At 42.3% G+C, this 144,179-nt stretch overlaps 1 protein-coding gene across 3 annotated transcripts; it reads right to left on the reverse strand.

The window, feature by feature from the left end:
• Positions 1 to 31,908: 31,908 nt before the first annotated feature.
• Positions 31,909 to 119,340, reverse strand: slc6a9 (solute carrier family 6 member 9). Of its 3 annotated transcripts, XM_034104340.2 has the most exons (14): positions 119,224 to 119,340; positions 113,016 to 113,265; positions 50,873 to 51,029; positions 46,480 to 46,611; positions 42,527 to 42,797; positions 41,067 to 41,199; positions 40,530 to 40,664; positions 40,320 to 40,423; positions 35,911 to 36,148; positions 34,770 to 34,904; positions 34,588 to 34,687; positions 34,117 to 34,217; positions 32,911 to 33,081; positions 31,909 to 32,213 (listed from the first exon to the last, which is right to left on the reverse strand). In XM_034104340.2, exons 2-14 carry the CDS (start codon positions 113,043 to 113,045, stop codon positions 31,956 to 31,958), a joined length of 1,965 nt encoding a protein of 654 aa, XP_033960231.1. In that variant the 5' UTR covers positions 113,046 to 113,265; positions 119,224 to 119,340; the 3' UTR covers positions 31,909 to 31,955. The 3 variants fall into 3 exon arrangements, with proteins under 3 accessions (XP_033960231.1, XP_033960230.1, XP_033960232.1); XM_034104339.2 differs by lacking the exons at positions 113,016 to 113,265; positions 119,224 to 119,340 and adding an exon at positions 90,300 to 90,564; XM_034104341.2 differs by lacking the exons at positions 113,016 to 113,265; positions 119,224 to 119,340 and adding an exon at positions 70,885 to 70,989.
• Positions 119,341 to 144,179: the final 24,839 nt, after the last annotated feature.

Genomic DNA, 144,179 nt, shown 5'->3' on the forward strand with positions numbered 1-144,179 from the left:
AAAAAAAATATTTTTTTATTTCTATTCTTTGAAAATAATACAGCTTCCGGCTTTCCGGGACACGAAGAGGAGACACGAACAATTCTTCCACTTGAAATGCGTTTAAACTGTGTCAGAGAGATGTTTAATCGGTTCATTTCAATTGTTTAATAATTGGTGTTTAATACTGGCAACTTCTAATTGTTGGAAAAACGAAAACGTTCCCAATCGAGACGCCCCATAGATCATTTGGGGGGGGGGGGCGTTCGACGGATCGATCCAGCTTCGATTCCGTAACCTTGACGCACTGCCAATCCAACATCCAATCCCGATTTGAAGTTTAATCACGTGGACTGTAGTCCTAAACGATATCTGGGGATTATGGGTAGTGTAGTGTCTTCGGCCATCCTCACCTCGATGACAGCGCAAAGTCGATGATGCTCGAACTGTCCCTTATAGGCCTACGTCTGTTTCCGGTTATTTTTATTTTGAAATTCAGTCCCTGACGGACGCCAAAAAAGCCCGAGATTATTGAATTAAACCAATAAATAAAAGCAAGGACAATTGTGTGTTATTGGTGAGTAAATAACAGTGTGTTATTTTGAAAAGAATAACAAATTAGAAGGAAAAAAAGATTTAAAAAATACAGATTTCAGTATCCTGAGGCTCTGAGCCCCATTTCTTTTCATCACAGACGGCAACAAAAGTCCGAAATTATACGATTTAAAATAAAAGCAATAATTGTGGCTTGATATTGAGTAAGAACATGTTTTTATGAACCACACAAAAGACGTGCTGCAGGCAGTAGAAATACATTGCTTTTAAATTCGTTCTGTGCAACACGAAAAAAATCGTGCTGTGTAACACGAAAAAAAAAGGGGCAAATCGTGTTGGTGAACACGAATCAATAGATTAAAAAATCGTGTTGGTGAACACGAAATGCCGTGAGACTGGGTTGTGTAGGCAGGCATGACAGTCGACCCATGGGAGGTGGGTTTAGTTTCCTGCACGCCTCGACGTAAGAGAGACGTAAGCGACGCCACCTCTTAGCTCCGAAGCTCTTGCCTCTAGACCGACAATTTGTTGGAGCTGGAAGTGAACCCAATTCCGGAGCTAAGAGCCGGCGCCGCTGCGGTGTGAACAGGAAAAACCGGCGCTTTTCAGGCTCCAACTCCGAGCCGGAGCTGAAAAAGCGCTGGTGTGAAAGGGGCATTAAAGATCCTTTCAGATAACCTGTGTTACTTCGGGGTGGACAGATGGATTTCAGGTGGTTACTGTACATATGAAAGGAAGTTGCCACATTACATCAGAAAAGAAGAAGACGGCAGTATGGAGCATCAAAGGAAGGTTACAGGACGTCTATACGGTGACTGACAGGGGTAAACGTGCTACAACGGCCCAAAACACTTACATTAGAGTTAAGAGTTGGCCAACAATCACTGTCACTGGAAACTTCAAATGTTAGTTTTATTTGCTTACTTCAACAATGTGATCCGATTTCTGTAGCTAACCTAGTCATTTCAAATACTGACAAGACACTTACAATTATGAAACAGTGAGTGACAGTTGGTCAACTTTATAATTCCCCGAACGTCAACGAGCGCTGCGGTCCATGCTGTGTGCATCACTCATTCTTAGTTAGTCCCCGTTTCCGTTGTGTTATGAGCTTCTTTCAGCGTTTTTTTATGCAGCGCTTTTACTAAATGCTGCGCATGTTTTGTCATGTTAGTGAATGTTTTCTAAATGAAGATAGAAGATTAACCTTTATTTATCCCCCTAGGTGGAAATTCAGCTTTTCACTCTGGTTTTTTTATACATTTGTGAATACACACAGTTTTTACACACACAGTGCACATGCTTTACTACGGTGGCCCTGAAGTGCAAGTCAAAACAACATTTCACAAAACACTGCAGCATTTCAAAAATGATGGAAAGGGTATTCCTTTAGGGAGAACACTTCTTGTTTGTGATTGGACAGAGCCAGCCGGAGAAGCACTGCTGTGCTTTGCTCTACCAGTCTACGCTCCATATCTCTTGGTCCGATCGGTATGTGAACCGGCGACCCTTGGGTTCCAAGGCCAAGTCCCTGACTGAGCCGCTGCCGCCTTTGTACGCATTGTGTTGTCAAGTTGGTGAAGACGTTTCTTTGTTTGCATGTGTTTTGGCATATCTGTGTTTTTGTATTTGCAACGTTCCTCCTAATGTAAGTGTTTTTGGCCTTTGTAGAAGGTTTTCCCCTGTTGGCCACCGTAGCAGTGTGTACACAAAATTGGTCAAGTATTAATATAAAAACATATTACTCACCTTTAATTATCAAAATAACTAACACCTGCGTAGGTTAAAACTAGGGCTGTCAAACGATTACAATTTTTAATCAGATTAATCACAGCTTAAAATCAATTAATCATGATTAATCACCATTTGAACTATGTCCAAAATATGCCATTTCTTTATGTATATTGTTGTGGGAATGGAAAGATAAATGAAAGAAGGCGGATATATCCATTTAAAATACAGTATGTTTATTATAACTTTGTTCTGTGTGTCAAAATGAAAGACAGCCCACACACCTATCAATCATCAAACCGTGGGGTCTTAATTCATTACGTGATGATTTCTATTAACACGTAATGTTGTATCGATGTAGGCCTATATAGAGATGCACTACCGCAAAAGTATTCTCCGTCAGGACTTCCTGCAACAACACCACGCCGTTATCTTGATTCTGATTGGCCAGAAGACATGATCAAAGATGTTCTATTGAGAAGACGATCACTATGTGACAAAAGTTTTCAAAACCGTTTCTAGTCTTCGGTATTTCCAGACAAGTGGCTACTGAAATCAATCTGACTAACTGCTTTCTGTGCAATTTACTCGGTGCGAGTTGGCGGACTTTATTTTGCTTACTTTAACATCATTTTTCATGGTGGGGCTAAGCCATTTCTTGGTATGGTTGTAGCCTACCCCAGCGCTGCCACTGGTGGGATGTATGGGGCGGTCCATTCTGCACGCGTTAAATGCGTTAAATAGTTTGAACGCAGTTAATTCAAAAAATTAATCACCGCCGTTAACGCGATAATTTTGACAGCATTAGTTAAAACATAACAAAACATCATACATAACATCTGTCTCTGGCACACCTGTCTTCACTCGATAATCACACACACTAACACAGAGAGAGACTGGGGTTACCTACTGTAACCCAGCTTCTATGAGTAATGGCGCAGCCCTCTAAGGCAATCGCTATTGGGTTATCCCTCTGCGCCCCCGCGCAGCACTGAAACACTTGTAGTCCACGCCCACCCGCCAGGTGGGCCCCACCCTCGGGCCTCCTTCCGGTATAAATAGGAAGGTGGCCCGGCAATCTCCATACAATATAACTTTTCTTCAGCTATTCGTAGAGCCAGTGGGGCCCAGCGCTTAGAGGGCTGCGCCATTACTCATAGAAGCTGGGTTACAGTAGGTAACCCCAGGTCTATTTCGTATATGGCTTCGCCCTCTAACGGCCCCTACACACGGCGGCGTGCGTTGCCGCTTCAACGCTTCTGCCCATTCACTTTGAATGGGGTGACGTCACGATTCGCCAAACTGCATTGCGGGAGCAAAGCGTAGATTCTCTCGAGGTGCTCGCTGCAAAAGTAGAGCAATGTTCTACTTTTGCCGCCTCGACGGAGGCGTCAGCCAATCAAATCCCTCATATGTAAATCTGACAGTACAAGCAGTAGCCAATCAAACCGGGTGTATGTTGGGAGAGCCAGACCGCAGTTATTTCCCATATGTCAACAAAAGGAGGAGAAAATGATCGTGGCGGTAGGGAACATACAGGGATACAAACCGAAGGAGCCAGGCATGGGGGGAGGTGGCAAAGACAGTGGGGGAAACTGGTAGGTTTTCGCTTGTTTGGGGAGTTTATATCCAGTGTATTTCGTTTGAATGGACAGCTAGCAAGCATAGACAGTATATTTAGCCAGCATGGATGTAGCATGAATGCTTTGCTTTGTATGTCCGGGGCGGGACATTCATGTGGTTGGTTGTTGGTCGGGCTGCTCGCGTTGACTCCCCAAGCTCAAGACACGCCCACCGCCAAGCGGCAACGCACGCCGCCGTGTGTAGGGGCCGTAAGGCTATCGCTATTGGGTTAAGGGCGAAGCATGATGTAGTCTGCGCCCCACTGGGTACTGCCCGGCACTAGAAGCACAGACACACCTGCTCAATAACACCCCCTGCCTGTTGTGCCATGCGTAATGGCGCATCACCGTCCCTGGAACATAGAAAAACATGCGTATCTTCCCGACGGGGTGAAGGCTGGGAACAATACATACCGGCCGCTGTGAGAAAGTAGAGACGAAGGTCCCACCTTATCCTGCGATCATAGAGGGGGAACAGCTGCTCTCTGCGTGTCAGACAGGTAGGAGAGCGCTCAGCTGGATCCCTGACGTCACTCACTCTGATCAGGCACTCCGTACGAAGTCTGTCAGAGTAAAGGGAACATCCCTCTCATACGAGGGGAAAAAAGGGCCGCTCTCTGTGTGCCGAGAGGCAGGAGAGAGGCCCACCGCTGGATCCCTGACGTCACTCACTCCGACAGGACACCCAGTACAGGGTGCGTCAGTGAGGAAAGGGAGACATCCTTCAAATAACATTGAATAAATGAACAGGGGGAAGACCAAGATGCAGCCGTGCAAATATCTTCCACTGACATTCCTCCGTGCAACACCGTGGAGGCGGAAATTCCTCTGGTGGAGTGCGCTTTGATATTCTCCGGGGGATCCACCCCCGAGGAGACATATGCCTGCGCCACCGCCTCACACAGCCTCACACAGCCAGTGTGACAGCCGTTGTGCAGACAGAGGTTGCCCGATCGAGCGCTCTCTATAATGCTCAAACAGGCGCTGAGAACGGCGCCATGCCGCCGTGCGCGCCACATAGCAGGACAGCGCGCGCACCGGACAGAGGAGATGAGATGTGGCTTCTTCCTCCGATTTATGAGGAGGCGGAAAAAACCCGTCCAGGGTGATCACTCTTGACCTAAAAGAGCTTGTGATGACCTTTGGCATAAAGGCTGGGTTAGGGCATAACACAGCCGAACTGCCATCCCCTTGGATCCGGAGGCATGACCACAGAGAGAGCCGATAAATCACTCACCCTTTTCGCCGATGTTAGAGCCAAAAGCAGTACTACTTTGGCTGATAACATGTTGAGGGGAACCTGCTCTAAAGGTTCAAATGGGGCTTTGCTTAGTGCTCGTAACACCAAAGCCAAATCCCACTGAGGCGCCAGTGCGCGAGACACCAGTCTGAGTCTTCGTACACCTTGCAGAAACTGCTTCGTCAGTGGGTGACTGAACAACGTCCCTGCTCCGAAACCCACGTGACAAGCTGATATGGCAGCCGCATATACCTTGATTGTGCTGAACGCCAAATTCCTGTCCAACAACAGCTGGAGGAATGACAGCACGTGAGGCAGGGGGCACGTGATGGGGTCCAGGCTTCTTTCTACACACCAACGCTGGAACGCTGCCCACTTGGCTGTGTAGGACGCTCTGGTAGACGCGGCCCTGGCTCCCTGAATGGTGCGTACAACATCTTGAGAGAGACCCGACCTCTCTCAGTGTTCCCGCTCAGGGGCCATGCCCATAAGGGCTGGCCTATCACTGGGTGACTGTAGATCACTCCCTCCACCTGTGAGAGAGCGTCCCCCCGCCACGGGATCTCCCATGGCCTGCCTGACAGCGTACGCTTTAGGCATGGAAACCAGGAAGCTCCCGTGCGTTCCGGGGCAATTAGGATCACTGACAGCCGCTCCTCCTGTACTCGGTCCAGGAGCCGAGGAATCAGCGGGACTGGTGGGAAGGCGTACAGCCGTCCCCTGGGCCATGGTCGATGTGCGAATGCGTCCACCCCCAGAGGGGGGTGGTCCCGCGCTGACAGGGAGAACCAGAGCGCGCATTGCGCGTTCCCGCGTGCGGTGAATAGATCCACCTCCGCCCTCCCGAACCGGCTCCAAACCTGGGCGATCAGCTCGGGATGGAGGCTCCAGTCCCCCTGGCGAGGACCTCCTCGGGACATGAGGTCTGCCCCTTTGTTCAGCTCTCTGGGCACATACAGTGCTCTGATGGAGAGCATGTGTGCGCGCGCCCAGATCAACAGCCGCCTGGCTGTGTTCAGGAGCTGCGCTGAGCGTACACCTCCCTGGCGATTGATGTAGGCTGCTGCGGCTCTGTTGTCTGTGCGAATCAACACATGCTGATTCCGCAGCAACGGGGCAAAATGTTGAATTACTCTCCGTACGGAGATCAATTCCAGCACATTTATGTGGAAAGACATGTGAGCCGGCCACTGTCCTCCCACTGCCTGCGTCATAAATGATAAATGTAGATGGGTGACATCTACATTTCACGTTCCTCCCCACCCTGAGAGAGATGCGTCTGTGAACACCGAGGTGTGTGACGTAACTCTGCCCAGGGGAACCCCCTCTGACAGGACGTGGGGACTTTTCCAGTAGATTAAGTCTGAACCCACGGACAGAGGGATGACCACCATGCGCCTCTTCTGTCGTACGGGGTCGATGTGCAGGCTGATGAACCACCTCGGCAGTCTCCTCATGTGCAGGAGACCCAGGGGAACCACCCCGTGACCTGCTGCCATCATGCCGAGCAGCCGCATCACGGAGAGTGACGTCACCACGCTGCGGGGTGTGACACGTTGAAGGAGAGCTGTCAGCTTCTCCACTCTCTGCCGTGAGAGTCGTGCTCTCATGCGGGCTGAGTTCAATTCCACTCCCAGGTAAATAATACTCTGGGAGGGAAGAGGACAGCTCTTTTTCCAGTTCATTATGAAACCCAGCTTTGACAGATGTGATATGAGTTGTACCGTCTGTAAAGCCGCTTCCTCCCTGGAGCGAGCCAGCAGCAGCAGGTCGTCCAGGTAAAATAGTACTCTCATCCCTCCTCTGTGTAGCGGCCGTAGCGCCGTCTCTACACACTTTGAAAAAGTGCGAGGAGCCAGGGAATACCCGAACGGCAGACGGTTGTACTGGTACGATATTCCCTGGAATGAAAACCGCAGGAATTTCCTGTGTTGCGGGATGATGGGTACATGGAAGTATGCATCCTTTAGGTCTATAGAGGTGAACCAGTCTCCCTGGTGAACACACTCTAATACCTTTTTGACCGTCAGCATGTGAAAAGGCCTCTTCATTATTGCCTTGTTGAAAGCTGACAGGTCGAGGATGGGTCTCATTCCCCCCGTCTTTTTGGGGGGAATGAGACCGGGGTCCGAACAGCCCGTCCGAGCCATGTCATCCAGAGCCACCCTCTCCCGTCCTCGGGGAACGGGGAGGCCTCTGCATGCTGCTGCTTTGCCGATTATCTCCGGCAGCTCCAGCATAATGCCACCCAACGCCGGTAGCGCCGTGGACACGGAGAAGGGGACCACGTACTGGGCCGCCACCTCTGACTCTCGCTCTGACCCCGTCTCCCCGTCCTGGGAAGAGGGGGAAGGGGAGAGCCGCATGGCGAGCCATGGAGGGAGACGGGGTAGGAGTCGTCCGACTCCTGCCCCCCACTCGCCTCCAGAAACAGGTTGTTGTCCCTGTTCTGGATGGGCCAGTCGTCCTCCTCACCCGCAGCAGCTAGAGCGTCCGCCCTTTGCTTCCTGTCGGATGATGGGAGACGCACACAGTGAGAACATGCGATCTGCTGGCTGAGAGCCGCGTCCGCGTGCTCTGGCCCCAGGCAAGATGCGCATATCGGGTGCAAATCATAGCTCATGATATCTCCTGTATTGCACGAAGGACACATGCGATACGATCATTGCTGCTCATGATTCTTTCTCGTGCTTCAGTACTGCTGATTGCTGAAGAAAAGAGGGAGCAGATTGCCGGGCCACCTTCCTATTTATACCGGAAGGAGGCCCGAGGGTGGGGCCCACCTGGCGGGTGGGCGTGGACTACAAGTGTTTCAGTGCTGCGCGGGGGCGCAGAGGGATAACCCAATAGCGATAGTCCATGCATTTGTTACTTCTAGGCTGGATTATTGTACCTCTTTATTATCAGGGAGTACTAAGAAGTCAGTCAAGTCGCTTCAGCTGATTCAAAATGCTGCAGCTCGTGTACTAACCAGAGTTAGGAAAAGGGACCACATTACTCCTGTTCTGGCTGCCTTACACTGGCTCCCTATAGAACACAGGATAGAATTTAAAATTCTTCTTCTCGCCTACAAAGCCCTTAATGGGCAGGCGCCATCTTACCTTAAAGAACTCATTATACCCTACTGTCCTACTAGGGCATTGCGTTCCAAGAATGCAGGGTTGTTGGTTGTTCCTAGAATCTCTAAAAGTACAATGGGAACCAGAGCCTTTTCTTATCAAGCTCCACATTTGTGGAATCAGCTTCCAGTTTGTGATCGGGCGGCAGACACCCTATCCGTTTTTAAGAGTGCGCTTAAGACCTTCCTTTTTGATAAAGCTTATAGTTAGGGCTGATTAGATTCAGCCCCTAGTTTTGCTGATATAGGCTTAGTTTGTCGGGGGACATCTTACTTCTTCCTTCTCTCTGTCTATACCTGTGTACTCTCATGTTCCGATTAACCCAGCTTCCCCAAATGTCTTTCTTTTTGGTGTCTATATACGCTGGGATCCGGAGTCATGGATGATCCTGCGGTCCTGTTTCCTGGATCGCGAGCGCTGGATCTTGAGTCGTGGCTGTGGTCCTGGATCATCGGTCCTGGATGGATATCCTCGTGGATTCATCTTCCTATTATACACACATGCATTTCCAAACATTTGGACTACCTATGTTGCAAATGTATTATCTTTTCAATTTACACACGGCATCTATTGCACGTCTGTCCGTCCTGGGAGAGGGATCCCTCCTCTGTTGCTCTCCCTGAGGTTTCTCCCATTTTTCCCTTTAAACTGGGTTTTCTTCAGAAGTTTTTCCTTGTACGATGTGAGGGTCTAAGGACAGAGGGTGTCGTATTGTCATACTGATATTCTGTACAAACTGTGAAGACCACTGAGACAAATGTAACATTTGTGATATTGGGCTATATAAATAAACATTGATTGATTGATTGATTGATTGATTGATTGATTGATTGATTGATTGATTGATTGATTGATTGATTGATTGATTGATAGCCTTAGAGGGCGAAGCCATATACGAAATAGAACAGGAAGCAGAGGGCTTGACGGAGAGCTGTGTTCTATGGATTTATCCGCCAACACTATAGGGAGGGATGTTGTCTTCTTTAAAGCTGCATTAATCAACATAGCTCACAGAATCAGAATGGGGAAATAGTCAAAAGGGAAATATACTATTACATTCAAATTAGTCTCATTATTTGTTGACTATAAATATATTTGTTCAGGTATTTTATTGTTTTTTGGTTGATTATCCAGTTATTGTTTTTTACCTGGTAATTTATTATTTTGTTGTTGTTGTTCTTTCTCAAATTGTAGCTTACTAACACTTACGCTCAAGGGAGGTTTGTTGTATACCCTGAGTTCTTGTGTCACATTTCTTATTTCTTTATTATCTGGATTCAATGTGTACAAATAAAGAAAAAAAAAGAAAATGGACAACTTGACTATCTGTACTGTGAATGGGGTTGCTCTTAGCAACAAAACAGTTGCATGTGACCCGCCCACAGTTGCCTATAATATCCTGAATTGTATCTGTGTCAATATGATGAGGTGAGGTCAAATAACCTTTTTATTGCTTAAGAAGGTTTCTAACTAAGTGAAATGACCCTGGAGTCAGTTTTTCTCGATTGCTAACACACTAAAATTCTACATAAAGCACAATTATTTTTAACTGACACTCAAAGAGCAAAACATTGGCTCAAATCTCCAAAACTCTAAACACGTTTTCATCTTTTCACACAATTTGCAAATCAACATGGCACTTTGTGCAATCCACTGCACACGTTTCTCCACGTAAGACACAGGAATCTGACATAAAGTCACGTGTTAGCAGGTTTAAAACACTGATATTCAAAATGCCTCACACATGGACCAATGATCAAGAAACACGTTCCACCTGACCAAACACCTGATGGCATAATTGTTGGCTCATCAATCAGGATGTTAGCACTATAAAAAGACCACAGGTGAGTACTTTCTTACAGCAACAATGGAAGCCAACATGGAAGCAAGAGGAAGAGGAAGAGGAGAGGAGGAGGAAGAGTACTCTCTAATGAAATTAAATGTTATCAACCATGGTTTGACGATGAGAGGCTGGACAGAGGGTTCAGCCTAATCTAAGCCGATTTACTGTTGCCTCTGTAATCCGGACACTTAGACTTGAAAACAGGTTAGTTACCAGTTTTCAGCTCTGCATAATTCATGATATATCAGTGCTTATATCTGTTGTGTGAAACGTATTTACTTCATTACTGTAATTGAATTGTTGGCATGTTGCATACTATAACTGTACAAAATTCCTGCACAATGCACTGTGGTAAACTTACTTTTATGCAACACACACACTGACCGACCGCTATATCTTTGTTGTTTATCTGAAGGACTGAGAAACAAAGAGGTGGAAGGCTAAGGATTTTCAATGAGGCAGGAAGCAGCAGTTACAAACTGGGTTTTGGCAAACAATGCATCCCACTTAGAGAGATCCGAAGCATAGTAACTATGTGCTGAGATGCATGTTGCACAATGTTATCTTTGAATACAATGTGATTTTTTTCAACAACTCATTTGTATTTCTTCATTTACTGTATTTCTGTATACTCAAGCAATCTTGCTCTGCAGAAACCTCTCTGTACAGAGCATAGCCCATACAAGATGAAAGTGCTTTAGATTATGCTCAGCAGCGTGTAGTTGGGTGGTCAAACAATCTAGTATTATGAATGAAGTGTGTTATATTTGGTGCTAAAGTTTGCATTTGGTAAGTGTGTATGTAGTTTTCAGGGCAGTTCTTCATTTAGCTGGAGAAATGAGGTGTTTTGCACTTTGGGTGTGTGGTTTTGTAAATTGTGTTTAGTGTTCTGAGAAACTGAGCAATTTAAAAAAAATGTGTGTTAGCAATCGAGAAAAACTGTAAGCTGCTACAAGACTTTTCATGGTATAGTTAGGAATAGGCAACTAAAAGCCAGAGAGTATGGATTAAAACACACGTGTTCAGGGTATAGATCATGTTTACAGGCAATTGACAATTGGAGGTCTGTAATGGGACACAAACTCCAATTCTGTGAAATGAATGAAAGTTGCAGCTACATGATGCTACTAGCACATTCACATCATCTTTCTTTTTACAGGACACACTACTTTCATTTGATGTAAAAGTAGGCATTGGACACAAACCATGTTTAATATGGACATAAATCCAAGGACACCTGGCTAGTTTATTATCAGTGATGCTAAACAATTTCCAAATGTCATGGGGACTTGCATTTAAACAAGCCGTAACCCCTAACCCTAAGGTGGTGATGTTACTATGGCGTTGCTTATAAACACAGTTCCGATCATTTAAATTGTGTTGCAGAAAAAAATATTTGTTCGTGATTCTATGTGTGTGCTTTTATTTCTCCACCCGTACACATTGTGCAGTCCCAGGCACGTCCAAACAGAACATAAGGTGCCAAAACGCAGAGCAGAGGTGTCTTCCTCTTCCTGGATATCCCCAGTTGCCTTCTCTTCTGTGATTTCACAGGAACTCCATTACTATTGCAGACGGGTACCTTGCTTCGGAAACACAATCAATACTCTTCCATTAAGGTGATGAACGGTCCGTTTCCCCAACATTCTGCAGTCAAGACAAATTCTCAGGAACCACTGATCCAAATCAGTCAATGTGGCCAAGACAGCACTAAAGCCAGGCGATGTGAAGGGTAAAGAGAGTTTCTGAGTGAGGAAGTGCAGCCAACTCCTCCATCCCTACTGCGGCAGTCATCTCCTGTAAAGCATGCTATCATTCAGCAGTCAATCCATACATACATTTATTCCTCAAATGTAGAGCAAGGGATACATTTGTTATCCATCAGCTCTCTGAGGGTTGGATCTTGTCTAAGAGGTAATTTCAAACTACATTTAAATTGAGTCTGGCAGATCATCAACGTAATTTTAAGCTTCAGAAGATAAATGTAGATGTTGGTTATTTCCACCCTGTTCTGGCCTGTAATGGTAACTGACTTGGCACCTGTGGAAATGAAAAGCAAGTTCCAAGAGAACATATTTCCCCAGCATGCATATTATCAGTCAAAATTCCTATCATTGTTTAACAGCCAACAAAACAAACACACTGTGCTTTAATTTATAGAAGAAATGCAAATGTATCCTTCAAGAAACAGGAATTTGCTTAGAACAGGTAAATATGTTGGGAAAAGCTTGACAAAGGCTGTTCATTTAATAAGGTCAGTGTTGTTAGCTTGCTCGGAAAAAGAGTTTGCCTTTAATTTAACAGCTGACATATTCTACTTGGGTAAACTGAAGCGAAATGCAGAGTGGCAAAGCAATTACTGAGTGACTGACAGGCTTGCAGCTGAACAAGAAGCCAAACCGAGAGGACACATTCTGAATAATGTTCAAAGAAAGTCCTGTGAAATAAAGGGAATGGTGTAAGCGTAAATGCCAGTGCCTGCTAAAAATATCCAATTAGGATAATTGAATTATAAAAATTGATCTATTTTAACAATTACAAATACATATTCGTCTGCAACATTACAGTTTACCGCTCAAAAGCTTGAACACACATCATAATACCATAGAAGTGTCAAAGTTACAAAGATTTCACATGTAAAAGTCAATAGATACTCATTGTAAAGTTGAAAGAAAAATCTGCTGCACAAACCGCAGATGTTGATTTACAGACAAGCAGGGAGAATCTAATTTTAGACATTGTTGAGAATTAATATTTGAAAAGCTAAAAGGGCCTAAAGTATGGCTAACAATGATTGTTTATAAAAGATTAATCATTCAGCCTTTCATTTTCAAATGGTAAAGCCAGACTACGAGTTCCAGTCACGATAGCTGGATTTATGAGGATGTACTTGGTTTGAGCTACATGCTAACATCCTCATGCTATCAGGTGACAATAACAATGAAGTTTAGCAAGTAAGATAAGGACATTTTGGCTCCAGATGCATTTCTTTCTGACTCTTAGACCTTCTTCATGACCAACAAAGTCAAGACAGAAGTACTGCTCTGTTTTAAGCTGCAGCCACACGAGGACGATAACGGTCGTATCCGCTACAGTTTTCTATCAGATAGATGGTTCGGCCCCACGAGGCCGACAGGGAAACGCATATAACGATAACGGGTCCCAAGGTGGGTAGATCTGCGGACAAAACGCTGGGGGTCTATAGGCCAGACCACCGTCACACAGCTGATGGTGATTAGATAATCATGATCAACCATGGGGGTGAGGAGGATCAATCAAGAGGCCCTCAACCAATCAAAAGAGTCAGGAGCTAGAGCAAATGAAAATGACATCAAACAAAACAAGACCACTATAAACATATTGATGGAAAATAAGAGAAAAAGCTCTACATTTTGTAACTCTAAACCCTTCAGATAAACACTGACTAAAAGATTTGTGATGGATCATTTATTATGTTCCATGCCTCACTAATCAAAGACTTAAAACACTTAATTATTTTAAAACGTATACCATGTTTATCATCTGTGTTTAATGTGTTAGCATGCTAACATTAGCTAATTAGCTAAGCAAATTACATTTGAAGCTAATAAGAACCTGAGTTGTATATAGTGTCAACAGTTGTAGCTTCATTTGGATTCATTTTCCGGGCAACTTAAATGTGTGTACAACATTTCTGTTCAAAGAACAAATTGTAAGAAATGTTTCTGAGATATTTCAGAAGATGCTGCTCCATCAACAAACAGATGGTTGTCATTGTCATCCCTAAAGACATTTCACAAGCATGGCTCAAATCCCATTACAAGTACCTAGAGTCCAAGGTAACTATAAAGAACTTGTTTTGTCGAAAGATGAAATAATAAATATAAAATAAATGTGAAAGTCCTAACATTGCATAAGCTGGAACCAAGGAGTGTTTGCTTCTGTTTGATAAATGACTTAAAAGTGTTCCAATGAATTATCATCACAATTTTTCTTTGTATCTACGGTAATTGTGACTCTTGCTATTTCTAGACCTCTGTGGTACTTTCTCATAGTAACTCCACCTGACAAAACGTCCCTTAAACTCTGCTTTAAAACACTGTCAAAATCACTGCTGGTGCTATTTTGCATAACCGCATGGAACAAACTGAATGACATCAGGATGAAGGACTGTCCCGTTAATTCATTAATCTCCGGCTAGTGTCAGATGATCTGAATAACAATAACATCCACTCTCACTCTCTCCCCAACCTAATTAATGAAAGTGTAACGTTGTGGTGTCAGGCCGCAGATATGTCGTATATTAAAGCTGACAGAGCCACAGCCTTCTCGCTGTGACCCTGAGCGGTGGCTGCATTTCAGTTCTGGTAAAGAGAAATGTCGGGAACTGGAGTCACCTTTCAAACAAAATGCACCAATGGTCCCCCAAGCTGGGAAATTGCTTTCCGTCAGAAAAAAACACTCCAGTGGCGGAAATGTCCTTCAGCAAACCCTGATACACAAGCTGAACAACACTCCACTGCAGTGTTGTTCAGAGGGAAACAGGGACTGCATACAATGATTATAATCAACAGTTACAACCTCCACAACTGCCCCCTGTCTGCTACTGTTTGGATCATACGGGCTGATTCTCCTCTTGTTGTTTCCTATCTTCGTCCAACAGCACTGTTCCAGCTGATTGTGTAACTGAACAGACTTATGTAACTGGAAAAACAGCAAGCCAATAATGAGTATAAGAAATGTTGTGTTTGTTGTGCTGACACCTAACAAGCCATTGACATATAGCTGTGTTCAGTCAGTAGCGTAATCCTGTGACCTGGTTGCACCCATGATGGATGCTGTGGCCCTGTGATAAAATAGCTTGGCTGGAGTAGCGGTCTCTCCCTGTCATGCTGCCCTCTTCTGATACCAGGTGATAGTGCATGAGCCATCCTGTCAGTGTTGGCCATGGAATTAAGCATAAAGATGTGTCCGTAACAATCAACAATTATGTGCACCAAGGAAGTTATGTGTCTGTCTGCAGCGTTACAGAAAAAATGAATGCCCTGATGAAAAAGGCGAGTTACTTAGAACTTAACGTAAAACATCTTACTTAAAATGTATGTGATCTCCTGAACTCTCTTTTATCACCAATGTACAGTAAGTTTGACGCTCTGAGACCTTACACAAGGTATTTTAAAACTAACTCAAGCTAAATGTCTCCATGAACTCTGCTGTGGAAATTCCTGGTTCCTTGGAGACAAATGATAATGTTTTTCGTGACACCCCGGTCTTTCATTCAACAAAACATGGTCAATTTGCTGGTGTAATAGTCAACTGAGAAATAAAGGCACTGAATAATGCTTTCACTGTTGCAACACCCTTAGATTCTTATTTCCTTTATTATAAAAAAAATACTTGTAAAGGCCTTAACCAGGTCTTTAAACAACATTTCTGGTGTTTTCAAGTCTTATCCTAAAGAGTGTGATGCACTTTAATCCAGCTACTGGACATTTTGAAGAATTTGGTTGCTAAGCCATGTTTGAAGAAACACTCTCCTTAAAAGGATGTCCTGCTGCTGCCTGCATGTATACTAGTTTAATTTGATGCCATGCTGCCCTCTTCTGACTCCACGTGGTAAAGTGGTTTTCCATTGGTGCTTAATGATTTCATTCAGAAACCAGGACACCATTGTTATTTAGCTGACAACTTTATCCAAAGCAACTCTCATACATACACCTCAAAACAGAAAATGGGGAAATATTAGTTGAGTATCTTAAGCCCCAAATGTTGACTGCAGGGTCTGGGAATCAAACCACTGACCCTCTCATTAGTAAATCAGCAGATTATAACCCCTAAGCCACAACCATCATTTTCACATTCATAGTCATTTACCTATTGACGATTCAGTAATATTCACATTATAAAAACAACCAATTAAATACTTCTGTGGCATGAACACCAGGTTGCTTATAGCCACAAATGACAGATTGCCAGTGAAAACAGCTAATTGACGTTGACAGCCTATTGAAGTTTAACCCTAAAAACATTTTTTAATCAAGGTAATGAATTTTCCAACCTAATGTAGTTGGAACAAAGGACCTATGGGCTCGACTGTGTCACATTTTAACCCAATAATGTTGGGTCTTTTCACTACAGAAGATATAAGTTACCCCAGTGCAGGAGTTACTCTCTGCCTAAATGGTAGCGTTTCAATGGGTATTTATTTACTAGTTAAGATATTCAAGAACTGTTAAATTGTTGGCATGGAGATACCCCAATTTTCTCACTTCCCATTTCACAACGCCTACACTGCTCTGCTTGCTTTCAATAAATGGCTAAATTCTATTAAATCTTCTCTCAGTTCAGCCTTGCTTTCTTCTTGGCCTCCATTTACACACACCTGTAACTCATTTGTGTCTCTGCCACTTAATAGTCTGTATTTCACTCCAACACCCTGATGAAGGCTTTTATCTTTTATCTGAAGTGTGTGGCTGTCAGCCATGTAATAGGCTTTTTATTTTACACAGTCAAGACTTAAAGTGCCTGGGGTTATTTTATTCCTCAGTCACTGCTTCGCTTTAAAGCAAGACCATGCATACATCTGTTGCTGAGTTTTGTCTTAAGGGGAATCTTTGGCATTTATCAACCTAGAACCATTTCTCCCTGGATTTTATGTCATTTTGTGTCTGAGTAACTAATGTGGACAACAGTTTTTCGAACTGTTTGTTTAGTAACTTCAAGCTCCATCAATTAACATCGAATAAATTGCTTGTTTTTCACAGGAATTCTCCTTGAGAGGTACTTGATTAGACACAAAAACCTTTCATAATGTTTCCAGACAGTTGTTACAACAATCTGAGCCTGTCAGTGGAAAAACAAGTGGCACTTTACTACTGCCGTGGTGGAATTGCATGTGCTCAAAATGCAAGTCTGTGAACGTTGTTTGGGACAGATTTGATAAATGGGATGTCTGTGTGTTTAGGTCATTGGTGTTTTAAACGAACCTCTACTGAGTTACCATGTTATGGAGTTGTCGCTTTTAAAGAGTGAGGACTATAGATGTGTCATTTATTCAAACTGCTTACAAACATTATAGAACTATATCTGTTTTTTTGTATAGGTTTTATAGTAGGGAAAATGACTATACACGAAATATCTAATACAATGTTGGCACATTTGTAGTATAGAATATATTGTAAAAATGGCCCATAATTATCTAATGATTACAGACTATTTGGGATTGTGCAACTATAGACCTTTTTAAAAGAAGAATCAATGTTCTTCCCACACACTAAAAGTAGATTTAAGAAGGCATAAACATACTTTTGTTCAATTCCAAACGCTCAGGACTTTTAGTGATAGCCTAACTAGTTGCAATGGTGGCTAACGTTAGCTTAAGTTAACTAGTTTTACACAGATCTCACTTAGTCCTCCTATGGCTAAAACTGTACTTATAACTTATACTAACTTTACTATGTAAATTATCTGCTCATGTTAGCTACATTAAGTCTTACTATAACAGAGAAAGACAAAGCAGTTGGTCTTATTACATACATAAAACAACATTAAACAGCAAGTAAGCACATCGCATATCCCCTGGAGACGTATTTGTTGTTTCCTGCTTGTAGAAAGGTCATTCCCGGTAAGGTCATAGTGATGATATCCGCAGAGCAATTAACTGTATTTTTGACTAATTTTTCAAAGATTTTTGCTTCTAAGAAACAAATGGGGACATCCATTTCTGGAATTGGTCCATTATTGAGCAATAAACTGCAGCCACAAAACCAACACACTCTCACTCCATAATCGTCCAGGAGCGACGCTTGGTCAGGGTCCCGTGGCGTGCAATTGTGACGCTCCTAGGCTCCTTCAGCGTCATAAAGGGACGCAAATAGCTTTCAACTGATTGCAATGTATTCCCATCTGCGGCGGGATTTGACGCTCATGGAAGCACGGCATTCGTTTGTGTTGACTGCCCTTAAAGGCAATGTGAGCGTCCATTCCCATTGGATAACGGAGAATTGTACACCCGGAAGTAAGTATTCCCCTTACTCTCGATTGATTTTACAGTGATATCTGCACTACTCATCGACTAAAAAACACCAGATTATCCTTGTTAATTACACAACATTGATTGGTTTAAATTGTGTGCAATGCTTTTGTATTTTTCAAATACAAATATTTGTTCGGAGTAAAGGATGGCAGAAGACACTACACTACCCAGAATCCCCAGCTATCGTTTAGGACTACACCATGAGCTCTGTTTGACAAGCCCCGTGATTAGTTCTCAAGCTCTGTGATTGGTTGACTTCCAACTGCATTCCATTCATTCCAATGGCTGGCGTCTATGTCACGTGATCTTCAAATTTCTCCCTGCAGAAAAAAAAAACATGGCCGAACTTCGTTTTATTCTCGGTGGAAAATGCCTATTTTAAAGTTAGTTTGGCCATTAAAATGCGTTTTGATGTCATTTGATGCGAGAAATATGAGTTGTTATTTCAGATTATGTGTGCAGTGGATGTACATGATCTTTAGTTTGCTAGTTATTACGAAGATTACTTCAGGAAATTGTGTCCATACAACGTTTTCATTGTTACCAAGGTGGTTGCTAGGGACGCTGCTATCGATATTATTTCTGTTATGTTGTGTAACTGTTTAATGGTGTTATCTTTATTTCTACCCCTTCCCCGTCAACGTATAGTGTTGGTCCACAGCGCAAACGTATTAGTTTAACAACATCCACATCTAAAATTGTGGCATAGATACGTTATTTTCCCCTGTGCAATTCTCCATTTACTCAACAATAATAATTATCCTTGTTTATTTATTTGATTAATAAACACAAGTTGGAGTCCGTCAGGACCGAGGGTCAGAGCAGCTCATTTGTTTTAGAGAATATTACACCCGGAAGCTAACATTAGCAGATCATTTACATAGTAAAGTTAGTATAAGTTATAAGTACAGTTTTAGCCATAGGAGGACTAAGTGAGATCTGTGTAAAACTAGTTAACTTAAGCTAACGTTAGCCACCATTGCAACTAGTTAGGCTATCACTAAAAGTCCTGAGGGTTTGGAATTGAACAACAGTATGTTTATGCCTTCTTAAATCTACTTTTAGTGTGTGGGAAGAACATTGATTCTTCTTTTAGAAAGGTCTATAGTTGCACAATCCCAAATAGTCTGTAATCATTAGATAATTATGGGCCATTTTTACAATATATTCTATACTACAAATGTGCCAACATTGTATTAGATATTTGGTGTATAGTCATTTTCCCTACTATAAAACCTATACAAAAAAACAGATATAGTTCTATAATGTTTGTATGCAGTTTGAATAAATGACACATCTATAGTTCAAACCGGAGAGACGTGACGAATTACATATTTATTGTTTACACGTCATATGAATGAAATGATTGCCATGATAATACAACAGGAGAATGTAATGGTGTTTGGCGATTAGGCCCCGGTTTGCAGGATAATCATTCAGGAGGGAAAGCACCGCTCCGATGAAATCCCCGGGGTCTAGACACTGGTGGTGGTGCTGAGTAGGTGAGACCGGTCTGAGGAAGGAAGATTTAGCTTTGTCCTGGAGGAGAGAGGGGTGGAGGTGGGTTGCGGTCATCTGCAAATGACAACTGACAGGGAGGAAGAGCGGGCATTCAAGGAATTTAGCATGTGCAGCTATTGGCTGCTGAGGGGTGACGCCCTCATATTTAATGAGGGGGGAAGAGAGCCATTGAGTGACGTGTAAGTGACTCGTGTTATGTCTTCCTTATTGAACTTGCGCTAAGCTTAATTTCAAACCGGAGAGACGTGATATAAGAATTACATATTTATTGTTTACACGTCATATGAATGAAATGATTGCCATGATAATACAACAGGAGAATGTAATGGTGTTTGGCAATTAGGCCCCGGTTTGCAGGATAATCATTCAGGAGGGAAAGCACCGCTCCGATGAAATCCCCAAAACCAGTAAAGTATGAAATACTGAGATGAACTGAGTTGCTTACCTTGTGGGGTGACTGGTGATCTGGGAAGGAAAGATAATAGATTAACACACATATGAGCGACATAGTGCCGGAATCACTGCCGGAGCTTACGGGTCATGCTGAGACTCTGACTGCCGAAATCAGTGCCGGTCTTACCTGAAAACGACCTGCGGGTCGCATGCCTGGCCAGCAGGGCTTGACTACGCCGAGGAGCGAGCGGTTTCGTTTTGTAACGGTGGCCCAACGTCCACGACACCGAAGTGTACGGTAGCCCGAAGCTACGACACCGAAGTGTACGGTGGCCTTCCGCCACGCCTGCCTTCGCAGGCTATATATATATATATATATATATATATATATTAGGGGTGTAACGGTTCACAAACATTTCGGTTCGGTACGTACCTCGGTCTTTTGGTCACGGTTCGGTTCGGTACGTTTTCGGTACAGCAGAATTTTTTTTCATAAAACAAAACATATATATATTTTTATTATTATTAAACTGTGAATAATGTATTCACTCAAATAAATACAAAATATAATAAAACATTAAGGTGCAGCATTTCGATGAACTGAAATAATCTGTATTTGAACTTTACTGTACTAGTACTGACAAAACATAAACTATTAGTTTTTTAATTATTATTAAACTGTGAATATTCACTCAAATAAATACAAAATATAATCAAATGAACATTAAGGTGCAGCTTTTCGATGAACTGAAATTATCTGTATTTGAACTGTACTGTATTAGTCCCTACGCAGCCAGTTTGACATTAGGACTTGCTTGTCATTGTATTTTCATGTTGTTTAAAGAAAAATGAACTTTTCCACATTGCTTGTCGAAAGGGCAGATCTGCTGGCACTAGCAATGTCTCCTGCTGTGGAGAACACCCTCTCGCTAGGGACAGAGGTAGTAGCAGATACAGCCAGGTAGCGCTTTGCTAACATGGCAACATAAGGATATTTGGCGTTTGTAATAGCTTTGGCTCGGTCTGAAGTTTTTGCGAGTGGTGGAGGCTTACATGCTAGTGGGAGTTGGGTTTGCACTTCAGTCTTTTTTCTTTTGGTACCGGTGATATTCACGTTCGGGTGATGCCTTTTCAAGAGTGTGCAAGTTTGATGTATTGCCAGCCGCGTAACCAATTTTAGTTGAACAATGCCGACAAACAGCTTTGGTTTGGTCCAGCTGTCTTTGTCCGTCATCCTTGTACGTAACTGCGAAACCAAAATGTTCCCAAACCGGAGACTTCAATGATGCTGGAGGACTTTCGAGCTCAACTTGATCTGCGTTCGCCATACATTTTCGACAGTTCCTCAAATTACTGACTACATTTGAACGCATCCCTCTGACCAGCTCTCATAGCATGCCCTCTCATCCAATGAAATGACTTGCTCGCTCTATGACGCGATGAGCCCAATGTGAGGAAATTACTCTGAATGCTGCGACGCAGCACCTGAGATTACTTCCAAGAAGTTGTTCACGTTCTCAATTTTTTACGTTTAACGTGTACCGAACCGAACCGAAGGGCCCGTACCGAATAATTTCGGTACGGGTACGTGTACCGTTACACCCCTAATATATATATATATATCTTTTCTTTACTCTTTCTTTCTTTTCTTTGTTTTGTAACTGCCACGGGGGTGTACGGTGGCCCGAGTCCACGCCTGACTGCAGGAAATACATTTTACACTGATACGTTTGAGCAAGGCCTGGGAATGAAATACCTGTGTGCCGGAGATGAAGCCCGTTACATGTAGTTGCAGCGTGAGACGAGACATTATTCCCTGTGGGCAGGGCCCGCGGAATTAGGACAGGAATGCAGTTTGAATATCAGGTACCTTAGTGAGACACGTACACTTGTGAATGTGTTTATGAGCCACCACCAGTTATATGCATAGATACCATAGTCAGGGTCTGAGAGATCTTTGGGAAGCCAGTACGGCGCTGATGTCCGGGCGAATGTAGGTTGTGAAGGCGGAGGAGGACCACCGTCCTAGTTGTTGTAGGGATGAGGTAGAGAGACCTTGATTAGCAGCAGAGGTGGCTGCACCTATCCTGAAGGAATGTCCCGGGTATGATATAGGTGATAGGCCGGATTTAATGAGAACTTGCTTGAGGTGGAAATTGACAGGGGCCATGACCCTGCGAACCACTCTCCCTGGAAGAAACCCCCAAAACCCACGGATTGGGCGGCATCCGTGAAGAACCTCATTGAGTCAGAGGAACGCACGAAGTCATCGTAAAAGAAAGTAACTCTGTTCCAGTGGGCGAGCAGGAGGGACCAGAAACGTAGGTCTGAGCGGCAGCCTTCGTCTAAGAAAACGCAGTCATGGAGTTTGTCGACCGCTGATGCTGCGTCCAGGAGGCGGGAGATGAACGAGCGCCCCTGGGGGATGACGTGCATGGCGAAGTTGAGGTGTCCAAGAAGGGAGAGCAACTGTTGTTTTGTGATAACTTGTTGCTCGCAGTATGACTTGGTGATGTCCCGGATGCGCTGCAATTTGTCAGAGGGGAGAGACGCCTTCATGTCTATGGAGTCGAGGATGATGCCTAAGAACTCTAAGCGTGTGTCGGGACCTAACGTTTTCTCTTTGGAGAGAGGGACATCTAACTCCTGAAGCAGTGTTTAAGCTTGGCCAGTGAGATCCCTGAGCTGTCCTGTGGCGGGTCTATGGGGAGGAGTCGTCCAGTAGGTGAAGGACGGAGGGGATTCTGACGATGTTCAGCAGGATCCAGCAGAGCGCTTCCGAGAAGGAATTGAAGATGCAGGGGCTGCTTCTGCGAATGGCGAAAATAGAGTTTGGACTCCCACTTAATACCGAACGAATTCCACTGAGACGGATGAATGAGGATGATTTTGAAGGCATCGGTAATGTCCGCTTTGGAGAGCCGAGCTCCGTGCCCTGTGAACTTGATCATCTTTATTGCATTATCCACTGAGGCATGGTGAAGGGAAAACTGATCTGGAGGAATGATGCTATTGACGCTGCCGAATGGCCGGAGCGGGGAGCGGACAGATCGAAAATCAGCCTTTTATTTACGTGTGGCTTATTCCGATGGAATTTGAACGGAACACTGAGAAGGGGGAGGAGCTAAAAGGGCAGATTATATATCCTTTGAGAAGTTCTTTGTCGATGAGCTGGGAAACTATGTTGGGTTCTTTAGCGGCTGACTGTAAGTTTCTTGCTACGAAAGTCACTGTGGCAGATGGGAGGACCCCTACCCTGAAGCCTTGGGAGAGCCCTGACAGGAGATAGTCAACAAACACGGAATCTGGGTGAGTAGATAGCGCAGCTGCTAGCTGAGGGATGATAATGGGAGTGGAGGGGTGATATTCCATTTTTTTTTCTTTCCCCCTCCACGAGGTTTCTGGCGCAGTGCTACTGTGACGGCCCGTCCACACGGTGGCGTGCGTTAAAGCTTCCAACGCTCCTGCCCATTCACTTTGAATAGGGTGACGTCACTTTTAGCAGAACTGTATTTTGGGAAGCGACGTGGAGCGTTGCTGGCGTTGCTCGCTTCAAAAGTTGAGCAATGTTCAATTTTTTATTTTATTTTTTTGGCGCCTCGGCAGAAGCGTCAGCCAATGAGATCCCGTTTATGCAAATCTGCCAGTACAAGCGCTAGCCAGTCAAACCGCGTGTATGCTGGGAGAGACTACGCAGGTCATTTCCTCATATTCCAAAAAATGGAGAGAAAATTCATTATAGCGGTAGTGAATCACCCGGTGCTGAATGATCGGTCTCTGTTCATCTACCGGGATACAAACCAGAGGAGCGAGGCATGGAGGGAGGTGGCAGAGACAGTGGGTGAAACTGGTAGGTTTTCGCCTGTAGGAGAGATTTTTTTTTCAGTTTACTTCGTTTTAACATTGCTATTGGAGGCAAGAGATTCAAGTGATTGGTTGTTGGTCACGTTGCTCGCAAAAAAACAAAAAAAAAATCCCCAAGCTTCAGACACGCCGACCGCCAACGTACGCTGCTGTGCGGACCAGTAGCGTAGGCAGAAATGTACTTTAGGGTGGGCCTGTAAAAATATAGGGTGGGCCAGATTTTTCTTCTGCGCATCAGAAGCTAACAACATTCTCCGCCGGTACCAGTATACTTTTAGAATACTTCCTTTCTTCTCTTTCCTCTTCTTTATTTCCTTCTTCGACTTTTTTCTTTGGAATACTTTCTTTTCCATAACAGATGGGTATGTTTTGGTGAACGGGAGACACGTATTTTACTGTTTTAATGGCTTATCAAGAGCACAACACAACATCTTAGTGTCATTCTGGACAGCTCTCTCATCTGCACCACACATAAAAACTCACCCATACTGCATTCTTGTACCGTCTTAAAACTTTTCCTTGGAATATGTTATGCATTGTAAGGTGTCCTTGGGTGCTTTGAAAGGCGCCCCTAAATAGAATGAATTATCATTATTATTTATTATCTGAAATTATGTAATAACTTTTTCCAGTGACTTGTCCTATGCATTCAGCAGGCCATTCACTTTGATTTGATCCCGTTATAAATGTCATCATTTCGACAATAAATAAATGCTACATAAACTTTATCTTCCACGTTTTATCTAACCATCTCCGTTTCTACCTTTCAATATATTTTGAAAGAGAATTCTCTCTCTCTCATCTGCGTGCGGGGGCGGGGCCTCACAGACACGCTGCATCTCTCGCTCACAGACACGCTGCAGCGCTGTGCAGTGTGCACACGGTTATGCCGTTAATGAATATTACATTTTGTGAGGAAACTTTTCAACCAATAATTCCAATAAGTATTCACTTCAGGTTTACGAAAGTAACTGACTCAGATTACTCGTTTTTCAAATGTAACGCCCGCTGAATATACTTGATTTTTTGTATTTCTGATTACGTCACGCCGTTACATGTATTCCGTTACAACCCAACCCTGTGTAAGGGTGAGTGAAAACATTTTCGTTAACACTAGTACCTGACCTGAGTGCCACGGAAGTCGAAGCTCCTGTGACGAGTCTTCCAGGGCCTGGAGGAGAGCATCGATAGCTATCATGGAGCTAGCCAGGGATTGCAGGGAGCCGGCCACGCTACTCTCCATGAGGGGTGTGTTAGTGACGCTCCCGGACTGGCAGCCTGGGAGGGGGTGGATTTTTTTTTATTACCTCCGCGGCTGCGGCCGCGTCCTCGCCCTGCTCTCTGGGGAGCTGACTGGAGCTGCTGCCCCGGACTGGGGAGCTGTGCTGGAGACCTGATCCGAGAGCTCTCGGAGCTGCGAGAGATGCCCCTTTCACACCAGCGCCTTTTCAGCTCCGGCTCGGAGCTAGAGCCTGAAAAGCGCCGGGTTTTCCAGTTCACACCGGAGCTGCGCCGGCTCTTAGCTCCGGAATCCGCTTCATTTCCAGCTCCAAAAAATTGTCGGTCCAGAGGCAAGAGCTTTGGAGCTAAGAGGTGATGTCGCTTACGTCTCTCTTACGTCGAGGCGTGCAGGAAACTAAACCCACCTCCCCTGAACATGGGTCGACTGTTATGCCTGCCTACAAGCAGTAGTGCCTATAAACACACTTTATAAAGTCAGGCAACACTAACCAGGCTTCGTGTGATTCTGTTTATTTGTGCCTTACTTTGACCATCCGTTCACTGTTATCGATCATTGTGGAGAGAGGCAGACGTGTTGTTTTGTATTATTGCAGCTATCGGATGCAAGTAGTCAGTTTAGCTTCGGTTGCTATGCTAACATCTCCCGTTTTATACCAGAGAAACTTTCATAACAGCGTTGTGATACCAAACAGTGTCAATTCAGACTGACACACATTCACTTAGGCTAAGGGAACTGGGGATATGCATCAGCTGCTTGTGTGAGTCGGACAGTGAATACTTTAGAGCGGCCGCTGCAGTGTGAGCTAACCGGGAGCTAACGGGAGAATAAACTCCTGTGGAAGAGCAGCACTGCAGCGGTCGGTAAATGCTGCAGAAACACATTAATAAACAATGAACCACGGCACTCTGGAGCAAAGCATAAGGTTGGAGAAGTCGTTATTCAATTTATTCTGGCTTCGTGTGATTAAAAGCAACACGATCATCGACCCGACGCAGTTGTTGTTGTGAGCTGCCGTAATGGGAGCCGTTTGGGAGCAAATCAGCGATGTAAACGGTGACGTCATGACGCAGCAAGGGCAGCTCTGGGGCGCCAGTGGGCGGTGTGCACAGAGCGGGAGCTGAAAAGGGAAACCGGAGCTGAACCAGAAAAGCTCCCGCTCGGAGCTAGAAACTGAAAAGCGCTGGTGTGAAAGCCGCAAGAGTGAGGCCTGGGGCTGTGGGGATGCCCTGCTGCAGGAGCCGGGCGATGAGGAAGTCTGCCTCTGGTGATAGGCCGCTGTGGGGAGCCGAACCGGGCTCGAATAATTCCATACCAGGTTCGTGATCTGAATTGTCCGACTTGAGCTAGTTTTTCTTGTGCTTTTTTTTTAATATTCATAAACGTAACCATGTTGTAGCCTGAGAAAGGCTAAACCATATCAAAGAATACATTTATTAACTACATTATCTCTGTAGCTTTTATAAACAACAAAAATACGTATTGTTCAGTCGTTGAACCAGGGACCCTGCGTCATGAGTCAACTGCTTTCCAGCTGAGCTGCAGCACACTCGCTAAAGCTCCCTGAAAACACGGCAACATATTTATTCATGTTTTTATTTGTTCATGTTTTTATTGATGTTTTTATTCCTACATTTATTTATGCTTGTATCTATTTATACTTATGACATGTTCCGACCTCTATATGAGTGAGGGTCTGAGCTCTCTTGATTCCATCGTGTCACCGGGCCCGGGTACAGGAGGGGTAATATGGTACTTATTATACATCCATGGGTATTATGAGCGTTGTGGTTCAACCGATCTGAATCGCTTCGTGAAGCAGTCACGTGGTATCGACAGGCAGCGAGGCTTCGTTTGTCATCGATGACGTCACTGGCCCAAAACGATACAAGCCTCGGTACATGCTTCACAAAAAGCTTCCGGGATTACTCGACACACGCTCCGAAGCCTCGGCGCAATACGTAACATCACTAGGGAAGGGAGCCATTGAGTGACGTGTAAGTGACTCGTGTTAGGTCTTCCTTATTGAACTTGCGCTAAGCTTCATTCCTCACTCTTTAAAAGCAACAACTCCATAACATGGTAACTCATTAGAGGTTCATTTAAAACACCAATGACCTACTGTATTAGAGGTTAAACACACAGACATCCCATTTATCAAATCTGTAACGTTCACAGACTTGCATTTTGAGTGGTATGAACTACTTTAAAAAACACATCATGAAACACGTGAACACTGCAGAGCACTGATCTTTAAAATAGATTTTATTTAGCATTTTGTAATTCAACAGTTTACGATATACAGCTGACAGGACTAAGACATTTCAATGGATTTTGGCCCTAAAGGTTGAAGAACAGACATCGTTAGATTGACAGATATATATGATAAAGGATAGAAGGACAGTGTTCTCTATTCTCGCTTTTTCTCTCCACTCCTCCCATGAAACAATGTACATTGGCATAGCAACAACACAGCATTTGTCCACTGACACCAGCACAGTTTATTTCAAACAGACCACTGAAATTAACTTGGTTTCTTTTTTTCAAATGATTATTCTAATTATGTTTTTTCCTGTTGCTTAGACGAAAAACGAATGACTTCTTTAAAGTGCTGAAACATAATGGTATGTTTATGTGAACAGTAGTAAGAAATTCAAGAGGTAATGTTCTGTAATTTACAGAGAACCACAGAAACAAGGTGAAGTCACAGTTCTTTAATACAGTAGAACACTTGTGCAGTGAATGTGTATACAAATGGTCAAATGCTTCACGTAGTTCTTAAACATCAGTGTAAGATGACAATAGGCAATAGCATATTAGTATCTGAAGACATGGGTCAGTTATGAACTATTTTCAATTGTGTTGATCTTTTTTTTTTTTTAAGTTTCCTGTAGGACGTAGTTGGTCCTTCTCTTTTGGTAGCCAGATAACTGAAGGTTTACTTTACCAACAAGAGAAATAAGTCAAAATATAATAGTCACTATACCCTTGTCTGATGGCACACTATTGTCTAAAATGTCCACATAAAACAAAATGATGTCCTGATATTATAATTCAGAGCTGCACAAGAATGAAAATGTGAGTTAATGGGTCCTGATGCTAAATCAATGTTAGAGGCTGAGTAATTTTGGTGTTTTGATTTTGCTAATATTTAAAGATATTGTCTAACAGCTAGACAAAAAAAAGTTCAGATAAGGGCCACTGAATATTAAACAGTAATGTACGACTGTTGGCACTGCACTGTGTAAAATGTAGTTCCTGTGATATTGTTCTTTTAAAAAAAAGCATCGTCATGTAGCTGCAGCCGCCATCTACACCAGAGCTCACCTTAAAAACGAAACATTCTTTCGTAGTTCAAGTTTCGATCCAAAGATTTTGTTTGGAAATGCTTTTTTAATATTAGCTGGCTTTATATTAACGTTTCAATTAATACTTCAAAAACAACTAAAGAAGTAGTGACATTTAACATTGGATAAACAATTATTAAAATCTGAAGATAAAATATGTAGTTTTCTTTCTCTTCTTTTAGTACAACCATTATTTTTCTTAAAAGGTAGACTATATTATTAGCAGAATAAGACTTGGCTAGTTCTGATGGGTTAGAGGTACATCGACATCAACACTTACACTACTCCTGCTCTACATGCAGGCTCAGCAGTACGAGCAGATCCACTACACACAGAGTACACAATACACCTGACGTCTTCTACATTACACTACAAGAAAAATGACAAATCATAAAACAAAATTAAACATTACCCGCCCTCCCCGAACCCGCAAAAACAAACTAACCCACCCTCGAAATAAAAACAAAGATGAACACACACACATACACAGTCCGATTATATATTTTTTATATTACTGTACAAAGGGAGGAAGAGTTGTGGGGGGCAGCGGAGTAATGGTAAGGGGTATGTAGAGCGATAGCATGGAAACATGGTGGCTAAGCCTCACCTACTACAGCATGAACACGACAGGCAACCGTAAAAACAGGAAATGGTCTGCAAGCTGTCCCAATATGCACTGAGAATAATAACTTCGTATTGACCTTTTCAGCAAACAAAACCTCATCTAGAAAGTGCAGCACTCCTAAGATTGGAATTTTGACTTGGAGTAAGCAATATGTTTAAATTAGTAGGTGGTGAATGTATTGTTTGATAGAGCACCAGAATGTAAAAAAAGACAACTAACTACCAACCAAGGATACAATTATCCATATATGGAAACAGCCATTGCACTGTATGTTTCTCTTAACAAACCTGTTAAAAACTTGTGTAGAAATGTGTGCTTTTTCAGAAGCTCACTGTGCTTATCATGATTTATTTGAACTACTGTGCTTAGCATTGACCACCCTTCGTCGCGTCCTTAATATGTAATACTTTCTAGTGTTGATTTTTAGTTCACAGTTCCACCTCTGTTGTGCGTACTACCCTGAGTGTCAGTATCACCCCATCTTGTGGATCACAGCAGGAAGTGCACTGTCATGTACACTTCTAAATAAATCATTGTGGGGAATAGTGGTCAAAGAAAACAAAGAATGTGCGGATATAATCAGAAGTTGTGTATCATTATTTCTGAAAATTGTTGAAATTACTAATAAGCATTAACATACAGAAATTATTCATGGTAAAGATGCTTTTGTGCTTTCCTTCTTAGAATTGGAAAGTAAATGAATACTTCTCTGAAATACGAAGTTGGAGCTAACATCTGCTCAGCTTGGCATAAATTCTTTACAGTCGTTATGCTAAACTAAGCTAGCCAGGTGCTGTCTGAAGCTTCATCCTTACTATAGACACATGCAAGTAGTATCTCAATCTTCTCAGCTAACTCTCAGCAATACATTTAAAAATAGTATTATACTCCTTTAAGTCTCTCTACTCATAAATATGTTGTTTACAACATACAATTTGTGTTTTATGACACCCATGCCAATACTGTTATTGTAGCCCCGTAGTTCTCCAGACGTGAAGGAACATTACAGCCAGACCTGATGCAATCCAAAACAATCCTCAATGCCGGAAAGCTAAAAGACAAAGGAACGTATGATCTTCACACAGCTGTCTAGATGACAAAAAACACAACTCACGTATTTGTTCTGTATTTAGACTGCCAGAAACCTCTACGACCACACTACTACAAAACCAATCCAATTGTGCATGCTATAGAGACCCCCTCTCTGTCCCTCCACGACAAAACCAAAATGAATCAAGTCACAGACGAGGAATGGTAAACTCGGTTAATTATGATTCTGTAGTTTTACATGTTTTTTGTGCAAAATAAACATATGCTGTCTTTATAATTATTTACTAAGTTACTTTACAATAATGAGAGGTAAAAAGGAGATTTTTTACTGAGAGAACGATACTATACAGCTACATTAAAATCTACATCATTCATTTAAGATTTTTTTCTTCTGGAAAAAAGCTACATCTCTCTCCGTCTTTTGTCTCTCAACCAGTCACAACTTGATTCAGAGATTTAAAAGAAATACCTGTAAATACATTAAAGGTTCCACTGACTGTAAAAGACTGACACCATACCAGCATTTCTGCGATATGCAGTATATAATGTTGCCAAAAACATGTGCAGGTAACTCAGGTAATGTTTTTGGTAACATGCCTTAATGGGACAGATTGTTATGACCTATGGGAGACACAGACTACGACACACCTAGCTACGTCCTCTAGCCCGGTACCTCCTTCACATCCCAAGATGCATTTCACTCAAAAATAATGCCTGGAAGACTTAAGGAGAGATGGCTCTCCTATGAACAGAGTTGCATCTGTATGTTTCATGTGTATGTATAGGTGATTTTAGACAGCGGGGACAAGTTAAGTGGTTTCGGTCCGCATATATTTAACAGGCCACCTTAGTGGAGACAAGGTTTCAACAGGCAAGGAACAACAAGAAACCACAAAGTGTGTGTGTGTGTGTGTGTGTGTGTGTGTGAATGCAGAGGCAGAGAATACAGCACTGTTAACTGATAATCCTCTGCTGAGTTTACAAAGTTTAAGCAGCTTTAGTGGAAAAAGTTACAAGTGGAGGACATTTCCACAGAAAATCAGTGTACATCGCCATCTCAGGTGTTAAATATGTGTGCTCTGTAAGAACTTTTTGAAGAAGCAGCAGCATAAAATAACATTTTAGTCTTAAGCTGAGATCAACTATGGTTGAGGTCACTGTGTGCTGTAAAATGTACACTAGTGTGAATGTACTGGTATGAACGAATGTATGCACGTCTTTTCCTGACCGATGCCCATCTTACCGCATTAGCAAACTGTAAATGGCCAGTTCAGGCACGGTTCACCCGGCTTCTCTTTATTACAGCACTACTGTGTATCACATTTCAAGACTCCAGCTGTCAAAACACTGCTGCTAGAAAGTCACCAGTTCCTAAACAGACAAGGCTAACAGAATAAAGGAGAACAGCGTGTGTCTCTATGTTGCTGCATGCACAAAACCAACAGCGTCACAATTGTACTGTACCTCTAACTGCATATGAAGATGTACACGTTTTACAAAAAAAGTGAAAGGAAAAACTAATTATTAAATTATGCGTAACAAATTAACAACCCACCCACACACCCAATTGTTTTCCTTTCGTCTTTTTTGTTCTTCTTCGTTTCTTCTAGAGACAACACACAGATGGATAGAAGAGGTTAGGATAGATATAATAAGCCCTTACAATATGTAAAGGTCTCCAGCGAATGAGATCTCCCCCACAGAGGACTGTGGGAAAGTGGGGTGAGGATGGAGGAGAAGGAAGAGATGGTGGAGCACTGGGGGGGGGGGGGGGGGCGCTGCCCTGGATAGCGCTGGCAGAACGGGGGCCGTCTATGCGCTGGGGTTGGGGCTGTTGTGTGTTGTGTTGGTGGAGCCGTTGCTTCCCTGGATGGTGAGGCTGATATCATCCTTCCTCTCCGTCTCCTCCTCCTTCGCCTCTTCCTTCGGCTCCTCATTCAGCTCCTCCTTATCCTTGAGGGGGCGAGTCTCCACAGTTTCTTCGGAGGCCAGGGGGGCGTAGCGGCCTGTCCGGTGCTCCCTCAGTGCAGGGCCCCACTTTGGATGTGGCCGGCAAGAGAACTTCAACCGCTGAGATAGAAAGAAGAAGGAGTTACACATCAATCAGAGCAACTTATAACAAGGGGGAAATGTAAGAGCGAGTCAAAACAATATCAAAAAGCTGTTTGTTGGGCTCTTAACCCAAGATTAATCAATTCATTTAAGGAGCTGGAATTTCAACAAACATTTTATCAGTTTAAGCATTAATTATGAACATATGACTGAAAACTACCAAAACTGTTGAGGCACTAATTCAACAGCTTTTAATCTGATATTTCACCTAAATTGGACTCCTCTTTTATTCTTCAACTTCAGTTTTTTACAGTGCAAATACGGATAATGCTTAAGCTTTAACCAAGCAGCAATATTCTATTGGAAAAGTGAAGTCATTGCAGAAGTACCTTAAATCTGCCTTCCCTTTAATAGCCTACTCTACTGGTAACACAATTAGTCTGATTAGCATACTTCTTGATTGATATATTACCTTAGTTAATATTTTCCTGACCAGTTCAGTGTCTCAATCGATACTTACAAGTCATTTTCATGAGAGCATAAGATTTATTTTTACAATTAAGGTCCCATTTATAATATGCTTCGGGGGGTTTATACCATTGTGCTGTCCGGTTTAGTTGTTGTTTCCGTTTTGGTCCTAGAACCATTTCATTGGATAATAATCATCTAAAATGTATGTAATGTAAAAGCAGGATTATTGGGTAACATCCTGTACCTCTCTGAAGGTCGCTCCTGGGGACCTTGAGATCTTGTAGAGGGCATAAATGGGTATGCAAAGCACCGAGGACATGGCCATGCAGAAGCCGATGTACAGAGACCAGTTGGGAAACACGTAATCATTGTAGGTGATGGGCTTGTACTGGATCACTGTGAAGATCATGATGCACTGCAGGGACAGAACAGAGACAACATGAGAAACCATTTACAGCAGGTGTCTGTATAACTAATGGGAATGATCTTCATTTAAAACACACAGTATATAAAACAAAAATCTATCTGTAACTCACAAAAAATAACAAATGGGCAAGGTAATAAAAAAATATGGTAAATCAGTAAGCGTTTCCCATCCAAGTTACAGTCCCAAACTAATGGAGGTAAACGTTCAGTACAGGTTCAATCATTATATAATGGGGTGAAGGAAAATATTGGATTATATTATGTTGGATGTTATAGTAAATGTGATGCAATTTAATGAACATCCCACTGTTGCGATTCATTAAAAACATTTTTCTTTTTTACAATTGTACACACTTGGTGGTTCGTTCTTAATACCTAGACAGTTTCCCATTGAAACAGAGTATATGGCTTTGCTAACAGTTTACAAATATATTAAACTGTAACCACTGTATCATGTTACGTATTGTATCACCAGATCTTTGCCCCGCTGTAAACAGCAGCACAGCAGCAATGTGTCTTTACTCAAAAGTTGCAGATAATTATAGTATAACTCATGACTGTTCCCAACAGCATCAAGTGTATTCTCTGTTCTAGCAGAGGCCCTGCAGAGCGAGGCATTCATCTGTGTAGTGAAAAGAGAGAACACAAGTGGCTGAAATACGACCAGTAATCCAAAACAATGCATTTCTTGGATAGCCCAGAAGCTTAGCGCGATAATACGTCTGCTTGGGAAATACCATTGATAGCAGCTCCATGTGTCCATTTCCCAGTCAGAAAGATTTACTTTTAGAAGTTTTATGTCAAACCAAACAGCCAAAGCCAAACACATTAGTGTTGACAGCTGCTCTAAATGTAGATCAGGTCCCTAACAATGTGTCAGAAACTCACACTGAACGTCCTTCACATCAAAGTCTGGTTTGATTCCTGGTATAATGTTGCATTTTTACAACAGGTATGTTTGCACGTGTGTGTGTGTGTGTGTGTGTGTGTGTGTGTGTGTGTGTGTGTGTGTGTGTCCACTTACAGAGATGATGACAGGGGAGATGAATCTCCAGCAGACTTTAAAGAAGAGAGGAGGAGGGAAGCCCAGCATCATCTCAACGTCTTTGAAGTATTGCTTATGGCCTGCGAATGAAACAAAAGTCATCCAGTAAGGTCAAAGTGTGATTGATCATTTTATAGATTGCAGTTATTCGTTTTTTTTGACAATGTTGCCACGCTATGAAGACAAAATAAATCATTTACTTTGAGCTTAACAGTTTGCACACCTTTGTTTGCTCCCCTGGATGTGCGCACACTTGCTCTTCTTCTGACATTGACTCTACTATTGTTCTATTTATGGAATCATTTTGACAGAGATAGGATACTTCCACCACCAAAGCAGAAATAACACCCAAATTGCAAAGCACATAGTCAATATTTTTCTTAAAGAACAGTTTTTGTGTCACAGAGTTTCTTTGAAGTATATAGTACAAAAAAAAGTATTCCTCCTCACCGTAAACATACATGACGCAGACGCACATGATGCAGGAGATGATGACAAGAGAGAAACTAGCAGCGTAGTTGTCCATCAGTAGCAACCAATAGATTCCTGCCTGTACACAGAAAAAAAAGAGATTGAATGAAGACCCCATGAGAGAAAACATGTTGCGATTAAAGAGCGTGTTTGGAACGTACCCGTGTTGTGAGTGGCACTCCAAGTAAGAATCCAATGACGGCCACCGACAGTGTGACGACGGTCTTGTTCCTGATGATCCAGTCTGTTCCGATCTCATCGACGACGGCCGTCACCAGAGTCTCCAACAGACAGAACTGCAAGACAAGGGATGAAGGGTACATTTCATTTAAACATTTGAGAAACAAGTACGTTTTCTTACTTGATTAGGTTACCAAAAATCTTTATAGATCACTTGAGTCGGGTTTTCCATGTTTAACAGTTACTAAATCATTTAGTGTGAAAAGGTCGGAATGTTATGAGAGAAAAAGTTCATGTTTAGTATGACATGTCTCCCATATTTAACATTTCTATAAACATGTTCAATGAAGTGCTTTACTTAATTATTACCTGTGAGCTGTGTCAAAGAGGTTCATCTAAAACATAAGGTAATTTAGGAAAAATATATCATCATTTTTTTTAAATAGGGTTGTATGAGGTACAGGTAGGTTGTGGTTGGAAAAAGATAAATGTTAATGCTTTAGTGGAAAATGTGACTAATTCTCCATCAGGGATTGGTTGGTTTTTAAGGCGATTTGAATCTAATTTAGTTTAATTTACATTGGGCTATTCAAACATTTTTACATATCACCTAACGCTAGTATGCTACCAGTTTCACACATATGACTGAAGAGCTGGAGAGATGAATAGGCTGCAACCACTAGGGGGCCCCATGGCAACGCTAGGCTTATTAGCTGCTTAGTATTGTCCGGGATGCCAGTCATCAGAGGTTTGGTTGAAGTCTTTTTTGCTTTGGAAGATTTTTAGTAAAATGACCCAAAGTACCTAAGTGGCCGCTATGATGAGAGCCGTTCAAAATCTCTAGATGATAGGAAAGGAGCTTTAATGCTTCCCTTTACAAAAGGTGAGGAGATAATGTTGTCCCATTTGACATCTTTTGCCATATCTTGCTAAAGTGCTTATATGTCTAAAACTTTATAACAATATGTTAAACCAAAAGGCAAACTATTAATGGCACTCCACTTACTGTTGAAATTGTAAAAAAGTTATCCAATCACGTCAACATTTCAGCATTGTTTGTTGCCTTTTTCTCTTAAAATCATATGGGAAACACTGATGTCCTGAACAGTTCTCGAGCCTCACCTGAGTCCCCAGTCCCAGAAGGATGAGCATGAAAAAGAAGAGCAGTGACCAGAGAGGGGAGATGGGGAGCAGAGTGAGGGCTTCTGGGTAGGCAACAAAGGCCAGGCCCGGGCCGTGGTCTGCCACCTCGGACACAGGGACGTTCAGGTTGTGTGCCATGAAGCCCAGGATGGAGAAAATGACAAAGCCGGCATACACGCTGGTCGCACAGTTAGTAATGCTGATGATGATGCTGTCTCTGTATGGAGAACATAGAAGAAGAAACATGTTTGGGTTTAATTTAACTGCTGGATACCAGAATTGCATAAATTAGCAACTTTGACAGCTGTATATCCAGCATTGTTGAAATGTAAACTTTACCTGTTCAGGAAGATGAACGAAAAAAGGGGAAAATCGCTAAAAATGCACCAATTACATTACATTACATGTCATTTGTTAGAGGCTTTTATCCAAAGTGACTTACATACATTCAGTACTGTGGACTATCTCCACAGGAGCAATTTGGGGTGAAGTGTCTTGCCCAGGGACACAACGACATGCTGACTGCAGTGGTACTCGAACTTGCTACCCCCTGATTCGAAGTCCAGCACGCTATCCACTGAGCCCCACATTTTTTATTTAAATTAAATATGAATACCAACAATGAACAGAACCCTATTGTCCTGTCATGAAGGTGAATGCATGCAACCTTTCAAATCAATATATGTATTTATTTGAAAAATGTGTTTTCTACAGCGACCTACAAATAAGGTACAATCCAAAGAAGAAGAAAAAGCTTTCGAGAATAAGTGCGGTTCTATTTTACACCTGACACAAGTGCAAAAAGCTTTTTTTATGCTCAAGGTGAAGGCTGACCCAGCAGCACCTTGTAAATCCATCAAATGTTCTTTAAAATGTGGACAAAACTATTTAAGGTTGGCAAAGTGCACAGGAGTTTCTGCAATGTTTGAATCGGGACGGAGAAAATGGCACATAACCATTGCAAGTAGGGGGGAAAAATTGCTCTCTGAAGTGCACGGGAATATGTAATAAAATAAGAAGAGAACATGCTATAGGTACGTTGGTCAATGTTTTAATTTGTATTGTGATTAAATGAATAGCAAAGCGGAAAAAAGCCACGTTTTATTAAAGATGTCGTAGTATCAAGATAATTTTGATTCAAACGAAGACACAATTGTGTCAAAATCAGGGCTGTTGACATGGTGATTTTGACCCCAACTTCCTCTGTAATTCCAGCGCAGAATTTCCCCATAAATGGAATGGCAGTGAAATTGCATAGAGATCAGACAAATTGCGACAAGCTACATGTATTACACTTATAGAGTGTCCTAAAACCCGGAAGTAAGTTAGCATTCGACCACTTCCGGTTCCTTCGCCAAAAAGCAATGTAAGTTCTCCATAGGATTTGGGAAAATAGCTGGAAATAAGGTCTGTGTTTGACACACATTGAAGAGACGGATCACGTTTTGTTCTACGACATTAAACACATCAGCAGTGACCTCGCTGGTGATTTTTGAAGAGTTTACGTGTCAGAAAAACGATGGTTGTTAACACGTGGCTGAATAGGACTACAGAAGTTGTCCAGGCCGTTTTACGTCATACACCGAACACGTAAACACTCCCGCTAAGTTTGCCCTGTTCTGCTTGAAAGCAAGTACCTGCCTCCTGCACACTGTTCAAACAAACACTTCAACTTGTACCATTTACAATCTGTATGTTTGAATATGGATCTTAAGTTGGCGTGACGTTGAAGCAGCGACCCTGCTGTAGTTCCTTTATAGCATAACGTTAGCATTTTTCTTCAGGCGACTAGATTTATGATTCGAAAATGATAAAAGTAGGATAGACATGTGGATATTATTTATCCGGCTGAACAAAACGTGATCCGTTTCTTAAATGTGTGTCAACCACAGACCTTATTTCCAGCTATTTTCCAAAATCCTATGGAGAGATTGCATTGTTTTTTTGTCGAAGGAACCGGAAGAAGTTTACTTCCGTGTTTTAGGACGCGTCACGTGGCACTCTATTGTAGACTACTGTAAATCAGTTATCACTATCTCAGTATAATGGCACATTACACTCAGGAAATATAAAACGGAGGAAAGACATTTTGCTGACGTATGCGCCAGTTTTTTCAACTGATACAGATGGTTCTCACTATATGGAAGGAACACCAAGAATTCTTTCATACGAGCATATGCCCTGTGTAGCGCACATTATACAGAGGCTGATCACAGCGGCTGTGCCAGCAGCTTTGTCAATTACTTGTCTAAGTGTTGAAAAATAGTTAGACATATTTTTCGTACCATTTTGTCATGCAGTTATTTTTAGCAACCCCACATGTGTATTTGTTTATCTTCCAAATGCATGTATCGTGTGTTCCGGTCCCTTTCTTCCCTGGAACGCTACTCACTCTCCCTGACTTGGACTTCAACAAGGTCATTTTGTGATTGCACAGTGTTTTGTTTCCGCACATCTCCTGTTAGAGTTATCACACAGGATGTCTTGGATGACTTTGATGCAAGTCTCTTTCTCCTCACAGACGCCCTGCACTTCTGCGTGTGCACCAACTGGAGTTAAAGGAGGGCGGAGAGCGACTCCACGGGGACGGAGCTGCAGAACACAAGCTGATTAGGAGGCCGTGCAGCTGTGAGCGCAGATAGAGCAACCTCCAGCTCCTGGCAGAGGAACAAATTATATCTTCAGTCTTTCTTTCCTCACCGCCTCCATCCCCCTGATGCCCTCACTCTGTCAGCACGTGTTCTCAGGACATATTGACATATTTTCCTCTCCTTATCGCCTCCTTTCCTTCGTCTTAACCTTCTCCGTGGCCGCACTCCCTCAGTGTTCAAGCACAGTGCAACCAGCCTCTTCACACATGTCCAAAATAAAAACACTGTCTGTCCCTCCTGCTGGCCTACCTTATCTAACCTTCTCTCTTTAGACCTGTGGTCTTCAAGTCGGCTCCTCACCATTTAACCCTCGCCGTCCTCTCACTTTGTCCATCCCTCTTCTCACTTCCTTTGCTCTGATTTGTGCAAATAATAAGATACTGGTCTGTGTTGCTAAACAAATTGAGCAGCTCAGCCTTATGCATATTGAGTCATATTTTCACGCAGACGCTTACACTGAAACTGCTCCTTTAGGCACATGCCGTAGAAGCCTCACATTTTTGGACAGCTTTGGAGATGCATTAATTCAAACATGGGTGGTCATTAGGTTGTCTTTGTGTCTGACAAGGACACATTTTTTGAAATTCATAGATAGTTGCTTGGCAACAGCATTGGTTTGTTCACAATTTGAAGCCCTTTTCACCATTAACAGAACTTGAAACATTACTAGGCTTTTTGTATCGATTTTCCCCTCAATTGAGTGTCAGCTGACCTCTTATGGGGAGACAGAGGTAAATATAGTAAACAAATAATGTATTCAACTAATGGATATCATTATGTTCATTAATTACATTTAAACTATTATTTTTATTTAAATTATTATTTGTATAACAATTTGGTGAAATTGTATGTTGAAATATGCAAATTAGCCTTAGGAAAGGTCTAATTTGCAAATGTTTTGATGAGACAAAGGTTTCAAATTCTTGTTTCGTTTTGATGACAGTTAGTCAAAGGTTTTTACAGAAGGAACTATATTTGAATCACTTTTGAAAATACTATGAACAGACACAAAAAACAACATTTTAGCTATGTTTTTAGGATTAAATGTGATACTGTATAAATCAGACAATTAAAGATATATTAACAATGCACTAACTGTTTGCACAATAAAAAAACCTCTTATAATATAAATAGGAATATAACTGGAATGTGTGATGCATATAAGTGGAGTATTCTGGCTCAGAGGATGAGAGAAAAAAAGCCTTTAAAGATAATTAGTGTACACTTCTACAGTTTTCAGGGCAATAGGCTGAGACGAATGTACTTCTGCATATCACCATGCTAACTTCCCCAGTTGATTACTTACATTAAGATAAATATTTGTTGTTTGACATGAGTTCTAGAAGTAGGCAAATTAGGCATTATCCAGTACTATATTTGGTAAAAATGTTTAGGTTCAAACCAGTGCTCAAAAAATGAAAAATCTTTTTGGTGCAATGTCCTGCCTTAAAGGAAAAGTTCACGTGTGGTTTGTTCACAGCATGTTTACATGCTGTCCAGCTCCAATCGATGCGTCTCACGAAGGGGGGAGTGTGGGTGAGTGAGACTCCCTCTACAGAGAACTTTGGGATGTTAGCCTTTGCAGACCTTTTACATACACAACAACACATTTAACACACTATAGGAAAGGGAGGACCCATACAAGCATAATTGGTTATTTTTAAAAGTTGTATTTGTACCCCAAATTTGAACAACTCCTTTAACACTGTCAGCTTTAGTTGAGTCTGGAGTACCAACCTGAAGCAGTTGTTGTGGAACTTGTTATAGGAAGCCATGGTAATGAGACCGCCCCATGCACAGCCCAGAGAGTAGAAGATCTGTGACGCCGCATCTCCCCACACCTACACAGCCAAAAACACAGTCAGAAGCAATAGAAAAAAGTTACATAAAGTCCATTCCTATCTGCAATTTCCTCTTCCCTGTCTGTTGATGTGTTTGAGTCCATACCTTTGCATCAAGGACCTTATGCCACTGTGGAGTCAGGTAGTACTTGATGCCGTTGACGGCTCCCTCCAAGGTGATGCCACGGATGAACAGGATGGTTAAAACAACGTAGGGGAATGTGGCTGTGAAGTACACCACCTTCACAAACACAAAAGTACAATTATTTATTAATAACAAATTAAATATAATTTCTTCATCACTTAAATGTTGCAGCTGGTAAAGTTGGAACTCATTGCAATTTCTTTATTTACTGCAAGGTAGTTAAAGCTTTAGTTAGGCATTATCATTTAAATGAATATGTTGTATCAATATTATGAATCTGCAAAGCTGTCAGTTAAACATATTTCAGAGAAAAAGCAGATTTCTCGAGTAGAAGCATATAGGAGCATGAAGGACATCAGATTTGTGCTCAACTTTGGTACTTGAGGAAATAAACTTGGTTGCTTTCCACAACCGACTACCTTAAGCTTCAATGTCAATGAATGTGTGTGTGTGTGTGACGTGTGAGTGTGTGAGAGAGAGAGAGACAGTGAGGCTGACCTTTCCAGAGGATTTGACGCCCCTGATGAGACAGAGAAAGACGACAAACCAGGACAAAGCCAGACAGCCGAGAATAGGGAGACGGACCTCTCCAAAGTTCCCAATACCATCAGAGATGTTCAACACATAGTGCCTGAGAAAGAGAGGGAGGGAGCGAGGGAGAGAGGGAAGGAACGTTTCAGTTCATCTGGTGACAATATTTAGACCATTTGGGTTGTCTCATTCCTATGAAAGTTGCCCAGTGACGCATGAAGCCACAATGGCCTGACTCTCGAGAACAACAATGCCAAGATCCCTGGTGTCTTGGGCACACAGAGCATGCACACTTGCAGCCTGTTCCCAATGTTAGTCATTGGAATAAAGTATTTTGGGGCCCAGTGACGTAACTCGACTGACACAGAGGTTGTAGTATTATCATTCGGCAACTACGAACCATTGCTTCAATGACACGCTTACTTCATGGGGACTTGACTCCACCCCTTTTAATCTTCAGCTGCAACTACTGTTTATAAACTTAAATAGCAGTTGCACTTTGAAACCCCTTCATTGACTATACACATATCCTATCAATGATACTGATATTAAAATGGAGTGTCCAATATACTGAACAAAGGTAAATCTCCTTCATGTCCCACACTGCTCAGAAGCTGCAACATTTCAACTTAAATCTAGTACAAATATTTAAATGCTTGCCAGTAAAACAAGCCCTATTTTCGGCAAGCTTATAGGAGCTAGGGATAACTCACTTGATTACCTTGGAAAAATTCAACAAACTAAAAGGAGAATTGCGTTGTTTTAGCAGCCGCTGAACCTACATAAATACCAGCTCCTGTGTTCTTTGCACAACATGTGCCTCTTTCTATGCAAACGAGCCTCATTGCAAACACTGTCAAGAGTCTCGAGGTAACTGCCTCACATTATTATAAAGAGGCTCCTCTTCATTTGTTTATATGGGATGCATTGATTGGATGCAATCACACTTCATTACATAATAATATTAAAGCACCTCTATATGTCAGATTTAACACTTCATGAGGGGAAAAAGGTGAAATACATAAATGATAAACAATTAACCATTTTGTTCCCTGTATCCCAATCCTTTGCTTACATTTCTCCCTACTCTTTCATCCTCCTGTCATTGTGGAGATTTGGATGGATGTAAAAAAAACCTGCAAACCTCTCTGATGGTTTAGGGATGTGATAACATTTGCGCAATAACTTTTGAGAATCAGCACCTGAGAAAAGGTCAGATATCAGTTGCAAATTATGTGCAGATCATGGCGCTATTTTCAAGCACCCTATTGGTATCGTGCCGATCCTTGCTTGACTATACTGTATCTATGATGCGGATACTCCTTTACCATATTCCTGCACCTTGGAGTTTGACGAATATAATCAGAAATGGTAATGCTGAAGGACTTTGGTTTTTACTTGTTGTACTACTGATGTATCAGACTTACTTCCAGTATTCCTCACTGGGGCTGGTCCTCTTGGTGCGGTTGACTACCTCAGTCACTCCTTCCACCAGGCTGGTGCTAACATTAGCCAGCCTGGTGGTGAAGTTGCTGCTAAACACGCCACTGCAGTCCGGTGTGTTCCAGGGATTGTTACAGTAGGTCCATGGCAACAAGTATGTCATTGACTGGAAAAAGTAGTAGAAGGATATACAAATGACCACGTTGTAATAGATCCCAATGTAGGTGGAAACCACCATCATGCCATAGCCCACACCTGAAGGGTAAAGAAGACACAATGGGAAAACGTTAGAATGAAAATGTGAAGCAAATGCAAAGGCTGCATCCTTAGAAAGGAAATAAATAAATGTTATTTGTAAAATGAAATCAAACAACTTTAATGAAACCTTGTACGACTTCATATTGTATTCAAGTGTCTCAAAATGTCTAACTGGTTAATCCTCACTTTCCTGCTATAGCACATAATGTGTTTGTAGGGGCATCCACAAACTGTGGGTGTTTCTCAATCGCAAGTAAAGCTGCTCCAGAGCCACTATTTCAAGCATACTACGTCATCGAGTGCCGCCGAAGTACTGTTTCAATGTCCAGCATACTTGGAATTCTACCGAGCCCGGCGTACTTCGTTTGGAGACATTTTGAGGCTGCACATGTGTAGACTCCGCGGTCTTAAAATCCCCACAATGCTTTGCGCACGGACCAATTTCCCCAAATCTGTGGCGGAAAATGTAAGGTGGGGCCTCTCATATGACGCACACCTGCACACTTGCTCGCCTGTTCCACTCTTCCTTTTCCGAATGCCAGGAAGTATTCTTGCCTCGCTTCTGAAGCAAGACGCTCGGAAGACATGTGCTACCAAGCAAGCGTACTCGAGATTGAGAAACACCCTATGTTTTGTTGTTCACTTCAAGCTGATACATTTGTATATAAAAGCGAATTGACCTCACATTACACTCACTGGATCTTTACATAACATCACATTCTTAACCATGGGTGAATGCAAAGATTGCCAACACCATGTGCTGAAAGATATCTATCTTAAGATCAATATCATAAGACCTGTTGACCCACATTACATTGATAAAATACAATTACAAATGTTCAGATGCTCTCACCACATGCCCATCTTATTACTTGAATTGTTGGCTTCCCTGAATATGACACCAAACATACATATTCATGTTTAAAGCACAGAATGATGACCTCTTACTGTGTATTGCTTAGGGTTAGGGTTAAGTTAGGGTTATATATCAAAACATATTATGATGTTTCATGTTTTAGATTGAGTCAGACCTTACAAATAGCAGGTTTATGTTATTATTTCTTTACCTCCACAAGTTTGATGGTAAGAAGAATACTCTTTATTATAAGCTCGAGGACAACTTGATGCCCAGGAAGTGACCTGGCCCCTGCCTGCCCTGTACCAGTCCAAACTTTTTACTTTTGGTCTGATCAACACTTGAACCGGCGACCCTTCAGTTCACAAGCCCAGTCCCTACAGACTGAGCTACTGCATCCAATGCTGCCCCCTAGTTTCACAACAGAACACTGCAGGATACATTTTAAGGAACCCAGCTATGACACATTGCAGTCAAGTGCGCTGTGCAAAGTGCTAAAGGCAATTTTTGGTCATTTCACAGCCGGGCTCACTTGGCTATGAGGTAGGATCAGTAATAAATCTTTGATGAAGTTATTTGCGAAGAGATAACTTGTAAATGATTCACAAATGTTGCTCAAACTGTGAAGTGTTTACAATGTTTAACGGTTTAGAATAATTAATGGAAACCACACACGTGCACATAAGCACAGGGGGTTGTGTGTTCATTTACAACACTCTGATGCTGCAGGGTTAGGGTTATGTCACCCAGAGCCTGATAAATATGGATCGACTTCAAATCCCCAAAAACTATTTTCCATCTTCTCCACCCTCTTGGACCCCCCCCAAAGCCCTTCCTCCCTTCTGTCAAACGACTTTGTTAACTACTTTGATAAAAAGGTTGATGATATTCGCTCTTCTTTTTCTGACTCACCTTTACTCACCGATGGGTCACCAGACCCTCCTTCCACCCGCACACTGACCTCCTTTTCCCCTCTCTCTCCAAGTGAGGTTCCCTCATTACCTCTGCCCGCCTTACCACCTGTCCTCTGGACCCTATCCCCTCAAACCTCCTTCAGACTATTGCTCCTGATATTCTACCGTTTCTCACCCATTTCATCAACACTTCTCTAACTTCTGGTCACTTTCCAAACAGTCTCAAGGAGGCAAGAGTAAACCCTCTCCTAAAGAAACCCACTCTCAACCCGTCTGATGTTATAAACTACAGGCCTGTCTCTCTCCTCCCGTTCCTGTCTAAAACACTTGAACGCGCGGTCTTTAAACAACTCTCCTGTTATCTCCATCAGAACAACCTTCTGGATCCGCACCAGTCTGGTTTCAAGGCAGGTCACTCTACAGAAACTGCTCTCCTTGCTGTCTCTGAGGAACTGCACACTGCCAAAGCAGCCTCCCTCTCCTCTGTCATCATCCTTTTGGACCTGTCTGCTGCATTCGACACAGTGAATCATCAGATCCTCCTTCACACTCTCCAAGAATTTGGAGTTTCAGGCACTGCACTTTCCCTCCTCACCTCATACCTCAAAGACCGCACCTACAGGGTAACTTGGAGAGGGTCCGAGTCCGACCCTTGTCAATTAACTACAGGGGTCCCTCAGGGCTCTGTTCTTGGTCCCCTCCTCTTCTCCTTGTACACAAACTCGCTCGGATCTGTCATTAGCCCGCATGGTTTTTCATACCACTGCTATGCTGACGACACCCAATTAATTCTGTCCTTTCCCCGCTCAGAGACCCAGGTCGTCGCACGCATCTCTGCTTGTCTAGCTGACATCTCTCAGTGGATGTCTGCTCACCACCTCAAGCTCAACCTTGACAAGACTGAACTGCTTTTCCTTCCGGGAAAAGATTGTCCCACCTGAAAATAACCTCCTTGACCTGACAATCAACATCGGCACCTCTATTGTTTCCCCGGCTCAGACTGCAAGGAATCTGGGTGTGACCCTAGATAACAACCTGTCCTTCACTGCAAACATCGCTGCTACAACCTGCTGCTGCAAATACATCAGGAGGATACGTCCGCTCCTGACCCAGAAAGCGACGCCAATTCTGGCCCAGCCTCTCGACATCTCACGCTTGGACTACTGCAACTCCCTCCTGGCTGGTCTACCTGCATGTGCCATCCGACCTCTGCAGCTCATCCAGAATGCAGCGGCTCGTCTGGTCTTCAACCTTCCAAAATGTTCCCACACCACGCCGCTCCTCCGCTCCCTTCACTGGCTTTTAGTAACTGCTAGAATCCACTTCAAGACAATGGTACTTGCGTACCATGCTGCGAATGGATCTGGCCCTTCCTACATCCAGGACATGGTTAAACCGTACACCCCAGCACGTGCACTCCGCTCTGCATCAACCAAACGGCTCGCTGCACCCTCGCTGCACCCGCATCCGCATCCCCAAGTTCCCATCAGCAAAAACACGTGGGTTTGCTATCCTGGCTCCAAAATGATGGAATGAGCTCCCCATTGAAATCAGGACAGCAGAAAGCTTACACACCTTCCGGCGCAGACTGAAAACTCATCTCTTTCGACTCCACTTCGAGCGATAGAATTACTAACAAAGCATTTATATACTAATAAAGGATTGGCTTATCTAAAGCCAGTTGAGTAGCACTTGAAATGTTTTAGCTCTATGAAACCTGATGTACTTATATGATTCTGTTTTCTCCAAGTTTGTATCTTGTTGGTCGAACGCATTTATTGTAAGTCGCTTTGGATAAAAGCATCAGCTAAATGCAATGTAATACAAATAAAGTTGATAGCGCTGTCAAACCCCACAAAAAACACACAATCCCAAATGTTTAATGGGAGTTCAAACCTGTGACACTTACCTTTGAACACGGGGCTAATCTTCCATACTCCCAGACACCCCTGGCTGGCAAACTGACCAAAGGACAGCTCCAGGAAGAAGAGAGGGATTCCACAGAACACCAGCATGATGAAGTAGGGTAACATGAAGGCACCTGCAGGAGAGAGGCACTCAATCACTGCCTTTGTCTATGATCTATGGGGACTGGAAGTTGTATTTAAAATAGACAGTAAACAATGTTATGTTTAATTGTGTACTTTTTAGTGCTTTATTACTGGTGTGTGAGCATCTCAACATTTATTTTCTGCTGATGGATATTAATCCAACACACCAAGTAAACGTTCTTTCAAGCATTTTTGTGTGATTTGTTGGAAAATCATAAAAAATATTGTAATATTACATTTTCATTCTTAAGCTAATGTATAACTGCATAGTACCCTCAGTACTCAAAATATAAGGTGAAGAAAAATGGCCACCATAATTTCCACCTCGGCAACCAAAAGCTGATGCCTAGTTTCCTGGCAACTTTTAATAGTTAGTGTTGAGCACTTTTGTGTAATATCATCTAAAGACACAAATTGAAGGAAATTAATAAAAAGAAAGAATAGAACATAAAAAATAAAACAAAAACCTCATCTGTCATGGCAACCTCCCCTGGGTAAGTGGAGAGGTCACTGCGCGAGTGTGTTCAGTGGTGCAGCAACTCTCTAGTGGTTCAGACTGGACCAGAAACCAGACAATCATCCAAAGGGAACGTCTGTGCGTCAGGACAGTCATCTGTTTTTTGAGAGTGTGTGTGGTTTTGTATATATGCCCTTTTGCGATTTGGGTAGGTGCAACCAGCTGATACCAAAACTTCCTCTGTGTGTGTAACCTGCAGGTAGAAGCTGATGTGAGACCTACATATTGCCTAGTCCTTGCACATGAATTTAGGTATTTTACAAGCATTACAATATTTGAAGCATGGAGTCATGGATTTAGAGTACCTCGACTAAATTCACAACTTTTCAGTATAGTTTAGTATTTTTCTAGGAGCCATGGAAAATCTTTTCATGATGATCCAGGCCAAAGTAATTCACCATATTATCAGATACCATCAAAAATATGCTTAAAGCTCTTAAAATGGCACCAAAACATACTGGAATAACTTAACGTAGCATATTGCTAAGATACAAATACTGTTGTGCTTTAATAAATTGTTTGTAAAAATCAAGAATCAGGTTTATTGCCCTACATACAAGAAATGTGCTTTGGTGTATACCTAATCACAAAAAGAGGAATTACATTTAGAATAAAATAAGAGCAAATAAAGAATTTTGTAAAACAATAAAATGTTCTAGAAGAATATGTACAGTATACCTATAACACATCATAAGACTCCACTGCATTGAAAAGGATAAACTGATTTTCTTAAGGGCAACATTGAATTGGTTTGCTCTTTCTACATTATTATTCCTTTTATTTAAAATCAGGCTATAATGTTCACTTATCTGCCAGGAAAGCATGCAACACAGCATTTTCAAGTAAAAGGATATTCCCAGCTATCCCGATAATGTCAATTTACAATAATTTCTTGTTTTGTTTTATTACGATCCATGATCCTATATCAAGCTTTCCTTATTTTCAAGAAATATTAAGTACACATTTGTATCTATTTAATTTAATAAAGCCTCTTTTAGATGCATTTAACTTGATGGCAGAAAGACTTTAAGGGCTTGAATACAGTTTGTTTTAATCAGGGTCTTGTGCTTTGAATACAATGGCTGCATGGCAGATAAAGCACGTCAGCGGAAGCAGCTGGATCCACTCGGTGCACTCAGACACATTTTGACAGCATTCACAGCCCAATTAACAATAATGTAGTGATGCAATCTAGACCCGATGCTTAAAAGACACGTTGTATTGAGGTTATGTGCATAAAGTGCAGAGAGCAACATGGCTGGTTCAATCAGACGTGATGTAGTTAGCTGTGAAAGTAAAAAAGGTGCACTGATATGGAATACAGTTGATATACAGGTGATCTGTTAAGTGATGTGAAATGGGTCAATTAGGTTTTATAATCAGGGCTGCACATAACAGGTGCGCATGCGCATCTCCGCCAAAAAAAGAGCACCGGGTCATTTGAAAAAAGGCGCATTTGCGTACCAAAATTGAGAGAGAGAGAGAGAGAGAGAGAAGAGAGAGAAGGGAGAAGAGAAAAGGGAGAAGAGAAAAGAGAGGAGAGAGGAGAGAGGAGAGAGGAGAGAGAGAGAGAGAAAGATATTTGCGAGTTGCATATGAACTCAGGGTCGGCACGTAGCACTGGCGTTATAGATGTTCGCCTAGGGCGCCAGATCTGGGCAGGCGCTGCGCTGGCAGTTCTGGGAGGGAAAAAAACATTTTTGACCGTTGGTGCTCATCCTAATTTTCGGCCTTGATGTAACAATATTTATAATTAAGTAAATTTAACACCCTTTTCATCCCGGTTACACGTTTCATTTGCCCTGTACGATGGGCGCTGTAAGTGATGAAAATGGGGGATGTTGGCTTATCTGGCACCCGCAGCTCACAGCCAAAATGCGAGTGAGCGAGGGAGGGAGAGAGAGAGAGAAGGGCGCACCACCCGTTACCGGCGCTGTTGTTATTAGAATCTGGTGCTAGCTGCTCTAACGGATGTAAGAAGAAGATGTTTCTACAATAATGTGGAGGGAGAGTCCTCTCCAGTCAGACTGAGAGGCTGATAACTACAGCTCAGTGAGGGAAAGGACTCTTGAGTGTTTAGATAGTTCACTAAGTTCAAACAGTTTGGTCACAATTTATGTAAACACATATTTCCAAGGCACTCCTTTATAATTATTGGGATAAACAGGTTTGAAATCATTCCAATGTATACTATAGGACAGTAAACGAAAAACATCCTATAAAACTGGAGAGATAAAAAAAAAATGCATAAATAAATGTTAAGGTAAAATAAGATATGAATGAACAACAGATATAAAATAAGTTACATTCATTTCTTATTGGCTATGGTAGGTTATTGGTTATGTTCACATACTTATTTGATTACATCCACTTGTCTAAGATGACAACAGAGACTTTCGACCCAAAACCAGCTGTTGACTTGTGGATGCAAGCAGCTAATCGCAGACTCAACCAAAGAGAAAGTCAAGACCCCCTCAAAAGTTACGGTTTATTTCATTTTAAGGATGAGCACCAAGCAACATCTCCAGGTGCTCCTTTGAGAACCAGGGCAAAAAAGTTATGTGCACCCCTGTTTATAATCACATTCCCCACACAAGTCTATAAATATAGCTAACGCTGAACACCCATGGATTTCTTTTGCTTCAATGTATGAAAACCAGAATGAATTGTTTCCCCTTTTAATCTGTTTAGTTTGGAGGTTACATTACAGCTGCTTTGACTTCCTGAATCGTTTTTAAAAGCCCACAGATGTTTATTAGGAACAATTTTAGAAAGTCTTTATTATCAGATACATTCCTTAATGGTTAAAATGAGTACACTGATTTAATAAATGACTAGTTTGAACACAGTTAGTTGTAAATAATCTAACATATTTCACACTAATTTAGCTGGCGAATTAGCATAGTAGCTATCCACTCTTTCCTTTATGTTCAACCTATGCACTTTCTAGGCTTGTTTTGAAAAACTTGGTTTTGTGAGAGCTGTTAAGAGTCAACCATTTGCACCAGTGAACACAAACATGACTTTTGTTTCAGTCATGTTAATAAAGAAAGCTTCTAAAATATAGCTTTACGGAGCTAAACATTCCTTACTTACAGATAGTCTACAGGCTTCAAATGTGTAATTGCTACGGGAGTTAATATTTCCGTAGCTCACGATTCAATATCAATTATTGATTCCATACCCAGGGGTGCTAATTTCAGGACATCCTCAGAGGTAGTGTGGCAAATAACACTATGAGAATATGCGTGTTATAAATATAAGAATTATGAGATTTTAAATATAAGAATTATGAGGTTTTAAAGTGACAAACAACGTTTTTACATTTGGAAGAAATAACCGCAACTATGTAAAGACACGAAAAAAAAGGTAACTTTTATTCACGCTAAACTTGCTCAATTGAAAAACAAGTACTTTTCTTGGACTTTATGTTCAAGCTATACAAACAATAACAAGGTTACCTGCATACATTAAACTGAAAGGCTAGCTGCCTTTTTATGCCTCTAAAACATTCCAATTTTTCAACTGAATTTTCATAAAATAACACTGTAAAACTGTTATTTTATTTATAAGCTAATCAAAACGAATGCTTTGTAAATGTTACTTGGCATGTAGTATTATGACTGAGGTTCTTTTGTGGAAAAAAATATGTTTCACCCACTTCATCTGTCCACCTCTCCATGTATGTCATAGGCTGGTCAGCATTTTAAAAGTCAACTCAATGAAAGACATACCTCCTCCATTTCTGTAGCAGAGGTAGGGAAACCTCCAGACGTTGCCCAGGCCCACCGCGTAGCCCACGCTGGTGAGGACAAACTCAATCTGGTTCCCCCAGTTCCCTCTCCGGGAGTTTTCATCCTTCTTCACCGGCTCACCTGGAACTGCTCCATTCTACAACAAACAGATGGACAACACACGTTAAAAGCACTTTCTTTACAATCAATCCCATGTGTCTGAAATGCCACATTTATGGAAGCACATTCATTCATGCGACGATGGAGAATAATTAACATCTTAAGGTTGCATGTGGAGTCGAATTATTCATGTTCTACAATATTCCTGTAACATACCCCATACCCCAGAGTGCAGCATAAGGTGGGTTAACTGGAGCAAACGGGGTGTAAAGTGAAATCTGCGCCTTAAGAACAGCCGATAAGCATTTGGTCTTGTCGTCCTGATTTCGAGCTTCTCTTCTCCTCTCCTCCCTCCCTCCCTCCATCACTCCATCTGCTGGCATCAGATGGTCCCTCTCCTCTGACCTCCTTCCTAACCTCAGCTGTGTCGGACTGTCTGTGCTTTTGTGGGTGCACATGAACACACTCGTGCTCTTGCAGAAAAATAAATACAGCTAATTTTGATGAGCTCGTTTTTGCACAATGTACTTGTCGTACTCTCGGATCAGTCATCAACGAACTGAAATTATGTAATATTTTTGGTTATTTTTACACATTTCTTCAATCTTTTGTGATATAGCTTTGGCTGATGATTCTAAAAACATAAAAGGTGTATGGCGTAAACACAGTTCTCTATGGGCAAAAGGACACATTTTGAGGTGGTGGGTTGTGATGCTTTCCGAAAATAAAAGGTTTAAAGAAGAAGTAAGGACATTTATTCATATAAAAACTAAATTGTGGCCCTGGATTACATGTAACATTGTGTTTATCTAGAAGCCAATAGCATTTTGATGCACAATTTAGAATTTGTGTGCCTTCTCGAGCTATTTTAAGTTGGCCAATTCTAACATATTCCTAGTTGTACTAATTAGTAAGTGAGTTCAAATTAGTTGGTTTTTTTTGGAACAAACTAGGATGAATTAAGTGTTAATCTTTAAATGGAAAGGTTTGACTAAACCATTAGGAAATCTGGAAAGTGAATGATTGTGCCTCAAAGGTCTAGGAAAGAAGGCAATATGGACTATTAAAGTAGTTATTTTTTCCAGTAATATATACTTAATATTTTGTCTGTGGTTCATAACATTCCTTGTTGACAATAAAAGGTCTAAAGATTTGATTGTGGGAGTTTGTTTTCTATTTTTGGAGTTTTTATTGTAATTATTTTAATATGTAGACGCAGCTCTCTGGTTTATATGCATTAACAGTGTTTATGCGAGCTAGGCGCAGTTGTATGCATGGCGCCATTATGAAAACGTATTTCCCTCATTCATGCTGCCTGTGTTATCTGTGTATAGCAGGGCCAGATTTCCAGAGGCTCAGTGAATGAATAGCTCGAGAAAAATGCGAATTACTTGTCATAAAAAAAACCTTCTTTTATGCAGCATACAGTTCATTTAACTGCAAAAAATAAAATAAAAATAAATCACATAATCTTTTGCTGTCATTGGAAAATACACTACATGCCTGTAGACAAGTAAACTATATACACAAGAATGACAGTTTTTCAGCAAAGTTAAACTGCTTTGTTAACAGTTTTATTTGTGGAAAAAATAATAATATAAGAGCAATAGAGAGACATTTATGTTTTGCCCCCCCCCCCCCCCCCAAGATGCCGTGCTACTTCCGACACACAGCAAAAATATCAATAAAGCAACCACAATGACACAAACCAACAACCTCTACACTATGCCCCCATTAGATTCAAAGTTCAACTCTGAGGCAGCGCCAAGCACAACTAATGAGAGAGTCAGTAAAACAGCAAAATAAAACAAACAGCTGCCATGTTTTTCCCAAAGGCTTCGTCTTACTTTGACTCTGGCTGTGCTTGCATGTCAGGAGGGCAAGACAAAAGGCATCCTTGACCTTTTTTTTGTAAAGTAGAGTGGAGGCTGCAGGTGGGACAGACAGGAAGATCAACAAACACAAGTGGTTGATAGTGAGGAGTGAAGTCACGATCACAGCAGGGTGTAAGGAGCAACCCTTCGGAGGGTCACGCACTACAATGTCCCCGTCTGGAGTGCACTGTGGAAGGAAAAGCAGCAGAGGAGTCGTGTGCAGCTGTGTGTGTGTTATTTTTGCACCCTCTATTCGGCACTACAGCATGGACATCTGACTTACCAATCAGCAACCAGGTGTGTGCCTTTATAAGATACACAAGCACATGCACGATCAGGTCTGCACCCTGACAAACCAAAAGGAGGGAACACTCTGGGAATAGCAATGACCCATGAGTCTATGGCGTACACTCTTTGAAAATCGACCTGACAAATTGGAGACAGGCGCACGGTGGGGTTTAAATTCAGTGGTAAAGTGAGTGAGGTGAAAGGAAGTGGAGGGCATGAGTGGAGGATGTTCTTTCACAGTGATAACCAGGCACTGGGCTGTTGCAGTGTCGTTGCTATATTTAGTATTAAGTATGCTGACATTTGCATTAAAGCGAGGATGGGCAATCTGTAGCGTATAGAAAGCTCTAGAGAGCTGGTTTAAACCTTGGATGCTTTGTATTCGTATTTGTTTGAATTTTTTGACATGGTGTCCCATGAATGTTATAAGCGTGCATTCAAAGCATCATTTAAAGCCATTTTTTGTAGTACTGAAAGAGCAAAACTAAATCTCAAAACAAAGCTTAAAGCCATGAAAAAATATATAAAAATTAGGGCTGTCAAGTTAACGCAATTTTTTTTAACGCCACTAATTATTTTAACGTACGATTAACACGTGTATTTGTCCTTGGCCCGCCCCGTAGCTTCAGAGCCCAAAGGCTCGACGTTGTTGTTAGTTGGATGGTGTTTTAAACAGCAAGCCAAGCACACAGAGATGCTGACAGCCCCGCTCCTGCCGCTCGCTTGTGGCAGACCACGCTTGAAAGTTTGCCGGGGAGACGCCTGGACAACAACAGCAATAGCTAAATGGGTGACTACAGCTTAACATTGTGGAGGACGAGGGGCTGCGTTAGATCATTCGAATCGCATCCAACGTGTCGACTGCACATCACAGTCATTATTTTGACCCACAGTGGGAACTTCAGCCTCATGCTTTGACTGAAGATGAAGACAGAGGAGCGGCATTTAGCCGACAACTGTAAACAGGCTTGTCTGTTTGAGCACCTGGCTCAACGCAAATAAGTAGGCATGCGCACCTCCGCCAAAAAAAGAGCACCGGGTCATTTGAAAAAAGGCGCATTTGCGTACCAACATTGACGGAGTGTCCACACAGCGGCGTGCGTTGACGCTTGGCGGTTGGCGTGTCTGAAGCTTGGGGATTTTTTGCGAGCAACGCGACCAACAACCAATCACATGAATCTCCCGCCCCCGACATACAAAGCAATAGCAATGTTAAAACGAAGTAAACTGGATATAAAATCCCCAAACAGGCGAAAACCTACCAGTTCCAACCCACTGTCTCTGCCACCCCCCCCATGCCTCGCTCCTCCGGTTTGTATCCCGGTAGATGAACAGAGACCGATCATTCAGCACCGGGTGATTCACTACCGCTATAATGAATTTTCCCTCAATTTTTTTAAATATGAGGAAATGACCTGCGTAGTCTCTCCCAGCATACACGCGGTTTGATTGGCTAGCGCTTGTACTGGAAGATTTGCATAAACGGGATTGCATTGGCTGATGCTTCTGCCGAGGCGCCAAAAGTTGAACATTGCTCAACTTTTGAAGCGAGCAACGCCAACAACGCTCCACGTCGCTTCCCAAAATGCAGTTCGGCTAAAAGTGACGTCACCCCATTCAAAGTGAATGGACAGAAGCTGTGTGGACGGGCCGTGAGAGAGAGAGAGAGAGAGAGAGAGAGAGAGAGAGAGAGAGAGAGAGGAGAGAGAGAGAGAGAGAGAGAGAAGGGAGAAGAGAGAAGAGAGGAGAGAGAGAAAGATATATGTGAGTTGCATAAGAACGCAGGGCCGGCCCGTAGCACTGGCGTTATAGATGTTCGCCAAGGGTGCCAGATCTGGGGAGGCGCTGCGCTGGCAGTTCTGGGAGGGAACTTTTTTTTTTTGACCGTTGGGGCTCATCCTAATTTTCGGCCTTGATGTAACAATATTCATAACTAAGTAAATGTAACACCCTTTTCACCCCGGTTACACGTTTCATTTGCCCTGTACAATGGGCGCTGTAAGTGATGAAAGTGCGAGTGAGCGAGGGAGGGAGAGAGGGAGGGAGAGAGGGAGGGAGAGAGGGAGGGTGCGCCGGTACCGGCGCTGTTATTAGAATCTGGTGCTAGCTGCTCTAACAGGTGTAAGAAGAAGATATTTCTACAATAATGTGGAGGGAGAGTCCTCTCCAGTCAGACTGAGAGGCTGATGACTACAGATCAGTGAGTGTTTAGATAGTTCACTTTAGTCTAAGTTATCTCAGTGGGTCTCAAACGTTTTGGTCACAATTTATGTAAACACATATTTCCAAGGCACTCCTTTATAATTATTGGGATAAAACAGGTTTGAAATCATTTCAATGTATACTACAGTATAGGACAGTAACCAAAAATATCCTTTAAAACTGGAGATAAAAAAAATGCATAAATAAATAAATGTTAACTAGGTAAAATAAGATATGAATGAACAACAACAATAAAATAAGTTATATTCATTTGTTATTGGCTATGGTAGGTATTGGTTATTAGTATGTTCTTATTTGATTACATCCACTTGTCTAAGATGACAACAGAGACTTTCGACCCAAAAGCAGCTGTTGACTTGTGGATGCAAGCAGCTAATCGCAGACTCAACCAGAGAGAAAGAAGTAGGCCTACATCATCAGCTACCATGTCTGACAGAGAGGAAGACAGTCAGGAGAACAGTCAGGAGGGTAGTGATGACAGCTTGTAGGATTACTGGTCGTGCTAATGTTGTCCTGTGTTCACCTCAGTGCCGTGTGTCTGGCAAATAAAGAGCCCCTCAAAAGTTATGGTTTATTTCATTTTAAGGATGAGCACCAAGCAACATCTCCAGGTGCTCCTTTGAGAACCAGGGCAAAAAAGTCATGTGCACCCCTGTCTATAACATGTTTTCTTTCAGGCTTTTGGAAGGAAAACGTACAAAATACACATTTAAGTGTTTATTTTACTATAGTTTGTCTATTTGCGTCTGTATATTTCTCCTAAATTCACCAAAAGTTAGCATTCTAACGTAACATAAAGTGCCGCGACCGCTGTGTGCACCATGTCAACAGAGATATCGTTGGAAAGCTCCGTCTCTCCTGCACAATCTCATCGGATCCAAATATGGTCATTTCCTTTGTATCAGCAACCAATCGTGAAAGCACAAAGGGGTCTTAAACCAAGAAACGAAATCTCATTGGCTGATGTTAATTTCTGACAATGTGATTCGTTCAGAAGCGTCACGTGGTGTGCTAAAACACTTCCTGGTTAGCTTTCCGCTAGAAATTTAAATCTCAAAATGGCAAAAGAACGGCGAAAAAAACTTTCACAGAGAAGACGACAACAATTGTCACTTGCACGAAGCAAGGTTATACAAAAAACAAATGACCCCGAACATGAAATACCTTCACGGAGTGCGTCGAGGCGCAAGCTGTCATCCAAAGAACAGGAGGGTTCAGCTAGCGCCTCACTGCAATCTTTAAAGGTCGTTTTCTCAAAATTAGTTTTTTCTCCTACTCTGAGTTCGAAATGTCCACTTCAGTAGCACGTAGAGACACCAAACCTTCCAGTTATATTCCTATCAATATTATGAAGGCTTTTACAGAAGGGTTTGTTCATATATCATTCATAGCCTGAATTATATAACATTTTATACCTAAAAACATGGTGAAAATTGATATTTTAGGGCAGTTGACAATATTTTCTGATTTATGGAGTCATAAAAAGAGATATCCAAAATCCCTTCTGTAAAAGCCATAGATACTAATATGACTACAAAATGAAACAAGAATTTTGAACCTCGCTTTATCCAAAGTTCAGATTTCGATTCCTGAAATGTGTTAAAATATGTGCATATTTAATGAGATAATGGCTCATTTGCATATTTAAACATGCTATTTCAGAAAACTTGTAATACAAAAAACAATTGTCTTATTGTAAGTAATTAACTGGAGAAATGTCTAGCTTATATCTTTAAGTTAAAAAAATTACCCTATTCACCTGGGGTGTCTCGCCTTCATTCATATTGGAAGAAAAAATAAACTGCTCTTGAATGTAGCTATAAAATGTATGACGCATTCATTCGGTCCTTGCAGCCAGGTTTATTGAGTCTTATTTAACTCTATATGCTAGGAACAGGGTTGGTAAACACTCAATTATAGCAAGCATCAGTGTCTGCATTAGCAGAAAAGAAGTTGGGTTGATACATATACATTTTTCAATAACATATGGCCCAAAAACAGGATACATGTTTACATGTATTGGCCTACATATACTGGAGATCAACACAATCCAGTAGAAATCAGACAGTATCAAACACTAAGTATTGGCTGAACCCTCTGTTCCAAAGTTGAACTGTGTTTATAGTTTCATCCCTCTCCCCCTCGACTGACCCCAGGTCAGCCTCTCTCAGCCCAGGTGTTGTAGCCTGTGGTGTTGGCTCCCGGGGGCCCGCTGTCAGTCAGACAGGCAGACAGACCCTCCTCTCTCCCTCCATGTCTGTCACATGCTTCTCTGGGACCATCTGGGCTTTACATAAGACCACACATGGTCCCCCATCCGTCTCTCCTTGGATTCAGTTTGCAACTTTTTTTATTTTTCCAGGGTGTCTTTGAGTCACAGCGCGATCTCGGTTGTTCCATCAGGACAACAATGAAATGATCCAAAGAATAGCAGCAAATGTTTAACACATTGTTTAGCCCGATTTGTGCATTAACAGGACTTTTTTACAGAAAATTGGGGCTCAGAATTCACAGAGGGCACTATTATGTTAATGCCTAGGCTGCGAGTATGCCATTTGTTTTGATTGAGATAAGAATAGGGGCGCCATGCTTGAACCAGAAAATGGTGATCCAAAAAAACATACGACGTAACTGCAAGTCAGTTCTGTTGTAAGATTACTGACCGGAATAGTAAGTCTTATATCCACATATATTGTCAAATAAAAAATGTATGTGCTACTTGCAAATGTGGATGTCACGGTTGGCCTGAATACCAACAATTTTTTAGATGCCATACACACATATAAGGAGCTATTCCCTGCTGTGACGGTATAGTTGGAATGTTCATCATCACAGCTTGGCAAGGCTCAGTTGCGTGAGATTGACCAGAGATTGACGCGGTCACAATGGAAAAAAAGAATACTGATCTGATGCTGTCAATCAAAAAATAAAGTTTAAGAGAACTCAGAATGGGTCATTTGCCTCTACACAATTTGCGTCACACTGAGATTCACAGATTGACAGGAGCTGTGATTAGCTGGTGGCTCAATCACCAAATAATCAAAAAAAGGACAATAGGCATGCTAATGTTTATTTACGCACACCTTTGCTAAATTGATTGTTGCTATTGTGAATTAAGCACAAACAGTACATCGTTGTTGGCAGCAGAACAGTGGAAAAGTGTTTCCCATTTCGTAATCATAATGTTGCAGGTTTGAGACTGAATACACAATTCCTAATTCATCTCTCCGCTAAGCTCACCTGGAAAAGACTGCCAGCTCAGTCCCGGAATGTGAATGAACAGAGAAACGCTGATCTGTGCATACTCAGACTGGAAGTGACGGGATCAGTGCGATTTACCCCAAAATCCTGTCGCTCCACAAAGGCCTGCAGGTGTGATGGAAGAAATGCTGAAGAAGGTTTAATGCCGAAAACATTCAAAATCTAATCTTGAATTCTCCTGAAACTATTCCCTTAAATTCGAACTACTCTGGTTAAGAACATACTGTAATTCGACCTGTCATCAGTGTTTGTTTTTTATGGTCTACATTTTGGAACTGTAAAAAAAAAAAGCAGCCAAGTTCAACCAACGAATGTTACATGTCGAAGTTGTACATACACGTTCATCAAGAGCAAACACACTAATGATAAAGTGTTTTGTAAAAAAACAAACGACACCTAAACCGCACGTGGTATCGATCTGTGGATCACAAGGTAGCCACACCCTAAAATATACACGAATTGACTTTATATTTAACTGTTAATGGAACTAGGGATGCTCCGATCGCCAATTTTGGGGCCGATCGCCGGAATCAGTATCGGCCGATACTAGAGCTGCTCAATAGAGAACCGCAGTGACGCGTCCTAAAACCCGGATGTAAGTTAGCATTTTTACCACGTCCGGTTCCTTCGATAAAAAGCAATGTAATTACTCCATAGGATTTTGGAAAATAGCTCCAAATAAGCTCTGTGTTTGACACAAATTGAAGAGACAGATCACGTTTTGTTCTACGACATTAAATACATCAGCAGTGACCTCGCTGGTGATTTCTGAAGAGTTTACGTGTCTGAAAAACGATGGTTGTTAACAAGTGGCTGAATAGGACTACAGAAGTTGTCCAGGCCGTTTTACGTCATTACACCGAACACGTAAACACTCCCGCTAAGTTTGTTTGCCCTGTTCTGCTTGAAAGCAAGTCCCTGCCTCCTGCAAACTGTTCAAACAAACACTTCAATATGGATCTTAAGTTGGCGTGACGTTGAAGCAGCGACCTTGCTGTAGTTCCTTCTTGCGACTAGATTTATGCTTCGAAAATTATAAAAGTAGGATAGACATGTGGATATTATCCGGCTGAACAAAACATGATCCGTCTCTTAAATGTGTGTCAACCACAGACCTTATTTCGAGCTATTTTCCAAGATCCTATGGAGAGTTTACATCCGGGTTTTAGGACGCGTCACTGCGGTTCTCTATAAATCGTATTTTAAATCGCAATTACGATTATGGCTTGCAACGATTACGAAAACAACGTAATCGAAATAAAACGATTATTTTTTTCAGGGTTCAGGGTAATCAACATATTTTTTTCCAATAAATGGATGTTTTCAAAGTCAATGAATAATCGCATTTAATAATCGCAATTACAATTATTGACCGAAATAATCGAGATTATGATTTTTGCCATAATCGAGCAGCCCTAGCCGATACCGATCGCTGATCCGATCGAGTGGAACATAATTATTACATTCAAATGAAGTACATTATTCAAGTTTGGATAATAACACGGGAGAAATGAGCTCTCTCTCAATTCAATGGGGCTTTATTGGCATGAAAGTTAAGTTAAAGTCTCTCTCTCTCTCTCTCTCTCTCTCTCTCTCTCGACAGCCAGTCAGTCAGCCAGTCAGTCAGTCAGTCAGTCAGTATCTCATGCAGCTCACTGATCCAGTAATGAGTGACCCGACCGTGAAGAATCTCTCTCTCTCTCTCTCCTCTCTCTCTCTCTCTCTCTCTCTCTCTCTCTCTCTCTCTCTCTCTCTCTCTCTCTCTCTCTCTCTCTCTCTCTCTCTCTCTCTCTCTCTCTCTCTCTCTCTCTCTCTCTCTCTCTCTCGACAGCCAGTCAGTCAGTCAGCCAGTCAGTCAGTCAGTCAGTCAGTATCTCATGCAGCTCACTGATCCAGTAATGAGTGACCCGACCGTGAAGATATCTCTCTCTCTCTCTCTCTCTCTCTCTCTCTCTCTCTCTCTCTCTCTCTCTCTCTCTCTCTCTCTCTCGCTCTCTCTCTCTCTCTCTCTCTCTCTCTCTATCTCTTCTCTCTCTCTCTCTCTCTCTCTCTCTCTCTCTCTCTCTCTCTCTCTCTCTCTCTCTCTCTCTCTCTCTCTCTCTCTCTCTCTCTCTCTCTCTCTCTCTCTCTCTCTCTCTCTCTCTCTCAGCTCACTGATCCAGTAATGAGTGACCCGACCGTGAAGAGGTAGATAAAATAGCGAAGTGTGTTAGGTCTAACTCTTAGTGTGTGTTTTGCTCCGCTCACCGGTCCATCAAAGCGGGCGGAGCTGCAGGATTTCTGCTTCACACACACGTTGCATATCGCTATTTGACTGTCTTTTTCGGACAAAAAATAAAATACTGCCAGACTGGTGAAGCCATTTTGGCGAGGTTGTTTTGCCGCGCACTGAGAAAAGTGTCATGTATTTTACGGCTCTCCCGATCGGCCTTTATAGAGAACACTGATCGATCGGCAGAGAGTGAATATCGGCCGATATCGATGGAACCATAATTTATTAAATAAACCTCACTTTATAAAAAAAAAAAAAAGGGAATAAGTAACAATAGAGACCATAAGCTCATCAGGAAAATTGTTACCGAGGTAGTAAATTAAGGAAGAAATAGGTTAATTTTCTCATAGACTCCTATTCAATCGACATAACTGGAGCTTGGTTGGGATGCATCAAGACCGCCAAAAATACCAACTTCATTATTTTTGTTTAATCAAACAGAATAAATACTATTACTCTCAAATAGTAAACGTAAATGAGTAAAATACAAGGTTTTCCCTCCTCTATACGCTGCTGCCTCTCATCCTCCCTCCACTCACACTGCAACTAGAGCACTTCAGCTTCATAGACAAGCATAGACATGCACTCAAATACACCAATTGGGGAGGAACGCCCCAGAGTTTACCCATATGCACAGGAACAGTTTGACAAACGCAGCAAGAACCTTCAAACCGAGGTCTCTTGACAGCTGCAGACATGTCTGTGAAAGACACTGACCAGAGAAGTGTAGCAAGAACTACAAACGTCTTTCTAGCTCATGGCAACACAGACATAAGGTTTACTTCCTCGCTTTGAACCTTGATTTGAAATACAAATATGGTTTGCATCTCTCGCACATTTCACTAGGTCAACTTCTAGGCTTAAAAAAGGTGCATTACAGCTCTTCATGCAACAAGTAGAGTAGAGTGCAGAGCTCTGCAAAGGCCTGATAATCTTGCTTGCAAAATACGATTTGTAAATGTCATTTAGTTGCTGACTGTGCGTGTAATTTCCAGCCTTAAAAAATTCCATTTAGCGACACCTCCTATAGAGCGATGGCATTTTACAGACAGCTCACTGCTCTTACCCAAGCTGTCTCTAATATGCAAATCTTCCTCAATGTAACTTTGAGTTGCTCCTTTAAGCAAAAAACGTATCGTCACATGCTTTCGAGTGTAGATTGAAAAGCATGATTGATTGGGGGAATATTTCTTTAAAAAGGGTTTATGAAAAAATAAATGTGACTGCTGATGGATTTGTTTCATCAAGATATTTCATTTTCATAATCGTTGACGTATACTGAGGTGGTAATGTGATATTCTTTACACCCCACAGCTGTTTTCAAAATGATCATTAACACGTCTATATTGTCTCACAGTTGCTCTCTGGGAATAAAGGCCCTGACACACCAAGCAGTCACCAGAGGACTAGCCGACGCTGAAGTCGGCTGTTGCCTGGCCGTGTTCTCCTGCGTTTTGGCCATGTGTCGCACGGGAACACACCGCACCGACTTCAGTGCGTGAGTGGCAATAACTCTCCTTACCAGCAGGCGGCGGTAGTGTGTATTCGTCATTCAAAAGAGGCAACAACCGGAAGACAGAGAAGAAGAAGAGTATCTTTTCTCCGTAATATCATACAGAGCTGGCCTCTCCTGGATCAAGGTGATGAGCAGGTCTTCGTTTGCATCATTCCAGATCGCCATGATGAGATGAAAATGAATAGCAGTCTGTGTGTGCCTTCTTAAATCGTTTGTTTACGTCCCTCACTTCCGCTTCGCTTCTCATGCACTGATTTGGTAGCTGAACAGCCAATCAGAGTGATTATTTGGTCCGACTGCCAGACCCGATGCATGGCCGATTCAACATGTTGAATCGGCCATGCATCGGGTCTGGCAGTCCAAATAAGGCGTGTCACGGTCGACGGTGCGGGACACACCAACCTGACTACGGCGCCGCGAATGCCCGACAGCCTCTGACGGCCTCTGACTCCCAAAATCGGGTTGGTGTGTCAGGGCCTTAATACTGAACACACAGAACCGATTTATTTCTGTATTCTGTTTTATGTTATATACAAATCTATATATTTAGTTTTGGGAGGACAAAACAAGATCATGTATGTGTTGCTTCTTTTGGGCTTGTTTTCAGACCTGGTTGCTTATTTCTCTCAATGCTGGCAACAGAGTGGGCGCAGTGTCTAGTAGCAGTAAGCTAATGAGAGGCTACGTTCAGCTGGTGACTCGGGAGTCGGGACAGAGAAAATGTCAGGAGTTTGGAAGTATTATAACATTGAAAGCGAAGGCAGTGTAACAGCCAGATGCAATGTTTGCAAGGCGGAGGTTCCGCGTGGTGGAAAGAACAGAGCTACGTTCAACACGACCAATCTAATACGATTGTTTGTTTTTTCATTCCCCCCCCCCATTTTTTTTTCAAATTGAATTTATGAATCTCCAATATCAACGTAAGAGCTTGTGCCTCTTCGGGGGGTGCTAACACTTAACCATAAACGTTATTGTTTACTTTCTCCGTCTTTATATGTAGATATTACTTTTCTCCGTTAATCTCCGTCACGTTGTTTCCAAAGCAACAACAACATCCTGTCAACAGCGCTACCTCTCCTTCAAAATAAAAGCATGTCCACAAATAGGAAGCCAAGCCAAATTACACTTAAGACATATACAACTGCAACGAAAGTAACAAACACAATGCGATATCCTTTTCAATTTCAAAGAACACAAATTGGGTTACATTAACAAATAACTATAAAACAACAATACTGTAGAATAATCAAATTAATGCCGTGAATACACCGAAACACACGTGTTGAAGTGGTTCGCTGCTGATTACTATTGAATTGTGTTACTCCAGTAAGATGGAAATATAATACTTTGTTTATTCATGTTATGTTAAGCTGCTGTTGTTCATTGCATTATTACTAGACTAGTTAGTCTTAAGGCTAGAATTCTGCATCAAGCCTCATTTTAATTTAAATTTTATTATTTGTGACTGAATGTGAACTTGTGAAGCTAGTCAAGCTACCTCTTTCCAGTAGTTATTTTTGTTTTGTTACTGCACTATCTGCACTCAATTTGTTTACATGGTTATTTTGTGGTGGACCACTGATAAGCTTTATTTTGTTTTGATCCAATGCTGCACAACTGAACTGATCCAATGCTGCTGTGAAAAAAAGAAGCTATATCCATGTTGGATAGAATGGATAGTTGGGTACTATCATTTAAATAAAAAAATAACCTTAAGGGACAACTTGAATGCTTTTTTCCTTTTTTTTCTCTTAATGCTTTGCATAAAGATCGGATCGGGAAAAATCGGTATCGGCAGATTGTCAAAATCAAATGATCGGAATCGGATCGGGAGCAAAAAAAGGTGATCGGAACATCCCTACACGTAGTGATCGTCTTCTCAATAGAACATCTTTGATAATGTCTTCTGGCCAATCAGAATCAAGATAACGGCGTGGTGTTGTTGCAGGAAGTCCCGACGGAGAATACTTTTGCTGTAGTACAGGGGTGCACATAACTGGTACGCAGGTACGCGTACCAGTTATCTAGCTTTTCTAGAAGGGGGTTAGATCACCGGACGACAGAGTCGGTCTCCGTGTGCACAGACAGGGCTGCTGTTAACGTCGGTCTGTACAACGGAATTGTGCCAAAACTACGCCAACCGGCTGCGGAGGGAGACTCCCCCCCTTCACTGGAGAACTGCGCTAAAACAGCTGATCACAACGTTCACCCCATGTTAAATGGATATATCCGCCTTCTTTCATTTATCTTTCCATTCCCACAACAATATACATAAAGAAATGGCATATTTTGGACATAGTTCGAATGGTGATTAATCATGATTAATTAATGCTTGAACTGTGATTAATCTGATTACAAATGTTAATCGTTTGACAGCCCTAGTTTATAAAGCTTATACAACCCTAAAAAGAAGAAGTAAGCTAACGGCTCTTATTTCTTGATTTTACAGGGGCGGTTACAGGCAGTGAGGTTATGGCAGTGGCGAGCCGTGACTTTTATACCTAGGCCCTCTGACCCCCCCCTTCCCTCGAAAAAAAAGAAGAGATATTACGTCACAGCGTATACTTCAGCGGAATATCAAAACAGCAGCCCGGGGTGCAAAACACATCAATGACAGCGACCCTCTACCACACAAAACAACATGATTTATATAAACACCTATCATGACAGGGCACCCACAGCTAAGTAACAATTACAAATAAATTAAGTCGGCACGGCAGCCCGCATTGAAAATGACTTAGGCCTACCTTTGATGATCAAATCACTGAAACACAAAGTCCATCCTCCTGTCCTTTTGGATGAAGCACTTGCGGGTCATTCAGCTGATCCTTTGCCACTCCAGTTTATCATTGTAACTCAATCTTGAAAATTACTCGGTTAATAATTTCGCAACAATGTCATCACTATCACTGAAGTGAGCCATCATGAACGAACTTATGTTAATTATAAATCTATCGATCATAAATCTATCGATTAGATAGATCAACCTAGCACTGAAATATATGGATGTTATGTGACAGTATTTCTGAGAAAAAGTCAGCTGAAATGGTGGCATGCCACTGCTTTACGTGTCGACAGCATGTTTGAACGTATTTGCAGCAGTAAATGTGGCTGTTTGGCCACTGACGTTGCCATAACAACACCTGAATTTAAATGTGCAACCTCTTTTTGTGAAAGATTTTTGCATGAAATTATAATTCTTCTGAATGATATTCCTATTGACAGCTAGTTTCTATGTGAACATTATGAGATGGACAGCCAGAGAGAATAAATGAAAAATAGTTATGTACTAAAATACTATATGACAAAACAAGAATACAGTTTAAAAGGGTAGTGATTTGTAAAGAATAAGAAAAATAAAATAAATTCTGCCCGGACATTTGACCGGCGAGAAAAAATCCTAGCGGAAACCCTGCCATAGATTTCTTAATTTTGCTCTCAAAGTGCACCAGATTGATGCTTTTAACTTCAATATTTTAAAATGTATTTGTAGTCTTCTTTCTGGCAGACTAGGCGATGGAAATGCACTGCTGCCTCCCACCGGATAAAAACAACCCCACATTTGGTCTATGCAAATGAAAACGATCTTGATGTGTATTTGAATATAGAGCAGAGAAGGGGGATCCGATCACAAGTGGTCACTCGAGATGCACGAGGAGACACATTCTAATGCCATGTGTAAACTGACCTACTTGGAGCTGTCCACTCCTGATCGGATCACCCAATGCAAGTGTGAAAAAGGCCATAACATGGCTTTGTCCCAGATGGTGTCTAGATCGAGTTGAGACCCATTGCAGTTCACAACTGGCAGAATTGATTTAATCTTTAAAAACCTTTATATTTTGCTATGACTGCCAGTGACAGCATTAGGTACTTCATTTGAAATAATACAAAATGTGTTTGCTATACTATTTATTTACCCACTGACATGTTTTATTGCTGTCAGGGACTGATTTTCATTCACACAAGCAGCTCCAAATGCAGCTCCAGTAATCTGATTTCAACTCATTCCTATTTTATGTGTTTTGTAGAGCTCAGCCAAAGTTAATAACTACTACAGTTTGAAGAAGTACTTCTCTCTCTTTGATTAAGGTCTGATTTATGGTACTCTTAGCTTTCCATGACATTTCTCATATGCTATTCAAGATAGATAAAAGTGTACTTTTCTGAGCAAGGACAATAACCCTTGAAATAAATAATAAAACGGCTTTATAGGCAGATTCTATGTCTTAATACCAGACCCAACAGTGCATCTTGTGCAAACTTTATCAACTCTCCTGCAAAAGAAAACTGCGCATTTAGCACCACGTTAAGGCATAACCACTTCATGATTGGTTGCCATCATTGACATGTTTGTACATTCAATTTGCTCAATCTTCACTTATATTCAAATCACAATCATATGAGTCTATGCTATCAGAAAATATTATAGCATAGAGCCGCTCCTGATACTGATTTTCTTTCCCCAGCCAATATTCAGGCCTCGGTTTTTCAAAGTGGCACACGTAATCTCCACCTATGCAGAGTTTAGTAAACATGTCTGTCTGCAGTGACTGAATCCACTCGGCTATTATAGGACAAAAAGCCCACCGGATCCCCCCCAAAACAGGCCGCTCAAAGCTCTCTTTATGAGTGGGCTGTGAGGTGAGAGTAATTGGCCTAAAGACAGTGTAGACTGTGGCTTCTCAACCTGCTACCATTGGGGCCACATACCAAAGGATCCCATTGGGCAGGGACTGAATAAATTCCCCTTCCACGGCTGATTAATTGCAACCAATGGATGGGTTGTCAGGAGGAGGAGAAGGAGAGAAAGCCGAGCCCTGTCAGATGAAGGGTGGGATAGATGGCCGCCCAGAAGCTAGGGGTCACCTACAGGTTACATCATTCCTTACATTCAGAAAGTCACTCAGCAAATCAGGCGTCATTTGTCACACTAAAACAAGTTTAACTATGTGCTTCTGTGTGTACACACTGGTCTGCGTTTCCATCCAAGTTTTGGTGGTGAGCATTCTTTGGAATTTACGCAAGGTGCAAATGAGAAAATAAGAGGGGAGTATTTTCGGTTGCAAATTAGGGTCGGCAGCAGACCTGGGAGAAACAACCGTCTTGTCCATAATACATGTTTTTTTATGATGTTTCTATGCCTCTTGTCTCCAGACAATGTTTTTCAGAATATTCCGGATAAAAACAATTATCATGATCTTAATAAGTCTTCACAGAACTCCTACAATCATTTTTGGAGTGTGCAATTGAGTACAATCCTATGCAATTGATTAGGGTCTGTGCAGGGTGTGTCGTTGCCCAGTGGACATAAAGTGTAAAGAAGACAGTACGTTAAAACTACCTCATCTGAGGCATTCTGACCCAATGATCTTATTTCAAACATCTGGGATACGTTTTGAAGTTTGTACCCAAGGCAAAAAAACAGATAACCATGTTTTGCATCTGAAGCCCTGTGCATTTACCATTGCATATTTTGTGATGACAAGTGAACAGCTGTACAAACAGACATGCATGCATATTAGTCCCATGACCAATATCGGTTAGAGATGTATTCACCCATGCAACTTTCTGGGGATCGGAGGGATCCAAACTCATTCCATAGTGCAAGCAATTTGGCATTTACCCCCTTCCCAAGACTCTGCATTATCATTAGGGCTGAAACAAACGACTAATTTGATAATCGATTAATCTATCGATTAATGAAACGATTAATCGACTATTCGGACTATTATGCCTTGCACAATTTCTCAAACGCTCTTATTTAGCCATCAACTTTTAGATTTAGCTTGAGGTTGTTTTAGGCATGTGGAAACTAACAATGAAGACAATAAAGATGAATACTTGATTCAAAAATACATATATTATTAAATTAACTAAACAAATTGTTTACAAAATTAACATAGCTTTATATTTAAATTAAATAAATAATATTTAAATTAAATAAATAATATTTCAAAAGAAAACAAATGAAACAATAATGTTTTAACAAATCGTATAATGTGATAACATAATTGTAAACAGAATAGCTGAAACTTTAACAAAATAAATAACTGTTACCTCTAATCATTAACCCATGCTTGTATAATGTAGTTAACTCCGTGTGTTGCTGCTAGCAGGGCCGTATCCAGGATTTCCTAAATACCGAGGTCCAAACATGTTAGGGGGGTTCGGGAGGTACTACCCCCCAAGATGTTTGGGATTTTCATGATCTAGTTAGGTGCTTTTTAAGTCCTGTGGGGGGTCACAAATGGATAATATATTGATGTCAAACCATGTGAGTGGGCTGCAGCATCAATTATTTTTGAAAGTGTAATACATAAGAATCAGTTGATTGTTACTAATAATGATCTGGACATGCAGAAGAGGCTAATATTATCACAAAACATTGTCAACATTCATTTTCCATGTCTCTCTCCTTTCCATAACCTGCAGCCTCTCTTCCATCTTCTTTAGTCTCTCTGTCTTCTTCCTGTTCATTACTCTCTCTGTCCTCTACTCTCTCTTTGTTCAACCTCTCCCTCGTTGTTAAATGTTTGCTCCTCCTCACTTGTCGCTCCTGCCAGTGAATTAAAAGCAATTCAGCCATTTAGTTCATTTCACTTGTTTGCATTCTTTTTTTATTTAAATCTGTTTTGTTTGATTCTCAAAAGAGAACAAAGATGTAAGCAAATGGTGTGTTACACAATTGTATGTTATGACATCATAACTGCAATTAGATGTATGTTGTTTTAAAATTATGCCTATTGACTATTGGTAAAGATAGATACATAGATAGATACATAGATGCGCTTATTTAGCCTACATTATTTTTGTGTGACTGTACCTGCAGTTCCTCCCTGACTTCCATCACTTTCTCTCTTTCTCTCTCTCTCTCTCTGCCTGTCCTGTCTCTTCCTTACCAAAGCTGAGCTTCGACTGACGTAGTCTTTTCATTATATCTGAGTCAGTGTAAAAAGAAAACAATACAATGTTATATCTTCAATGTTTTACTCAAATTCAAATGAAAAAAAAGCATTACAACGTTAGTTAAAACGTAATCCTTCTGACATTGGATTTATGTAATTAACTTTAGCTCTCTAGCTAGTTTATTCACGCAATTTAACCCAAAGTATAGCCTGTAGCTGCAATATCAGTTAGTGTGCATGTTGTCGGACGTCCACTGACTAACGTAGTGCGTTCACACAGGATCTGCTGGTCATATGATGTCCTGATGAACAGAAACACAAGCAGCCCACTGGACTCAGATCTCTAGATACCTCATCACTCCTCCGCTCCTCCGGTACAAGTCCGGGCTGCGGTGGTTTGTTGATACTTGATACATGTCGTCTTCTTCGGTTTGCTTTAATCAAGGCTACGTAGTTATGCAGCGCCCCCATCGTCAGTAAATGGAAGTACTACAAATAACCCCGTTTAGTGCAATTATTCCACAAGTTTTGTAAACACAGCTCGAAAAATATTACCGAGGTCCAGTGACCTCAATGGTAGATACGGCCATGGCTGCTAGCATACATAATACCTGACGTGGAAAAGTTACTCGTGGATGGGGCTACAAACCTACTAGAAAGACAGTCGAAACCGGTGCATTTCTCCGTCTGAATGTGGTGTACTTTTGCTAAATGTTCAGACAAATTGCTCGTGTTACCGCCCTTACATGCTAAACACTCTTGGCAACGAGCATTGTCCACCTCAAGACGGGTAACATTTAACCACACCTTGGAGCACTTCTCTCCGCCATGTGTTGCTGCATGTAGCAGCCGTGTGTGTGTAAACTGCCCCGCCCCCTCGCACACAGACGGGAGAGAGAGATCTCTCGGCTGGATTGGAAAGATTACAAATACACCATCAACGCATTTTTTTGTCTTTTTGCATTTTATAAAAGGAGTTGGCGACACTAAGACTGCGATATAATGTTTTTGTAGCAATAATACATATGACATATTTTTTAAATGTCTCCAGTACCGATAAAAACACCGATAACGTTGGAGCTTAACGACACGTAAAACACGTGATGACGTCACCAACGAATCGACGACTGAATTAGTTGTCAACTAATTTGGTCATCGATTGTAATCGATTAAGTCGATTAGTTGTTGCACCCCTAATTATCATTTACCAACTTTATGTCTAACATTCAGGTGTCATGTTGAATTTGACTTGGTAGTTTTATCCAGTGTACATAAAAACGTTATTTGTTATGCTACCGTTGTAAAACAGGATCTGCAAGTCACTTGGTTAGACAGTTTGGGCGCCAGTATGTAATTCAATGGCGCAAATAAAACCTGCCTCTTTTAGAAAACATAAATAACATTTAAGAAAATAGAAGGAATAAAGGTCTATCTCCATTCTCTTGTTTGTGCTACGTGATTACAATCATTAACTGAAACTGCACACATTAGCTACTACAATCACCACACAACTTATCCTTTAAACTCAGATGTGTTATCAAGCTCCTTACCTTGACTTTTTCCATGGTGAGGAACTTGATGCAAGCACAGCATCAGCCCGTCTAATAATCCCAATGATGACTGAGACCAGCACACTTATAGCACAAACCCTACCAGGCTGTAATCCTCAAAATATCTTCTCTTAGGGGGAGGAGGAAGTGGGCTAGTTTGGTGGGTGTCTTTGTAAAAAAGAAAGGAGGGGGGAGGCCAAAAGGGGTCGGAGAAGGGCCAAGAAGGCAGGTTGTTTCTAGGGCAAAGGGCAAGGTGTGGGCATCACAATATATCGTGCACTAAAAAAGATCTTGGTGTGACTTACTACATGTGCATTCGCTTGTGGACATGTTTATATGTTCATCATGAGTGATAGATTATCCTACTTAGGTGTGATTTCAGGAAAGATAATCACAGATTCCCTAATTTTCATTGGATTTTCAGTAATCTCTTTGCATCTCAGCTCCATACATGGGACATGTATGGAGCATGGATCTATTATCTATTATAACATTTTTGGTAACCACTCAAATTATACGCAATCTGTTTTGACAGTCTCTTTTTGCTATTAATTTTCTGCGAGCGTAGGGTGACAGCACCCTGTCAAAGCATCGTTTAGACAATCTCCCAATCCATTTCAGAAATAGGTTGTTCTCTAATGTGACAATGGGATAACGTGAGAGCAATTGAACAAGAGAGATGCGAAGAGACGTACTGAAATAGATACGGACACTGAGAACTGAGAGAGAGATAAAGTGCAAAAGGAAAGGAGTTAGAGAGCGAGGCACAGGAGGCAATGATGGCTGATGAGTGCAGATGGACACGCAGGTTTTAGCTGGAGCCACTGTAGCCGTGTGCACCGTCCCCCCTCCCTCCACCCCCTCTCGCTTGTTCACTCATTTGCTTAACAAGTTCATTTGTGCGTAGGCCTTCATCGGGTATCAAGTGATGCGCGAGACTGGCCTGCGGAACTGTTGGCTCTCGCAAGCTGTTCACCTGCATCCCTCTCACCCCCACACCCCCACACACCCACCCTCCCACTCACAAACATGTAGAGACACTCACACACAACCAATCGCAACAGCATAGACTATTCACTGGCATACATTAGGGCCAATAGTGTGAGTAAATGGTGCGTGAATACTTGGTTCAAGCTGCAACATTTCCACAACATCAGCTGTGGAGCTTAGATTGAAACTGTTTTGTTTATTGTTCTGTTGGTTGTAGAGCTGACATGATTTGAAACTAGACAGTAACCGTAATATATTTGGGTTTCTGATTTTCTGTCAGAACATTCCGCATTTCTTGTGTCGTTATGGATGATAGCTTGAGTATTTAGAAATTGTATGTTAGTGCATGATGCTTTCTTGTCCTTTTAGTGGCGATTCCTTCTCACCAATTGGTTGTCTACGATGTTTTAACTCCATCTTCTTGAATTAGCTAAACCTGCTTGGAAACTCAGACCAGGTGGTACAACATTTTTGAACCAAGTACTATCCACAACTTTTGCTTACAGGTTATGTAGAAACATGCTTTACCACGCAGGGAAACGTGCCAATAAATTGCAATACAAAGACTTCAAAACAGACTTCTCTACAGAGTCCAGGAGGTTTGATGGAGAAAAAAAGTCTTTATTTAATGTCTTTCCCCCGTTGCATGGGCAGCATAAGACGTTGGCACAACACATTCAGTCAGTTGTCTGTCAGAAGACATTTATAAATTAAACCAAAATGGAAGTTTTTATGATCAACTTTTTATTATAAACAATATCTTATCATATTTAATATGTTGACAGGATCTCCAAGGTAACACAATGTTAACAGCCAAAACCCCAAGTTATCTACATATGTGAAATCCAAGCAACTGTTAGTGAGTGTAAAGGGTACTTGCAAGGCAATGCTAATGAAGGCATATATTAATTCGAGGCAGGGGCGGACTGGCCATTGGGAATACCGGGAGTTTCCCCGGTGGGCCGGTGCTGTGTGTGGGCCGGAGGGCCAACGACAACAAAAAAAGTTTCCTTAAAAAAAAAAAAGAAATCCTTTTTTTTGCCTAAATCCTACCGGCCCACATTTGTAAGTGTTCCGGCCACTCCCTTTTTTTTTTTTGCTTACCTAAATCCTACCGGCCCACATTTGTTTGGGCCGGAATTGTTCCGGCCCAGCCCAGCCCAGTGGGGTATGGCCAGGGTTGGGTTGTAACGGAATACATGTAACGGCGTTACGTAATCAGAATACAAAAATCAAGTAACTGTATTCAGCTCGTGTTACATTTGAAAAACGAGTAATCTGATTACAGTTACTTTCGTAAACCTGAAGTGAATACATTTTGGATTACTTATTGGAATTATTGGAATTATTGATTTCCTCACAACATGTAATATTCATTACTAAAGGTACAGCCTTGTCTGGTTTCTTGCTCAAGGGCACCACGGCAGGGCAGGAGGTGAACTGGGACCTCTCCAAGTAGAAGTCCACACTCCAAATAGGTCTGGTCGGGGACTTGAACCGGCGACCCTATGGCTCACAGTCCATGCCCCTACTGACTGCCATAGATTTAGTCCCTAATTTTGCTCTCAAAATGGACCAGATTGATGCATTTAACTTCAACATTTAAAAAAATAATCTTCCCGGGGGAGCATGCCCCCGGACCCCCCTAGAGGAGGTGAGGTCCACCACCTGCCCACACCCCCTGTTAAATTGTCTCACCCACATTGAGGATGCTTCGTACGCCGCCCATGTTTTATTCCATGTGTCAAGTCAGGCAAATTGGGTCAAAATGTTATTGCATCAATGATCTGTTAACATTAAAATCACTAAATATATGCCGTAACTATTTTTGCTCTAGGCAACTCAAGGGCTCAATGTGATTACTATATGAATAATTGTCCAAAATAACATAAAATGCATAGGGTTTTTTGTTAAGTAACATACTTTCGTCGCCGGCCGATACATGCCGCGCATTAAGTGGGCCTGTCTGTCAATTAATCCCCGGGCCAGTTTTCCCCCCCAGTCCGCCCCTGATTCGAGGTCATTCATTAACAAATCCTGTTATTCCTTTTACTTTATATCGTTTCCCTCTTTTTTCTTCCGCCCAAATACATACAACTTTCTACATTGTCCGTCCTTGTTATTCCCCTTTGTTTTAGACCTCTTCACTTGAGGCTGTATTAACAAGCATCATCTGTGTAGAGTTTCCCTCAATCCTTGCACTGCAAGTGTGCAAGGCAAGCACACATGCAGCCTAAACAAGTATTACCCCCCCTCCCAATATATTTATTAATATTTTTTAGACAGCAGAAAGACTGAATGAAACACTCACACTTAAGCAGACAATCTGATATGGATAACAATGTTGCAGTGCTTCATGATCACATCCTAAATATCATCAAAGGAAAAATCACCTCGAAAACTCCTTTTGGAAAAGAAAAGGAACAAGAATGTTTTAGCATTCAATGTATCCGGACAAACGGACTATATTGCTATGACTTTGCTTACTTGTGTTTATTTCGGCTGTCAGCAACTTTGCTTACATTATGGGTTACTACTTCCTACGTTTACTTAAAGCAAATGGTTTAGATCAGTGGTTCTCAATTGGTCAGGCCTCAGGACCCACTTTTTCCTTTGTCAATAAATCGCGACCTGAAATTTGTAACCACTCAAATCTATTCAACAAAAAATCGTGCTATAATATATACGCTTTTCAGCATACAATATTAATAAAAGTGAAGTACAGTGCATATATCCCTTCACAGAACTAAAGTATGCTTTTAAAAAAGGTTTAATGAGATGATGAAATCAAAGCTGAAATGTATAACATAAAGAGGCACACATGCTGAAAACCCAACCCCAGAAGGGGGGTCTGGGGGGATTTTTAGAAATACTAACATATAAACTACGCATTCTGGTACACTCTGAGAAGAAAATAAATAAATCTATTACTACCCGACATATTAATAATATGTTATGCCATTGTTTGTTTCTCACTTTGTTCTGACAGCTGAACTTGCTGCTCCACACAGAGAGAAGAGCAAAGAGGAGATAGTCTGTGTGAATTACTTTAAATCGTGGGTAAGGGTAGATAGCTCCCATTGTTCTGTGACCTGTCAATCATCAAACCGGGGGTCATATTTCATTATGTGTTCATTTTTATCTGAAGTTGTACCTGATTGGCCAGAAGACTCGAAAAAACATCGAAACATGTTTTATTGAGAAGATGATTGCTACGTGACAGAAGTTTTCAAAACCGTTTATGGTCTCCGGTACTTCCAGTCCAACGCCTACTGCATGCACAGCGTTAGAAAATCGGGCCTTCAAAATAAAAGTTTGACTTTTTCCCCCAAAAAAAGAAAAGAATTATTTTTTTCAATTTTCTTTTCTTCCCTCACATCGAAACGGGTCCGCGACCCAGTTGAGAAACACTGGTTTAGATGATTTGGCAGAGAAGGACATTGGTTTTAATTGTGTCTTGTGTGTTTAGATAGGTTTAAAAAATGGTTTGTATCATTCACAGGAAGCCACATTTTAGACCAAAATAGTAAATGAGACTGGGGTTGCGGTCGAATAGTCCAAAAATCAGCTCCTAACGTCTAACCCTATCGTCTATTCCTTGACCTCTGAGTGAAACGTCACGGGGTTAAGGAATAGTGGATAGGAGAATTCAAAAGGACTTAGGAGAAGAGACTGCGGTACTTTAGAGAATCCGACTGCACTTTCACTATCCGACGTGTTTATGATGTGCCAGCGGACGTCATGAATGTGCGTCTGCTGCTGTGGGGAAACTATGGCAACTTACCACATACGTTTTAAAATGCTTAATAAGCACCGTAACTTTCATGATATAATTTCTCGGTCAAAATCGGTTGCAAGGCATTGTGGGGCAGCATTTTCTCCTCTCCTTTTGTAAAGGGAGGTCCAGTGGTTCCTAAACTAAAGGAGGTTATAAAGGAAGTTTGAAACCTCCTTTCCTATCATCTAGAGCAGGGGTCGGCAACAGGCGGACCGCGGTCCGGACCCAGACGCCGACCTATACGGACCCGGAGCTATAATCAATACATTAATCGTGATGGACTTTTAAAGGTAAGAAGACGTTTAAAGATATATATTGCGGATATTATCAGAACATCTGAATCAAATTAACTACACATGTGTATTAAAGGATGTTAGTGGATTATCCCTTCAATCAGTATATTTGACGTTTACAGATAACAGATTAGGCTAGAATGCCGGATAACGTTAGCAACACACGTTAACCACGAACAGCCTATTAATCCGTTCTCTTAATGTTATTTCCTCCAACGTTGTGGAATTAGAGAAAAGGGGCTTCTTAACGTGCTTTTATCCGGGGTGGAGGGAGTTACATATTAGTTAAATACAACATTGGGGCGTGTGATTGTAGTGGGTGGAGGTGGTGAAATGAGGATATCCATTTTGGAGTTCAAGCTAGTATAATATAGTTAACGTTACACAATAATAAGGAAGAGAGATATTTTTGTGATACATCGATATGGATTTAGAGTGGATATTTGAGACTTCCAAACAGTAAACAAAAACGTAATTTATGGGTGAATGTTTTTAGCAGAGCTATATTATGTCTTTGTGATTCTGTTGATTATTACCTGTCTGTATTATGTTGCAGCTCAGCTGATGTTGGATTGATGGCAAAGGGAGAGGGACTTAAGTGAGAGTGAAAATAACAAGTTACGTTTAAAATGGGTCGGCAATTTCCCATCCTCTGGGTTGCTAGATGTATCTAACCCTTTCTCCTGTCTCCCTCTTTCAGCACAAGAACCTCAGGGGGATTCAATGGAGCCTGAAGACCTGCAATGAGACCCTCACCCTGCACCTGAGTCTCAACTACCAGAGCTTTGCAAGCCTCTCCCTGTTCCTTATTTTTATTAAACAGACGTTAAGCTTCCCAATGGTGTGGTCTTCGTTTTGTGAAAAATATGATTACCTCACATATGTTGTTGCTGTTGTTGTCTTTTGTGATAGTTAAATTGCTCCTGCTGACTTGAGCCAGCCATTCTTTCCTCCTCTCTGTGTCAGTGGGGAAACCTTACATTCATACTCCTTTCTCTGAGCGCTTGAAGCATCCCCAGGCAGCACAGCATTTATGTTCAGGTTCAAATTTGAGTCGGATTATTTAATGTTTTTTGAGCAGTGCATTGATAAAGAAAACCTTAAGGGTCATGCCTGTTTTGAAGAGCGCGGTTGAATGTTTGCATAAGCAAAGCCTTTCACTGTTGTACTTGGTTTGGTTTTTATATTTACTGTATTTGCTTTTTCGGTTCTGTTATCTTAATGATTGTTCTGTTATATGATAAATGTTGTAAATAATAAATGCTTTTTCTATCATTCTATGAAATGCAGTGCAATGTATCATTTGAAATATATGGACTAGATATGAGTATGCACAGAACTGACTAAATGAATGATCAATTAAAACAAATATTAAATAATATACTTAAATACACTAATATATCATTTAAAACAAATATTAAATAATGAACTTAAATACACTAATATAGAATATATGACTTTTTATACCACATATTTAAATACATTCATGCATTTAATTAGTAGGAAGTTTTTATATTTAGTTTTTAAATTATATTTAGTCGAGTGCAGATTAATTATATTTAGTCAGTGCAGATTTGTATTTGTACTTATTGTAGTTGTCCAGCAGATGATGCTGTTTGTGTCATTAGGATATCCATACACCCCGCCCATCGGACGTCCAGCCCCGCCCACATCCGACCCCGCCCCATTCCGCGTTCCGCAGCCAGGGCCTATAGGATTTGTTGGCGCCTTCCGCTTTTTTAATGCTGATTTGGGTGACTTGTGTAATTTGTGGATAACCGAAGAGTTTTCGTTTTGGGGGTGGGGGGGGGGGGGGGAGTCCGTCCGTCAGTCCGACTGACGGACAACTTCTAACTTCAAAAAAGAAGAAGAAATCTAGACCGCAAAAATAATTAAACAAGCGAGTACCTGTTTTTCCTGGCCAAGGACAGGTTCCTTGAACACAACACGAGCGTAACGTGTCTTCACGTGGTATATGTCTCGTCTGAAAGGAGTGCTGACAGAGAGCACCGGAACGCCGCTCCAGCCCTTAACATATTGCAATACCCATAAGGAGCTGTATACATGCCGCAGTGTTTGCGTGGCTGTGTCTTTAGTTGTAAGCACAGTGGCGATCTGTTGTTATTAGCATCTGGTTAGCTAGCTATGCTAACGAATTTAAAGAGCCTGTGACACGGTTTTCCCCCATCATCCAAACCCATCAATTTGAGTACATATTGTCCCCTTGAAAACCGTTACTGAACTGATTTTGGATATTTGTACTTTGATAACCATTAATCTGCCTTCAATGTTGACAATTTTCTGGATCTTCTCGCGGATTCTTCAAGTCCCGCCAAATGATGGGTGACGTCATTGCGGGCACAACGCTCCAGCTGCACCGTCCAGGATCCCAGCCTCTGCATGAAAACCTTTATATATATATATACAGTCAGATGCAAACGCACGACGGTGCACACAGCAGCAAGCTCAGACAGCGATGACAGGTTAATGTTGAACGTGTCTGAGAGCTCATATGAGGCTGAAGGATCGGTTTATGTTGTATCTGTTAGAAGTTTAGGAATGAGGTGCGTCAATATGGGCGATCATATGGTCATGTAGCCAGTGGTGGAATGGGACTAAAAATCATCCCGGGACTCTCGACCAGCCCACTTCGGTACCGCTAGTAAATTGTCAACGGGGGGAGCGGGATGTAAAATACAAATATAATGTATAATGTCTGTGTCTTTGACATTAGCGCTGCTAGCCACCTGTGCCCTGTACTACGAAGCCAGTTCAACAGACCCTGGATATGTTTGAGTAACAAACAAACTAACAACAAACTAACAAACGAGATCTCGCTAAGCGGTCCTACGACGCTGGTTATCAACTCGGTAAATCAAGCCAGGGTTTCTCTCTCCAGCTGAGAGCGCGTTCACGTCTAAAACACGAGTGGATCTGACTTTCATTACATTTGTCTCGAGTGTTTCGTTAACATAATGTGTTAAATAATACTTCTGCATACAGTCTGTGACACTGAGTGTTGCACGGCCAGATGAGGCTGGAGAAGCTGACTCAGATAAGGAAATATATGATATATTATGATATTATATGATCGATGATCTGATTGATGATGTAATATGAATGATAAGTGCGACACGTCGGCGTCTTCTCTGCATACGGCAGTTTAAATTGTATTTCCTTTATCCTGTAATATGACTTGAGAGATTTAAACTCCGCACACTGAGTTGATCTCTTTTCTATAGACGCCGGAGGCGGGCAGCGTCAGGTAAAAGAAGTTATTTAGCCTTCTCAAACCTGAGCCTCACGCGCCGCCTATGGGGGATGTGCTAGTTACTTATCCGACCGGCCCACTTCGGTACCGGCCCATCGGGATTCGTCCAGATTGGCCAGTCCGCCACTGCACCCAGCCCACGTAAATTGTCAACGGGGGGAGCCTCGCTGCGGGGAAACGGTGGACCTAGTGTCCCGATCGGAGTGGGAATAATAATAATAATAATCCGTGCATTTTATCCATTAATTTCCCCAACATTGTGGTAAAAAAACACACGTTTAATCCACGTTGGTGTACTACAACTACAAAAAGCATCGGTTTGTTTTCTCATCAGGAATGCAGACCGGCTCAAACAAACGATTTTTAATCATCATTCTTACTCATCATTTAATGTATCATATGTTCGCCGAATTGACATGAAAGCACTAATAAATGTAGTTTCATCCACTTGAGTTTATAACCACAAAAATAATCGATTTGTTTTTATATCACATCCGACGGGAGGAAATTCAGCAGCTCTCACTCCCGATTTTTAATCCTAATGTAATCATCATCTTCACCACGATCATTTATGTTTATGTCGCCGAATTGACATGAAAGCACTGACAAATATGAATATACTGTAGTCAACTTCATTAAAACGTTATTAACGTGCCTAATCTCAGTAATTCACCATTTCTACGCATGACACAACACACTTTGTCCGTGTTTGGCTCTCGAAGCGTTCCCGCATTGACGTCACTTCCGGCTTCCCCCAAAACTTCAAAATGAGTAAAGAAATTTCCCCGCGATGTTCGAAATTATTGATATTTAACGAAACGGTATCGCTTTTTCTTTTTTAAACTGACGGTTCGAGATTACTAGTAGCCCAATATTTCATTGCACAACAGTTGTTGGGAGGCTGTCACAGGCTCTTTAAAGAGCTTTTCTACAACCAGGTGGAAGAGAGCTCTCCTGAGAGGCTCAAATAACCTCAGCTCAGTGAGGTTAAGGCACACCTTGATGTGATCAATATAGTTATTAATGAGACTAAATGAAAAACAGGTATAAAATACTATATGACAGTAACAAAAAAGTTGTTAAAAATAACAAGAATAGAGTTTAAAAGGGGAGTGATTTGTAAAATATCCAAAAAGAAAAATATGCTTACAGTTCTGTTTCATATGGGTGTTGATGAGAGATGTATCCATAGATCTCTTCATGTTGCTCTCAAAGTGCACCAGATTGATGCTTTTAACTTCAATATTTAAAAAAAAATCTTCCCCGGGGAAGCACGCCCCCAGACCCCCCTAGAGGAGGTTAGGTCCCCCCTCCACTTAAATCATGTTCACATGGATAGGATACTAAATACATTTGCACACATCTTGTGTCCATATCTTTCTGTGTTGGTGGTCATGTCACACCGTGCACGTGCATGCATGCGTGAGTCATGGTGAGATATCTGGATTAAGAGGTTGCTTTTTCTTTGCACAGCATGAAAGAAAGGCCAAATGAATGGGCTGTGATTTTAGTTTTTTTAAGCAGAGGTTGAGTTCAATAATTTGTATGGCCCTCTGAGGATGTTGTAAAAATTGAAAGGAAAAAGGTCCCCACCACCCCTGCTGTAAATAATAATAAAAACCCTTGATTTATAACATCTCTGTCTCCTATTGATCTGAGTAGAATAGCCAGTTAATTGAAGCATTATAGCACAGGCCTTTGTCAGATGGTATATTACGCTGGTTTTTTTCTGCTTCGAATAATTCTCTCTTTTTTCACCATACCTGTGTTTGCATCACTGTAACCAATGAGCACCTGCATGTGTATGAGAATGGCCCTGACACCATTTCAGTCCAGATTTACAAACTCCTGGCAGGACAAGCTGAGCTCAATTCTCACACTGAATTTTAAAAAAGTGAGTGAGGGACTGCAATATAAGAGGGAAAGAAAGAGAAACTTTAAAACTGTTCAATTGTTATGATGTGTAAAGACTGATGTTGTTCTATAATCGTCTGAAACTGTTAAGTCATGATGTGAAACGGTTAACAAAGAAAAAGGGAAACTCAAGCTGCTGCTACACTTTATTTGATTTATCTAAAATTAAGCACTTTTAAGATGCACATATTTTCAAAAGCTATTTTATTTATTTTCTCTATTTTATTTGTAAATGCAGCCCGAGAGGAACATTACACATATCCACAGTATTTAAGTAATGTTAATTTACAATAAATATTGTTGTTTTTGCACTTTTTTTATTTGATTGGCAGTCAGTTGTTGATTACATGCAGACGTTGATAAAGCTACAGGTCACTTCAATATATTTCACACTAATTCATGAAGCAAGTTAGACATTTTGATGTTCCGGACCTTTGCATGGGGACATTTTCTCTAACTGGACCTTGTTGAATTTTAGTTGAAGACCCCTGATCTAGAGAATTCGGACGGCACTTATCATGGCTGCCACTGAGGGACTTCCGGGTCATTTCCCTCCGTTAGGAAGGTTCCTAAGCTAAATGGACTATTCAACTGCAACCTGGATCTAGAACAAGCCTGTTATATCACGGATGCAGGGGCAACATATATACCTATCAATAAGGACGCACGCCTGTATACTGCAATGCACATTCATTTCCTTACTACAAAATAATAAAAGGAATATCTGGTATGCAGGATTTACTCAGTAACTATAATCAGCTGCAGGTTAATGGCAAAGTCAACACAAAAATGTAACAACTATGCATCAGTTAGTCCCTGGAACGTGTACAGGGTTGGTGAACATGCTGGAAAGGAAGCAGACTCATGCACAGTTTTAAACCCCACAGACAGGCCTACGAAACTGGGAATATTTAACATCGAACAAACAAACAAACAAACAAACAAAAGACGCATTTAGTGTAGACCAGGGATGGGCAACTTTGATGGTGGTGGGGGACACGTCATTGATGTACTGGCCACCAGGGGGCCGCAGATTCACTTGGAACACACACACACAACAATTCCATGTGTTGTATGTAATTATTAACAAATATACTAAGTCTGACATCTTCATTGACATTTTACAATCAAAGGGAACATCCTCTAAACTGACTAAACAAATATCAGTTCACAGAAATTGTATTTCATTTTTACAAGTGGCATGTTTGTATTGAACAGGTTATTAAACAGTGGAATAAAACAATTTTAAACTATTGGAAAGCACGGAAAATGTGTGTGTATTGAGATTAACCATTAGATGACATACACATGAAGTCATGAACACTAACCCAGACATTAGTTGTCTAACTTGAACCTAAAACACTTGTAGCCAGTCTCTGCATTCCCCTTATTCCACAATAAGGGGAATGTCCACACAGACACCTGTCAGCCCGCACTCTGCTGTTCCTCAGCGCCGCTCCCCCTCCCTCCCGCTGAAATTATGAATGAAAAGCGTAGTAATCATAGATAACACGGCAGGGTCCGTGACAGTTTGTTTTCATCTTATTTCAAATAAACAAAGTCTTGGTTTTAAGAATATTAAACTTTTTTCGCCAAATTCAGATGATAAAAACAACTTTTAAGCTTGTAAAGGCATAATTACAAGAGGCAACTTAACGTCACAGCAGGCATAACAACAGCTGGTGTTTCTTGTGAGGGTTTCCCGGGAAACAAACACAATACACCCAAATGCGTCACAGATTAATTCGCGGTATTTGAAATCATCTACGCAGCTCGCGACGTAACTAGGAGTCTAGTGGACGGTATCAGTAGCCTACTACAAGTAAAAAAAAATAATATATTTTTTTAAAAATATTTTTTTTATTAATTACGTTATAAATTAATCTGAGGGCCGCAAAAAGAGGAGGTGGGGGCCGCATGCGGCCCGCGGGCCGCCATTTGCCCATCCCTGGTGTAGACCATTCACGGTTGCTTTTGGCCAATTATTTTAAGTAACTTTAAACAATTAAGCTGTTGAGTGCACAAAATGCATCATTAATAATTATACATATTTATAATTAAATATAAACAATATATATTATGCAGTATGTTGTATGTTTTTTTTTTAAATTACATTTAAGAAAGGATTTTTTTTCTGTGGACTTTTTTGTCATTTACAGATTTAAAACCTAGCTCATATTTCAGATTCTAACCAGTGCAATTTAGACTAAAAATGTACATTTGAATAAAAGTCTGAGCCATTCTTGTTATGAAAACACAGTAGCTGTGCAGTTATTTCACAATAACTGATGTCATAACAAGAATAACCTCCACAATAAATTCATTATTGACCTTCCATACTATTATCCCACAGCCATTTCACTGGGGAAAGCAAATCTGAACTCCCCACAATGGTCCAGTTAGGTCCGGCTTGATATAAAGAGTTCCCGGGAACTTGAATGAATGGGTAACCAATACCAGTTTGTTCGAGTCAAAGTTCAGGGACTTCCAAGGTAACATAAGATAGCATGTTCCTCGTAAAGGCTTTGCTTGGAAGCAACTATCACCTGGAGTTCTTGGGAACTTTGGTTGGTTGTTTTAGAAGAAAAATCTACCATAGCTATTTTATTATTTTATGTCTTATTTATTGGTGTTTTCTTTTTTTTGCCTAAAGTCGGGGCTAAACAGGCCTTCTTATAGACCGCTGAAAATAACCCATATACCCGTCAACCCCTATCCCAGTGGTCAAAGGCTTCAAGTTGAACAAATGTTGCCCTATGCCACTGAAGGCTCATGGCAGTTAACCCTTACCATGACCCCTGTGGGGGAAACGTCTGAAGCAATTGGAGACAGGACTCAGAGAGACACAAGGAGAGCTGGAGCTTTGATGGCAAACAGACGGTTTATTTGGAGCTTCGGCCGGAGAATTCACAAGAGATGTCATGGGCCACGATCTGACCACACGGTTGAGATGCCAAAATCAATTCTGAAGAACCCTTCTGTAGTTCAACGTTTTAACTAGTTCAGAGTGTAATAATCAACATTCTTCAATAGATAGACTAAACAGCTGAGGACACTGAATCACATTTGTTGTCGCTTATGGCTCGGGTCATCAACACGCCGAGAAGGATGTGTTCCAGGTGTCCCACAACAATAACTATCTCTGACGAGAGTTGCGCGGTCATCAACTGGTAACAATAACAAAGTGCTAGGGCAGCCCCTCCTTAAGGGAGATAACATGCTGCCCAAGGCTGGGCATCTGCGTCAGAGGGCGAAAGAGGACATGCAGGAGAAAATATTCCCTGACAACCCCAACCTTCTTCAAGTTTTTGCATGAGTAGGGTAACTCTAGTACGGCTACAAACTACTTTCACCTTTCCATATATGTATACGTTACTTAAAACTAGGGATGGGTATCGTTAGGATTTTATCGATACCGATACCGCTTATCGGTATTTTTCGATACTCTTATCGATACTTTTCAATCATTTGGTGCTCAAAATTATAGACATGAATACAAGATGTGAAGATTAAACAGTCATTTTATTGTAATTTTCTTGCAGAAATAACTAACTTATACAGTAGCTTCTCAAAAGCAGACAAAAATAAATAAAATAACTTAAAGGGGCCTGGCTAAGAAAAGAAAAAAAGGCTATGATGGCAAAAAGATAACGGCGAGTACGTATATTATTCTGGATTGTACTTTTAAATCATCACAAAATAAATGATGTACTGAACTGAATAACGTCAAAATGTGTCTGAAGGTTTAAACATAGAACAAAGTAATTGAGCTTAAAATATGTAATGTATGTGGTAGCGGGGGGGGGGGGGGGGGGGGGGGTTGAGGTGACGTACAACAACATTAACCTTTCTGTTGGTCGCTTGTTAGCAGACCCTTCACGCGATGGCAGAGCGAACAGGTACAGGCAGGGCCCATAATGATAGCCCTATAGTTTAAATCTACTACCCACACATGAACATATGGAAATGGGTTACTATTTAAAAAAATAAATGTATTTATAAATGTATTTAGGAACCTATCCATGTGATTTTTAGTGGGGGTCGACCTCAAATCCTCTAGGGGGGGTCCAGGTGCATGCCCCCGGTAAGATTTTATTTTTTATTTTGGAGTTAAATGCATCAATCTGGTGCATTTTGAGGGGAAAATAAAGAGACTAGATCTATGGAAACACCTATATTAAACAGAACTGTATACATTTCAATAATCATAAAATCATGGCCATAACCAATAACATACCATTTCCAATATGAAAAAAACACTGAAACTTGTTTATTAATTTATTTTTGGTTCATTTATAGTTGTGAGTGTGTCTGTGCTCCTGAATCAGCCTCTCCTGTCTCCCTCCTCTCCCCCTGCTCCTCTTTGAGGCAGCAGCAAAGACTAGTTTTCTCTCAACAAGTTTTAAAAAGAGTGTATCTTACCTTTTTTCACCCAGTTAACTTTTTATTTATTTATTCATGCATATTTTACTAATCACATTACATTTCATTTAGCTGACGCTTTTATCCAAAGCGACTTATAATGACCGATTACAGGGACATTCTCCCTGGAGTAACTAAGGCTAAGTGCCTTACTCAAGGGCACACTAGTGGTGGTGTTCCTGGCGGGATTGAACTCACAGCCTTCCGATCTTCAGCCCACCTCACTATCCATTAGACCAATCACTACCCTCTCAAATGGAAATATGTGTTTACATAAATGGTGACCACACCGTTTGAGACCCACTGAGAACTTAGACTAAGTTAACTATCTAAACACTCAGAGAGTCCTTTACCTCACCTGAGCTGAGCTTATCCCGAGCTTGAATGACACACAGAGACCAATCAAGGGCTTTGATTTATAATCTGTATGACAGTGGCCATGTCGGCAGGCCACATCATGTGGACATCCAGTCACCCTGTGTGAGGCAGGCCACTTAACAGGCCAGAAGGAGGCGAGATCAGTGCAAGGGAGCGAGGGATCATTGTCCACAAGTTAATCGATCGCAGATGGCGTCGTGGTCGCGTACGAATAAAAATTTTTTTTATAAAAAAATAATAATAATAATAAATAAAAAAAAACTAAATGGGTCGTGAAATATACTTGGGCGGCCGTTAATATACCTGGGCGGCCCGCCCAAGTATAGTCTATGTGTGGGAAACCCTGCTAACCATAATCATGTCCAAATAAGCACAGAGAGAGGACAATAATATGTCCCTCCTGTTAGGGTATTTATTCACCTTCCAGCCAGGCATTATCCACTTTAATTCCTCTAACTTATCAGTCAAGCTTGCAATTATTCGTCCACCCAACCATGCATGTATTTATTGTATGACTGTGCTTCTGCAAGGCAGCTGTGAGCCCGCAAGCTTAACTTAGTGAAGTCAGAGGGAGACTGAAGGTTAGGGCCACCACAGGGGGATGGACAAGGGGCACACACAAACACGAATGCGGAAACCCACACAACCATATGTATTCCTGTCTCTCTTTTCCACATGTGTCTGCTCCCCTGCTTGCTCAGTGCAGTGAGTAAATATAGATACTTTGCACTTCCGCTCCATAAACTGCAACACCTGCCCCCAGATGAGCAGAGTTTGTGCATGTGTGTGTGGGCCCCTGCTGGCTTCCACCGCTAAATGTAATGTACTGAACTACATAGCAGCTACCATATTATATTAGATTTCCGTGGATGTTTCAAATCCAATTCCATTTCAAAAGTTTTGGGATAATGTGTTTTTGCAAAATTCCTGCTAAAACAAATACCAAGGGTTTTTAATATCACTCTTTGACAGCCTGCAGGGCAATACGGTAAATATGTCTACGTATTTTCCAATAGGAGACATAAACATAAAAGGTAGGTGTTGGAGTGCAACAGTGATCTGGATAAATGCCACTACAGCGAATAATTTCTGCTTTTCTACACAACAGGCCTCATTAGCTTATTGGCAAGGCCCTCTATGATCCAGAAAAATCTGCTTATATACAATGCATAATTTGGGTCATCTATTAAAGCAAATTCTTTGATTTATGACTATTTCAGGCCTGTGGTATCGACTAAGGATTCAAGGATTATTTATCGTTATTTTTCAAACGAAGATTATACAACCAACAGAAGTTTCAGTCAATTTTTCATACAAGAGAAACATGACAACAACCAAAAACAGTATTTCATCCCTGTAAAAGCGTCTTTTACATTGTGTCAGTAGTTACCATAAACGGCAGTTTACAAAAACAGCGGGTTCTCTGCAGATTATATGGCAGGCATCTTAACGTCTATGAACATTCGACATCAGAACAATTGAAACATTGTCCATCAACTTTGACAATTTTATTTATGTATTCTTTATTAGAAAAACAAATAGTTTATAATCATCCTAATCGTCTCAAAGTGTGCAATTACAAACAAATACAACGTGCGTTACTTGAATATAAGGTAGTAATAAAAAAAATTATGAAATAGCGTATAATATCCTGAAACTACATGAAGTCAAAGCAATGTCGTGCTGTTGTCGGGATATGGAAATGGTTCCCGATCTGATCTTTTCTTTCAGTAAAAAGGATGTCAAAGGCAATCGCCAGCACTCACTTAGCAATTAGCAATTCATCTGAGCTCCTTATTACTCCAATTATTAGTCGAGCATGCCTTAAACGCACACATGAACTCGGATTATTGTCCCAAACACCGCGAGGTCAGTCTACCGCTGAGAGGACGGATGCGACCCATGTAATCAACGAGGAATTAAGAAGCGGGCTTTGATCGGAGATGGGCAATTCTTAATTTAATTGTTTTTGCAGTCAGAAAAAAACTACTTTTGATCGGGATTTTGGGTGGTTTTAAAAAAAACGGGAGAAGATTCTGTCTTACAGCATCAGGTTCCTATATCGAAACACAATTGTATAAATGTATTCCAAAGAGTGCTATTGGTTTGTTGATTAATAGTGGTTGTTCAATGAGTGCTTAAAAATGTATGCAACCCAATCTACTGTAGTTTCTGTATAAATAACTACGATTGCAAAAATAAATAAAAACAGGCGATGAAAAGGTTGTTTTTTGCATATTCACTAATTAAAGCACAGCGGCAGCAGCAATTAAAAAACAATATGTTAATAATATTGTCCATTTCCTAGCTCCCGCTATGGGATATATTTTCAGCATTATTAGACGATTGTGTTGTTTTACACTGAGTGAGATCATCTAAACAATTTTTTAGAAACCCAACTTTTAATGATTCAAATTCAACCTTCCGACAAATTTAGCCAAACAAAAAAGTACCTTGCCCACACAAGACCAAGTGGTTAATTCACAGATAATCTTTGGGTGTTTTAGAGCTTTAAACATAAAGCTGTGTTCTTATTTTAATAAAATACTCTTAAATGCCCCGTTTTGAAATAATTTGCAAGTTCTAAAATAATATAGTTGAATAAGGAAGAGCAAGATATATATTCATACAATGTGGGACCTGTATCAACTAATTACATGTGACCCGTGTTGAATGTATAACACTGGTCAAAAAGGTATGCATTTTTAACGAAAGAAAGCTTACTGTTTGAATGAACAAAGGCATTCATTTTTGCCCTCTATAAGAATAGTGACGTGACTGCTGAAAGCTGTATACGTACATTAACATTCTCACTGGCCTGCATAGATAACCTTTTCCCCTCTACCGTTTATTTCTCAATATCAGTGGCAGAGCCATATCAGGTGTACCTGCATCAATGTGTCTGGTTTATGACATTTAACATAAAACACATCCACAAATCCAATACTTTTAACAAAGCTGATAAGAGTTGCTGTGGAGCAAGATGATTGTGTGAAGTTCACCGGAAAACCTTCAGTGGGTTTCTGATGATAACACTCATGTATTCATAGTTATAATTATGAACCACACAGTCCTGTCAGTCAAAGCTTTGGGAGAAATACAAAAAACGTGTGTTAACGAATAAAAAAGGTCCAGAATCAGTGGAGATGTGTCCTTATTTAGCTTAAATAAAAAAAGCACCTGGACTAGAGTCAGCGGAATAGCATGGGGACTGCTGAGTTTTTAGTTTTGAATGCATACACACAAACACCTGCATACACACTATGCTAATCGAAACACCTTTAACCTCCCACCTAAAATACATTCTTGAATTTTCTGTGTGAGCAGATGTGTTGGTGTTTTACATGTGTGTGCACAACAACTTGTTTGCCTATCTTTTTATGTGAATTTTTGTGTGTGTGTGTGTGTGTGTGTGTGTATTTGCCTCCAGAACTGTAGCAAGCTGACTCAGCCTTGACAGTAGCAATCGGAAACAGGAGACAAGGACTTGGCTAACAGCATCAACCGGCAGCAAGGTCGGATGCACACACACACAGAACAACAAAGAAACTCACACACACTTTTTGTTTCTACCTGCCATACTGGAATCAACTGTATATCTTATCTTAAAACAGATCAGAGGAGTTAATTGTTTCAACGTTTTTCAAAGTTAGGAGAAAAAAAAAGAAAGCCAAGCAAAGGATGGATGTGCCAAAGTGTGCGATTAAAGCAGCTTGTGGGTGGGGGGGCTGGAGGGGGGGTATAAATATCGCCCTTTTCTGGACACTTCGGCTTTTCTACTCTGTCACTCTCTTTCACACACACGGCGGACCAGCCCACTTCCTTACCAACCCCATCCCTCACAGCGCTGCCCAGACTTCCCACTGCAATTACTTATAAAAACTTTTCAGGGCCGCCACACGTGGTCAGGTTTTTAAAGAGCTGCGTCCCCCTCCTCACGTGGTGCGGGGGGTATTGAGTCGTCACAGACCCCCTGAATGATCACCGAAAAATAAGGCAGCGTAGACAATAGCTCGTCTTGATGAATTCAATTCTTTCAGGACCCTGTACCGTTGTCCAGGCAGCTCCGGGCAAAACAATCGTTGCTTTGATAGTCCAAGAAACACACACACTCGCTCGGTTGCTCTTAGAAACTTCCTCTAACTACTTCCGAATTGGGATCTAAAGATAATATACATCTGACCGGAACTTGTTAGGTTCTCTCAGTCCAAGAAGTCTCAGTTCGAACTCTTCTAACAAGATGTTTCCTGCTGCTTAAGCTGGTTTGAGGCACAACTAATGAGAGAAGAAAGATCAACACGCTCGCTGGTGATGCCAGTAAAAAAATAAAAAAAGTTAAAAAGCAAACAAAATGACAGCTTGAACTGACCTGGTCTGCGGTGGTAGCGGCAGTGGTGTTCGAGTCGGACATGATTTGATGCTGTGACCCAGTGGTGCTTCTCTGCTGGCCACTGTAGGCTCCTTCATTCACACCTTGTCTTTCAGTTCCGCAGCGAAAGAGGGGGGAGAACACACAGTATACCCTCCCTTTTGCCCTGGCTTGATTAATGCCTGAATTACTTTCACCTCATTTCATCTGATGGAGCTCTGCTTCCTCTCCGCCTCTCTTGCTCATTCGGCATGGTAGCCCACTCTCTCTCCCCTCTCTCTCTCTCCCCCCCTCCCTTTCCTTCTGCCATCCCGGCTGTGCCATCCCTCCCTCCTTTGCGCTCTTACTTTTTTACTCACCCCTCCCTCTTTCCCCTCTCACTTTCTCTTTCTGCCCCCTTTTTTTCTGTCTTATTTCACCATTTCAGGAATATGCGCCCCTCCCCCCCATTCCCCCCTCCGCCGGTCCCCCCTTTTTCCCCAACTCCCACCAACCCCACCCACCCCCCATGTCAAAAAAAGAAACACAGGAGAGATCCACAGTCTTTTCCCTCTACCTCCACAATGAATGGCTCGTTGTCACTCCAGCACCTAGGCTGAATACAGAGCAAGTAAGCGGGAGAGAGGATGGGGACATGGTGGTGGGGGGTGCTAAACTTCTAGTTAAGCTGACCGGAGTAAAGTGGGGGGAGGTCTCGAGCACTCATGGGCTACGGCCAAGCTTTCTCTCTCCCTCACTCTTTCTCCCAACAGATTAAAGTGGGGGGACCCAAAAAAAAGTGAGGAGTCCACAAGTGAGGAGCCCGCACGCCTTCCATCAGACTCCCCTGCCTCCCCCCCTCCACTCTTTCTCCCTGTCTCTCTTATTTCTTCCGTTTGTTTTCAGAGGCAGCTGCTGCAACTCTGCAGACCACCAACAACTTCCCTTTCAGCGGCACTTGACTCTTCCAAATCCTTGTCCGTCTCTACACCCTGACATTGCCAATGCTCCCCCCCCACCCCACCACCACCACCACCACCACCTCTGCCGTGTCACACCGAGAGGCCGGCGGAGCCAAAGTCCTCCTCCTCCGCCTCGTACGCGACATGTTCACAGAGTTACACCCTTTCAAATTCAAGCGCTTCCCTCCTGAGCCTCTGTTTTGTCGCACACACATTGTTATGCCTGTTAGCCACCATATGGCTAATGGTTACCCACAACAAAAAGAGCGAAGAAGTGAGTGTGAGAGAAAAAGGTAAAAGTGCATCCGCTATAGAGCTGCGAACAAAAACATCACTCGTGCAGCAGAAAGGAGACTCGTCGTCAATTCTCTGACAGGATGTGGTGCTGGTAATGTCAACAGTTGACAAGCAACTGGCGCCTGGCCTAATGGGTGTTTGATAGCCGGGGACAATGGCCGCTGCCGCTTGAGTGGAGGCCCTCCAGTTATGTTTAACACAAGACGAGCAACACAGACAGGATGCTATTCATTTGTCTATCAATTCAGAGGATTAGAATCTCACAGGGGATCCAATGAAGGAATCATTACCATATACCCGCCCTATTCAGTGTGCTCAGAGGAAGTACTGAGGGCAATGAAAACAAGTGCCCGCACCAAACAGTCAAACATCTTGACATGTAATATGTACAGCCCAGTATATATATATTTTACAGGGATAAAAGGCTTTTAAAATGACTTCTGTCTGACAAAATAGTAGATTAACCATCGTCTGGCAAATAGCAGTTTTCAACATTATCTTTTCTAGGGCTATGGGTCCAAACTAGTTCTGACCACATTTCATCCGTTCAAACAAACAAGTAGCTTATGCAACTTACATTCCACACCACACAAACGCACACAAGCACCAAGGTACACAAGAAAAAGTCAGGCAACCCCTTAATCACTCATATATATATAGATCCTTAAGAGGATGCTCCTTCTGGCTTTCGTTTTTGGTGCAAAACCTTAGTTCTGAAAGTTACAGCATTGGATACCCAATTGTACAAAAGGTATCGCACATATTGATCTTCAGGACAAAGTAGTCTTTGAACTGGCCTCTATAAACAAACATACTTAAGTTTAAGCCAAGTGGCCTTAATCAGAGTTTGTAAAAAAACAAGACTTAGTTTTTCTCGCGACATGAATGCGTGTTGAGGCTGCAGCTGGCTGTTTGTGGAGGGGGAAGGATTTGTTTCATTACTTAATTACCCTATTATTTGAGGTCATTTAACTCTAATTAGAGAAGCACAGATGCTGCTGCTGATAACAACACCAACTTGTTTAAATTCTCACTATATTCGCTACATGTTGGAAACCACTGAGGCCTTTTGATGTTAAAGACACCAAGAGCCTGAACTGTTCTTATTTGGACTCTTTAATTTACCTTCACGTCCCCCGACTGTGTACAAGCATGGATTTACTACCCGTTTTAAATATGGGGCAAATATTTCCAGAAAGACTCTACTGACAATGATATTCTTTCATTCAGTTGTACATTCAAAAAAATGACAGATTGTCCGTTTCAGAGGGTTGCATAAACTGTTGGACGCAGGGAGGGCTACAGATAACAAGTATTAATCCTACAACTGTTTTCTCAGTTAAGAAGTTAATCGGCAGGTTCAAAGTTGAATTTTCAGGTTTTCACAGCGGTACGTTTGGATATTGCTTTTATCTCTCCATAAATTGCCTGTGGTATTGGCCTTAAAGAACTGTACTTTATTTGCTTAGGGAACATTTAAAAGCGTTCTCTGAAAAGTCCACACTTCACAGTCCAGGGTTTAACATTTTGCAATGTGTATATTGCAGTGAAGTTATGGGCGTCTGAAGAGAGAAATACTGAAGTGTCTTTCAGACCGTGAAGGACAAACTTGTTTTGGGAGCCAATGACTCCATAAGCAAAGTGGAAAAAAACAGCAGGCTGGGGTAGAGGATGAGTGACAGATGAAATCAAGACAAAGGTGAACCATCAAACATACAGACAGGATTCCAGGAACCGAAAATTATCTCCTTTCGTTTGAATTTTTTCCACTTCATCTCCTCTCTCATGTTTTTCTCTTCTTTTTTTCAAAGCACTCTTATCTGTGTTGACTAAGAAATTCAAATATCACCAAAATGCTCATGTAAGATATATCTCCCGCATTCCTTTCTTTTATGAAAGTTTGGTGACCCAAAAGGCCAATTAATGAATGAATTAAATATTCACTAGGGATTTACAAAACTGTGCAATTGTACATAATGTTATCACAGTTGGAATACCGTGGGCTTTCTGTTTCTCTGTGTTTATTTTGTGTGTGTTTCCTCCCCCAGTCCGAAGGCGATGAACAGGGTTCCCACGCTTGCCTTGAAAATTGTTTCCATGCTACCTCCTGATTTTCCAGGTACCATATTAAGTGATGATCTATAGGCCCCTGAAGCTTTCCGCCCCCATCCGCGCCCCCCTCCCCTCACACACACACAACCCCCTAGAACACCTGACTACTAACTTAATTTAAAAGATGTGCCAGTCAAGTCTACATTGTAACTGCTTAGATATTATATCTTATTCATAATATCAATGCATGAAATAATGCAACAAGCTGTAGATGAACAACAATTTATTGAACTGGAACTTTGAAACACATGAGCACTGGGATTGATATATGTTCTCTCTTCCACTCCTCTCCTATCTCATCCTGTCCTCTTCTCTCCACACCTCCCCTCTTGTGTCCGCTCCTGTCTTCTCTTCCTACTCTTCTCAACTCCTCTCCACTCTTCTCCTCTGTCATCCTCTACTCTCTTATCCTCCTCTTCTTCTCCTCTTTCATCTTCGCCCCTCTTCTCTTCCTCCTCCCTCTTTCCTTCTGTGCCCTCCTGGCTCCTCCCCCTCTCCACTCCTCTTCCTCTCTACAGTCTGAAGATCTGAAACAGAATGTTATTTTGAGTTAAAATTGGTCATCCCCATAAGCTAAAATGGTGTTATATTTGTCTTTAGGAGGGTGACCAATACATATTACAATCTTTCATACATCCATAAAGGCTATTGCGCATACCTTCATTACTTCAGTGAAGTATGAGGGGACTGGGTCCATCTGTGATAAGTACTGTTTTCTTTTTGTATAACCTGTCATCTGATACAAATTAATTGTTTGCTGTTGGAATGGATCAGACAAAAGCCATTCAAATCATTTTTTGTCTAAAAGATAGTAGATTGAGTTTAAGTGCTGTTACATATGCAAGTCAGCATTTACACAATTATGCCCATTCATACAGAGGTGCCACCTGCTCAAGGACACTCAAATTCACACACCATTGGCTATGCTATAGTATCTTGCCCAAGGATTCATCGACATGTTGACTGCAGGGGCTAGGAATCAAACCACTGATCTTACAATTGGTAGAAGACCACACTATCCGACCACCTTCCAATAGTAACAAAAACCAGGAGCTTATGCAACTTAGATTCCACTTTGAAGTTAGCACACAACACACACAACCACCAAAATACACAAGGCAAGTAGAGCAAACTCCAATGCTGACAAAGCAAACTAAATGTCACCCTTTAACATGGTTGGTAGTCGGCATAGTGATGGCATTACGGGTACTGTTGAGCTTAACCACTTTTCTTTCTACTTTTCCCAAAATGTATAGACAATTTTATGAACATTTATAAAATGTCATCCGTATGACTTAAAAACACATTAAGAAGGGGAGCTTGATGAAATTGTGTGCTGTTGGGGAGATGGGCTTTAACTATGTAAATCAAACTGTACACATTAAAAGAGATACATATAGCTTCTTGTCTTACATCCTTATTTATTGTCCTTTAATATCGATGGATCAGCATGCTTTTACCCTGAAAAGCTATTCCTTGAGGGAACCAACCGCCAAGTCTGGGCTTATTACATCATCCTCGATCTATATATCTGTCCCTTACAGCAATCTGGTTAATATCTCTTCACTTATCGTTAGCTCAACATGCCTGTGATGGGACGTCTGACTGTGAAGGGGGCATTGAACTGAAGGAGGCGTCGATAGGCCGGACATTCTCCCCCATCCTGAGCACTACACGTGAGGAAACGCTAAGAGAGTATGGCAGAGCAGTCCAGAGGCAGATATGATAAGAGAAGTAACGACAGGATGAAATAAGTGAAGGGACGGGCCGCGAGGAGAGCTGTTGCAAAACTGAGCTTTTTTGTGTTTCTACCCTTTTTTATTCTGCGTTGCTTGTCCTCAACCCTGTGAAGTTCTCAATGTCGAGTAAACCTGCTGCAGAGCCACTATTTCAAGTATACTATGTCATCGAGTGGCCTAATGCTGGGCATTTAACATGCATTTAAACAGTCCTTCGGCGCCACTCGATCACGTAGTATACTTGAAATAGTGGCTCTGCAGCAGGTTTACTCGACATTGAGAACTTCACAGGGTTGAGGACAAGCAACGCAGAATAAAAAAGGGTAGAAACACAAAAAAGCTCAGTTTTGCAACAGCAGGTCGTTTTTGTCCAGCGCAACAAAAGGACAAAATGTATTGAGGCTGTGTTAGAGGGGGAAAATCAACCTTTCTTGTTCAGTCCAAAACAACCCAGCTCTTAAATTGGAAGCGAGGAAAGCAAGTGTGTGAGGAAAAACAGGCATAAAAAACATCAGTTGCAGAGCAGATAAAAAGATAAAAGATCATAGATATGTTTTTGTTTGGCAGTCAAGCTGGCCTGAGTCCAACACGACCCGACCTGGCCACGCTGGACACCCAGGGGAGAAAGACAAATGACGGAGAGGAAGACGAAAGAGCAAAGAAGAGGGAACAGAGAGACATTTCCAACGCTTGGTTTAACTTGAAGTTTCCATGATAATTTCTCTACCCATCCCTCACCGCTTTGGCTGGGAGGGCCCCAGCTGTTCGGTCTTGTATAAATAGCGTGAGGCTTCAGCTAGGACCCCCGGGGAGAGCGGGGCTCATTGAAGAGAAGGCATGGGAACAAATCGGGCCGGAAAAAGCACACAACATACACATTTTGACAAACATATGGGACATTGCTGGGGATGAAAGTGAGGAACATGTGACTGAAGTAGGTCTCACGTGGCAGAAGTCAGTGTCGCGCTCGGAATGTGACGAGAGGTAGAAAAGCGGAAGGCAGAAAGAGATGTGTCATTTTCCATTCATCGAAGCAATTATAAATCGTTGCAAAGATTCTTGAACATCAGCAACTCTTCTACAAGGCGTTTGCAAAGACCGCAAAATCCCAAAACTAGATTTTCTTTTTACCTTATGACATATATTCGTAAATATATTGGTAATAAAGATAAGGGTTTAGTTTACCTAATGCCTGGTTTAGACTTCGGATTACAGCCCGACCGAATCAATAGTTTTGTTCAGTGTCGTTTGTCATAATAGACGACAATAGTTGCCACGTCAAAAACAACTAGTGAATTTCCTGACAGAAAGACTAACATGTTAGAACATTTTGTTGTGTCCAAAAGAATCAATCAGAAACTGACCAAATCTTATCCAGTGATGATTAATAATTGGTTAAATGATTGCACAATACTGAGCAATTTATTATCTTTCAGCTTATTGTTTTGATAGTCAGAGCAGACCCACAAGTTTCATGTGTTCCTCTTCACAACTAGATGGTTAACAATACATAGCATTTGGAAGCTAATGAACAAGATCAGAGTGAATTTGGGACGTAAATTCAGAAATATGACTCCAAATTAATGCTAATGTTGCCGTGCGACTATATGCATAGCAAACACGCTCACGAAAACTATGTCAATGCTGTGTTTTCTGCTGCTCCCATGTGTCAAAAACTATTATTACAGTTGATAACCGGACACTTATATTTTCAGTAGTACATAAGTGACAACTACTGGAAATGCCAGTAAGGAAATTGGCTTGCTTTGAAAATCGAAAATCAAACTCCAATGGCTTGGGCACTTTAGGCTTGTATAAAAGTATATAGGAAAAATGATAAAAACAACAAAAGAACACTATTATGGTTACTCTCTCCCTCTAGAGTGTGACTCTGAGTGTGACTCTAGAGCAGTGCTTCTCAAAGTGTGGTCCGCGGACCACTGGTGGTCCGTGAGCGCCCCCTAGTGGTCCGTGAGTATATTGGTAACATTTCACATTTGAGATACATTTATTTATTTAAGTTTTCCGCACTCTCGCGGGAATATCTCCGCAATGGAACGAGCTTAAGTTTCACTTTCGATTGCATGATATAGCCCAGATAAACACCTTCATCACACATGTTGCCACTTGCTTGTACCATTTTCAGGCGATTTGTAAAAAACGATGTGTTTTTGGATATTTGTGGAGTTAGGTGGTCCGCGAGTGTTTTTTTATTGGTTAAGTGGTCCTTGGTATGAAAAAGTTTGAGAAACACTGCTCTAGAGGGAGAGAGCCACCCCCCAGCACTGTAGATAGTCAAAATTCAAGCTGTGAGGATAAGCAGTCAACATCAAAAGTAGAATATTTCATAACGGCCTATTTGATTGCCCTTTTTCCTTGATGACTTTATTTTGTCTGCTGCACCAGGATCATGTTTGACCACAGGCAACTGGGAACTTTTCCATAAAGCCAAATAGCATTTCTTGATTCCAGATCAACCCACCAATGTTACAGTTTCCCTGTCTGAATGGAGCTAAAAAGGGGCAGGAACAGAGAGGAGGAAAAGTGATAAATAACATTAAGGAGTTGTGTCCGCCCCTGAGAAAAGCACCCCCCCCCCAATACCTAAATATGGTTCTGAAAGGGCCTTTGAAAATAATTCAATTGGAAACCGTTGAAAATGATAATAGTACCAAAGGAAACCGAGGGAGATTTAAGGTTCCGTTGTGTCAGAGCCCTGTCCTTAATTTCACTGACTTCAGAGGACGGAGAGGGAGAGTCCCACTTTTTTCTGAACTTGCTTGTATTTTTTTGTGAAGTCCTAGGGAGGGTGACCCATTAAACCAGAAACAGAAAAGGAAAAGAGAATCAGAAAAACTACATTTTCTGCCCGAGTCGTTTTTCCAAATGAAATCTAAAAAGGTCCGAAACACAATGGAGCCCCCTTTCCCCCCCCCCCTATCTGACTCTTCTTCCCCAACCTGCCCTTGCGGCTCTTTCTCTATATTTCTCTCTCTTTTGGTTCACATCTGTTTGTTGGCTCCTCACCCCAGAGGCAGTCAACACGGTTGCTGAGCACTCATGTTAACTAAACTGGCTCACTGGCAACTCAATATGTTTCTTACATAAGGACCGAAAGAGGGAGAGCGGGACATAATCCGTCTAGTTTCACCTGTAATAAGTGCACTCCTGTTATGTGGAGCACTTTCGGTAAAAACATAGCAAATACATATAGGCGACTTTAGCACACACATGACTACAAACAAACCAAGAGGGGGGAGATAAAATATTAGTATATGAGTTTAAAATTGGCCCCTGGGTCACAGGGCTTCACAATTTTGTCGAAGCTTTGGGGAAAAACAAGTTACTAAGGTACTAAACATATTGTGCATGTATTATTTTATAGTGTGACATATTGTAATGGTAATTGAGGTTTTGTTCATATATTGTTTGGTAAATGAGCATAAATGAGTAGTGTACAAGACTTTGCTCATGTATGTTTTATAGTGCGAGTGTGTGCGCCCAGGTTGTGGGTTCCAATATTTCTTTCCATTTAGTTTCCACTTCACAGCTTACAGCACACATTAGTCACACAACCTCTGGGAATTATGGCCACACAAACACTCAGTGACAAACTCATTCTCTCTCACATCCACGCACTAGGGGTGCAACGGTATACGTACCCGTACCGAATAATTTCGGTACGTGTGTACCGAAGTGTACGGAACGAATATAACGTTAAACGTAAAAAATTGAGAACGTGAACAACTTTTTGGAAGTAATCTCAGGTGCTGCGTCGCAGCATTCAGAGTAATTTGCTCACATTGGGTTCAACGCGTCAGAGCGAGCAATAGGGCTGCACGATTTTGGGAAAAAATTTAATTGCGATTTTTCTGACAAATATTGCGATTGCGATTTGCGATATTTATTTTTAAGCGACCCAACGGAAGTTTATTGTAAAATGCGGCCATAACTCCGGCTAGGAAGGTCGTATCAACGTACTCCCGTCTCTAGCACCCCCGCAGCCTGAGCTACGAGTGAAAGAACTAAACTTACATGAAACTTCCTTTTGGTTGCTTTAAAGTCAAGCTTCAGTTTAAGATTCACCCTGTAATAGAAACATGTGATGGAGCATTACTAACCTGACTCAGATGGTTCACCAAACCATCTAGGAAAGCTGCATTGGAAGCCATTTGGAAAGGGCAGGCACTTTCAAAAATACTTGGCAGGTGATTGGATCAATCTGTCTATCACCTTCTATCATGGGCCACTTTTGATTGATTAACAATGGCTGGTACATGTGGAGCACAGCACTTCTGATTGGTGTGGATGACTGACACACAAGAAGAGGTGGACCGAACCAAAGCTGTTTGTCGGCATTTTTCAACTAAAATTGGTTACGCGGCTGGCAATACATCAAACTTGCACACTCATTTGAAAAGGCATCACCCGAACGTGAATATTACCGGTACCAAAAGAAAAAAGACTGAAGCGCAAACCCAACTCCCGCTAGCATTTAAGCCTCCACCACTCGCAAAAGGTTCATACCGAGCCAAAGCTATTACAAACGCCAAATATCCTTATGTTAGCAAAGCGCTACCTGGCTGTGTCTGCTACCTCTGTCCCTAGCGAGAGGGTGTTCTCCACAGCAGGAGACATTGTTAGTAGCAGCAGATCTGCCCTTTTGGCAAGCAATGTGGTCAAGTTAATTTTTCTTTAAAAAAAGCATGAAAATACAATGACAAGCAAGTCATAATGTCAAACTGGCTGCTTAGGTACTAGTTCAGTACAAATACAGATTATTTCAGTTCATCGAAATGCTGCACCTTAATGTTTGTTTTATTATATTTTGTATTTGAGTGAATATTCACAGTTTAATAATAATTAAAAACCCAAAACTAATAGTTTATGTTTTGTGAGTACTAGTACAGGAAAGTTCAAACACAGATTATTTCAGTTCATCGAAATGCTGCACCTCAATGCTTATTTTATTATATTTTGTATTTATTTGAGTGAATACATTATTCACAGTTTAATAATAATTAAAAAAAATATTTTATGTTTTGTGATAATTTTTTCTGCTGTACCGAAAACGTACCGAACCGTGACCTAAAAACCGAGGTACTTACCGAACCGAAATGTTTGTGAACCGTTACACCCCTACCACTCACACACACAGATATAAAAGAACACACAAAAGGCCCCTCACTAAGGAAGTAGAAAGAATTAGCGGGTAATAGGGCTGTACCCAAATATCCGAATATTCGTTCGTTGGAGTACTATTCGGGTTTCAATTTCGTTATTCGGATATTCATTTTTTCCTCTCTGAAGAACCAGCACCTTAACGTGGTAGAAAGGTTTGTGTGCCCTGATGAACCTGGGGGCTGTGTTGTCTGGAACCTTGTGTTCCTGGTAGGGTCTCCCATGGCAAATTGGTCTCAGGCAAGGGGCCAGACTAAGATTGGTTCAAAAGACCTCATGAAAGGAAAAACAAGAAGTGAGGATACCCGGCCCGGAGGAAGCCCGGGGTCCCTTTCTGGAGCCAGGCCCAGAAGGAGGACTCGTCGGCGAGCGTCTGGTGGCCGGGCTTGCCACGGAGCCCGGCTGGGCCCAGCCCGAAAAGGCAACGTGGGCAACACCTTCGCTTCTCCCTCCCGCGGGCCCACCACCTACGGGAAATAACGATGGGGTCGGGTGCGCTGCCAGAAGGGTGGCAGTGAAAGCGGAGGGTCTCGATGGACCAGACCCGGGCGGCAGAAGCTGGCTTTGGGGACGTGGAACGTCACCTCTCTGGGGGGGAAGGAGCCAGAGCTTGTGCGGGAGGTGGAGCGGTACCAGTTGGATCTGGTTGGGCTCACCTCTACGCACAGCGTCGGCTCTGGAACCTTACTTCTGGATAGGGGTTGGACTCTATTCTTCTCCGGAGTTGCTCAAGGTGTGAGGCGCCGGGCGGGTGTGGGGATACTCACAAGTCCCCGGTTAGGTGCTTTTTCGTTGTTGGAGTTTACCCCAGTGGACGAGAGGGTCGCCTCCCTACGCCTGTGGGTTATGGGGGGGAACACTCTGACTGTTGTGTGTGCTTATACACCCAACAGCAGTTCAGAGTATACGGCCTTCTTGGAGACCCTGGAAAGAGTCCTGTATTGGGCTCCTGAAGGGGACTCTTTAATCTTGCTGGGAGACTTCAACGCACATGTGGGCAATGATGGAGACACTTGGAGGGGCGTGATTGGGAGGAACGGCCCCCCTGATCTGAACCGGAGTGGTGGTTTGTTACTGGACTTCTGTGCTAGTCATGGATTGGCCATAACTAACACCATGTTCGAACATAAGGATGCTCATAAGTGTACGTGGTACCAGAGCACCCTAGGCAGAAGGTCCATGATCGATTTCGTTATCGTATCATCGGACCTGAGGCCGTATGTTTTGGACACTCGGGTAAAGAGAGGGGCGGAGTTGTCAACTGATCACCATCTGGTGGTGAGTTGGGTCGAGTGGCGGGGGAAGCCTCTGGATAGACCTGGTAAGCCCAAACGTGTAGTTCGGGTGAACTGGGAACGTCTGGAGGAGACCCAAGTTCAGGAGGCCTTCAACTCGCACCTCCGGCGGAGCTTTTCGTGCATTCCTGTGGAGGTTGGGGACATTGAACCAGAGTGGTCGGTGTTCAAAGCCTCTATTGCCGAAGCCGCGGCGGGGAGCTGTGGTCTCAAGGTCCTAGGTGCCTCAAGGGGCGGTAACCCTCGAACCTCCTGGTGGACACCGGTGGTCAGGGAAGCCGTCCGACTGAAGAAGGAGGCCTTCAGGGATTTGTTATCCCGGGGGACTCCCGAGGCAGTTGCAAGGTACCGACAGGCCCGAAGGGCAGCAGCCTCATCCGTGGCCGAGGCAAAGCAGCGGGTGTGGGAGAAGTTCGGAGAAGACATGGAGAAGGACTTTCGGGCGGCACCAAAGTTGTTCTGGAAATCTGTCCGACACCTCAGGAGGGGGAAGCAGGGAACCATCCAAGCTGTGTACAGTAAGGATGGGACGTTGTTGACCTCAACTGATGGAGTGTTGGGGCGTTGGAAGGAACACTTTGAGGAACTCCTGAACCCGACAACTCCGCCCTCTATGTTAGAGGCAGAGCTGGAGTATGACGGGGGATCAACACCAATCTCCCGGGGGGAGGTCACTGAGGTCCTCAAACAACTCCACAGTGGCAAAGCCCCGGGGGTGGATGAGATCCGCCCAGAAATGCTGAAGGCTCTGGGTGTTGAGGGACTGTCATGGTTGACACGTCTCATCAACATTGCGTGGAAGTCGGAAACAGTACCGAAGGAGTGGCAGACCGGGGTGGTGGTTCCCCTTTTTAAAAAGGGGGATCAGAGGGTGTGTGCCAATTACAGAGGCATCACACTACTCAGCCTCCCCGGGAAAGTTTACTCCAAGGTACTCGAAAGGACGGTCAGGCCGATTGTCGAACCTCAGATTGAGGAGGAACAATGCGGATTCCGTCCTGGTCGTGGAACGACGGATCAACTTTTTACTCTCGCAAGGATCCTGGAGGGGGCTTGGGAGTACGCTTATCCGGTCTACATGTGTTTTGTAGACTTGGAGAAGGCGTATGACCGAGTTCCCAGGGAGTTACTGTGGGAGGTGCTGAGGGAGTATGGGGTGAGGGGGTCTCTACTCAGGGCCATCCAATCTCTGTACTCCCAAAGCGAGAGCTGTGTCCGGGTCCTCGGCAGTAAGTCGGACCCATTTCCGGTGAGGGTTGGCCTCCGCCAGGGCTGCGCTTTGTCACCAATCCTGTTTGTAATATACATGGATCGGATTTCGAGGCGTAGTCGTGGGGGAGGGGGTCTGCAGTTCGGTGGACTAAGGATTGCACCACTGCTTTTTGCAGATGATGTGGTTCTAATGGCTTCATCGGTCTGCGACCTTCAGCACTCACTGGATCGGTTCGCAACCGAGTGTGAAGCGGCTGGGATGAGAATCAGCACCTCCAAATCTGAGGCCATGGTTCTCAGCAGGAAACCGATGGACTGTCCACTCCAAGTAGGGAATGAGTCCTTACCCCAAGTGAAGGAGTTCAAGTATCTCGGGGTCTTGTTCTCGAGTGAGGGAACAATGGAGCGTGAGATGGGCCGGAGAATCGGAGCGGTACTGCAGTCGCTTTACCGCACCGTTGTGATGAAAAGGGAGCTGAGCCAGAAGGCAAAGCTCTCTGTCTACCGGGCCATTTTCGTTCCTACCCTCACCTATGGTCATGAAGGATGGGTCATGACCGAAAGAACGAGATCGTGGATACAAGCGGCCGAGATGGGTTTCCTCTGCCGGGTGGCTGGTGTCTCCCTTAGGGATAAGGTGAGAAGTTCGGTCATCAGGGAGGCACTCGGAGTTGAGCCGCTCCTCCTTCGCGTCGAAAGAAGCCAGTTGAGGTGGTTCGGGCACCTAGTTAGGATGCCACCTGGGCGCCTCCCTAGGGAGGTGTTCCAGGCACGTCCAGCTGGGAAGAGGCCAAGGGGTAGACCTAGGACCAGGTGGAGGGATTATATCTCTTCGCTGGCCTGGGAGCGCCTTGGGATCCCCCAGTCAGAGCTGGTTGATGTCGCCAGGGAAAATAAAGTTTGGGGCTCTCTGCTGGAACTGCTACCCCCGCGACCCGACCACGGATAAGCGGGAGAAGATGGATGGATGGATGGATGGATATTCATTTTGTTTGTTTTTTCCCCGTTTATTTTTTTCAAATTGAATTTATTGAAACATTTGCTACACACATAAACGTTATCGTTTACTTTCTCCGTCTTTATATGTAGATATTACTTTTCTCCGTTAATCTCCGTCACGTTGTTTCCATAACAACAACACCAACAACAACAACAACAACTTCCTGTCAACAGCGCTAACTGTCCTTCAAAATAAAAGCATGTCCATAAATAGGAAGCCAAGCCAAATTACATTTAAGACATATACAACTGCAACGAAAGTAACAAACACAATGCGATATCCTTTTCAATTTCAAAGAACACAAATTGGGTTGTATACATTAACAAATAACTATAAAACAACAATACTGTAGAACAGACCCGGCGCCAGAACAAATCTAAAGGGAGGGCATATGATTTTCATGGGAGGGCACACAAAACCGTCATGTGCTGCGGGCCTGCGACACAATATATATCAAACAGCAAGGCCAACAGCATTGCGCAAAGACGCACACTTATCGCAAATACATACTCAAATAAAGGGCAACATAGAAACCACTTTTGAAACATTGTGTGCGTGGCAGCACAAACACTGGTAAATCACGAGCAAGGCACACTGGTTAAGGATGGCAGCTTCCTCATCTTTGCACTCGGAGAGAAATAGTAGAGACGGAGACGATGAACTGCTGTTAGTTCTATTATGGCATTTTGCATGTCGTGAGAAGTGTATGTTGCTGTGTGGGGAATGCTTTCCATTATTTTGGCCAACTCTGCATCTTTGTGCAGCGTATACTCAAACAGCGATAGGAAGAGCCCACTGCCTAACTCGGACATGCTGTGGAGTGAATCGTGGTCACCTCTGAGAGGGAGTTGGTTGACAGCTAAAAAAGCTATAATATCAACGACAGCTGACACGTAATAACGGTTCCGTACCAGCTGATCTTCACCAAAGTACTAATTTCCTTATTTGTTTCCTCGCGTATGTCTCTCTCTCCACAAAACTCTCACATGAAATGTGTTCTTTTGATGCGGCATGCCTTAGCAGTCCTTTATCAGTCTGTAATGCGTGTTTCCAGTCGCAAAAACCTTTGACAGTAAAAGCCACATCAGATGAAGACGTATTTACTTTAAACTGTCTACAGGGGGAACAAAAGGCTGAGTCTGCTTTTAACGAATATTCAAGCCATGGTCTGTTGTTGTACCATGCAGTGGCAAAAGTGCGCTTCTTTCCTGAAAACAATCTCCCTGGATAACGATCCAGTTTCACCTGGTTGGGTTTATTAACCCCAAGATCATCTGGGGCTGTTGGTCTTTGAGCGGTCTGTAGTGGAGGCACCGGCACGGAGGAGGAGGAGGAGGAGGAGGAGGAGGAGGAGGAGGAGGAGGAGGAGGAGGAGGAGGAGGACAGCGTTGGTGGCGGCCGCCTTGATGAGTCAAGGCTTGGGCTCGCTAACTCAGCCCCGGGGTTTGCCGAGGTCAACGTGCTGCTGCAACGGCAGGTGCAGGGTCACCAGCAGCACCATCGGCTGCAGTTCTTTCATTTTAATAAATCCTTAGACCTTTTAAGCAAATTTCTGATGTCCATTTTGTAATGCAAACAGCAATGGGAGTCTACAGAATGCACAATAAACAAATCCAGAATAGGCGGAGTGTGACGCTGTGATTGGTCTAAATGTGGACGAATCACAAATCACAACAGACACATGAATTTATTTGAGGTAGCCTGCGATTTTTTGTTTTAGTTACTATCTGACATCACATACATCGTAGCATAAAAGTTCACAGTTTATTTATAATTTTTAATTTTTATAAAATCATAAAAATCGTGTTTATTGGGGGAGGGCAGGAATGTCAAATGGGAGGGCCTGGCCGGGTATGCTGTAGAATAACAAAATGAATGCCGTGAATACACCGAAATACACGTGTTGAAGCGGTTCACAGCCCTAGTGGGTAATGATAACCGGTGTCTGCATTGTTGCACCTTTCATAAGATAACTACCCAGGGTATATGCAGGAATCCTGAAGTCAAATTTAATACCTTTTAAGACCTTTTTTAAGACCCTTTCCATACATTGTAAGACCTCATCGCAACTTCGAGTTCTAACCGGTTACATTGGCGACACTTCTACCTCACATTTACTATATTGATTGTAAGATAGCACAACTAAACAGAGTGCAGACAGACTACTGAAGCCTCCTCTCCACATGAACTGCAACCTCTCTGTGAAGGTCAGGGTTAATGCAGTATGCTGCTTTGTTGCTTATGTACTCTGTGCTCTTTCATTCCAGTAAAACTCCTCAGAAACCATTAGAAACCAGTATTTGACCAATAAACAAAACAATTGACAACACTTTGAACTATGAAATATATTAAACTTTGGTGAGCTTCAGCGGGGTAATGCCATATAGGAGCTCCCTCACAAATACCCAGGGGTTAAATTGGGCTGGGGCTGTCCGGCGCTAAGCCCAGCACATAGGACGATGCTCTGACGTCATCCCCCTCACACATTTGTCATATGTTTACAAAAAACGATATATATATATATGTTAAGACTTTTCTCGTTCTTAATATAGACTATATTTAGGGGCGATATGTGTTGACCTTACTTTAAAATAGCAGATCTCTGTGACCGGATATAGTTTGGCTTAGACCCCGGCCCCACGAGGACGCATACAGTAAAACGCAAATGCAAAAAAGTCTTCCGTTCACACACATTCGATTCATTAACGCGTCCGTTCACACTAGACCGCTGGAAACGCTGTAGTACATATGCCAGGCCTGTAAGTGGCGCTGCTGCCGCCACAAAATACACCAAAAGCAGCGAAGAAGACCCCGGAGCATGGTTGTCCTTCTGTTTATTCTCCGCGGTGGACAGCGTGTTCTCCTGCTGTATATCTCTCAGCTAGTCCACCAGCAGATAAACCCCCCCCCCCAGAGCGGAGCAAGGCAACGAAACTTAAAATAAGAAGCAGCATTTTATGGCATGCTATACATGGGGCTGCCTTGAGGGGGTTTCCCGACATGTTGTTTCAGTAAATTAAAGGGTGTTACATGTTGTCGTTGCTGTGGACCTTCTTAATACCTTGGAAAATGCCGTTTAATACTTTTTAATAGCCTTAATTTTCGCTAAATTGATTTATCAACTTTTAATACTTTTTAAGACCCCGCGGACACTCTGCTACCACATGCAAAATGTACAGTATAATTCATGAGAAGTGATGAAATGTTGTAAAGGAATGATCTAATGTCTCACACAGAAGCACTTGGGGTTTAATGTGAAACAATGTACTAGGAATAGATAGTGTTAGTTGTTGTAGTTTTGAACCAGGACCGAGTTTTGTATTAAAAAGCTTGTGAGGCGAAGTTGTGTAAAAATGTAGACATTTTGTGTTGCAAATATGGAAAGTATTAAGGATTTATTGGGGGTTTATTGTTGATAAAACAGACAGGAATCAGAACCAAGTTGGAATCACCCATCACTCTAAACCAAGGGTGCCCAATACGTTGATCGCAAAGGAAGTTTGGGTAGATCGCATGGCATTGAAAAAAAAAAGTTAGCCTATCATCCATCCTTACTATGGCATTGCCACTTGATTGATGTACAGCTAAGCCAGTCTGAGATCTCAACATTTTAAACACGCGTGGGCTGCAAATCACAGACGAGCTGATTACCTAGTTAGCCAATTTATACAATTCTACTAAAGAAAGGGTATAAAATGTTGTATTGTGCCATACAGGTTCATGCACTTATGAGGGGGCCTCACCTCCTCATGTGAAGCGCAAATGTGGCGCACTATTATGCGCTTATGCGGCGCAATTAGTGCGCCACAGTTTACCCGCCGTTTAGTCCACTAACACAGATTGGGCAGGGGCGGCCCTGTAGGTAGATCATTTGGGCGTGGTCATTTTACAAGTAGCTCCCAAGCTGAAAAAGTGTGGGCACCCCTGCTCTAAACCATTTAATAATTGAGGATTAAGAAGTCTAACTTTAAAAAAGGTTTGCTAATGATATCTTTGATCAAAGGTCAGTTTAAGGGGACCTCTTCCTCCATTTGGCCTTCATGGTGATTGAGGTGCAGTGGTGGTGTGCACGGCAAGATAAATAAACATGTGCTCAGTAGACAAATACGCAAAACCTACGTCCAACTCCTCCTACTCTCACATTCTCTTTACATGTACTTAAAAAGGTATGCTGCCAAAAAGGAGTAACTAAGGAATAACCACAAAAGAGACAGCTACCCACACAGTAAAAGCTAGTGCCAGGGCACCATCTGCTCATCCGTTGGGTGGAAGTGGTGGCTTCCAGAGCAGTCAAAGACATCGCAAGTAGGGGAATTAAGTTTGGACAGAAAGAGTCCCGGCAGAAGGCTACCAGCCGAGCCAAGCGGTAGCAGGAAGCGAGCGCCTTGTGTGTCGCGAGATTTACGGTGACGGGTACATCCAGCGACCATCTGGACCCGCCATAAACACATTTAAGCAGACTGCAAAGAAAGGGCAGCGACTTCCAAAAATAAAAGTTGTTTAGAAAACACAACAGGAAGGGTCATTTTCACTCTCCGAACAAAAATGCTCCGAAATGTATCATGTGATGACAAAACATCAAGAAGAGAGGGGGAAATGGAGGAAAAGTTGAAGTAACAGTTGGCGATGGGAGGACAAGGTCTAAGATTCGGTCAGTAATTCTCTCTCGAACAAACACACTTTCTTTCATTCTTTGTTGTTGTCTCTGAGACATTGACATAACTGTCTAACAGACGAGTAAACCAGTCCCAGCCCCGAGAAGTGCTCAATCAGGAGAGGCGGTTTGTGAGCATGAGCCGTTATCATCATGCATGTGTACCTAGACAGATAAGGTTTGTGGGTCCGTTACACTCTAACCCAGGGGTGGGCAATTATTTTTCCTAGGGGGCCAAATGAGCAACTGAAAATATTTTGGAGGGCCGGGCCAAAATGCCGAACTCAATTATGCATAATATACATTTTATTTCTATATAAAAAGCAGTAAATGGCATTGTTTTGACCGCTGATTAGAGTGTATGTTATTATTTGGCAATTAAAAGGTGAGGTTAGCTTTCAAAAAAATCATTTATTCAAATAGAATTTCCAAAATGATAAACATTTTCAGTCACATTAATAAATAAGGGCATTTTGAGTTTCATGTACTATTGAAACAAGGATTTTCTTAGCTTTCTAAAGATATCACATCATCTTTGTAGCCAAAATAAACAAGACATATCACTGAACTGTGTAACTGTGTAAAGAAAAGTGTCCCAGTTTTGTAGCCTTTTTGACTTTACATGCCTATATTAAACATTTAATGTTTTCAGAACTGCGCAAAAAAAAAAAAAAAAAAAAGATCAAGTGTCACTTGTTATATTTCCACATTTTAGTGTTCTTCAGTTCTTTTTTTTCATTCAGTGTGAGAAATCCAGTCTCTGTTGAGCTTTAACAAGTCCATCAAAGTCAGGTTGAATGTCTGAGGTGGAGATGCGAAGCACAGCTGACAGATGTTCATCAGTGAGAGAGGATCTGTACCTGGATTTGGTAAACTTCATGACTGAGAATGTCTGTTCACATGTATAGGTGGATCCAAAGAGAACCAACATCTTCTGAGCATGTCTCCTCATGTTTGGAAAGTTCTCCTCCTTGAGAGCAGAGTAGAACTCTAGCAGTGATGCTGACTTAAAGTGCTCTTTCAGTAGTGAATCAGACTGCAGGTCAATGAGTTCAAGCTGAACCTCAGTGGGTGCACTATCAACACTGCAGGTAAAGGGAGAGGAAACCAGCTGCATTTCATCCTCAACCTTTTTGAAATCTTGAAAACGCCTTGAAAATTCATCATGCAGTGCTCCTGACATGGATGAGTACCTGTGCCGGTGATCAGCTGATGGTTTGACTTCTTTCAGGGTTTTCATGTGTTCGAGATTGTTGCTGCCTAGTTGCCTTGAAATTAATTGCAACGTTGTCATGAAGGCTTTCACATGGCTCTGCATTTCATGAGCAAAAAGGCCCTTGCCCTGCAGTTGTGTGTTCAGTGCATTCATCATTGCAGTCACATCAACAGCAAATGTTAAATCTGCCATCCAGTCCTTATCAGACAGCTCTGGGATGGTTTTGCCTTTCATCTCACAAAACTCTTTTATCTCTGATTTCAGAACCCAAAACCTTTTTAGCACTTTGCCCAGGCTGAGCCATCTGACAGCTGCGTGGTACCTGACATCACCATGTTCGCTCTCTTGCTCCTCCAATAGTGAAACAAACTGCCTGTGCTTTAATGCTCGCGCTCTGATGAAATTAACTGTTGTAGTAACAACATCAACCACATGGCTAAATTTTAGCACTGACTTGTACAACGCTTGCTGATGAATAATACAATGTATAAACACCAATTTCTGCTCTGCGTTGAGTTCACTCACTTTATCTTGCATTCTTTTCAAAAGCCCAACATTTTTCCCTGTCAAATTCGGACATCGTTTACCTCGGTCAACAGATCACTCCCCGTTGTGGTTCCTTTCATTGGCCGCATTGCTGCCAGCTCCTCCGTAAGCTTGAAGTCGCGCGTTATCCCCCGGAGAAATATGAGCAGCTGGGCTGTGTCACGGACGTCACAGCTCTCATCCAAAACCAAAGAAAAAAAGTCGAAGCTTCCCACTTCACTTTGCAGCTGAAACTCCAGATTCTCTGCGATGTCCTCCACCCTTCTCGTCACGGTGCGGCGGGACAGCGGGATGTTTTCAAACGCTTCTTTTTTCTCTGGCCATAGCAGTGCTGCAGACTCGACCATGCACTCTTTTCTGCATGCAGCTTTGTAAAACAGCGTTGTTGTTTTTCTAGCTTTGCTAGTAAATCCGTTGATGTCCGCGCTCGTTCGGCATCAGTCAAGTTTTTGTATTTCGCGGCATGTTTCGTCTCGTAATGCCGTTTCAAATTGTACTCTTTAAACACGGCGACATGCTCCCCACAAACCAAACACACAGGTTTACCCTTGACTTCAGTAAAGAAAAAATTAGTAGTCCATATTTGTTTGAAAGTTCTGCTTTCGGCATCCACTTTCCTCTTTTTGGCATGAGCCGACATTTTCGCATTTTTCAGAGGTGACAAGGAAGGTAGACACGCATTTCACGTGCACAGTTGACGTGCACGATTGCGTGCACTGTGAGAATAAATGGGCTTCAAAATAAAAGCAATGCGGTTTTAGTCCATGTAATTATCATGTAATCTTTCGCGGGCCGGTCAGAATCATCCCGCAGGCTGTATTTGGCCCGCGGGCCGTACAATGCCCAGGTCGCTAACCTCTTCAGTTCTTTTTGAGTAAAATAAATGACTGATCAATGTTACGAAATTATTCTAAATTCTTGGCTGGTAGCTTCTCCTAGGTAATCTAATTATTACATTTTAAGAGCAAACAAAGAATACCTCGAGCCAAAAACATTTATATGAGTGATAAGAGGAGGTTATGGCCAGGAAGGGGTCACATTTCAATGATAAAACGAACAATTTGTTAGGAAGTGTAACCAGGACTGCATTCTCACAAAATCAACCTCTTCAAATTGACCGATGACACATTTTTTATTTTCATAAAGTTGTAACTTTACTAAGCTTTTATTTTGGCAGTACCGAATGATTAACTGCTCCTTTTTCCGACAAAAACATCTACTGCGTTTCAAATGATGCTATTAGATGTGATACACCTCATAAAATTAAACTGCAACCATTTAAATATGAATGTCTTCTGTTGAAGCACTCCATTCCTGTTTGCCTCAACCCCCCTATCTACTGTGTGAATAATCTATGATAGGTCATTGTGTCATCTTTGTGTTTGCTTTCCTGTGTGTGTCTGAGGGGAGTTAATACAAAGGTACACAACTTCATAGTGACCAAAGAGTACAACAACAGGCACAACAAAATCTCTTCCATTGGGAAACAATTCAAATCTTCTGTGTGATATTAAATTACACTCCCATAGGTATCCATATCTACCCTGACAGAACTTGTCCAGCAACCTCTCAAAGGTTGATTGGCACACTGTCACTGAGCTGAAATCGCAGACAAACTAAGAAAAAAAAAAGACAAGAATAAAGTCTCCAGCCACCTTCAAATACTGTGAGAGAGCGATCGAGGAGGAAGCAGACTGATACGCTGTATGCAATTCAACACGGATATGCATCTCAAAAGGAGCACGCCGAAAAAGAGAAAAAAGGAACCATCTGGGAGGAACGCAAGGCTTCAAATGTGCCTCAGAAAGTGGTTGGGGCTCAGAGTTTGTGTTTATCGCCGTCTCAAGACGGACTGAGGAACTTGGACCACACTGAGAGAAGGAGAGAGAAGTGACCTGACTGCTAACAATGACAAACCTCTATTTAAAGCTTCCCACTTGCAGAGCATATCCCCAGTCACTGACACATTTACCTCTTGACCTTATCAGCAGCCAGAGCACACAGAAAACATGTTTATTGTCTGATAAATGGGAAGTACTGTCAAAGCAAGGTTGAGAGTTGTTAGCTGCAGGTGAAATTTCTGGGACTTTTCAGGACAGTGTTAACGTTGATTAGTGCTTGAGCTCTGTGGGGAACAGCAGGTGATGACAGCTCAGCTAGGACTGAACACAACGATCACTCGGAGGTAAAATGCAGGATTTTCATTGAGTGCAGACACGTGTATCTTTGTTGGAGGTGCACATTAGACAAAAAGTATTACCAGAGTTAAAGTGGTTGTAAAACCTGGAGTAAACTAGAGAAACATTGTGAACGTTTAATAAAGAGCAACGTGTTAAATAAGCAAAATAAAAGCCTATTTGAGATCAAACGTGACCACCTTGACTTTTTGATTAAATTGGGGAAAAGGGGAGCAGAGTGAGACTCAACTGGTGGTCCAGCAGCTGCGTCCCACCAGAGATGAGGCTGCATCCATGTATAACATCTGCACTTGTGTGTGTGTCACTGAACAAAAGTTCAACTCACCACGATCCCGGCAAACTGCTTTGCTTCCATCCTTCAGGACCTTGTCGGCAAAGATCCCTGCCTCTCTGCTGCCGTCTCTCTCACTCTCTGGGATGGAGTCGTTCTGCCTTTCCTCGTGATCGGTGTGTTTCGAAGTTTTTGAAGAGTGTCTTGGTCCCCCTCGTGCCTCTTCTGCGTTGTTTTGCGAGTGTAGCTGGAGTGGCGTCGCCGCTTTGTGTTAATTCTGCCCTAATCCAGAAACTTTTCTATGCTGTGAAAAGAACATGTGACAGGCAGAGAGAGGGGGGGTGGAGGGGGGGGAAAGGCAACACTTTTTTTAGTTTCTTGTCCCCTTGGTCACATTCAACACAATGCTTCAGTCTTTGTACATGACCTGCTTCGAGGTAAAAAAAAAAATGTTTGCAGTTTAATAAACTAAGAAGGTAACTAAGAAATAAAAATTCATGGAAATCTGTTGAAAGGTTGCCGAGAGAAAATTTAGAAAACATGTAGTAACAGATTTGCATCTTGTAGCAAAGCAGCTGCCATAACAAAGTGCCCTTTTGTGTAGAGAGATTAACTGTTAGGGTAACGTTTAGACTGCTCACTGACTACCGCTGTAGGACAGCCAAACTGGAAAAGAACACTCAAAAACAGCCCGGATTTAGAAGAAAGTGGGAGAAAAATATTTGAATTAATCTGAATCGTTCAAGTTAGTGAGTCACCTCAAAGTTTGACCTTTGATTTATGTATTTTTCACTTAAAGCCAATACATATTTTTCTTTTGATTAATTTATTGGTTTCAAATAATTGTTTACAGTAAAAATGCGTGGATTTCTTTTGTTCAAATATAACATTTCTGTAATGATATTTTAATCCGAAACAATAATTTGTGACTGGATTAGAGAATTTAGCCAGGATGAAGTGTAAAACAATGTCTTTCTCTAAAATGTATTATTTGCAACTGTTGTTCTGTAGATTATTCTCTTGTTTTATCAATTTGTCACAATTTCCCAGAGCCCAGTGTGACACTTTGCGTTGCTTGTTTTGTTCAACCAACAATCCAAATCCCAAACATATCAAATGTACAAAGGTATACAACAGAAAGGACAGAAATACTTGCATTAAAGTCTGTCAAGTAATTTTTTTTGTAGACGGAAGAACTTTAAACCCTCTATGGTATGACATACCCATTTTTTGCCTTTTACATTCACACAATACATCTGAAATTATGATGCAATACTTTAAAATAGAGGCAGGACCATAAGGAACCAATAGCATTGTTTGAATTTGTCCCATGACTCTCTGGCGGCCATTTGGAAGACCCTTTTTGCCGCCTTTCCCACAAGGATGTCACATATAGCACATCACAATCACATAACAGAAACGAGGGGCAACATCCATGATCACAACATGTAACACACTCATGCCATACTCAACACAGACTAGTGTGTGCAGGTGTAGTTCTCAGTGAACCATGTTTTTAAGTGAGCTGTGAAGGTGGGATGTGTATGTGTGTCTTTGATTTGAGTGGGTAGAGAATTCCAGTTTTGTATAACTATGACCGAGAATGATGACTGACCTAAAGTACTCTTCCTGAATGGGACTGATAGGTCGCCACGTGTGGAGCTTCTAGTGGTCCGTCTGGTGTTGTTACGTTGAGTAACCAATAGTGGTGCCCGATAATTATCGGTCCGATATTAGGAATTATGACGTCATCCCGATAAACCCGATAAAAGTATTAATAGCCCCGATAATATACAATATATTTTTTGGGTAAAAAAAAGAAAAAAGTACTGCGGTGTGGGTGGATTGGGATGAGGGGCGCTTGTTTTTCCCTCGGCTCCTCCAGTTTTGCCAGTACTGTGGTATTAGTAGTTTAGGAAGAGGGGAGTTTTTCACAAATCCAGCGCTCCCTAACTCGTGCCTGGCTGTGATGTAAATGGTGTGCGGCCGTGAAGCCAGGACAGTAAACAAACATGTCGTCGGTAGTATGGGACTATTTCAAAGTTAGATAGTTCGCTTGCTATTTGTATTAACAAATGCAATGCAGAAGTTCCACGAGGAGGGAAAAAGTCAACGAGCTATAATACTTCCAACCTGATTAGTCACCTGAAACATCGCCATCGCTACGATGGTGTGTTAAAAGCGTACGAAGACGCCTGCGCTGCTAAACTAGCGCCGAATCCAAAGCCAGCTGCAAAGGCACCGGGGCTTTTACCTATCGACGAGGCTTTTGAAAAAGGCAAGAAGTTTGCCAGAGACGACCCCAGGGTTAGTTTTGTTCATGGTAGTAATGCTCATGTCATTTGTTCACTACTATTCCTTTTTTACCACCAGGTGTGCAAAAACTACAGGTACATTTAATATATATATATATATATATTAGGGGTGTAACGGTTCACAAACATTTCGGTTCGGTACGTACCTCGGTTTTTTTGGTCACGGTTCGGTTCGGTACAGCAGAATTTTTTTTCACAAAACAAAACATATATATATATATCTTTTTATTATTATTAAACTGTGAATAATGTATTCACTCAAATAAATACAAAATATAATCAAATGAACATTAAGGTGCAGCTTTTCGATGAACTGAAATCATCTGTATTTGAACTGTACTGTACTAAGCAGCCAGCTTGACATTAGGACTTGCTTGTCATTGTATTTTCATGTTTTTTTAAAGAAAAATGAACTTGTCCACATTGCTTGCCGAAAGGGCAGATCTGCTGGCACTAGCAATGTCTCCTGCTGTGGAGAACACCCTCTCTCACTAGGGACAGAGGTAGCAGATACAGCCAGGTAGCGCTTTGCTAACATGGCAACATAAGGATATTTGACGTTTGTAATAGCTTTGGCTCGGTCTGAAGTTTTTGCGAGTGGTGGAGGCTTAAATGCTAGCGGGAGTTGGGATTGCACTTCAGTCTTTTTTCTTTTGGTACCGGTGATATTCACGTTCGGGTGATGCCTTTTCAAGAGTGTGCAAGTTTGATGTATTGCCAGCCGCGTAACCAATTTTAGTTGAACAATGCCGACAAACAGCTTTGGTTCGGTCCACCTGTCTTTGTCCGTCATCCTTGTACGTAACTGCGAAACCAAAATGTTCCCAAACCGGAGACTTCAATGATGCTGGAGGATTTTCGAGCTCAACTTTATCTGCGTTCGCCATTTCGACAGTTCCTCAAATTACTGACTACATTTGAACGCATCCCTCTGACCAGCTCTCATAGTATGCTTCTCAGCCAATGAAATGACCTGCTCGCTCTATAACGCGTTGAACCCAATGTGAGCAAATTACTCTGAATGCTGCGACGCAGCACCTGAGATTACTTCCAAAAAGTTGTTCACGTTCTCAATTTTTTTACGTTTAACGTTATATTCGTTCGGTACACTTCGGTACACACCTGTACCGAACCGAAGGGCCCGTATCGGTACGGGTACGTGTACCGTTACACCCCTAATATATATATATTATATTATCGGTGTCGGTCTTGAGAAGCAGGAAGTTATCGGTATCGGTTTCAAAAAACCAATATCGTGCATCCCTAGTAACCAATGAGTTAAGAGGTGGAGGGGCTGTCTTGTGCAGGATTTTGTACACCAGAACGATGTTCCTATAGTTTAATGTACTTTATTTGCTAATTAGGTTACAGAAACGTGTTAAAGGTCACATGTCATGGTCCTTTCTACTGATCATAATACCATTGTTGAGGGATATTACAATAGAAAAATACTGTGCAATTTTCCAAACTCACATTGTTTCGCATACAGCATCTCTGTAAACTACGTGTATTCACTCTCTCCACTAAACGGCTCGTTGGAGCTCTTGCCCCCCCTCCCTGTGAGCCCAGTGTGCTCCGATTGACCAATCCACAGACTTCCTCACACACACACGCAGCTCAGCTGATGTCTCCTCCGGGCTGCTGCTGATAACAGACAGTTGCGATCGCGGCGAAATTCTCTCTGCAGACCCATTCTCACAGCGTTTATCAACCTTTTTCTTCTCAATATCAAGCCACACTTATTGTTTTTACTTCGGCTGAGACTTTGTGTGTGCTCGGGGTGATTCACAACGTCCGATTGTTTCACGTTGTGAATCGCGCTGAGCTCCGTGGAGGTGTGATTTCCTTGTTTAGCGATACACAGTGAGGATGAGTTAGAGATTAGTAGTGATGAAGACAAGCTGCAGGCACATTTGCAAGGGGAATATGAGAGGGATGAGAACTATGAGCCTGAGAACGAGGATGGGGATGAGAATGAGGATCAGGATATGGATCAGGATGAGGACAGCGAGGGTGAAAGTGCAGTAACAGGTATTACCAGTATAAGATAGGGTATAAGGTGCATTGATAATTAATTCATTATCTTGTTATTTTCATAGCATGCTTAGGACATTTGTTTGTATTTCAGTTCCTCTTCAACCAACACCAAAAAGGGCCAATAGACTGGAGTGGACAAATTGCAGGAACATCCTTCCAGTCCCAAAATGGAAAGGCACAGAAAGGAAGTCCCCCATTGAATACTTCAGGGACGACCTGCTAACAAAAACCTGCATTAAGAATATGGTGGACCAGACAAATCTTTATGCTGTGCAATGTGATCCAGGAAAGCCACTAAATGTCACCTGCTATGAAATTGAGCAGTTTATTGGCATCTGTTTTTATATATCTATATGGGCTGCCAGGATCTCGTATGTATTGGAATTCAACAACAAGGGTGGACTGTGTGGCCGATACCATGACAATGCATCGTTGAGAGGCTATAAAACGCAACATCCATTTTGCAGACAACACCCAGCTAATTCCTTGTGGAGAGCCTGGTCATGACCAGCTTCACAAGGTGCGTCCTCTCCTGACATCTCTCCTTGAAAGCTTCCAAGCAATTTCGATGGATGAGAGGCTCTGTGTTGACGAGCAAATCGTACCATTTAAGGGGAAAAGTGGCCTGAAGCAGTACAACCCAAGAAAACCAAAGCGCTGGGGCTACAAAATATATGTCTTGTCAGACAGCAACGGGATTGCCTACAACTTCCAAGTGCACACAGGCCCAATCTTTCCAATGGATGGCATGCCTGATATTGGGGCTAGTGGCTACATTGTCCTGCGACTTGCGAGCATCATCCCAGGCAACCAATCCGACTACTAAGAAATAAAAATTCATGGAAATCTGTTGAAAGGTTGCCGAGAGAAAATTTAGAAAACATGTAGTAACAGATTTGCATCTTGTAGCAAAGCAGCTGCCATAACAAAGTGCCCTTTTGTGTAGAGAGATTAACTGTTTGGGTAACGTTTAGACTGCTCACTGACTACCGCTGTAGGACAGCCAAACTGGAAAAGAACACTCAAAAACAGCCCGGATTTAGAAGAAAGTGGGAGAAAAATATTTGAATTAATCTGAAAAGTTCAAGTTAGTGAGTCACCTCAAAGTCTGACCTTTGATTTGTGTATTTTTCGCTTAAACCAATTAATATTTTTCTTTTGATTAATTTATTGGTTTAAAATAATTGTATACAGTAAAAATGCGTGGATTTCTTTTGTTCAAATATAACATTTCTGTAATGATATTTTAATCCGAAACAATAATTTGTGACTGGATTAGAGAATTTAGCCAGGATGAAGTGTAAAACAATGTCTTTCTCTAAAATGTATTATTTGCAACTGTTTATTCTCTTGTTTTATCAATTTGTCACAATTTCCCAGAGCCCAGTGTGACACTTTGCGTTGCTTGTTTTGTTCAACCAACAATCCAAATCCCAAACATATCAATTTACAAAGGTATACAACAGAAAGGACAGAAATACTTGCATTAAAGTCTGTCAAGTAATTTTTTTTTGTAGAAAAAAGAACTTTAATGCTTTATCATTCCCGAATTTTAAATAATCTGCTTACATCAATTATTTGCCGCTGATATACTGCAGTTCTTAGTCATCTTGAGCTGTTATGTGGACACTGGAGTGTGTCAAATGCTGAAACTATGCAGCATGTCTCCCTTCAACTGACTGTCACCGACTCAAAGAATAAAAAGCCTAGACCGTGTACTAAAAGCATACCAGCAAAAGGAGAGAAAAAGGTGGTCAAATATATAATTGTGTTACAATCATACAAACACACATTTATGTGCGTGAGCGTACAGGGACCCAAAATGCCCCGGGGCATCCATAATACACAGCACGCTGCACATTGATGAAAAGATAACAAGAAACAAAACTAGGTTAAAAAGTGCATCTTACCGTCCGTCCTAAGATGTTTGAAAACGAAACATATAAAGGGAAACCCCAACTTCTACATCAAGTAAAGAAGCAAGCTGAGCGGTGAGAAACTAACAGATGTGAAGATAGAAGTTTGTGATCAAGTCACAGCACTCTGAGTCAATCCCACGGGTTGACTCTACTAATGTATGTACACAAGGCAAGAGTTGACTCACACCTATTGGACCATCCCAGGAGGAGTGGCAGGAGGAGTGGCAGTAAGACATGTCTGTCAGCTCTAATAAGGGATGTTGCAGTGAAATAAAACTTCCAGGAGCACATTTTAAATCGACATCGACATAAAAGCCAGAACAAACATTATATATTTTATTCCAAGTTATTTGGCTTTTGGTTTCTCTGGTATGCTTTGTTCTATTTGATAATAATATTGCCATGTTAGGCCACATGCAATAGACAACCTTTTTAACTTTTTCCCAGACGGCAACTGAGGAAAGTCTTAGAAGGGAAGGCAGTCAGAAAGTACCTTTAACTTAAACTCTCTCTAATACTCAATATCCAACATCGGGACACTTCACTGAACAACAAGTCTGGTTGTATAAAAGTCTAAGAGAAAAGGTACCCATATTTCTCAGTTTCCTGTAAGGTTAATGGTTCTTTAAAGGGAGGCAATCCTCATGACACGCATTTTTAAATAATTATCATCCGATAAAACAGACCAGTCTCTGCCTCTGTCTTTTTTTTTTTTTTTTAATCCGATGACGTTATCAGTGATTTTAAGCTGATTAATTACCGAAATAACATCAACCCTGTGGGCGGCGCCATTATGACGAGTCACATGACTTATTTTACCGGAAGTGACGTGAACTATGCGTTTGGTGTCGAGGACAAATTGACATATGTGCCAGAGTTCCCGTTAGAATATTTTTTCGCCGGTCAACATGTCCGTTAAACTTTAAAGAAAAGAGCTGGTCAAAGGTCTTCTTTGTTATTTATTGTGCTTTAAAACAAATTGATATGATTCGATATTAAACAAACTAATCATAGTAGATTAACTATTCAAAAGTGTACAGTAATTTATAATAACACGGGAATAATAACACGGGAATAATAAACGGAGTGCTCTCTCCTTCTCCTGACAGCCCGTCAGTATCATGCAGCTCGCGGATCAGTAATGAGTGACCCGACGGGGGGGGGGGGGGGGGGGGGGGGACGACGACGACGACGACGACGACGACGACGACGACGACGACGACTTACCGCAGAGGTAGACATTAAGGGTAAAATGCCACTGGCCCTCTGTTCATATTTGGTTTATTAAAATAATGATATTGTGGTCATTGTTAAAAAAATGCTGCTATTTTTATGAGTATTATTATTTGTATATTGCGCTTTCTGCCTTCCTGTCATTAGGAGTTAGACATGTAATGGCTATGTAATTGATTTGATTAGAACCTTCATTATCCTAAACTGCTGAGACATTTCGCCAATACCTTTATATTGTCTACTCTTCACTTACTTGTCAGCGTAGGTCGGCATTGATGTACAGAGCCGACAGAAGACCTTGTTTATATTGGCATCATATTGAGAGGTGACGCGTCCTAAAACCAGGAAGTAAGCTGCTGGTTCCCTCGACAAAAAGCCATGTGATTTCTCCACAGGGTTTTGGAAAATAGCTGGAAAGGTCTGTGGAAAACAAACCTGTTTGATAAATGCACGTTTTGTTCAGCCGGATAATCTCCACATGTCTACCCTACTTTTATAATTTCCGAATCATAAATCTAATCGATAGATTATAAAAGGGTTTTAGGACGCGTGACCACAGGGAAGCCAACTCCATCGATCAAGCTGAAACTTTCTCTCCCTCTTCTTCTCATGCTCCCTGTCACTCTCCTTTAACTCCTCCGGTGACTTTCTTTTATTTGAAGATTGTTTTTTGCCCGGCGCTTGGCCGGTTACCGCTGGTATTAAAAACATTTTGGCGAATGGTTAGGTGGCGCGATAGTCTGTAGTGAAGGAGCGCGCTCACAGGAGCCTGCTCGCGCTGCGCTCCGCAGCAAACAGCTGTTTGCTTTTCACCCAACAACGACAACCGACTCACGGAACGCTATGTTGTAGCGTTGATAAACGAAACAATTTAACTAAATTGCTAGTCAAAATACCAATACCACAGGACAATTTTTTTAAAGCAATATTTTTAGTGGCCCGAGCGCGGGCAAGTGGAAAGTACGTTATGCTGGCCTGGGTGTCTTAATAGTGCTTCAGGGCCAGCGGGCCATTTAATGTTGAGCCCTGCCGGTTACCGGCCGGCCCACATCGTCCGACCGGCCCACTTCAATACTCGTCAGCAGCAGCTGATCTCTCTCTCCCGTCAGATTAGACTTCACTCGCGTTTATGTCCATATCGATCAGATCTAGCTAGTTATAGCTAATGATAGGACTACCTGCTTATTAAAAGACACCTAAACAATAGGCGTCGCTATGCAAACTGGGTGAGGTGTAGTGGCAGGGTGGGAATTTCTCGACGGCCACGACGGCCATGGCCGTCGTTGCCCCGCACTTTGGCCGTGATGCCCTGTTAAAAAAAATGCAATTCACGGCCAAAGTGGCCTTTGTGCCCCTGTCAAAAGTACAAAAAAAATTCCTGTGGTATTGGTATTTTGACTAGCAATTTAGTTACATTGTTTCGTTTATCAACGCTACAACATAGCGTTTCGTGCGTCGGTTGTCGTTGTTGGGGGGAAAACCAAACGGCTGTTTGCTGCTCGCGATGTGCTCCGCAGCAAACAGCTGTTTGTTGGAGCACAGCGGAGCAGGCTCCCGTGAGCGGGAGGGCGCTCCCTACAGACTATCGCGCCACCTAACCATTCGCCAAAATGTTTTTAATACGAGCGGTAACCGGCCAAGCGCCGGGCAAAAAACAATCTTCAAATAAAAGAAAGTCACCGGAGGAGTTAAAGAAGTGACAGGGAGTTGGCTGCAATGCCACGTCCTAAAATCCTTTTATAATCTATCGATTAGATTTATGATTCGAACATTATAAAAGTAGGGTAGACATGTGGAAATTATCCGGCTGAACAAAACGTGCATGTATCAAACAGGTTTGTTTTCCACTGACCTTATTTCCAGCTATTTTCCAAAACCCTGTGGAGAAATTCCATTGCTTTTTGTGGAGGGAACCAGCAGCTTACTTCCTGGTTTGAGGACGTGTCACTGGCTGCACCTCTCAATATGATGCCAGTATAAACAAGGTCTTCTGTCGGCTCTGTACATCAATGCCGACCTATGCTGACAAGTAAGTGAAGAGTAGACAATATAAAGGTATTGGCTAAATGTCCCAGCAGTTTAGGATAATGAAGGTTCTAATCAAATCAATTACATAGCCATTACATGTCTAACTCCTAATGACAGGAAGGCAGAAAGTGCATTATACAAATAATAATAATAATTAAAACTGCGGTCGCACTTGTGCGCGCAGTGATGAGCGGGCCCTCGCGTCCGTGGGCCTGTCGGGGAGGGTTGCTGGTCCCCCCCCTCAGTCCTCCGAAATGAGCCGTTTGTCATCCCTCTAAATTGTTTACCTGACTTTGCGTTCCTTTGTTTCTGACCAGGAAATCTTAGGCATGTGCGCCAACTGTGTTGGTACCATTTTTCCTGCATCAACCAGGTAGCGATAGTGAAGAATAAACATATTTATAACTAGTTTAGCTAGTTCCAGAGGTAGATGGAATAGCTAAGTGTGTTTGGTCTAACTGTTAGTGTGTGTTTTGCTCAGCTCAGACTGCGGTCCATCACAGCAACAATTAAAATGTAAACCTAAGACGCAAAGAAGTGCAAGATAACAGATAAATATATAACAACCACAATGTAGATTCAATAATATGAGAGAAGTTGTAGATTAAGTGTAGACAGTATTTAAAAAATGACAATGTTAAAAGCAATGTAATAAGTATATACAGTATTATGCAAAATGACAAGTACTACATGGCACACAGATGTAATTTTTTAATTATAAGTAAAAGTATGTAAGGCTGAAGTGACAGCAGTGATGAGCATGTAGATTAATGACGGGCATATTTATCGACTGAACATGCTCATTTTCTACAGTAATGTGTCTGACCCTCCACTGATGCTGTATACTAAGTTTGGCGTTGAAAAAGAAAACATGGAAATTTAAGGTAATATTTCACTGTTTTTAACATTATGGTAATTTAAAAAAAATCAAGAAGTTGGAGCTTTGGGGTTCCAGGACATAATATGTAGAGTAGGTCCACCCGAATAAGTGGGCACAATTTCAGGTCATTGGGAGTTACGGTGCTACTTTGTAAAGGTTTCCAAAAATGGAAATGTAGTAATTTGCGACAAGTAAATCGTCAAAAATGGTGTATTCGCTGTTAGCTTACGACCTCCACGAGTAATTTTTCAAAAATGTGCTCCTCAATTAAGTATCATAAGGGATAGGGGCTAAACCTGTCCTGCATTGGAATTTTTCCGATCATTCCCCTAGGAGGAGTTTGCAAGAACGTGCGTAAAATGGCTGAAAAACGCACATATTTCAAAATGGGCAACTTTCTGGGGGGCGGGGCTAATAGAATGTATGTACAAATATGTCCGCAATTCCATGAGGAATGTCTGTGCCAAAATTCGTGAAGTTCTGAGACTTATATGTGACTACCACACAATAGGGGGCGCTAGTGAGCAGTATTTTTGAAAAATTACGTTTTTTTTATACATTCTTGAAAAGGTCGTGGGCTGTGATGCGTGTCCCAAGTTTTGCGTACCGAAACACATTTAAGCACATCGTCATAAAAAAAAAAGTACAGGCCACGCCCACAATTATCATTAGTTGTGACACTTTCAATATAAGTCCATACTCATCCCCAGAGTATGTCTAAAAAATAAAAAAAGATTTCGTCCATCATTTCATGAGTTATACATTTGTCATGTTTTTGGCGCCCCCTATAGTCCAAAATGGATATTACTTTGTGTGCTTATTCCCCAATACAGACTGAACCTTACCACCAAAATGTATGTTTTTTTGGTACATTGTTGATGAATTATGAGCATTTCTATCTAAGCCCCGCCTTTTTGCGAACATGTTTAGAGTACTGACGGCCACATTTATCGACTGAACATGCTCATTCCCTACGATAATCTGTCTGACCCTCCAGCGATACTGTATACTGAGTTTGGTGTTGAAAAACCAAAATTTGAAATTTAAGTGAATACTTCACTGTTTTTAACATTATGGTAATTAAAAAAAAATGAAGGAGGTGGAGCTTTCAGGTTCCAGGACATAATATGTAGAGTAGTTCCACCCGAATAAGTGGGCAAAATTTCAGGTAATTCTGAGTTACGGTGCCACTTTGTAAAGGTTTCCAAAAATGGAAATGTAGTAGTTTGGATGAATTTGTGACATGTAAATCGTCAAAAATTGTGTATTCGCTGTTAGCTTACGACCTCCACGAGTAATTTTTCAAAAATGTGCTCCTCAATTAAGTATCATATGGGATAGGGGCTGAACCTGTCCTGCATTGGAATTTTTCCGATCATTCCCCTAGGAGGAGTTTGCAAGAACGTGCGTAAAATGGCAGAAAAACGCACATTTTTCAAAATGGCCGACTTTCTGGGGGGCGGGGCTAATGGAAAGCAATTTGAAATATGTGTGCAATCATAATAGCAATATGTATACAGCGTTTCGTGAATATCGGAATAACTATATCCGAGTGGTTTGGAGTAATTTGCGACATGTAAATCGTCAAAAATGGTGTATTCGCTGTTAGCTTACGACCTCCACGAGTAATTTTTCAAAAATGTGCTCCTCAATTAAGTATCGTATGGCATAGGGGCTAAACCTGTCCTGCATTGGAATTTTTCCGATCATTCCCCTAGGAGGAGTTCGCAAGAACGTGCGTAAAATGGCTGAAAAACGCACATTTTTCAAAATGGCTGACTTTCTGGGGGGCGGAGCTAATGAAAGGCAATTTGAAATATGTGTGCAATCATAATAGCAATATGTATACAGCGTTTCGTGAATATCGGAATAACTATATCCGAGTAGTTTAGAGTAATTTGCGACATGTAAATCGTCAACAATGGTGTATTCGCTGTTAGCTTACGACCTCCACGAGTAATTTTTCAAAAATGTGCTCCCCAATTAAGTATCATATGGGATAGGGGCTGAACCTGTCCTGCATTGGAATTTTTCCGATCATTCCCCTAGGAGGAGTTTGCAAGAACGTGCGTAAAATGGCAGAAAAACGCACATTTTTCAAAATGGCCGACTTTCTGGGGGGCGGGGCTAATGGAAGGCAATTTGAAATATGTGTGCAATCATAATAGCAATATGTATACAGCGTTTCGTGAATATCGGAATAACTATATCCGAGTGGTTTGGAGTAATTTGCGACATGTAAATCGTCAAAAATGGTGTATTCGCTGTTAGCTTACGACCTCCACGAGTAATTTTTCAAAAATGTGCTCCTCAATTAAGTATCGTATGGCATAGGGGCTAAACCTGTCCTGCATTGGAATTTTTCCGATCATTCCCCTAGGAGGAGTTCGCAAGAACGTGCGTAAAATGGCTGAAAAACGCACATATTTCAAAATGGCCGACTTTCTGGGGGGCGGAGCTAATGAAAGGCAATTTGAAATATGTGTGCAATCATAATAGCAATATGTATACAGCGTTTCGTGAATATCGGAATAACTATATCCGAGTAGTTTAGAGTAATTTGCGACATGTAAATCGCCAACAATGGTGTATTCGCTGTTAGCTTACGACCTCCACGAGTAATTTTTCAAAAATGTGCTCCTCAATTAAGTATCATATGGGATAGGGGCTAAACCTGTCCTGCATTGGAATTTTTCCGATCATTCCCCTAGGAGGAGTTTGCAAGAACGTGCGTAAAATGGCTGAAAAATGCACATATTTCAAAATGGCCGACTTTTTGTGGGGCGGGGCTAATGGAATGTATGTACAAATATATCCGCAATTCCATGAGAAATGTCTGTGCCAAAATTCGTGAAGTTTTGAGAAACTATATGTGACTACCACACAATAGGGGGCGCTAGTGAGCAGTCTTTTTGAAAATGTACGTTTTTTTTTTACATTTTCGAAAAAGTCCTGGGCTCTGACGTGTGTCCCAAGTTTTGCGTCCGAAGCTCATTTTATGCTATCGCAATTTAAAAATAATGTATAGGCCACGCCCACATTCTGAATTTGTTGCGACACTTTGAATCTAAGTTCATAGTCGCCCCGAGAGTATGTGTAAACAAAAAACAAAAAGATTAGTCCATCCGCTCTTGAGTTATAAATTGGCGGTGTTTTTGGCGCCCCCTATAGTCCAAAATGAAAATACTTTGGTGTGCCTATTCCCCAAGACAGACTCAACGTTTCCACCAAAATCTGTGATGTTTGGATACATTGTTGATGAATTATGATCATTCCTTTCCCGCCTTTTTGCGAGTACGTTTTAATTCATGGCGGAAATAATTATCGTTTGAACATGCTCATCTCCTAGGGTAATGTGTATGACCCTCCGGCAATACTGTATACGAAGTTTGGTGTTGATAAACAAAAAATTGAAATTTAAGTGAATATTTAAGTGTTTTGAAAATTATGCTAATTTAAAAAAAAGGTCCACCCGGATATGTTTGCAAAATGTCAGGTCAGTCGGAGTTACGGTGGGACTTTGTGAATTTTTCCAAAATGGAATTGAAATAGGTGGCGCTAGCGAGCAGGTTGGACAATTTGAACTCATTGACTCCAGAATATCAAATTTTTCACCGGTCCTGGCGTCCGTGCAAAATTATACAACTTTTTCAGCATCCTAAAGGCCTGAAAACAAGGATTCCGTAATTATATAATAATAATAATAATACCACGAATAACAATAGGTATCCTTGCACTTCGTGCTAGGACGCCGTTGGGTCCTAGCACTCTCGTGCTCGGGCCCTAATAATAATAATAGCAGACGTTTTTTAACAATGACCACAATATCATTATTTTAATAAACCAAATATGAACAATTGAGGAAAATGAGGAAGAACTGATGATTAAAATGTTGTAGTACAAGTAGTAATGTAGTTAGTGCATACATTACTATTGCAACAAATGTGTTAATTTTCTTCATTATTAGTCGATATTTTTTTTTGGTGAACGAATGCTCCGGGCCAGAGGTTACAATGGTGGGGCCGATGACAATACAATTTACCCTTACTGTCTACCCCTGACTGACTTGTGTGGTTTATGGCTGAACTTAACGTATACGTTTAAGAAACACTATTGCTATTCAGCCGTTTTTAAAACGACTGGTGTTGACGTTAGTGCTACACTTTTCAGTCATGTTGATTGACCAGCGTAATTTAACCAAACAGCCTTTGTGCCCTGTCATGTGGCCTTTGTGCCCTTAAAAAACATGTGAACGGGAAGGCCAAATGGCCTTGTCCCTAAAATGACGAAATTCCAAGCCTGTGTAGTGGACATTTTTATTATATCCTTATATGCTTAAACCAAATGTCATGTGCCGTTTTCTTTTTCTTCTACGCGCTTCAAGGCCACAGAGCTGCTTTGGCTACTGGGAGACTCATACACAGTCACACAAGAACTTCCCTACTCTGAGAACCGTTATGCTATCTACAGCTCAAGGACAGAAGATGTCTAATAACAATGTGACCGTGTGAACACAAGAGTTATAACATTCCCACTCTTTTTCTATATAACCTCTGCTTTTTCATTGTACTGCGCACACTCTCGCAGACTATTCTATGCTCTGTCAGACATGTATCTATATTTATTGTATCATGTTATTTGAAGCTTCAAATAAATAACCCAAAAGACAGCTCTGCTCGTTTCACCATTTATTTGTTTTGATCACTTTGACTTGTACTCTCAGCCGTGTTGGGTCCTAGATTTCCATAACAAATGGCGTTGTCGGCAGGATCTCTGCAAGTTCGATTGGGGACACCTCCGGACGCTGGTGGTCGCTCCAGGATCCTCGGATCCTCCTCTACCTCGACAGAAACCGTACGGGACTAGAGGACCAGCGCGGGGGGTGGAACCGATTGACTTCACGAGATCCAACGAACTCAAAGGGCTTTCGATACTCGGTGAGATGTACAGAGTCTAAATTGTTTAAAGTTAAACGTAATTAAACTCGACATGACATTTATGAGAGGGACTGCTCGAAAGTAGGATATTTGGGATATTTGTATCATTGACGGATGAAAAAATAGTGTTTTGGTAACACGGGGTGTTTTGGTAACACTTAAAGACTTTGTTATGGGCAGGGTTCATACACTATTTCACCAATGATTTTCAATGACTTTTCCATGACTTCTCAATGACCTTTACCTCATTTTCCATGACCAAAAAAAAACTCCCACTGAAAATGGTTTATTTGAACATGGAACAGGAAAATAACATCTGCATATGAAACATGTTGTGCCTATCTAAAACAAATCCAATAGTAGACTTACTAGCTTCTACACGCTGAAGCAACTGTAGTCAGGGAGGCAAAGTCATCAGGTATGGAAAAGGTGACAAGGACCCCCTGAAAGCAGCAGTGTCAATAATAACAGAAACGCCAAAGAGTCACATCTAATAGAAATATATATAAAAGCATTTATTTTAATTGTGTAGCAGTCAGTTTATAATTCTGGCAGCACTGTTGAGCATTTTGAAAATGTATTGTCATGCCTCTGTGCAAGGCTTAGTCTTTCTATCTTTATAGCCAGTGGTGTAACTAAGTTCATAAACTCAACAAGTACTATACGTGGGTACAATTTTGAGATACTTGTACTTTATTTAAGTATTTCAATGTTTTGCTACTTTGTTCTTCTACTCCTCTACAATTCAGAGGTACATGGTGTACTTCTACTCCTCTACAGTTCAGAGGTACATGGTGTACTTCTACTCCTCTACAGTTCAGAGGTACATGGTGTACTTCTACTCACTACAGTTCAGAGGTACATGGTGTACTTCTACTCCTCTACAGTTCAGAGGTACATGGTGTACTTCTACTCCTCTACAGTTCAGAGGTACATGGTGTACTTCTACTCCTCTACAGTTCAGAGGTACATGGTGTACTTCTACTCCACTACAGTTCAGAGGTACATGGTGTACTTCTACTCCTCTACAGTTCAGAGGTACATGGTGTACTTCTACTCCACTACAGTTCAGAGGTACATGGTGTACTTCTACTCCACTACAGTTCAGAGGTACATGGTGTACTTCTACTCCACTACAGTTCGGAGGTACATGGTGTACTTCTACTCCTCTACAGTTCAGAGGTACATGGTGTACTTCTACTCCACTACATTTCAGAGGTACATGGTGTACTTCTACTCCACTACAGTTCAGAGGTACATGGTGTACTTCTACTCCTCTACAGTTCAGAGGTACATGGTGTACTTCTACTCCACTACAGTTCAGAGGTACATGGTGTACTTCTACTCCACTACAGTTCAGAGGTACATGGTGTACTTCTACTCCTCTACAGTTCAGAGGTACATGGTGTACTTCTACTCCTCTACAGTTCAGAGGTACATGGTGTACTTCTACTCCTCTAAAGTTCAGAGGTACATGGTGTACTTCTACTCCACTACAGTTCAGAGGTACATGGTGTACTTCTACTCCTCTACAGTTCAGAGGTACATGGTGTACTTCTACTCCACTACAGTTCAGAGGTACATGGTGTACTTTTCCTCCACTACATGTATTTAATACCTTTAGTTACTCTACAGATGTGGATGAATGATGTGAAATATAATCAAGTGTTAAATTAGACTTTAGTTCCACCTGGAGTAAATCCACAAGCTACCCTGCAGTATACAAAGTCATTCAAACTAGCTGCACCTTCACCAGCTTTGAGAACACTTTGATGATCAATCATTATAAAACATATCATATATTTTATTCTGAAATAGACCAATCTGCACAACGACTACTTTTACTGTCGCTACTTTCACTATATTTTGATGATAATATTGTTGTACTTTTACTTAAGTAACATTTTGAATGCAGGACTTTTACTGTAACAGAGTATTCCTACACTCTGGTACTTCTACTTTTACTCAAGTACAAGATCTGAGTACTTCTACTTTTACTACAAGATCAGAGTACTTCTACTTTTACTCAAGTACAAGATCTGAGTACTTCTACTTTTACTCAAGTACAAGACCTGAGTACTTCTACTTTTACTCAAGTACAAGACCTGAGTACTTCTACTTTTACTCAAGTACAAGACTTGAGTACTTATACTTATACTCAAGTACAAGATCTGAGTACTTATACTTTTACTCAAGTACAACATCTGAGTACTATACTTTTATTAAGTACAAGATCTGAGTACTTCTACTAAAGTACAAGATCTGAGTACTTCTACTCGAGTACAAGATCTGAGTACTTCTACTTTTACTTATCTGAGTACTTCTACTTTAACTCAAGTACAAGATCTGAGTACTTCTACTTTTACTCAAGTACAATACCTGAGTACTTCTACTTTTACTCAAGTACAAGATCTGAGTACTTCTACTTTTAAGAACAACATCTGAGTACTTCTACTTTGACTGTAGCACAATATCTATACTTATACCACCTCCGTTTATAGCCTATGAAAAAAACGATTAGAAAACGAAGGCTGAAGCTAACGTGAGCAGATAGTGACAATGTATGCTAGCTAGCTAGCTCAACGATTCCTTAATGATATTGTGACAGAAAAACATTTCAGTTCACATCACGCTCTGCTCTGAACACCTGAACGGCCCGTTCTAACAGCTGTTCACCAGCGGTGCAGTCTGTGCCACAGTGACTCCGCACAGTTAACGAACGCACCGTAGCTAATCTAGCTGACCCTCATACCGGAGCAGCAGAGTTCAACCGACAGGCAGGAAGACTCGAGCACACAGCTCGCGCTTCATATATTAAAAAAATAACACCATGCGCGTCATGATGGCACATAACAGCTCGCGACCGCAGATTATTTTGGCGATTAGATAAAATGTCAATTATATTTGACGCAATTTTAGTTACATTTCCATGACTTTTCCAAAACTTTGGGAAAAACATCGTTTTCCATAACTTTTCCAGGGCCTGGAATTTGCATTTTGAATTTCCATGACTTTTCCAGGTTTTCAATGACCGTACGAACCCTGTATGGGAGCAAAGCAGGGTAGGGGATTTGTACATTCTCCTGAGGGTCCGATTATGGATGTCAGGCGAGCAAAATATGGTGAAGACAGTCTGTCTAAATTAAATATATGGATGGAAATGTTCGGATTTCCTAAGGGAGGGTTTTTTTGAGTAAATTAAAAATCAAGAACCTAAAAAGAATAAATTACAAGAACATGAAGATGGAATGAAGGGTAAAAAAAATAAAAAATAAAGTTAAAGTAAAAGACTTATAGAAAACTGGACACTCACAGAAAGTGTTTATAATACTGGGGAGTAAAAAAAAGGCAGTTGGCCTTGGGCATTAAATACAATATTAAAAGGAATGGTATGCTCATGACACTCATTTTTAAATAATTATCATCCGATAAAACAGACCAGTCTCTGCCAGTCTCTCTTTTTTTTTTTTTAATCCGATGACATTATCAGTGATTTTAAACTGATTATATACCGAAATAACATCAACACTGTGGGCGCTGCCATTTTCCGGACGTGACGTAAACCATGCGTTTGGTTTTCGAAGACACGTTGATCTCCATGTTATTTACTGTAGTTTCTCTCTTCAAATATGCCTCACTGTATCGCGAAATATTGCCACAATTCTGATAGGAACAATCCACGGAATGCTCGGTTCCATCTGTTGCCAAAAGGTAAGCGTAAGAAGTACATTCAGAGGCAGTGGCTAGCGAAATGTGGCCGGCCCGAACCGAGAGATTCACAGGCTCATGTATGCAGCGAACATTTCAAATTTCCGGACGACTACTCTGAGAGTATGATCAAACATAACATGGGATTTATGGAACAACCATTACTTAATGGAGATGCAGTACCATCGGTCTTTCTGGTGTCATCACCGACCAGGACACCAGTTCGGCCAGTTGAGAAATCGCCCTCTGCAAGTGTGAAGCGACGGAGGAGCAGAAGTAGTGCTCGGAGTAAGAATAAGGTATGTTATAGCGCATTTCCATTGCAGCGGCTAGCCCCGTTTTAACGTCCTTTAGCGTCCAGGCCAGGACAGTTTTTGGTGGCCTTTCCATATAGCGTAGTACCGGCTAGTGTGTATTTTACTCCAATTTTTTCCGGCCCCATAAAATCGTGATTCTATGGCCAGGGACAACGAAGCTGAGTATGCTAAACTAGAGAGGGAATCGCTAGCAAGGGTGGTACTACATGCATACATATAGTATCTTATATCATCTTCCCATTATACACACATGCATTTCCAAACATTTGGACTACCTATGTTGCAAATGTATTATCTTTTCAATTTACACACGGCATCTATTGCACGTCTGTCCGTCCTGGGAGAGGGATCCCTCCTCTGTTGCTCTCCCTGAGGTTTCTCCCATGTTCCCTTTAAACTGTGGGTTTTCTTCGGAAGTTTTTCCTTGTACGATGTGAGGGTCTTAGGACAGAGGGTGTCGTATTGTCATACTGATATGTATGGCTGAATTCCCCCATCCAATCTCTTCACATTGGTCAAAACTTGTTCCTCTGCTGACGAGTCCGAACTGAAATACTCCACCATGTTTCCGTGTGTTGACAAAGTGAACGCATGGATGACGTCACGACCATCACGTGACTACTGAAAATGACAAACATGGCGGCGGCCAGACGGAATATACAGGTCTTGATAAAAAAGAGCTATAAAATCATTATTTACCGGGGAATATCGCTGATTTCTTCAGGGTATGGTTTAAACATAACGTTTCACTAAATACTGAAGTTTTGATTAATTATCTAATGAGTGGACCATTCCTTTAAGGTTGAAGATGAATGTGAAGAAAAGAAGGAAAATACATTATTTCCAAAAGACATGTAAACCCCAGACATCTCTGTGTCCTTCCATTGCAGGCCTGAATGACCTCTCCTCGACTGGGTATCCTTCCCTCCTCCGGCGTACAACCCTGGCAATCCGGTTGGAACACCTCAACCACCTCCACCGCCACTACAAGCCCCAGCCATGCAGTCAGTGTCAACTCCAAGCTCGTCCACCCCCATCAGGCCCAAGTAGATGGGGACAACAGCGGGATAAACAAACCCGATGCCCTAGGAGACCAAGCAGGTGTTTGGGAAACAAACCTCAGTAATGCCTTTCTCAACGGACTCACAGACACGCTAAGCCAAGCTAAGCAAAATGCTGGCCGCTCACAATACCGAGGGAGAGGCAGAGGAGGTTTTCCGAGGCAGAGGACGAGAAGCAAGACGTTCATTTGAAGAAAGATGTTTCCAAGTGTGGCAGTGTTGAACATTGGATTATGGGACTGCTCACAGAACACTGGCAGTGGAGGCAGAGGGGGACAGCAAGGACGGGGCCACCATTCACAAAGACTGACCTACACCAGATGGGGAGGAAGGGGCCCAATCGAGCGAGACGGAAATTCAGCCAGCAGCATCTAACCAGGGAAGTGACACACACACACACACACACACACACACACACACACACACACACACACACACACACACACACACACACACACACACACACACACACACACACACACACACACACACACACACACACACACACACACACACACACACACACACACACACACACACACACACACACACACACACACACACACACACACACACACACACACACACACACACACACACACACACACACACACACACACACACACGCTATTGAGAAATTAGAAGAATTAGAGAACATGTCTGTGGTTAAAAAGGGTACATATTTGAAATATGACAGTGAATGTTTGCATTAAGAAATGTCCCACACTTGGGTACATTTGGGTCCAATCGTTAAAGATTGGGAGTCAGTCACTGATTGGGCACCTACACACACAGAATATGTGATGTACTCTATGTCACGTGACGTGTATCAAATGAAAATGTGCACGAACGTAGCCGTTCTGCGCACATTGCTGTTGGTTGAGGATGATGAGGTAATTCTCATATCTCTGAGCTTCCTGCCGCGCTTTCAGATGTGCCATACTCACTCTGGGCAGCTCACAGATATGACGTAGGGTTAATGTCCACGTTCCGTACCGATTGAAACGTGAAGCTGTTGATGGCATTCGGCCAGTGTTTACCTCTCTGCTTAAACAAGGGGTCATTATTCCGTGTAACGATTCCAGTGTTTCCTGTCAAAAAGATCAGAGACAAACCTCCTGACGAGTTGAGATTTGTCCAGGATTTACGATGTAAATGCAGCTGTGCATGCACGCTCGTCCGGAATCCTTATCTGATTATTTCCCAAGTTCCAGCCTCTGCAACATATGTACTGCCATAGATGTCTCAAATGCATTTTTCAGTGTTCCGGTACACAGAGACAGCCACTTTTTGTTCACATTTGAATATAATGGTAAACCTTACACATTCACACGTTTGTGTTAAGGCTAAATGTTAAAATCTCCAATATGTACAAAGAACAGTTACATTTTTGGGTCATGTCATTTCAGGAGAGGGGAAAGCGCTTTCAGATAAGCGTATTGCATCATTGGCTGCTCTGCCAAAACCTGTCACTAAGCGACAGATGATGTCATTCTTGCGTATGTGTTCATAACACACAGCTGTTGCTATGCTTGCTGTGATGTTACATTAGTCCGTTCTCTGCTTGTAATTATGCCGTTACAAGCTTCAAAGTTGTATTTATCATCTGAATTTGCCGAAACAAGGTTAATATTCTGAAAGTCTTCCTTTGAAGATGTATAAGTCAGGTCAAAATTACCTACAAATCATTGTACACATTAGTACATATTATTTTCCACTTGTTACCATTGTGAGTCTATTTTTATGCAGCTCTGTGTGATTTTGTAGCTACAATTCAGACTAATACACTACCAGACGTGGAATAAGTACTCAGATATTGTACTTGAGTAAAGGAATAAGTACTCAGATCTTGTAGTGAAATTATAAGTACTCAGATCTTGTACTTGAGTAAAAGTAGAAGTAACAGGAGTGTTACAGTAACAGTCCTGCATTCAAAAGGTTCCTCAAGTAAAAGTAGAAAAGTATTATCAGAATATAGTGAAAGTAAAGACAGTAAAAGTAGTCGTTTTGCAGATTGGTCCATTTTAGAATAATATATATGATATGTTTTATAATGATTGATCATGAAAGTGTTCTCAAAGCTGGTAAAGGTGCAGCTAGTTTGAAGTACGTTGTATACTGCAGGGTAGCTTGTGGATTTACTCCAGGTGGAACTAAAGTCTGATTTAACACTTGATTATATTTCACATCATTCATCCAGATCTGTGAAGTAACTAAAGGTATTACATACATGTAGTGGAGGAAAAGTACACCATTTACCTCTGACTTATGTTCACTTCCAACCTAAAAGGACCACAAAAACAGTAATCAATAATGTATTGAAAAGTTATTTGCTGATTGGTTTTTATATCGGCTCAGCCAGGTTATATGGGAGGCCCAGTCTACATACACTCTAACAACAAATGCCTTGGCTTAACAAAGAAAATCAAGGCAATAGGTTGCATCGATGGTTATTGAGTTAAGACAACTTCTATTGAAATTTATTTATTATTTATTATAAGTTATTTGAGAAAGGGGAGAAGGCTTTTCCTCTGCAATCAGAGGTGTTTTCAATTACCACTCACTTAATAATTGGTAGCATAAACACAAGTTTTTAAGTTGATTACTCCGAAAGTTCCAACTTGTTTTACCGTATAATTTAAATGTAATCTTAAATTGTATGTACTTAATTACCACATGTTGAACATGAACACATGTTTTTAAGTTGACAACCATTTATAAATTAAGTTGCTCCAAATAATATTGTATTCAATAGGGTTTTTCTCTTAGCTTTTTCATGTTTTTGCCTTTAAAGAAAGAAATTAATTGATTCCACAACAAAAATATTAGGCAATTCACTTTTTATTTTTGAACTGCAGGTGTTTATTTCAACACATGATGTTTCAAAAGGAGAGACTTCATTTAGTTTTGAACATTGCCTGAAGACGGTTGACGTACTTTCCATTGTGTGCACACCTAGACCGGACTTAAAAGACGTTCCTCTGACCAACGCTGACCTCATTTTGTATGTTGATGGGTCTGCCTCTCGCGACCAAGGGGGCACTAATCGGGTGGGTTTTTCTGTTGTTTCAGATTCTGCTGTACTCCGTTCTGGACCACTTCCATGTCACCTCTCAGCACAGGCAGCAGAGCTCATCGCACTAACTGAAGCCTGCACGTTTGCAGAAGGCAAAACCGTGACTATTTACACTGACTCACGCTATGCTTTCGGGGTAGTACACGATTTTGGGGCTATTTGGAAGTGTAGACAATTTCTGAAATCTGATGGCAAACCAGTACTTAACCATGTACTGGTTGCAGGCTTACTAGACGCCATTCTGCTCCCATCTGAGGTTGCAGTCTGTAAATGTGCCGCACACGCAAGCAGTACAGACCCAGTTTCCCTAGGAAATGCGTCTGCTGACTCAGCCGCAAAGGCAGCTGCTCTGATTCCTCTCGCACCTCACGCACACTCATTTGTTAAAATCCCTGTCTCCTCCTTCACTGACAAAATGTCATCACTGACTTCCATGCAGCAGCTAGCTACGCCAGTTGAGAAGGCTCAATGGAAGGCTGCTGGGGCTGTTTTTGACCCAACCTCCAGCATCTGGGTGGGTCCAAAGTCATTTCGCTAAGTTGACACATGGGTGGGATCATGTGTCAAAAGGAGGGATGTTAGAGTCTATTAATCAGGAGTGGTTCACAAGGGGATTCACAGTAACAGCTCAAAAGCACTGTGAAGCATGCCTAATCTGCATTATGCAAAATTCTGGTAGACCAGTAAAGGTTACAGGACCCGGAGCACATCCACCTCCCACCAGGCCATTTGAGCACCTAATGCTGGATTTCATTGAGCTTAGCCCATCAGAGGGTAAGAAGCACTGTCTGGTGGTGGTCGACATGTGGTCCAAATGGGTTGAAGCTTTCCCAGTAAAAGCACAGACAGCAAATGCTGTGGCAAAGGCACTACTGAGGGAAATCATTCCTAGATGGGGACTACCAGACAAAATTTCTAGTGACAACGGTTAACATTTTGCTAATGAGGCCATTACGCAGATAGGAGAATACAGGGGCATGGACATCAGAAAGCATTGTGCTTATCATCCACAGAGTGGGGGTGGGGTGGAAAGAGAGAACGGCACAATAAAAAACAAACTAGCAAAATGCTGTGCAGACACAGGTCTGTCATGGACACAAGCTCTGCCCATTGTGCTGATGTACATGAGGATGCGGAAAAGAACACGGAGTCAACTCAGCCCATTTGAAATCCTTTTTGGGGCTCCTCCACAGATTGGACTCAAGGCTCCAGGATGTCCTCTTCCCTCCACAACTCTGTGTGAGGATGCTATGTTGTCATATTGTGTTAACCTATCATCCACTTTAGCAGACATCCACGTCAGGTAGCCGCAGCCTTGCCTACCCCTGCCACTGGTCCGCTTCACCGCCTTCAAGCCGGTGGTCAAATATATCAGAACCTGGCCCGAGGGGGCACTCTCACAACTTCAAGACTGCTTCGAACACACAGCATGGGACATATTTGAACAGACAGACTTGGAGGAACACACAGAGGCTGTCTTATCCTACATCAAGTTCTGCACAGACATTGTAACTGTGGAAAAACGCATTCGGGTCTACCCTAACCAAAAACCATGGATGACAAGAGTGGTGCGGTCTCTCCTGAGTTCCCGTGACACAGCCTTCACGTCGGGGGATGCAGCCCAGTACAGCTTGGCAAGGGCGAATCTGAGGAGAGGCATCAAGGCTGCCAAAGGAGGACTACAAGGGAAAAGTGGAGGAGAATCTCGCTCATAACAACACACGTTGTGTTTGGCAGGGCCTTCAACAGCTAACCAACTACAAGGGCAAAACTCTGGCACTACTAGAGCTGATGCCCACCTTGCAGAGGAACTAAACCACTTCTTGCCCGCGTTTAGGCTAGCAGACCCCCCCACTTTTCTATTCTGCCTCTGTCCCTGCAAACTACCAGCTCCATACCACCTCTCACTCTCAAAGAACACAGGTGAAGCAAACGCTGAAGTCTGTGAATCCGGAAAAGCCGCATGGACCCGATGGAGTACCGAAAAGTACTCAAAGCTTTGCTGACCAGCTTTCAGGTGTCCTGACCAGGATATTCAACCGGTCCCTGTCACAAGCTTGTATTCCATCCTGTCTGAAAACGGCTACCATCATTCCTGTCCCAAAAAGACACCAGTCAGAGAGCTCAACGACTACAGGCCCATAGCCCTAACATCGGCGGTGATGAAATGTTTCGAAAGACTAATAGCCGACTACATCAAAGCAGCCTCCCCCCCTCCCTGCGACCCTCATCAGTTCGCCTATAGAGCCAACAGATCCACGGATGATGCACATCCATCGCCACGGTCCTTCACACAGCTGTGAGCCACCCTAGAAGGCCCAGGCAACTATATTAGGATGCCTGTTTGTCGATTTTAGCTCAGCTTTTAAACACCATCATACCTGACATACTAGTGGAAAAAACTGTCAAGCCTAGGTTTCCCCCCCCCATCTTATGCGCTTGGATTTATATTTCCTTACAGACCGTCCTCAAGACAGTGAAAATATGGCACTTTTTGCTCCTCCACCCGCACCCTCAGCCACTGGCTCCCCGCAGGGCTCGTGATGAGCCCTCTACTCTACACTCTCTACACACACGAATGCTCTCCCATTCACCCCCTCTAACTCCATTATCAATTTGCAGATGACACCACTGTGGTCGGCCAATACATAAGGGAGACGACGAGTCGGCATACAGAGAAGAAACATCCTGAAGCGGTCTGTGTGGTGTTCATCAAATAATCTGTATCTGAAACACATAGTAAAACAAAAGAAATCATCACAGACTTCAGAAAGCACCGTCCAGAACCCGCCCCCCTTCACCTCAATGAGAGAGAGTGGAGAGGTTCTCCACCTTTAAGTCCCGGGGGTTCACATTTCGGAAGAGCCTCAGCTGGACAGCACACACCACTGCAGCAGTTAAGAAGGCCAGCAGCGACTACCACTTCCTGACTGGTTGCTTCGGAGAAACCGACTTAACAAGAAGCTGCTGGTGTCCTTCTACCGGGCAACCATCGAGAGCGTGCTTGTCATACTCCATCTCGGGGTGGTATGCAGGATGCTCAGCTGCGGACAAGAAAGCCCTGCAGGAGAGTGATCAGGATGCAGAACAGAAAAACCATCAGCTGCCCCCTACCTCCCGCTGCCCCTCTCGTAAGCACATCTCCACCTCCCGCTGCCTCAGCAGAGCTAACAAAATCATAATGGACAGCTCTCACCCAGGTCACAGACTGTTCTCTCTCCTGCCTTCTGGGAAGGAGATACAGGGAGCTTCAAGTCACAGACAAACCAGACTCAAAAACAGTTTATACCCCTGGGCCGTCAGGCTGCTCAACCACCACACATAATAATAACTGCTAACCATTCTCACACATACACCACACTTTTAATGCACTTTATATACTATTTTTATGTCAATATTTTTAACTATTTATTCCCCTGTATGATTGTATGTCCTATTGCTGTGTTTTTTGGTGTTATGTATTTGTTTGTATATTTTTTGCACACCGGGACAGAGTTGCACTCTGCATCTCGTTATACTCTGTGTATAGTGACAATAAAAGGCTTTAACTTTAACTTTCAAACCCGGCGATTTCGTGCTGATCAAGGATTTCCGGAGAAGAGCTGGAATCCAATCGTTGGCAAGGTCCCTACCAGGTGCTTCTAGTCACCCAGACAGCGGTCAAGGTCGCCGAGAGAGCTACGTGGGTCCACGCCAGCCACTGCAAGGTCGTAGTCACAGGAAAGGAGAAACGGTAGAAGAAGACGACAACGAGTGACGTGTCCTAGTCACCAACAGAAACAGATGACAACAAGTGACGTGTCCAAGTCACCAACAGAGATGACAACAAGTGACGTGTCCAAGTCACCAACAGAGATGACAACAAGTGACGTGTCCTAGTCACCACCAGCACCACACTTGCACTACATACACCAAAACACACTACACACAAGGTGTCACGAGCGAGTGCCAGCTGAGCGGTTCCATATGCTCTCTGGTTCCTCGTATTTGTTATCGGTGTGCGGAGTCTGACTGTCCGTGTCACGAAATCGACCGAGAGAATACACTCACACACACACCATGGAACATTTCCCCCTCGTGATGAGGGCTCGCCTGGAGAGACGACAACGCAACCGTGAGCAATGTGAATACTACTGGAGAGCCTGGACAATCATAGAATGGTTCCTCTGCATACTTGCCATGATAGTTGTGTTAGGACTAGTCCTATATTTTATGTATCCATGGTCAGCATACAGCATGTTAGCCAAAATCGAGGTATCTAAGAGGTACATGGGGAAAGCAGGGCGAACCACATTTATTTTATTTTATTGTCTGTATGTATGTATCCGGCGCCGACCCGTGTGGCACATTTTACATAGACATCGCGCCCAAAACTCAGACCCCGAAAAGCGTAAGCAACCTTTGACGCCACTGTTGACATCCATAGGTACATCTACATTTAATCTATACATAGGCGATAACGACCATAGCAACATTGATGTGGTTCAGACCAGTAATGGGATCACCGGTAACGTCTGGTGGCACACTCTGAGATCATTCTTGCAGGCCGCAGGACAAAATGGGTCATGTTATGCATGCCTCTTTTCCCCCAGGACTCATCAGTGTCCGTGCCAGTTCGTCCGCGTCCGCGCTCTCTAACCCAGGATGAACACCTCTGCACGTTTATGGCTCTGACAAGGCCCATCAAGGGTGAAGACCGCGTAACCGAGTGGCGTTATGCTAGGCCGCTTCCCCCACCATGCAGTAATCGGTCTAACTCCCCTTTGCGTGCATCCACGCTTGATACCACATACGCAAAGTACCAACCCGTCAGCCATGTGCACCCCAGTCATTTGAGAGGGATGAAACACAGCCTATGCATCCAGAGTGTACCACAAAACGTCTCTTACACCACCTTATTTTTCCCTAGGAACTACTACTGGTTGTACTCGTATCCTACGGAACACGTGCAGTTACGGTGCTTACAAAATCTCGTATTGTCACATATCCGGTGCCCCTGAAAGAATCCTTTCTAACGTAGCATTCCCTGATGTTAAACATATGTCCCTCCAACTGGCGTGGCCCAGTGAGGCTGGGTTTAGCGCGCCACAAGATTACGTTTGGTTGTGCGGCGACAAGCTCTATCAAGTTCTGGCTCTCCTCTGGATAGGTACATGCACTCTAGTGGATTTGAATCTAGCAGTTACTGTACACACGTCCTTAATGTACACGACACATCATTACCCAGAGTTACAACACCCCGACCACCACAAGGTAAAAAGAGATCTGACGTCCGCTGGAGCTAAATTCATGGGTGGCCTGTTCCCATGGTGGGGTACAGTAAACAATGCCCATAAAATAGATACCTTACACGTCCGGCTAGAGAATCTCACTTACGAGACGACGCAAGGCTTCCAGGCATTGCCCCCATTCATAATAGCCTCTAGGAACATGCTCATGCAGCACCAATTTGCTCTCGACCTTTTGTTCGCCTCAAAGGGGGGCCTGTGTCATGTGATCGGTGACTCCTGTTGCACTTACATTCCCGACGCCACCAAGAACATCACTGACACCGTGCTACATCTCAATGACCTGTTAGCCGACATGAAAGCGATCATTTTTGGCCTATTAATCAGTTGTACCGGTTTGATTATCCCAATACTGAAGAAGTGCGTTTCCAGCATGGTATCCTTAGCTTTCGTTCAGTATACTGCTATTCCATTACACGACAATCCTTTGCGCCACAGTGAGATAGACCAGCTAGAATCAGAAGAGTCTGATTCCGACACTACAATATAATCATGTGTGTATCTCCTCTCTTATGCTTACATTATATTGGAGTCTGTCCTCCACAAAAACAGCCAGTTTTCTATGATATATTTGTGATGTGTTTACTTAAACCAGCGATGGAGTGTATTCATTGATGTGTTATATCAGTCTATCCTGTCATTTGTTTTTTTTATTGATCAAGTATGATCAAAAGGGGAGAATGTAGTGGAAATGTTTATTATATCCTTATATGCTTAAACCAAATGCTTCTCATAAATGTCATGTGCTGTTTTCTTTTTCTTCTACGCGCTTCAAGGCCACAGAGCTGCTTTGGCTACTGGTGCGGCTTTCACACCAGCGCTTTTCAGTTTCTAGCTCCGAGCGGGCGCTTTTCTGGTTCAGCTCCGGTTTCCCTTTTCAGCTCCCGCTCTGTTCACACCGCCCACTGGCGCCCCAGAGCTTCCCCTGCTGCGTCATGACGTCACCGTTTACATCGCTGATTTGCTCCCCAACGGCAGCCATTACGGCGCTCACAACAACAACTGCGTCAGGTCGATGATCGTGTCACACGAAGCCAGAATAAATTGAATGACTTCTCCAATCTTCATTGTTTATTAATGTGTTTCTGCAGCATTTACCGACCGCTGCAGTATTGGCTGCTCTTCCACGGGAGTTTATTCTCCCGTTAGCTCCCGGTTAGCTCACACTGCAGCGGCTGCTGATGCATATCCCCAGTTCCCCTTAGCCTAAGTGAATGTGTGTCAGTCTGAATTGACACTGTTTGGTATCACAACGCTGTTATGAAAGTTTCTCTGGTATAACACGGGTGATGTTAGCATAGCAACCGAAGCTAAACTGACTACTTGCATCCAATAGCTGCAATAATACAAAACAACACGTCTGCCTCTCTCCACAATGATCGATAACAGTGAACGGATACAGGGGCATGGACATCAGAAAGCATTGTGCTTATCATCCACAGAGTGGGGGTGGGGTGGAAAGAGAGAACGGCACAATAAAAAACAAACTAGCAAAATGCTGTGCAGACACAGGTCTGTCATGGACACAAGCTCTGCCCATTGTGCTGATGTACATGCGGATGCGGAAAAGAACACGGAGTCAACTCAGCCCATTTGAAATCCTTTTTGGGGCTCCTCCACAGATTGGACTCAAGGCTCCAGGATGTCCTCTTCCCTCCACAACTCTGTGTGAGGATGCTATGTTGTCATATTGTGTTAACCTATCATCCACTTTAGCAGACATCCGACGTCAGGTAGCCGCAGCCTTGCCTACCCCTGCCACTGGTCCGCTTCACCGCCTTCAACCCGGCGATTTCGTGCTGATCAAGGATTTCCGGAGAAAGAGCTGGAAATCCAATCGTTGGCAAGGTCCCTACCAGGTGCTTCTCGTCACCCAGACAGCGGTCAAGGTCGCCGAGAGAGCTACGTGGGTCCACGCCAGCCACTGCAAGGTCGTAGTCACAGGAAAGGCGAAACGGTAGAAGAAGACGACAACGAGTGACGTGTCTCTATATCCTTATATGCTTAAACCAAATGCTTCTCATAAATGTCATGTCCTGTTTTCTTTTTCTTCTACGCGCTTCAAGGCCATAGAGCTGCTTTGGCTACTGGTGCGGCTTTCACACCAGCGCTTTTCAGTTTCTAGCTCCGAGCGGGCGCTTTTCTGGTTCAGCTCCGGTTTCCCTTTTCAGCTCCCGCTCTGTTCACACCGCCCACTGGCGCCCCAGAGCTTCCCCTGCTGCGTCATGACGTCACCGTTTACATCGCTGATTTGCTCCCCAACGGCAGCCATTACGGCGCTCACAACAACAACTGCGTCGGGTCGATGATCGTGTCACACGAAGCCAGAATAAATTGAATAATGACTTCTCCAACCTTATGCTCCAGAGTGCCGTGGTTCATTGTTTATTAATGTGTTTCTGCAGCATTTACCGACCGC

The sequence above is a fragment of the Pseudochaenichthys georgianus genome, chromosome 17 (genome assembly GCF_902827115.2).
Source record: "Pseudochaenichthys georgianus chromosome 17, fPseGeo1.2, whole genome shotgun sequence".
Classification (NCBI taxonomy): Eukaryota; Metazoa; Chordata; class Actinopteri; order Perciformes; family Channichthyidae; genus Pseudochaenichthys; species Pseudochaenichthys georgianus.

Coding starts and splice junctions, on each gene's coding strand:
- slc6a9 (XM_034104339.2), bottom strand. CDS start 90,341: ATGTCCGACTCGAACACCACTGCCGCTACCACCGCAGACCAG. Junction 51,030..90,299: donor CCGCTACCACCGCAGACCAG/GTCAGTTCAAGC, acceptor TGTTTGTTGTAG/AATGGAGCAGTTCCAGGTGA. Junction 34,688..34,769: donor GAGTGCCACTCACAACACGG/GTACGTTCCAAA, acceptor TTCTGTGTACAG/GCAGGAATCTATTGGTTGCT.